Source organism: Balaenoptera borealis, assembly GCF_965194805.1.
Source record: "Balaenoptera borealis genome assembly, chromosome: 17".
In the NCBI taxonomy this organism is placed as follows: domain Eukaryota; kingdom Metazoa; phylum Chordata; class Mammalia; order Artiodactyla; family Balaenopteridae; genus Balaenoptera; species Balaenoptera borealis.
In genome coordinates this window covers 61,383,268-61,527,446 of record NC_138876.1, presented here as the reverse complement: position 1 = coordinate 61,527,446, position 144,179 = coordinate 61,383,268, and the positions used below count along the sequence as shown (strand labels likewise).

At 35.1% G+C, this 144,179-nt stretch overlaps 1 pseudogene across 1 annotated transcript; it reads right to left on the bottom strand.

Moving 5' to 3' along the window:
- Window positions 1-79,980: 79,980 nt before the first annotated feature.
- Window positions 79,981-128,441, bottom strand: LOC309614629 (3-hydroxyisobutyrate dehydrogenase, mitochondrial pseudogene; annotated as a pseudogene). The gene is made up of 3 exons: window positions 128,365-128,441; window positions 88,064-88,181; window positions 79,981-86,109 (listed from the first exon to the last, which is right to left on the bottom strand). The product of its transcript is annotated as a 3-hydroxyisobutyrate dehydrogenase, mitochondrial pseudogene (transcript).
- Between the last annotated feature and the right edge of the window lie 15,738 nt (window positions 128,442-144,179).

The window sequence follows — 144,179 nt, the reverse complement described above, 5'->3', positions numbered from 1 at the left end:
ATGATGATTATTACATATAATTTACGGATCAGTTACAGCAGTAAGGAATATCACTTGTGAAATAACTCGTCCCATGTATTTTTAGCCATTACCACTGGCTATCATTTTGAAGGATTAGTAAGAGAATGTAACTAGTAAGTGCAATACAAGTGAATCTGAGTAATAGTTGAAGTGGACTGCTGCAGATGCTTCTGATGTTCCATGCTACATCACCTGGGCTCAGCTCCAGTTTCACTGGCACTTCCAATGTACCCTGACAAAATCCCACCTTGAGTGCCTGTCACTTCTCTCTACTTTTTGCTTCAAGGTTATCTCTGAAGCCACAGATGCTCACTCAGCCTTAACAAGGAGCTGGTCATTAGACAGAAGAGTTAACACCCTTGAAGGCAAATCTCAGCCAAAGGATAAACACTCTGGTCTCTCACTCTTTTTGAAGCAGCAGTTCTGTGGTATGTTCTATTGGGTCCTCAATATCCCCAGTGAGATAGATACACGGTGGCACACAGTGATGACCAGCATAATAAGGCTCCCTTTGATGGCTTTTCTCCTTCCTTATTTTACGACCCTCTCTCCTTCATACCACCTTCTCAAATAAACTACCTGAATCTAAGTCTTTGTCTCAAGCTCTAGTTTTGGAAGAACCCATACTAAGACCTCTGGATTATTAAAACTTTCAAGCATGTAAATGTAAATTTAAGTAGCTTCCTCCTCCTTTTGTAAAACAAAATAAAAACAAGATGGTGTTTAGGCTTAAGAATTTCATCATTTGCTGTAAATTCCAACTCTTCAAACATTGGGGACAAGTTTATATTACTTCATATTTGCAAAACTGGACTTAAGACTTCTTTTTAAAAATTTTTTTAAACATCTTTATTGGTGTATAATTGCTTTACGGTGTTGTGTTAGTTTCTGCTGTATGACAAAGTGAATCAGCTATACGTATACGTATATCCCCATATCCCCTCCCTCTTGTGTCTCCCTCCCACCCTCCCTATCCCAACCCTCTAGGTGGTCACAAAGCACCGAGCTGATCTCCCCGTGCAATGCAGCTGCTTCCCACTAGCTATCTATTCTACATTTGGTAGTGTATATATGTCAATGTTACTCTCTCATTTCATCCCAGCTTACACTTCCCCCTCCCCATGTCCTCAAGTCCATTCTCTACGTCTGAGTCTTTATTCCTGTCCTGCCCCTAGGTTCATCAGAACTTTTTTTTTTAGATTCCATATATATGTGTTAGCATACAGTATTTGTTTTTCTCTTTCTGACTTACCTCACTCTGTATGACAGACTCTAGGTCCATCCACCTCACTACAAATAACTCAATTTCGTTTCCTTTTATGGCTGAGTAATATTCCATTGTATATATGTGCTACATCTTCTTTATCTATTCATCTGTCGATGGACACTTAGGTTGCTTCCATGTCCTGGCTATTGTAAATAGTGCTGCAATGAACATTGTGGTTCATGACTCTTTTTGAATTATGGTTTTCTTAGGGTATATACCCAGTAGTGGGATTGCTGGGTCATATGGTAGTTCTATTTTTAGTTTTTTAAGGAACCGCAAAGGAAACAGACAAGATGAAAAGACAACCCTCAGAATGGGAGAAAATATTTGCAAATGAAGAAACTGACAAAGGATTAATCTCCAAAATATACAAGCAGCTCATACAGCTCAATGTCAAAAAACCAAACAACCCAATCCAAAAATGGGCAGAAGACCTAAATAGACATTTCTCCAAAGAAGATATACAGATTGCCAACAAACACATGAAAGGATGCTCAACATCACTAATCATTAGAGAAATGCAAATCAAAACTACAATGAGGTATCACCTCACACCGGTCAGAATGGCCATCACCAAAAAACCTACAAACAACAAATGCTGGAGAGGGTGTGGAGAAAAGGGAACCCTCATGCACTGTTGGTGGGAAGACTTCTTTTAGAATGTTGGAAGATCCCCGAAGGGGTTCTGTCATCTACAAATATTAGATGTGCATTCTTTCTCCATGAGTAGAGTTATACCATTCCACTGTACTTTAATGCAGTGCATAGATAAGCCCTTGGTTCTAAAAATATTGACATTATTATTACATTTTATCTTCATCCTGATTGAACTACCTACCTTAGTTCAAATACCACCTCTAAAAACTACCACTGTTCAATGCTCAGTCTTAAAATAGCTAGTCTCTGGTAGACCACATAGAGTTTCACCCTGCATTTGTACAGTTCAGCTCTCTGCCAAAGACCTATGGGAATCACGTATAAACTTCTGCGCTCTTTTCCTGCTCCTCCCTAGTTCCTGCCCTAAAAATTCAGCTACTTTGTCAGCTCCAAAATCTAATCTCTGCCTCTTCAGCTCATTTTTATTGTCTTGATCTGATTGGACCCCCTACTAGTTGCATTGTAATCAGGAAAATACCCCAGGAAGAAAGCTCAGGCAAATGTGGGGCTTACTATTTTTTTCTTCTTTCAAGAATAAAACTTTTGTGTGACCTGTTTTCCAGTGGAGGTTAAAATAGTTGCCTTGTGCATTTTGTCTTTTTTATGGTTGGTTGCAGCATAAGGGCAAGTTCAGTATCAGTTATCCAGTCATGGAGAGTAGTGGAAATTACAGTTATGGCATATTACAATGTAAAATGTTATCAAAACCCTATTTGCCTTTTTATATATTTGTAGTACCCTCTATGTGGTGACAGTCATCTCACAATACTTTTTAAGAAACAAATAGATCTCTAGACTTAATTTTTTGCATTCAGAATTTTTTGTAGTTCTGTTGACAAGTCCTTCCCTGATCTTATTTTCCTGAGCTCAATCAAAGATGGCTGATTTGACCTTGCTACAAGGTTAAGATTTAATTATCCTTTGTTGCTTTGTTTTATATTTTTACTATCATTTATTTATCTTTTTCCCATTTGCATATGAGAAATAGTTGCATCTTCTGATCTTGAATGTTTCAGAATTTCTGGGTGGTCTACATTCTCTTTTATCTCCTTGCAACTTTCTTACTCCCCCCACCCCAGTTCTTTTCTCAGATCATCTCCTTCATTTACAGTCTCATCAAATGCAGTCAATAATAACTAGGCATGCTAATAGCATCTGTTCCCCAACCTCTTCATGTTGAAATATAAACTGACTTTTGGTATTTTTTTGTCAGTTGGCACTTATACTAAGTATTTCACTACTGCATACCACGTGCTGTTATTTTCCAACCTCTAATTGTAGTTTTCTCACCATGTTCCATCTGTCTTAAAATCAGTCATATCATTCATTTTTTTTTTAATTGTTCTTATAGCAGCATCCCACTTCTAGTACTAATTTCTGTGTCAAGTTTTCTATATGTAAGGTTTCTTTAAACACACAATCTTAAAATCTCAGTGGATTTTTTTACAGTAGAGTTTTCCCTTATCCAATATATACAAGCTGTGTGTCAGCTGTAGTTCTCGATGTTCTCTTTAGGAACCAGGATGAAAAGCCAGTACTTATCTGTGACAATGCCATTATGATGTAGCAATGAGATAAAGATATGATGAAATCATGCAATGGTTCTTTAAATTTCCACTCAGAAGTAACAAAGTCATTTACACATACATTTCATTTTCCAATCCATTAATCTAACCAAGCCCAACATAAATGAAATGAAAAAACTATAATCCTTACATAGCTGGGATTCTGTGGTGCAGGACCTTGCATGAAGGGGCCCAGACAGAAAGACATTGTATATTTTGAACGGTAACTCAATGTATCATGCCAGATTTATGTTTCAAAAGGATCTCTTTGGTTGATGTGTTGAAAACAAAGTCTAAGAAGGCAAGGTAGAAGCAAGAAAATCTGTAATCCAGGTAAGAGAGAATGAAGGCCTAAAAAGAGTTGTGGCAAGAGCTGAAGAAGAGGTTGTTTTGTGGGTATGTTTTTAAGGAAGAGTCAGTGGGATTTATTGATTTATTACTTATTAAGCATGTGTGAAAAATAGGACACAAGATGACATCAAGGTTTGGGCCTAGGCTTAAATTTCTTAGTACCCAGACTTAGTCAAACTGCAAGGTCTAAGAACCCAGTCCTCAAGACCATCCTTGACTTCTGACATCAACTGCAAGTCTATACAGTTCCAAAAACCAACTTCAGATTTGGTAAACTGCTAGAAGTCACAGAACTCACTGGAAAGCTATGCTACTCACAACATTAGTATATTATAGGGAAAGGGAGCAGATTAAATTCAGCCAAATGAAGAGCATTAGGTAGAGTCTGGCAGGGTTCCATATGCAAAGCTTTCACTGTCCTTTCTTATGGAGTCAGAATGCATTACACGCGTGGCTTCAATGTATGACACTACACACAGGGTCCTGTCAATGGGGAAGCTTACCTGACCTTTGGTGTTGAGTTTTTAACTGGGGCTCCTTTATTTGGTCATGATAGATTGATTGCCCATGTGGTTGATTTTAGTCTAGAGGTCAACTGACAACACGTGAACTAAAAGCCCCTACCCTAAATCACATGGCTTGTCTTACTGGTGTAGTCATTCTCTACTCTACCAGCTGATATATTCAGTCCTTTGCCCAAATAAAGATAGTCCTATCAGGTATTAGAAGCCAAGGGCAAAGGGAAGACCTTTCTTTGGGCAAGTCCAAGTTCTTTTCTACACACATGCTTATTATCAAACTAATTATTCTGTCCAGAGAGACTGGATTGCCCTGTGTTTTCAGAACAATCATACCTCTCACCCCAGACGAGTCAGAGTGCCATCAGCTTTATGAACTACATTTCTGCAACACAAGACAACAGTAGAATAAATCTTGTTGAGACACCATAATATTGAGAACAAGTGTTATAAAAGAAATCAAAAAGGTAATTTAATAGAAAGCAACTGCTGATTAGGTGATTCGTAATTTAGTAGACTTAAGCTAAATGGCTTTGTGAGGAGGGGGCATTTAATCTGGGTCTTGAAGAATAAGAACTGAAAATCGAAGAGAAGAAAAAATTTCAACATGAGTAAAGAAAAAAATTAGAATAAAAAATGAAGCAAGTATGGCTGGAGCACAGAAAACTAGGACTGAGAAGTATGAGATTAGAGTGGAAATGGAAATAGAAATCAGGTTATGCAGGGCTGTAACAGACACCGTGAGTACCCATACATCTTGAACCTTACCATTTCTGTGTGTTCAGACTTCCAGAGGCTATATCTACATTTCTGTGCCTGGGAGATTTTTGTGCCAGCTAGAGGTATGTAGAATACTACCCACACTCCATCACTCTTCAAACAGTGACTAAGAAAATATGCATCCATTTTACCTCCCTTCTGAAGGTTGGGAGAGCTGGTAATCCTGTGATGTATTGCTTATACTACTTCCTAAAGTGAACCCAGTGAGCGAAGTTCCAGTCTTCCTTTTTTTCTCTGGATTTTCCACGCACACTTTCTTGGCTCCTTTCCTTTCTGGTACTGTGTCCCCACTCATCTACAAGCATTTCTAGTACTTCCGAAAAAAAATTACAAAGCAAACAACTCTTACTTGCACTTGAATTCTGGTCCCTGAGTTTGCTACAGAGGGAATCCAAAGTAACACAAAGACAGAAAAAAAAGGAAAACGATGGAAGGATTTTAAACAATGGAATAACAATATCTAACAAATATTTCAAAAAATTACTCTGACCTCTGTGTGGAAAAGGCATTAATGGAGACGAGACAAAAGTAGAAGCAGAGACACTTGAGAGTTGTTGCAATACCTGGATAAATGATAATAGAGATTTGGAAGTGTGTAAGGACAGAGGATATAAATGGAATCAGGAAACTCAAAATATACTTTGAAGATAGAATTGACAAGACTGCTTGTTGGGTTGGATATGCTGGGTTTAGACAATGGAAGAATCAGTATTGATTCTCGCATTGTTTGGTGATATTACTTTATGAGATGACAAACTCAAGGTGGAGGAAATTAATAAATTACTTAATTTGGTGGGAGTGATCAAGAGCTTCATTTTGGGCATATTTAGTTTGCCTAATAAGACACTTAATTGGAGATGTCAAGAAGGCATCTGAACATATGTTTAGTACTAGGAGGAAAGAGCTAGGCTAGAGATTTAAATTAAGGATCCATCATCTTATAGATGCTATTCAAAGTCATTGGACTGGATGAGATCATCTACAAAATAATCTAGATAGAGAAGAGGAAAAGAAGTAAGTTAATGCATTATTCTATAAATAGTTTTAGATAAGTAGCTTGCTTGGCATTCTGTAAATTAACAGTTTAAATATGAATAAATTAAATCAAAGAGAATTAGAATAAAATATGCATAATATCACATACACTGGAAGTGAAGGTCTTTATAGACAATACCGTAATCAGAAAGCATAAAGAGTTTGGACCATAAAAGTAAAAAACATAAAAAAGTGTACATCAGAAAAAGACCTCAAAGTAATATCATTAAAAGGAAGATATCACAATAAGAAAATGGTTTTATTACATTTCTCTCTGTATATAGTTATTTATTTATACAAGTGATTCTTATGAATATACAAGAAGTCAAACATTTAGATAGAAAAAAGACATACAATATGAACAAAAACTAATGAAAAGAAGAAATTGAAATCTCTGACAACCATATCCAAAACATAAATAAATAAAAAGCTGCATTATACTGGTTAAAGAAAACATAGAAATTAATCAATTAGTCAATACTTTCCTTTACCTATCAAAATGTAAAAGTTTTAAAATGGTAATATCATATGTTGGCAAGTTTACAGAATAATATACTCCCTGATTCTTCAATCATGAAGATGTAACTGGTCCAATTTTCTGGATGACAATTCTAGAATGGTCTTAATCAAAAGTCTCATTGCTCTGATACTGCTGTTGCTCTTCTAGTAATGTATCCCCCCAAATAATTAAAAATACTTATATTTTAAAAATTTACCTAGTGACGATAAAGCAAGAGAGGTACTGTGGTAAACTTGGGATTTATATATTTTCTTTGAGGGATATGAAGATAAGATTCCTAGTTATCATTTTGATATCAATAATGGTGGTCAAATCCCTCACACTTCCAGGGTTAAACCTCACAGAGACTGTGATGGAGTTGTACTCAGAAATATTCAACTTAAAAATACCTGGAAGAAGAAACAACTTGAAGAAACAAGGATGCTGTGAGAGATTCTGAAAAGGGAAGCTTCTCGGAATGATGCTGATGGTTTCCCTTTGGGATACAATTTTAGGCATTTTGATTTCTAGTTACAATAAAAGGTTAATGAGGTCAGGAGAATTTAAACAATGAATGGCTAATGCCAATAGATTTAACTTTCTAGAGCTTTGCAAGGTTTGATTAGTTCTTAATGCAATAAATACTTCTTCTAGGAATTAATATTCTATTGAACATGTGAGGAAGAATAAGCAAATTTGAGTTTTTCTAATTCATACTCAATTTCATAAAATCACCACATAGCTAACATCTAAAAACCCACAAACTCAGAATAGAGTTTGTGCTAGGTTTTAATTATTTTATCTCAAATTAATTCCATGCCTAAGCAAATAAAAAAGCTTTTAATGCACAAGCATTTGCCAAACTGTTAAACTCTTCGATATTCTTTGCCTCATTCAACACATAATAAATATTTATTGTGTGTTGTGTACACTTCTGTGAACAACTTGCAATTAAATTATTGCTAGACTAAACAAATTATTTTGACTCACAGTTAAGCCTTAAATTATTAAATACTTTGTTTCTAAACTGTATATATAATTTATACTTGTAATTAAATGTATTTGAACAAATCAAAAGCATGGCAAACAGAATACTGTTACTATTTCTAATAGGTACTTTTCTTTCCTACACATATTCTTTGAAGATAAATGTCTCCAGAATAATTTGCTTTCTCTGCTTTAACAATTGAGAATCTCATTTAAATAAACCAAAGTTTTATAGGTAAATGCTACTCAAATATTAATTAATGATTGAGGGAAAAATTTAAAGTGATTTTTTAAAAAATTACTGTAGATCTCTGAATCTGCATAAAATACTCCACATAAAATATTCTTTTTATGCAGAGCTAACATGTATGGCATATGGTTTACGAACTGCACAAAGGGACAAGAGCAAATAAGGCTCATAGAGGCTGAAATCCACCAAAACCTCTGCTAAGCTAGGCCATATGGGAGACAGTACATCTACCCTGGGGTGAAAGTTCATGAAATGAGCCATGTATGCTAGAGTTGGTCTTGATTTGATGCATTTTTGTGCTTTGCAGAATAATTACAAGTTGAGTACATAGAATTTTTTCCCCAAACCATTTTGATTGCCAGCTGGATATGCTATCATTTCCTAATATTTTAGTGTCTCTTTCCTACAAACAGGGACATTCTCCTACATAACCACTGTACTAGTAGGAAATTAACATCGATACTTCACTACCAACTAATCCTCAGATGACTCAAGTTGCACTAAATGTCCCCAGAATGTTCAGAATTGCACATTGTCTTTAGTTGTCAAGTCGTTTTTGTCTCCTTCACTCTGAGACATTTCCTCAGTCTTTCCTGGACTGCAGTGACCTTAACAGTTTTAAATATCCAGCAATTAAATTGTGTAGGGTGTCTCCTAATTTTGGCTTGTCTGATGTTCGCCATGTTTAGAGTCAGGTTATATATTCAGGAATACATATATATTCCCATATATATTAGGTGCATTACAGAATTGAGGAGATGCTTGTTCGTCTCGTTGCATCCTCTTAGGTGACATACAGTTTAACTTTTCTCATTGCTGATGATTTCATTTTGTTTTTTGATTAAGGTGGTGTCTTGTGAGGCTTCTCAATTGTAGAGCTGCTTTTGTCTTCCATTTGTATTTAATACGTATGTTCTTTTTCTCCACATCCTCTCCAGCATTTATTATCTGAACACTCCTACACTGTGAGAATGTAAATTGGTGCAGCCACTATGGAGAACAGTATGGAGATACCTTAAAAAACTAAAAAGAGAGCTACCATATGATCCAGTGATCCCACTCCAGGGCATATATCTAGAGAAAACTATAATTTGAAAAGATACATGCACCCCACTCTTCATAGTAGCACTAATTACAATAGTCAGGACATGGAAGCAACCTAAGTGTTCACTGGCAGATGAATGGATAAAGAAGATGTGAGATATATCTATCTATCTATCTATATATATCTATATATATCTATATATATCTATATATATCTATATATATATATATATCATATCTTCTTTGTATAGTTTGTATGTATGTGTATATATACATACAAACCATACAAACAGTGGAATATTACTCAGCCATAAAAGAAGAAAAAATAATGCCATTTTCAGCTACATGGATGGACCTGGAGATTATCATACTAAGTGAAGTAAGTCAGACAGAGAAAGAACAACATCATATGATATTGCTTATATGTGGAATCTAAAAACTACTATACTAATGAACTTATTTACAAAACAGAAATCGATTCACAGACATAGAAAATAAACTTATGGTTAACAAAGAGGGAATGGGGGGAGGGATAAATTGGGAGTTTGGGATTAAAATATACACACTACTATATATAAAATAGATAACCAACAAGGACCTACTATATAGCACAGAGAACTATAGTTAATATCTTGTAATAACCTATAATGAAAAAGAATCTAAAAAAGAATATATATGTATATAAAACAATCACTTTGCTGTATACCTGAAACTAACACAACATTGGATATCAACGATATTTCAATAAAATTTATTAAAAATTAAAAAAATAATCGTATGTATGTTCTGAGGAAGTTGAAGCTATGTAAATATCCGTTCCTCATCAAACTTTTGTTTTATTTATTTATTAATTTGCATTAATATAGACTCAAGGTCCGTATCCTATTTTATTTAAGGGGTTATAATCCACTATTATATTTTGGTATTCAGATTGACCCAGTTTTGACCAGTTGGAACCTCTGCATACTGGCTCCTGTGTACTTTGTTATATCCCTTTATTCTTTGAGCACTTTCATGCTTTGGGACACAATAGAATAGTCCAGATCAATCTTATGATTTTCCTGCCTCAACCCCTATTTAAAAGATTTGGTGCTTGATGTACTTAGAACTGTGGGAGTGTCACTACCAGGCTCTCTCAATGGAGAAAGTAAGGGGATAGTTTTATATCTATTTATAAACTTTGAAATATTTGTACCACTACCTTCATGCCCAATCCAAAGTTACAAAGCTAATTCAAGTTTATTTTCTGTCAATTATCTTTAATACATATATATTAATTAACAAGCAGTATTTAACCAATCTCGCATTTCTACCACTATCCCCTCTGCTAGGAATAGCCCCCTTCACCACACTGGTGTTTTGACAATTTCTGCTAGGCCACCACTCTCATGGGACATACCTGCTCGTTTTGCTCTAGCGCTGACAACCCACGCCAGGACAACCATCTACATGAACACCACGCTGACACAGCTCAGACTCTGAAAGCCTTGGCCAGGCCAGCTCTCCCATGTGACATCTGCCTCCCACCTCTCAGCCCTGAGAGGCCATGCTAGGGTGTCCCCTGTAGAGATACGCTCCCCAGCGTAATTGAGCTCTGATACCCCAGGCCGGCTTGGTCCTTTCCATGAAGGTCCCGCTTGCACTTCTCAAATGTTAAGACCCCACCGTCCTCCTGCACCACTTCCAACCTCACGCACCCACCCACCCAAATACACCCACACACACTGCACAGCTAGCCTCCCTTCTCTGCTCAAGCACTGACGGCCTGTGCTAGGTAAGCACCTACATGGACACGCTTCTTGCCCCACCACAGCTCCTTCCCACTGTTTCAGCCATGGGTGCTCACCTTGTGCAAACAGTTTTAGGGCTGAATTATTCAGAAGGAGAAGGGAAGAATAAAGAGAGACAGATGAAATTTTCTGTTTGTTTAAGTTAGGTGCAGAATGTTACATTAATTATACTCTTCACTTTATGATATATCATCATCCATGGTAGAAGCTAAGCCCACGTCTTGTTTTACTTATTTTTAATACATTTCATGATTCACTTTGTGTGTTAATCTGTTTATATTTTATTTTATTGAATGTTATATTTAAATTTTATTCCAAATTATGCATTTTCTCCATCTCTTTCCGTTTTTTATTTGTCCCACTATTTCTTGCGGCTTTTTAAAATGTTGCGTTCTATATTTTAATTAACTGATAATTAAAATTTAAAACCTGTTTTTAACACTCAAATTTTTCCTCTGTTGGCTTGGAAGTTTACTCATTTATTCTTTTCTCATAGTGATTATAAAACTGTACAATATTTGTGTATCAAAGTATAAGGTTACATTTTAACCTTCCTTCCACACAATACCTTAAAATACTTGGTTCCTCCTTCTAAACTCATTTGTTATTATTTTCTTTATGTTAATTCTATTTATGTAACCTCTTTAAGTACCAGTTATTATTATATTATTTTAATTATATAATTATAATAATAATATTATTATTATTATATTGCCCTTATATTATATTAAAAATTTTATTTAGAATGACCTTTATTTTTTAATAAATTTTTGTGCTACGTTTCTTCTTGCCTCTCAAATTTGTCTTTGGGATCATTTTCCTTTGTCTAAAGTCTAAATGTGTGCCAATATGCCTACATGTAGGTTTAATTTTATTTTAGTTTTTCAGCTTGGTATAAAATGTTGAGAGAATGATTTGAATATTTAACAGTCATTTGTGTTTAGAAAAATTTTGAAGGAGGAGTAAAATGCAATTTCTTTACTTGATAAGAAAATCTACTTATCCCTTACACAAAATTTTTTAAAACCACAGGAAGCATCATATTAATGATGAATGTTAGAAGCATTCTTTATTTAGGTCAGCCAAAAGACAAGGACATCTGCTGTCACCATATCTAATTCACATTATTTTGCAATTCCTGCACCATGCAATAAATCAAGAGAAGAAAAAAAAGTGTTAAAATCAGAAAGGTAGGAAAATTGCCATGTTTTCTAGCAACACAATTGTTCATGCTGAAAATCAAAGTCTATTGGAATTAAAAAGTGGTCAGTAATTTCATGGATCCATGACTAATATACAAAATAATAGGTTTCTTACACATGAGTAAAAGCCATCAGACAAAATATAATAATAAAATTTATACAATTCACAACTGCAACAAGAACAAAAGTAGGACACTTAGAAATAAGTAAGTAATAAAATCATGTGAAGCACTTGGGGAAATGTGAAATTTTATTTTTAAAATTCTTATGTGAAATTAAGAGGCTAAAAATTTTTTTCTTAGACAACTCTCATGAAGAAAAAAAAGAGAAAATTTGCCTTTTCAAATATCAGGAAAAATTCTAACCAGTAATAATTAAAGTAGTTTGATCTCCTTACAGAGATACACAAAGTTAGCACTGGACTAGATTACAGAACCCAGAAATAGCCTATCAGTCACTATTTAATTTTCTGTTCATATGGAAAAGTAATTAGATCCTTGTTTCTGGCCATTTAAAAATAAATTATCGTTAAATTAAAGATATAAAAACATGAAAAGCAAGACAAAAACTCTGAAGAAAATGTAAAAGAATATTTTTATGTGTTTGTATAGGAAAGAATAAGGAAGGGTTTTACTCATTTGTATAGGAAGTATAGGGCAATATTTCCTGGACAAGACACTAAAAAAGGCAATGTGACAATTTTTATTTTGAAAAGACAGTCTTCTGCATAATAAAAGTCACTAAAACAAATTTAAAAGATGATTCTCTTTGGGGGGAAAATATATTTTAAAGATAATACATGACAAAGGGTTAATCTCAATAAGAAGAGCCTCTTATCAGTAAATGAGAAAATGACAAATATACCAGTATAATAAAAGAGTAAAAGATGAATTGGCAGGTCACACAAGAGCACACTTGAAGCTCAATAAGCATAAAGCTGCTTTAACTTCACTAGTAAGCAGGTAAGTGAGGATCCTGGGTTCTGCAACTAGGCTTCCTAAAATCCAAAGCTGCTCAACCACTTCCTGGGTATATAACTCTGGGCAAGTTATTTGTGTTTTTCAGTGCCCTCTTCACCCAAAATGAGAATGATAATACCTCCTAACTTCACATATTTATTGTGAGAACTAAATGATGAGGACATGTAAAAGACTAGAGCAGCACTTGGAGCAAAGTGACAGCTCAATAAATGGTGCCTGTTAGTCTCGCTATCAGGGCGGTCTTTAGGTAGAAGGAACAGGAATGTAGTCTTGTGAGTATGAAGTATGCAGTGAAGCCAAAGTATCTTGAGCAGAAAACACCACTTTGGAGAGAATGAAAAGGAACAATATTCCAGGAAAAAATATGATCAAAACAATACATAAAATAAAGCATTCATTTTAAAATTTAAAATATATACATCTCTATGTTGTGTTGGATTATAAACATATACTAAATACATTAAAACATGATGGGGGAGGATACATACCAAATTCAGGCTAGCAGTTAGCTCTGAGCAGGACTGCAGGGGACTGGGTTAAGGAAAGAACTTCAGTGGTGTAGGTAGCATTGTATTTCATAAATCAATCAATCAATAAATAATGAATAAATGGGCCTGTGGTAAATAAGTCAAAATGTCAACAATTGTTAAATCCAGATGATGGAAACACAAATGTCTATTATTTATTGAAATTTTTTCTGTATGTTTAAATATTTCATAATTTCAAATTTTTTTAAATGGGTTGAATGCAGAACACTATATTTACATGCCTGGCAGAAATATTCTCCCTTTATTTTATAAATAATTATTCCTGTACATATTTTGACTCTGCTGCTAAATATAATTTCTTGACAACACAAGCAATTTTTTTTTCTAAATTTTATCCCTTAGCTCTGAACACAGTGTTTGATACAGAACAAGGATGCAATAAAAGTTTGATGAATGAATGAGTGAATGTTTTACTGGGAACTTTGGCATTTAAAATTTTCAGTACAGACATCTGTAAATAACTCACAGAAACACCTACAAAGGAACTTATTTATTTGTTATAAATATAGGAAACAACCAAAGAAATATTTTTAAATGTTAAATTTCTACTTACAGTATTGGAAGGGAAATAATTGTCTTCCAAACAGAATTCCAATGCTTTCTCTTCACTGTCTTTTTATTTTTTTAAAAAAGGGTTTTTTTTTTTCACTCATTTTTAAACTCTGTATTATACTTTGTTACATTCTGACTCTCACAAAATTATTCTAGTATTATAGATAAATGCTCAGAAGTTCTGCAACCTTAACTGAATATCTAGGAGTAATCAGAGGGAAATAAATTAGAGGCTGCCAACAATGAAAGGGTTTTTAATTCTTTGGTGAGTAATTTATGTTTTCCTCTCAAAAAAAGCAAAGAATGTAGTATTTTTCCCTCAGGACCAGGTAGTTAATTATTTTTGGCTCAAAAATATTTGTTCATTTTTTTTTACTATAAGTTTATTTGTGCATTTTATGTTATTTTATTGTCTCTCACTATAGAATCATGAAAAACTAATTAAAAAGAGGAAAACCTCCCAAAATAGAACAGAGCAGGAGCAAGAACTACTTTTGGAAAAGAAAAGAAATGTTTCAGGTTGGTTACATACACACACACACACACACACACACATGCACGTAAGCTTAGTTTAATGAGAGGCACAAAACAATCCGATGGGACCTGAAGATTTGTTTCAGGAATAAGGATCTATGATAATTTCTTACTATTGTGCTTTGGGTTGTGTGTTCTCTTTCAAGTCAAAATATGTAAAATAATCATTTGAGCACTAAACATTTTAAATGCAATCTTATTTTGTCTTTTAATTTCTTCTAAATGCTTATATGAACTTCAGATTTCTCTCAGTTTCTTTCTTGCTGTTTTCATTTTATCACTTGTTCTGATATAATGTATAGAAATCCTACATATTTCTACACAATTTCTGCTAATATTCTCCTTCATTTACTTTACTACCTGTTATATTTCTTACTAAAAAAAAATCGGTGCTGTTAAAAATACTAGATTTAATTAATTGACACTATTCCTGATAATCCTATTATATTTTTTGTGTTGGTGAAACAAACAATAATTCATGGGTACTAACCATCAAAGAAGGCAAAACTAGATCTGAGTATTTTGAATAAATCTATAGGGAAAGTTTCCATGAAAGATTAAAAATTAATATTGCAAAGATTATATCTTACTTGAAACTTCCGTGTGTTCTTTAATAATAAGTTACCAGTTGCCAAAGGTAAATATGAATTCAGGAAAGATGAATGGAAAAAAATATGTAATTCATTTTGTGACTAATATAATCATTTAAAATATGTTCAGCCAGTTAAGATGAACTGTCGACTTATTTTACTTACATAATTTCATTTATACCTTTACTTATTGGATAAGTAATATATTTTTTAGCATAATACAATGCATCAGTCACTGTTAAACACTGGGGTAGGGAGAGTTTAAGCCCCGTCTCTACTTCCAAGGAAGAACCATCAAGCAGGATCTAAGCCGATATTCTGGAAGAGAGCAAGGACAGTGTGTGTTTGCTTTAGTGCTTATCACAGTGCCTGATACATAGTTAGCACTCAATAACTACTTGCTAAATACCTGAATTAAAAGAACAAAAGGTCCAGTAAGATTATGCCAAAGCGCTAGGAACAGAAAGAAAAGAGGGACTAATTCTGTCTGTGGTTGTCAAGAAGTGACAAGGATGAGTTTGATCCCATGGTTGAGTTTGATCCCATAATTCAGTTTGAGAAGACAGAGCATCCTTCTTTGGGTGGAATGTCTACCACTCATACCAAGTGATTCTTTTTGATGTACCAATCATAGGAACATGATAACCCCTTACACACACATCCAGCCATCCACAGATGGGCACTTGTCCCAAGATTAGGCAATCTAACTCATTTTGGTAAATTGACTTTATAGAAGGCAAGTGAAACTGACATTAAAAAAATGTTACTTTTCACTTACAGAAATTTTGGTTTTGATAAAGTGAGTTAGGGATTAGTAGCAGAGAAAGATGTGGCAGAATCACTAGAACTTCTAACAAGCCAGTTTTATCTCTCTATTTGGTACTTTCTAATAAGAAGGTTTAATGTTAGGACTTTGTAGTAAAACCTAATGAAGCAATTCATGGGTTAAAAGTTCCTTTTACATCTATTATCTCACAAAATCTTTAAAAATCTTCATGAAGTAATTTTAACATCTCTCAAAGGTACCATCTCTCTTTTTTTATTCAAGAGGGCTTAGTCTGAGCTGTGGAAATAGCCCCCCTAATGACCTGCCTTCAGGATTCCAGCCCTCCCACTCTAAGTTCCATCTCCTTAGTAACTACCAAAGTCCCAAAACACAACTTTTATCAAATTACTTAATGACTGCTCACTGACTATAGGTAAAAATCCAAATGATTTAGGATAAGTATCATCTCCTAAACTCCTGCTATAAAATGCAAGTTTCTTACATTCTGAACTATTTGAAATTTCACAAGCATGTCATGTTTATAATCACTAAATTTTTTTTTAATTCCCTAGATTGTATTTTCTCTGCCTGGAACATGTATAATAATATTTGTCACAGGGCAGTGAAATCTTTTGTTTACATTTTTAATTACCATACTGGATTAGACAGCATGTTCTACTTACCTCTTAACACCTGGACATAATGCAATGCCTAGCAATTAGTTAGTGTTTAACACATGTTTATTGATTATGGTTCTTTCTCCACCATGATAAGAGTCAAGGAGATTAAGTGACTTGTTCAAGCCTTCATAAAAGAAGAGACCAATATTTAAACACAAGCCTTATGGTTCTAGTTTAAATTTGTTTGAGTTTACCTCACTTCCCAAACACTGGCAGACCAGAAGTCCTCAGAAAATTAATGCCGAGCGAACAAGTAGCAGCTTTCTAGTAGTTTCACAGACTCAAGCCATTTGTCACTGGGGTTCAGGTAGAGGGGAGGATTGAAGAAGGAAAATAACCAAAGTTATGGTTCTTTGTACCACCATTTTCTGTCTAGCACTTGTATCAGTAAATTTTATATTAATTATGAACCAATGAAGGTAAACTGAATTTTTTTTCTAATTAGCTTTTAATGTCATAGATGAATACTAACCCCAAGAAGTGACATTAACCTTATCTCTGCCCCAGCAAACACCCTTATTTCTTTCTTTCTTTATTGCATATTTTTATTCTTATAAATAGGATCTTTTGGGTCTTAACAATTTAATTCATATGTCCTATGTGATATCTGAATGCTGACATTTTGGGGCTAAATTTCTTGTTTTCATTAATTGCCAGTAAAATTTCCCAGATTGAATTTATATCGAAAAGCATTCCAATTATCTCCAGATTCTTTGGATGGGAAGATCTTGGTCTTTTCACCTTAGTCAGATTTATTTTTGTACTTGGCAAATTTTTGTGAACTTTTGAGTCTACACAGTTTCTCTTGGATGCTATTTATTTCATTATCATTCTGTATTCAAAAGAAAGAAAAGACAACCTTGCAAAACTAACTAAAAGTATCTTGGTTTTAATTTTATAACAACTCCTGAACTGTGAAAATGTAAATATACTCAATTTATTATTTGACAACAAAGTGACTGATAAAGGCATTTATATCACTAATTATAAGTTAAAAATTTTGAGAAATTTTCCCATTGTGTAGATACTTGATGGCATGATTAGTAACAAAATTCAATACATGTTATGACACAGAAGAACATAACTCACTAGAGAAATGTACAGGAAATGGAGCTGCCTTGGGGATTATATTAACTATATTTCCTTATTTTCTGTATTTTTGATGCTCCAGCATTTGAGACTTTGATCCTGGAGAGAGTGCCCCTCCCATTGCTAGTCAGTTCCTAGAGATAGCAAACAAATCCCCTGCCAATGCACTTTTGATACATAAACCAATCAATCCAGAGCCTACATCCCCAACTACTTCCTTTATCAAATTCTTACATATATCAAGCCAGTATTCCCCCTGCCCTAAATCACCCTAGGGGCGGTTACATGGCAGCTAGAGACCACCCTTATAGTCCAGAGACCACTGGCATTATTCAAACTATGCAATCCTAAACTTAGTATATCTACCTACCTTGCCTTGTCCATTCCTTCCTGAAAAAAAAAAAAAATTTAGGTTCTGGGTCATATTCTCCCCTCTGCCCTCTGACTGCTGACCATCCCTGCTCTTTCCCCATGTGGCCCTGCTTGGTGAGCCATGCCTCCTGTTTCTAAGGACCTATGAGTATAAACTTCTCCCTTTGTGAAAATAATTTCTGAGTCCATGTGTCTCATTGTACCTGATTAAAACAAATCATGGGTACCTTTTTAACACATGGATGTTTATTATAATAATCTGAGGCATTTCAGCAGTATGTAGAAGAGAAGTAAGGGAGGTCACAAAAGGAATAAATGCACAGGATAAAGGATAGAGTATAGATGATTTCTAAACTTCTTTCCAGCTCTGAGATATTATTATTCTATGATGATAATACCCATAATTGGCTCTTAATTAATGTTTCTGTTTTCACTTTCATAGAGCTATGTATATATAAAATACACAATAAACATATATATACTGAAATACTCTTAATACAAGTATCAGCAATAGATTTAAAAATGAATTTACTGTGTAAGGTTGTAACACCTAAGGTATGTGATTAAGTGTGATCTCAGGGAAGAGGGACATGGAATGGTTATGACTGATCTCTCAAGAAATTTGTATATAAATGAAACATAAAGGAAATGATGGAGGCTTACTGAGGTAGCCTAGAAATCCAAGATGATAAACTTAAGTATTTTCTTAGGGGAGGTTACATGGCTTTCTGCAATGGAGCATATTTAAGAGGTAAGCACCTAGAATAATCATTGCAAGTGCTAATTTGTGTGCTGAGAACTAGAGTCCTCCCTGCACTTTGATTTTATTAACTCTTTCAGGAAGGGTTTGATCTTAGGCGAGGATGTAAAAATTGTACCATTTAATGGATTATAGTTAGAGACCTTAGTATCAAACTCATGTTATCTTAATACAGATGGTTACATATAGAAATGTTTATAGGTATGTGCATATGAACATGTTGGTATACATTTATGCATTTCTTCACTCTGTCAGTTGAGAGAGCCTAAAAGAAATAATACACCAGTAGCAAAGAGCATACCTGGTCCCTGGATCTTGGTTTCTAATGCCACTCTCCAATAAAACATACCAAGGCCACTGGAAAAATGGCTGATTCTAAGACTCAGGTAGGAAATATGCAAGATGAGCCTAGAGCATCACTTAGTTCCAGAAATTAAGGAAGTAAATGAAAAAAATCACAATGCTAAGATATGTTAAAGGGACAAAGGAAGTAAATGAAAGAACTCATGATAGCCAAAGCTGGAACGGTTTGAGCAAGAGAATAGAGTAGTATTACAGTGTAACCCGAAGTATAAAATAAGTATTAATGAATCATACTGAAGCAAAAGATTATCGAATAAACAAATAAATTGGGAAGAAGAAACAAATTCCAAGATACACCCCCCCTCAAGGAGATACTGCATATTTCCCCATTCGCTTTGTATTGGCTGTGCATAATAACTGCCTTCCAAAGATTATAGAAAAAAAAAGAATAACTTTACAGTGGAGAAATCTGACAAACACTGTCTCAGCCAGGTGATCAGGGTTAACGTCAACAGTGATAAGTCATGTTGATAGTATATGCCTGTGATATTGTGATTTTTAATGAGGAATATATATTTGGTCTTTGTCTCCAATTTTGCCACAAAACTCTTAAAACCCTTGGAGTTTCCAAAGTGTTGGAAGCCATAAAGGTGTTTTTTTTTTGTTATGAGATAAACTTTGGACCACCTAAGGATGGGGGGGAGCTGGTTGCCAGTGGAGCCAACCCAGTGATTAGAGGGTTGCAACTTTGAATCTCACCCCCAGACCTCTGGGGAGGGATGAGGGGCTGGAGATTGAGTTCAATCACCAATGGTCAATGATTTAATCCATCCCTCCTACTTAATGAAGCTTCCATAAAACCCCAAAAGGGTGAGGGTCATAGAGTTTCCAGGTTAGTGAACAAGAGCACTTCCACACATCACATCATGCTGGCTGCAAACTCTACAAGAACTCTACAAGCTCATTTTTTTCAGGATCTTGCTCTATGTTTCTCTTCAGCTGGCTATTGATTCATATCCCTTGATACTCTTTGTAATAAACTGGTAATCTAGTGAGAAAACTGGTTTCCTGAGTTCTTTGAGTTGCTCTAGCAAATTAATGGAGCTCAAGGAGGGGGTTCTGGGAACCTCTGATTTATAGCCAGTCCCTCAGAAGCACAGCTAACAACCTAGACTAGTGATTGGCATCTGAAGTGGGGGCAGTCTTACAGGACTGAGCCCTTAACCTATGGAATCTGATGCTGTCTCCAGGTAGATAGTGTCAGAATTGAATTGAATTGTAAGACACCCAGCTAGGATCAGAGAATTGCCTGGTGGTGTGGGGGAAAAAAAACCCATACTAGGGTGGAACTAGGGTGCAGAACCATAGTACCCTTGATATGATTGATGAAAATGTGATCTTCCTCTCCCAGACACATAACCCCAGTCTAATCATGAGAAAAACATCATGCCAATACTAATTGAGGAACATTCTACAAAATACCTGACCTGTACTCCTCAAAACTGTCAAGGTCATAAAAAACAAAGAAAGTCTGAGAAGATGTCCCAGCCCATAGAAGCCTAGGAGACTTGACTACTAAATATAACATGGTATCTTTCATGGAACCCTGGAACAATAAGAAGCTGTTAGGTAAAAACCAAGGAAATCTGCATTTCTACCAGCGAAGCACAAGGGTTCCGACTTCTCCACATCCTTTCCTTGTTTTCTGGTGTTGTCTTGTTGCTGTTGTTTTGGTTTTTTTATAATACCTGTTTGGACAAGCTTGAAGTAATATCTCATTGTGGTTTTGATTTGCATTTGCCTGATGATTAGTGAACCTATTAGCCATTTGTATATCTTATTCGGAGAAATATCTATTCAAGTCCTTAGCCTATTTTTTAATCTGGTTATTAGGTTTTTTGGTATTGAATTGTATGAGTTACTTACATATTTTGGAATTTGACCCCATATCAGATATATGGTTTGCAAATATTTTCTTCCATTCTGTAGGTTGTCTTTTCACCCTGTTGACAGTTTCTTCTGCTTTGCAGAAGATTTTTAGTTTGATACAATCTTGGAGGGGAAGAGTGTTTATTTGTTTGTTTTGGTGATATAGGGGAGATTATTTTTGTGATTCTGTTAACTCCACTTATCCTGGCACTTATTCTCCACTTATCTCAGAGCTTCCCCTCAGTATGTCTCAGTTGGAAATGCTGCAGAGGTGCTAAGATGCCAAGACCCAAATCCCCTCACTTTTGTGGTCCCAAACAGGGCCAGAGAATTCCCAGGCAATTTATCCTTGTTTCAGGCATCTTTTTCTTCAACTCCATTGTGACATACAAATACCATCATTTTCTATGTATGCCTTTTGTGGAAAAGATAAAGAAGGAGGCCTTTTTGTGACAGTCTTTGGGAGAAGAAAGCTAGTTTTAGCCTTGGTATGCTTCTGTTAAAAGTTTCACACTAAGGAACAATTGTCTATATCTACTCTTGAGACAATTAAATTAATATTTTATCAGATAATAGATGACTCAGGTATTGATGGGGACGTACAATGTTAAAACTGAAAAGGATATTGCAATTTTATCAGATATTTGCTAAATGTATCCCAAATTCAAGACAACTTTCTAGCTGTCAAGTTTTGATTTCAGGGGCATTATAAAATGTATTCTTTTAACTTCAGGTTAACCAAAAAGGTTACCCAGTGGTTCTTGGATTCCTAAATAAACATACAATAAGCTAGACAGAAATTGTCAGCCTGTCCTTATAATACTGGCTGTTAACAACCACAATTAAGGCAGACTACATATCAATTATTATTTGTCTGGAACATCAACTTCCTTAAGCATAAAAGGAAGTGAGGCAGCCTGCATTACTGTCTTCCCTCTTTAGCTAATTAGTACTGTTTTTAATGGCTTCATCTGCCCAGGATCAATTGTCTAATAGGAACAGTGCTCTGTAAGTTAACAAGGTGAGGAACTGTAGAATGTGATTATGTCTGGCTCCAAAATAGTGCTTTAAACAACACTAAAACAATCATGTGACAGAATAAATAGACTTATAGACCCAGGCAGTATTTTTGTCTAATTCTTGTACAAACTTAGTGTTCTAGTAACAATTATGGAAAAATAAAAAGGAAAGCATACGAGAAAGAGAAAAAAAAATGAAGGGAGATTTAAAGACAAACATAAGACCATATACACACAAACGTGCACCCACACACACACATATACACATATACATAGAGAGTCTCTAAAAACTTCAGTTAAGAGAGGAACCAAAAGTATTATAAACTTGTACTTAACGAGTATTACCCTAAGGAATGTTGATGTGATGATGAACCCTATTTTCCAAAAATGCTTTCTGCAAAAATAAACTGTACTGTGGTTGTGCTGATTGTAACATAAACTATGTTCATTTTCCAGTCACAAAACACATTTCCAGTCAACTCAGTGAAGAAATGGGCACTGATGATATTCACCTGTATGCAAGTGGCTTTTAGAATCTCTTACCAGGCTTATATAGCAATTTTGATTCTAGTAAGTGTGCTAAACAATAGACTGTCTAATAAAGACATATCTGAAAATATTAATTTATACTATTCTTCCTAAGCTGATCTAGGACTGGGCTCATGGAATGAACCAAGACAAATTGAGATGACTGGCAGAGAGTAGTCATTTTCCTGAGAGGTAGTGCATGCAGTGGTTAAGGGCATGGGCTCAGGACCCACATTAACTGAGCTTAAATTCCAACGCCACTATTTATTAGTTTGTGTAACTGGGGCAAGTTACTTTACTTCTACCTCAGTTTCCTTATCTGTAAAAAGGGGATGATATAAACAAGATTTTTATAAAGATTTAAGGAGTGACTCAGGAACTTAGAGAACAATCTGGCACAAAGGAAGCATTACAGAAAGTTTAGCTATTATTAGGAGTATCAAAAAATACTTTATCTTGATCAATTAGTTGAACACAGACACGGACAAAGGTATTTTCTGAGCCAATAACTCTCATCATGCTCCCTTTCTTCAGTTTATCAACAATGCAAGAAGACTCTGATTTGCTCTCAAAATGTTACACCTTGAAATATGCCAGTTCTCTAAAGCTGTGGTTTTCAAAGTGCTATCTTCAGACCAGAAGTAGCAGCATTACCCAGGAACTTCTTAGATATTCACATTATCAAGCCCCATCTAGATCCTACTCAGTCAGAAACTTTGAGGGTGGAGTCAGCAATCTGTTCTAAAAAGCCTCCCTGATGATTCTGATGCGTACTAACGTCTAGAACCACTGGGCTAATAAACCCCAAAACTCCAGGCATGTTTCTCCTCACTACGAGATAAATGAATTCTTAACTACTAAAAATACAGGTTTCTTATCAATGGAATAATATAGAATTGTTCAAAATAACTCAAATCTATCCTTGAATCCATGTTAATGTCAAGGGTTTTTAAAATCCTAAAAAAAAAGTTCAAAGCTATTAACCAAAATGCCTAGCTTTAGTTTGAAAATATTAACATCATCATGCAGAAGAAAAATTTTAGAGAAAAGGGAAGAAATAATTGAGTTATGAAGAAATAAGACATTAAAGGTGTGAATCAAACACTTTTTCTGCTTGGAGAGCTTACATGAGATATGGCATGTTACATAAATTGGTTTAAATAATTCTTATAACCCAGCTTTACATTTTATTAATTAATTGTAACTAACTAATTGATTACTTATTAAACTCAGAGCCTGAGTTTTCTCCATTTTTATGAAACATTTAACATGGCTCTTAGGATGGTGCAATATAGTATACAAATGCCTATGACAACGCGGCATCTGTTGAACATATCTGGCCTACAGAATTGCTTTATTTAACCTGACCAGTGTTTTGAAAATCAGGAAATTTTTCATAAACATTAGAAATTCCAGGTTCTCTTGAAAAATTGTAAGATCTGGTGATGTTGTGTTTGCATTACCACAAGTGTTCTGTCCTCTAAAACTAAGTAGCATCTGCTTTCTTGGGTGCTGAGTTTGACTGCCTCTAGCTCAGCTGACTTCACTCATCAGACATCTGACCTTGTACTTTATCCTCAAACAAGCCTAGGACAGAAACCCTCAGCAAATGGCAGATCTCTTCCCAGGCTACCTATCTTCCCCGTGTCTCCACTGGTAAAATATTAAAATCTATCAAATAGAATTATTCCAATGGCTTGGGGGGTGGGGAAATAATGTGTAGATAAATTTTTAAATCTATCACTCTTAGCCTCATTACATGCATAGTCAACCAATGAAGCTATTATATCTCTGTAGATTTCCCTGAGCCTAACACAGAAGAGGGAATAAGTGTACAACTGAAAGTCTCTTCTGGAGTCAATATCAACTGTGGGAATTATGCTTTGACAGTGAAAACCTAGATTTGAAAACCTAGATTTCCACTTCAAAGTTAGAATTTAAAAAACGAGAACATTGGAAGAAATAAGTTAAATCCAAATGCATTAGATATAAGATAGTATAGATTTTTGGAAGGTGTTTTTTTTTTTTTTTTTCTAAGAAGAGAATTATTTGCTAGAAAGGACAGTTTAGATATCTCTGGAAACTTTGGTTTTAATGTTAGTCCAGCTGTGAGTGGCTTTGTGGATATGAACTAGTCATTTAACCTCTCAGGCCCTCAGAGTACTCTTCTATAAAATGAGGAGGCTGGACTGAGGTACCTTCCAGCTCTCAAAGTCTATTCTGTGATTCTAGGAGGCTGGGGGCAGTCAATTCATTTCAGTTTTTTGTATAAATGACATCCAGTGTCATGAAATAATGTGTCAAGAGCAGCAGCAGGGTCCTTCTATCCTGAATTTGGTTTGAAGCCAGCAGATAAGGTTGCTTGAATTCATTTTCTTTCTTTGGTGAGGGGATAAGTTTGATGACCTAATGGGCCTTTTCCATCTCTTGTATCTTTGATGAGGCTACTAGGCCTCTATGTTGGGAACTGCAAAGAGTTACTGTGGTGAATTCCCCTTTGTAGTGATTTTTCTCTTTTTCATCATGTTTGACATTTTTGCAATTGTGCTTTGATTCAGATTATATCCACTACATAGCTCAGTGTGCTAGTGAGCTGAGACTTTGCTAAGATATAGATGCCCAAGTATAGAAACTGAAAATGACAAGCTCAAGTTCTGCCGCATGCTGTTTATATACATTATTTGAAGTAGCTGGTTGCAGTTCAATGAAGTTCCATAGTGATCATATGGGCTTCAACAAAAAATAGTTACTTATTTTCTTGTCTACTTATTTACTGGTAAATTACTACAATATGCCTTTCCTTCCTTTTCTCTTTTTTCTTTGAACAAGTTCTAAGGTGCATATTTCAGAAAATGAAAATGGATATTCCATGAAAATGGACTTTAGTTATAAGGATATTTTTCTTCAAGCAAAAGGAAAAGAAAAACATTTTAAATTCAGTTCTTCCAGCAAATAAAAGTTTGGAAAAAAGCAATCAAATTTGCTTATGTACTTCATCATTAAAAAATCATCTTTGACAGCTTTCTAAACAATGGAGAGTAGAAAAATACAGCAAAGGTGGGAAATTATCCAGAAAATAAAGTAAAAACTTTAAACAGAATTTTCATAGACAAAAAAAAGCCCAGTTTTGATACTGTTAATTCTGAAAATTATAAGTATATACACACACACACACACACACACACACACACACACACACACACACACACATATATACACACACATACATACTTATACATTTGGACCAAACCCATACAAAGTTTGAATTTTACACATTGCTTTCCAATGCTGTAAGTAATTTAGAAAAACACTAAATTCCTTCAATATTTCGGAGTCATTTCCAAAAACCAACTACAATGAATAAGAGGGGGCATAAAAGGAAAAGCTTCAAGGAAGAGAAGGGAGAGTGAAGTTTGTAATTATTCTCCAAAATGAATCACAATTATGAAGTAATCTAAGAATCAAACATACCAAAGATGAAACAGTGGAAATTTTTCTTTTACCAACATTCTTCCTTAACACCAAAAATGGTAAAAACACTAAATTTCCATTAACTGAGTTTGTGTTGTTCAGAAAGCATGATAAATGTGTCAATAGTAAATGAATTGAACACAAGTCTCAAATACAATTACAGCTGCAAATAATTGTCGAATTCCTCCTCTATAAAAGTTATTTAAAATTCAAATAGGAAAACAATAAAATATTTAAATTCTAAGTCATTTCAATGCTAACATGCTTAAATAAGATAAAAGCAATTTTAGTATTAAGTGTTTAGTTAGAAGTAATCTTAGGTAATACCAAGATTGTGAGCACGCGCACACACACACACACACACACATACACACACACACACACACACACACACTAGCATACCATGCCTGTTAACAAGCCATTGAAATTATGGTCCATTACTGTATGTTTTGAATTAAATTTTGACTTTTATTCTCCTTGTTTTAAAACAGAACTCCTTCTATTTAAAAAAAATATATTTCTACTGTAGGATAAACATGCATGTTAGAATTCAGATTCACTAGAAAGTGAAAGTAGTCTAGATGATGCTAATATTTAAATTAGGCAAGGAATATATGCTTGACAAAGGAAGTTTCCACTGAGCCCCTCTTTCTCCACCCAGGTTTTTAAATTCAAGTAACGGTCAATTAATGGAATTTTCTATTGCAGTAAATACTAGTTTTTATTGTTAGTTTTTTATTCACTGGTCTGCTTGACACTCATTAACTTTTGCCAAGGGATTCCTTTTCTTTACACAAAGATGTGCATCAGAACAGATCTTCACATTGATAGAAACAGTGCATGAGAATTTAGTCAGTTATCTTTATTTCACACCAAACAAATCATATTGCTCCAGCAGTGAGAAATAAGTTTCTTCAAGAGCAACAATGAACCAAATTATACTAAATCATTCTTTTGTAATTTTTAAACCAAAGCTCTTTTTAAATTTTATAGCATTAAATAATCTTAAAGCATGTTAAATTAATGTAGTCAACACACCCTTCTAAGTATCAGCTGTAAAGGAAATGAAAATCCAAAGAATTCAGCTAATAAACTCTTCCTCCACTGTCACTAAAAAAAAAAAAAAAAAGAATGATGAAGTAGAAGAAACACAACCATTCCAATTGGGTTATGTATCATCAAAGAAACATTTAGGAATACACTAAAACGTCTCAAATCAAAAATTCAATAATAATACAAATAGATAAAGTGAAAAAGAATAATAAAGTGAGAGATAATTGAACTTGGGAGAAAAAAAGAAGAAAAGATAACAGAAATAAATATTAAACTAACAGATACCCCAAAACCAATAAGTTTTAAGGCAAACTTACTAAAAAGGATAGAATAACAATTATAAAACAATAAGAATAAAAATAAAATTAAAAATAAATCAAAATGGTCAAAGAGAAAATAGTCTAAAGGTTAACCAAAGAAGATCTAACATCTGCACAATTGGAGATCTTGGGGAAAAAAAAAAAAAAAAAAAAAACAATGGAAGAGTAGTAATATTTTTAAACTATGATACAAGAAAAATCCCTGTAAATAAAATGAGAAATGTTGAAATAATGACAGTTTCTATGCTGCATAAAAATTAGCACAAATTTAGCAGCTTTAAACAACACACAGTTTTTGTCTCACAGTTTCTGTGGGTCAAGATTCCAGGCATGGATTAGTGAGTCCTTGGCTCAGAGTCTCACAAGGTTACAACCAAAGCTATAGCTGTGTTCTCTTCTGGGAACTGGACTAGGGAGCAATGTTTGTTGGCAGAATTCGTTTCCTTGCAGCTGTATGACTTCTTTATTGCTATTAGCCAGAGGCCTCTCTTGGACCCTAGAGACCACCCACATTACATGCTGCATGATATTCCCATAAGCATTTCACAACGTGATAATTTGCTTCTTCAAATCCAGCAGGAGAATAAGAAGAAGTCTACTAACAAAATGGTCTTATATACTAAAACAAAGTCATGGGAGTGACAAAACATCAAGTTTCCAATATTCAATTGCTTAGAAGTCAGTCACGGGCACCATTTACACTAGAAGATGTATGAATAGCAAATGGCAGGGACCATTGAAGAGGCGTCACATTAGGGTCTGTCTACCACAAAGGCCAAATTGATGTGAAAGATTCAACCAGTAACAATCTGAAACAAGCTGAAAATTCTTTTTAAATTTGTCTTCATAATTCATAGTTCCTCCATAATAGAAACACTATTCAAATAACTATAGAGTATAAATAAATCAAGAATTTTGAAAATAAAGTTAATAAAAAAATAAAACAACATAAAATAAAACTGAAAAAAATGAAAATATATTGGCATTAAAAGCCAAATTTAATGTCACATTATTAGAACATATTGGTAATAATTTTTATTCTTTTCCGTGTTATAACCCGAATTCCCATTTTCTTTGCACCATATTTTCTACTTTCAATTATTTTTATTAATTAAATAATAGCTAATCAGCAAATATATATTAAATATTTGCTATTAATCATTATGTAACAGGCACTGTGCTAGGCATGTCTTCATGTTGAAGTCTTAAAAATGCAATATTTCTTTAAAGCTGGAACTGTCAATTTTTAACTGGAAGTACATTCTGTATTCACATTTAAGTAATAATAGAAATTCTAGGAAAGCAATCTAACACTCTACCCTTTGTGTTCCTTACACTCACATCCTTTGCTTAGATTGGTAACTTTGATACCTGTTTCCAATCTGTCCTACACTCCACCTCCTTATCATTGGACTCTTTTTACACTCTAGAATCTTGACTTCTAATTCATATTTATCTTTGCTCTCTGCTCTGGATGTGCCATATATCTAGAGCCACAGGGGAGAAAGTTTCCATCCCAAGGGATATGGGACCTCACTAGATGGCCAAGCCTCCCCTGTGCCTAATGTGGGAGAAGGAAGATTAAGCCAGTCTAGCTTATCAACATCTCCAATGTATTCCTTTCTGCTTCAATCAAGATCACCTTCATTATCATCTTCCCCATCATCATGATCAACACCACTGAATATGTGCCATGCAACCGCAAATATTCACATTACATTGCATGCTAAGCACTTTAAGTACATTAAATTAAATTAGATAATTTTCTCTTGAGATTTTATTGTCATCATTTTAGAACAGTTGAACAACCTCAGTTACAGAGGTTAAATGACTTGTCCAATATGTAGTTAATGTCGGAGCTGGGATTCAAATACTAGGCCAGTCTGACTCCAAGTCAGACAGTCAACCACTGCACTGAACTGCCTTCCATTATCGATGTTTATTAAGCATTTAGGATGTTTCAAGCTTAAAATGCCATTCTTTCCATGATATAGTTATAACAATCTACTGCAATTTAGATATACTTAAGGGTTGCCATCTACATTACTGATTTAATAATATTCCCCTCATTTTAGAACAGAGCTGATTTCCCAAAACTTTATAGTTATCATTACATTCACAAAAGTTAAAGAGTTATAAGATTGTACATAACAGAGGAAAATAAATATCATTGTAATTTTATTGAAAAAAGTTTAAATCTATATATAAAAACCTTGAAATCCATGGTGATGGAAACTGAAACTATTATTAAAAGTAGATGCTTTCCTGAAATGAAAAGAGGCTGTGAAAATGGGACAAATAATTTTTAAATGGATAAAATTTGATGCTGTAAAACAAACCAAATCTCTTTGGCCTCTGAAATAATGAAGAAAAGAAGTGAAGAATTGCTGTAAAGATCATTAAAGATTTAACTCAGTGAATAATCAGGTTAGAATAGCCAAGTGCCATACACACTCAAAATGAGTGACTCAAACCTTATGACAGTAGATCCCTGACCTGCTGCAATCCATGGACAAAATAACAGGTATCCCAGAACTAGCCCTGAAACAACTCAACACCTTGCTTTTGAAGGAAATTTGCTAGTCCTTCAAAAAGAAAAATAAAGAGGAAAGGCAGATATTTAGAGTAAATGGTATATGGCCACTCAACCTAAGAATTACCAACATGATAGTTAATATGAAGACTTTAAAAAATGCTAAAGCTACATATATTCAGCATGCACACACACATACACACATGCACACACGCATGCATACACACATCCACAGAACACACTGGGTCCAAAACTTTATGTTTCCTTGGTAGAGGAAGATTTAATCCATAAATTAATTTAGTATATCATGTATTATATAAATTATATAATATCATTGTTAAGTCACTATTAATATAAAGCCATGAACAGAATTGTGTTCTTAGTACTAAGAGGCTGGTCTCAAAAGCAAGGACAGAGAAAGAGAAAAGGAGTTTGGATCAGAGCAGACATACACAAGCAAGCACACAAGTTATTGTGTACTCATCAGATGTTCCTAAGGCCTTGAAAAGTTATGGTTATAAAGGAATAAGCATTCTGGAGGATAATGAGTGTCAAGGAATGAGGTGGGATGGTTTTTATGTGGTTTCCAATAGTCAAATATTATATTAAATATCCTATGTGATAGAAGACATTGATTACGTTCTGTTAGGAAACATAAACCAAAACAAAAATGATAACTGAAATATTTAATGATTGAGATTATGACAAAATTTTGAATGTAAGTAGATGCACTAACAGTCTGTTTTGTGGCCTCTTTCAATTTTTTTTTTGTTTTTTTTGGCCATGCCACATGGCTTGTGGTTATGTTAGTTCCTTAACCAGGGAAGAAACACATGCCCCCCGCAGTGGAAGCAAGGAGTCTTAACCACTGGACTGCCAGGGAATTCCCTGTGACCTCTTTCCCAAGCCCTCCTTCAGAGGTAGATGGCTGGGTTGTCTACTTATCTGAATGTCTTATTTGAGAAAAATTACATTATAAGCTTATTATTTTTTTACTTTAAATCCTCCTGTTGTTTGTAGATTTTCTGATGATGTCCATTCTAACTGGTGTGAGGTGATACCTCATTGTAGTTTTGATTTGCATTTCTCTAATAATTAGTAGTGTTGAGCAGCTCTTCATGTGCTTCTTGGCCATCTGCATGTCTTCTTTGGAGAAATGTCTATTTAGGTCTTCTGTCCATTTTTGGACTGGGTTGTTTGCTTTTTTAATATTGAGCTGCATGAGCTGTTTATATATTTTGAAGATTAATCCTTTTTCCGTTGATTCGTTTGCAAATATTTTCTCCCATTCTGAGGGTTGTCTTTTCGTCTTGCTTATGGTTTCCTTTGCTGTGCAAAAGCTTTGAAGTTTCATTAGGTCCCATTTGTTTATTTTTGTTTTTATTTCCATTACTCTAGAAGGTGAATCAAAAAAGATCTTGCTGTGATTTATGTCAAAGAGTGTTCTTCCTATGTTTTCCTCTAAGAGTTTTATAGTGTCCAGTCTTACATTTAGATCTCTAATACATTTTGAGTTTATTTTTGTGTATGGTGTTAGGGAGTGTTCTAATTTCATTTTTTAAATGTAGCTGTCCAATTTTCCCAGCATCATTATTGAAGAGACTGTCTTTTCTCCATTGTATATCCTTGCCTCCTTTGTCATAGATTAGTTGACCATAGGTGCGTGGGTTTATCTCTGGACTTGCTATCTTGTTCCATTGATCTATGTTTCTGTTTTTGTGCCAGTACCATATTGTCTTGATTACTGTAGCTTTCTAGTATAGTCTGAAGTCAGGGAGTCTGATTGCTCCAGCTCCGTTTTTTTCCCTCAAGACTGCTTTGGCTATTTGGGGTCTTTTGTGTCTCCATACAAATTTTAAGATTTTTTGTTCTAGTTCTGTAAAAAATGCCATTGGTAACTTGATAAGGATTGCATTCAATCTGTCAATTGCTTTGGGTAGTATAGTCATTTTCATAATATTGATTCTTAAAATCCAAGAACATTGTATATCTCTCCATCTGTTGGTATCATCTTTAATTTCTTTCATCAGTGTCTTATAGTTTTCTGCATACAGGTCTTTTGTCTCCCTAGGTATTTTATTCTTTTTGTTGCAATGGTAAATAGGAGTGTTTCCTTAATTTCTCTTTCAGATGTTTCATCATTAGTGTATAGGGATGCAAGACATTTCTGTGCATTGTTTATATCCTGCAACTTTACCAAATTCATTGATTAGCTCTAGTAGTTTTCTGGTGGCATCTTTAGGATTCTCTATGTATAGTATCATGTCATCTGCAAACAATGACAGTTTTAATTCTTCCTTTCCAATTTGTATTCCTTTTATTTCTTTTTCTTCTCTGATTGCCATGGCTATGACTTCCAAAACTATGTTGAATAGTGGTGAGAGTGGACATCCTTGTCTTCTTTCTGATCTTAGAGGAAATGCTTTCAGTTTTTCACCATTGAGAATGATGTTTGCTGTGGGTTTGTCATATATGGCCTTTATTATGTTGAGGTAGGTTCCCTCTATGTCCAATTTCTGGAGAGTTTGTATCATAAGTCAGTGTTGAATTTTGTCAAAAGCTTTTTCTGCATCTATTGAGATGATCATATGGTTTTTATTCTTAAGTTTGTTAATATGGTGTATCACATTGACTGATTTGCATATATTGAAGAATCCTTGCATTCTTGGGATAAATCCCACTTGATCATGGTGCATGATCTTTTTAATGTGCTGTTGGATTCTGTTTGCTCGTATTTTGTTGAGGATTTTTGCATCTATATTCATCAGTGATATTGGTCTGTAATGTTCTTTTTTTGTAGTATCTTTGTCTGGTTTTGGTATCAGGGTGATGGTGGCCTCCTAGAATGAGTTTGGGAGTGTTCCTTCCTCTAAAATTTTTTGGAAGAGTTTGAGAAGGATGGGTGTTAGCTCTTCTCTAAATGTTTGATAGAATTCACCTGTGAAGCCATCTGGTCCTGGACTTTTGTTTGTTGGAAGATTTTTAATCACAGTTTCAACTTCATTACTTGTGATTGGTCTGTTCATATTTTCTATTTTTTCCTGGTTCAGTCTTGGAAGGTTATATCTTTCTAAGAATTTGTCCATTTTTTCCACGTTGTCCATTTTACCGGCATAGATTTGCTTGTAGTAGTCTCTTAGGATGCTTTGTATTTCTGCGGTGTCTGTTGTAACTTCTCCTTTTTCATTTCTAATTTTATTGATTTGAGTCCTCTCCCTCTTTTTCTTGATGAGTCTGGCTAATGGTTTATCAATTTTGTTTATCTTCTCAAAGAACCAGGTTTTAGTTTTATTGATCTTTGCTATTGTTTTCTTTGTTTCTATTTCATTTATTTCTTCTCTGATCTTTATGATTTCTTTCCTTCTGCTAACTTTGGGTTTTGTTTGTTCTTTCTCTAGTTCCTTTAGTTATAAGGTTAGAGTGTTTATTTGAGGTTTTTCTTGTTTCTGGAGGTAGGCTTGTATAGCTATAAACTTCCCTCTTAGAACTGCTTTTGCTGCATCCCATAGGTTTTGGATCGTAGTGTTTTCATTGTCATTTGTCTCTAGGTATATTTTGATTTCCTCTTTGATTTCTTCAGTGATCTCTTGGTTATTTAGTAACGTATTGTTTAACCTCCATGTGTTTGTGTTTTTTACGGTTTTTTCCCTGTAATTCATTTCTAAACTCATAGTGTTGTGATCAGAAAAGATGCTTGATATGATTTCAATTTTCTTAAATTTACTGAGGCTTGATTTGTGACCCAAGATGTGATCTATCCTGGAAAATGTTCCGTGCGCACTTGAGAAAAAAGTGTAATCTGCTGTTTTTGGATGGAATGTCCTATAAATATCAATTAAGTCTATCTGGTCTATTGTGGCATTTAAAGCTTCTGTTTCCTTATTTATTTTCATTTTGGATGATCTATCCATTGGTGTAAATGAGGTGTTAAAGTCCCCCACTATTATTTTGTTACTGTCGATTTCCTCTTTTATAGCTCTTAGCAATTGCCTTATGTATTGAGGTGCTCCTATGTTGGGTGCATATATATTTATAATTATTATATCTTCTTCTTGGATAGATCCCTTGATCATTATGTAGTGTCCTTCCTTGTCTCTTGTAACATTCTTTATTTTAAAGTCTATTATATCTGATATGAGTATTGCTACTCCAGCTTTCTTTTGATTTCCATTTGCATGGAATATCTTTTTCCATCCCTTCACTTTCAGTCTGTATGTGTCCCTAGGTCTGAAGTGGGTCTCTTGTAGAGAGCATATATATGGGTCTTGTTTTTGTATCCATTCAGCAAGCCTGTGTCTTTTGGTTGGAGCATTTATTCCTTTCATGTTTAAGGTAATTATCGATATGTATGTTCCTATGACCATATTCTTAATTGTTTTGGGTTTGTTTTTGTAGGTCCTTTTCTTCTCTTATGTTTCCCACTTAGAGAAGTTCCTTTAGCATTTTTTTGTAGAGCTGGTTTGGTGGTGCTGAATTCTCTTAGCTTTTGCTTGTCTGTAAAACTTTTGATTTCTCCATCGAATCTGAATGAGATCTTTGCCGGGTAGAGTAATCTTGGTTGTAGGTTCTTCCCTTTCATCACTTTAAGTATATCATGCCACTCCCTTCTGGCTTGTAGAGTTTCTCCTGAGAAATCAGCTGTTAACCTTATGGGAATTCCCTTGTGTATTATTTGTCATTTTTCCCTTGCTGCTTTCAATAATTTTTCTTTGTCTTTAATTTTTGCCAATTTGATTACTATGTGTCTCAGCACGTTTCTCCTTGGGTTTATCCTGTATGGGACTCTCTGTGCTTCCTGGACTTGGGTGGCTATTTCCTTTCCCATGTTAGGGAAGTTTTTGACTATAATCTCTTCAAACATTTTCTCAGGTCCTTTCTCTCTCTCTTCTCCTTCTGGGACCCCTATAATGCAAATGTTGTGTTTAATGTTCTCCCAGAGGTCTCTTAGGCTGTCTTCATTTCTTTTCATTCTTTTTTCTTTATTCTGTTCTGCAGCAATGAATTCCACCATTCTGTCTTCCTGGTCACTTATCCATTCTTCTGCCTCAGTTATTCTGCTATTGATTCCTTCTAGTGTAGTTTTCATTTCAGTTATTGTATTGTTCATCTCTGGTTTTTTTGTCCTTTAATTCGTCTAGGTTTTTGTTAAGCATTTCTTGCATCTTCTCAGTTTTTGCCTCCATTCTTTTTCCGAGGTCCTGGATCACCTTCACTATCATTATTCTGAATTCTTTTCCTGGAAGGTTGCCTATCTCCAATTCATTTAGTTGTTTTTCTGGGGTTTTATCTTGTTCCTTCATCTGGTGCATAGCCCTCTGCCTTTTCATCTTGTCTATCTTTCTGTGAATGTGGTTTTTGTTCCACAGGCTGCTGGATTGTAGCTCTTCTTGCTTCTGCTGTCTGCCCTCTGGTGGATGAGGCTATCTAAGAGGCTTGTCTTGAGTTCCTTTTTAAACAGCAAACAACAAATAACCCAAAGTCTTACATATACTAGAAGCACAAAAAATATTTACTGGGTGTCTAATAAACTGATTCTATGATGACTTAAGAATTTACTGCTCTTCTCAGTGCCAATATATTAGTACCCATAAAAAATAGAAATATATCACTATGTACTATCCACTATGATTAATATAAGATCTCTCAATGGAAAAGAAAAAAAAATCTTTGATTTAATAATATCTGCAAAAATAATTCCTGTAAATATTAATATAACTTAAGTTCTCACCACCCATACACATACATTCACCTCTTATAAAAATAGGAATTAATACATATGTGAGATAATAATCATAACAATATTTTTAAATATGTATTTATCAAACAACCCGTACATTGTTCGTATAGACATTGTGCAAGGTTAAAACATATTCAAACATCAAGATCCACCTTCAAAAAACATAAAATAACCACCTTTAACCATAAATAAAGTTAAAAAGATTAAACATATACAGAAAATATGGGAATGAAAGGCAGACTCTGATACACCTAGCCAAAATGCTATAAAGGGCATTTCACTCCTGCTCAGGCCCACAGATCTCTGTTTGGACATTTTTCTTGGACATAGTAACTGAGGTCCTGCACACCTTCCTAGCAGCATGTGCTGGCTCTGTTAAACCAGTGTCATATGCGTATGTCCCCAGAGTTTTTAATTTAAATTATTTTTTTTTATTTTCGTAAGGACCTAGGATGGTCCAGACCACAAACATCCTTGCTCTCAGAATCAGAGTTGGTACAAAATTTTCAGTGTTATCTGAAATGACACATACTGTGCATGTTTAATTGGTATCTGAAAGAGAACATACGAAATATATACTTTTTCTATAAACTTTAAATGGCAGAGCTGTTTTTGTCTTCTTTGTCCAGTGATAACTTTAGACATATTTTCCATTGACAATATCATAAACGCCATAAAGTTCTAAGCACTTTGTTCAAGTAGTCCCCATGTAAAAACACATAAAATGCAAAACACACTGTCTTTCAATATATAAAATTAATAGAGAATTGACTACATGCAGAAAGGTGAAGAAATAGATTCTATGCGAAGGCAGAGAAAAGAGCATTATTATGTTATCCTCTTAATTTACACATTACATTCACTTGAAATGCACCATCATTGAATTTTACTTCAGTGCTCTCCCTCAACTCTTTTTACTTTAAGGGGAAAATATGCATGTATATATAATTTTTAAGGTAGAGAGCCCCAAGGGCAGGAAAAATAATGTTTGCCCCTCAAATCTTTCAAAAAAATTCCTATAGCATCCATGGACTCAGATGTTTGCACCTTCTTTTAGTTAATTGAAACATTCTGATAAACCACAGAGTTCTGTCAGAAAAAGGTTATGAAACAATGTCCTTTTTCTAGTTGCTGCTGTTGTTACTATTTTTATTGAATAAAATGAAAATTACAGATGTAAGAAAGAAAGAGGAAAGGGGGAGGAGGAAGAAGGGATGTTGCCAAGAAAGAGAGAAAGGAAAGTAGAAAGGAAGAATGGGAGAAAGGAAAAATGAAAGGAAGGAAAATAAAGAAATTGTTTTATTTTTATTTGAGATTATCTCTTCCTTTCAACATTTCCTGTTATGAACTATCATTGGGAAGTAAATAATTTTTCATTCACAATAAAGTCTTTTAATATCAAAATTAGGAAATACCTATGTCATTATGATTTTATCAGGTTAATTAATATTAGCAGTCATTCTATTTCCAAGCACTCTACATAAACCATTAATGCAACCACTAAAACTGAATGATAAAACCAAAAAATGTATAGTAATAATGCATGACTTTTAAATGTCACTTTTTTTCTAAAACTAGAATTGTATGGATAGCTAATAACAATTAAAAAGTAGTTTCATAACTTCATTTTTATTTATGAAAAATTCAATATGTATAGAAAATGTTAATCTGCATTTTAAAATCTCCCTAAAATCTTCCAAAACTAGCTGCAATAATCTCTTTTTTTTCTTTCTTTATTTAACTTATTTATTTTTGGCTGGGTTGGGTCTTCGTTGCTGTGCGTGGGCTTTTCTCTAGTTGGGGTGAGTGGGGGCTACTCTTTGGTGTGGTGTGCGAGCGTCTCATTGTGGTGGCTTCTCTTGTTGCAGAGCACGGGCCCTAGGTGTGTGGGCTTCAGTAGTTGTGGCTCGCGGGCTCTGGAGCGCAAGCTCAGTAGTTGTGGCACACAGGCTCAGTAGTTGTGGCATGCGGGCTCCAGAGCACAGGCACAGTAGTTGTGGCACACAGGCTTGGTTGCTCCGCGGCATGTGCGATCTTCCCGGACCAGGGCTCGAACCTGCATTGGCAGGTGGATTCTTAACCACTGGGCCGCCAGGGAAGCCCAATAATTCCTCATTCTACACGTCCTTCTTAGAATGTGACTTAGAAATTCTCTCCATTCAGATGTGAGGTCAATATTTCCTCTCCTTAAATCTGGACAGGGCTGTAAGTATGAAAGATATGATGCGGTGTGACTTTTGAGGTAAGATCAAAAAAGGCTGATACGTCTTGTTCCTGCTTCTCTTGGGCTTTTTTTCTTAGAATCCTGCCTCTGTGCAGTGAGGAAGCCGAAGCAGCCTGTGGAGGGCTGTGAAGAGGACCCAATGGAGCAGAGACACACTGTTCTGCGCCCTGCCCAAATCAAAGGAAATTGATCAAAATAAATTATTGTTGTTTTAAGCCACTACGTTTTGGTGTGGTTTGTTATGCAGAAATAGATTTCTGGAACACCATTATAGGCACAGTTCAGCAACTTCAGTAGAAAGAGAATGTTTTATTCTTTCATTGTCTGTACACTATTCCCAGGAAAGATTCTGAATACATGTTCATGTGCGCCACCATTTTATCAACAAAATTTGGCTATTTCTGTTTGGGTTACATAAACCTACCACTGTTTCCCCAAAATAATAAAGATTTTCTTAACTTAAAGGTAATGCATATTTAGTTTTCATCCAGATAAAATTTCATCCAGATAAAACTGTCAGGCTTCATCAGGAGGTTAAGCTACCTAGCTACTGCTGAAAGTTTTATATTATGCTTCCTATGTCTCCAAGAGATTAATTGGTATGTGAGTTTATTAGCAGTAAATTGTTAAGAAATGCTTCTAAATGCAGCCTTGATGGATATTTGAATTACCCAATTATCATCTACACTATGAACATAGTAATTTATAAATAAGTAGCACAGAACAAACAATTTTAACTTACCACAAATGCCTAAGAAAATGTAATTTAATTATCACATATAAATTTATATGGCTATTTAATTCACTGGTCACCACATGAAAGGGCAAAAAGAAGTTAAGGCTAGGAATACATTTAGAAGAAGTATTAACTTATGAGTTGGAAAAAATATTATCTATAAGTAAAAGTATTGAATCATAAAACTGTCAACAAATCAATTTCAGGTAGATTAGGATTTAAATATTAAATATTTAAAATATTTAAATATTAAAAAGACTTTAAAAAATTAATGGGTATCTCAGTCAGCTTAGGCGACTATAACAAAATACTATAGACTAGGGGGTTTAAACAGAATTTTATTTTCTTACAGTTCTAGAGGCTGGAAGTCTGGGGTCAGGGTGCAAGCATGATTGGGCTCTGGTGAGAGCTCTCTTCTTGGCTTGCAGATGGTTGCCTTCTTGTTGTGTCCTCACATAGCAGAGAAATAGAAAGAGAAAGAAGAAGAAGAAGAGGAAGAGGAGTAAGAGAGAAAAAGAGAGAGAGAGAGGGAGAGAGGAAACAAGCTCTCTGGTATCTCTTATAAGAGCATTAATCCCATCATAAGGGCCCCACACTCATCACCTCATCTAAACCTAATTATCTCCCAAAGAACTAATCTCCAAGTACTGCACCATGACTTTGGTAGTTAGTACTTCAACATATGTATTTGAGGCAGGGGTCCAGGGGGAAAATTCAGTCCATAACAGTGGGAAATATAGGTGAATATCTTTTAGACCTGAAGTAGAGAAAGATTTCTTAAAAAAGAAACAAAATAATTGACCATAAAGTAAAGTTTGATATGCTTAAAAATATTTTTAAGAAGTTTCCTCTAGGGCTTCCCTGGTGGCACAGTGGTTAAGAATCCGCCTGCCAATGCAGGGGACATGGGTTCGAGCCCTGGTCCGGGAAGATCCCACATGCCGTGGAGAAACTAAGCCTGTGCGCCACAACTACTGAGCCTGTGCTCTAGAGCCTGTGAGCCACAACTACTGAAGCCCATGCGCCTAGAGCCTGTGCTCCACAACAAGAGAAGCTCCCACAATAAGAAGTCCGCGCGCCACAACGAAGAGTAGCCCCCACTTGCCGCAACTAGAGAAAGCCTGCATGCAGCAACGAAGACCCAATGCAGCCAAAAATAAATAAATAAATAAATAAATAAATAAATAAATAAATAAATAAATAAATAAAATTTTTAAACAAAGAAATGTGACATTTAAAAAAAAGAAGAAGTTTCCACTCAGCTCTGGATAAAACTCTACCCATACCTTCTTGAGGAATCTCCTAAGACTTAAAGGATCATATTGGGGAGCTTTAACAGCTCACTTACACCAATGGACAGATCATCCAGACAGAAAATTAATAAGGAAACACAAGCTTTAAATGACACAATAGGCCAGATAGACCTGAGTGATATTTATAGTATATTCCATCTGAAAACAGCAGATTATACTTTCTTCTCAAGTGCACATGGAACATTCTCCAGGATAGATCACATCTTGGGTCACAAGTTAAGTCTCAGTAAATTTAAGAAAATTGAAATCTTATCCAGCATCTTTTCTGACCACAACACTATGATATTAGAAATGAATTACCCTGACACCAAAACCAGACAAAGGTAGTACAAAATAAGAAAATTACAGACCAGTATCACTGATGAATATAGATGCAAAAATCCTCAACAAAATACTAGCAAACAGAATCCAAAAACACATTAAAAGGATCTTACACCATGATCAAGTGGGATTTATCTCAGGAATGCAAGGATTCTTCAATATATGCAAATCAATCAATGTGATACACCATATTAAAAAATTGAAGGAGAAAAACTATATGATCATCTCAATAGATGCAGAAAAAGCTTTTGACAAAATTCAATACCCATTTATGATAAAAAACCCTCCAGAAAGTAGGCATAGAGAGAACTTACCTCAACATAATAAAGGTCATATATGACAAACCCAGAGCCAACATCGTTCTAAATGGTGAAAAACTGAAAGCATTTCCTCTAAGATCAGGAACAAGACGAGGATGTCCACTCTCACCACTATTCAACATAGTTTTGGAAGTCCTAGCCACAGCAATCAGAGAAGAAAAAGAAATAAAAGGAATACAAATTGGAAAAGAAGAAGTAAAACTGTCACTGTTTGCAGATGACATGATACTATACATAGAAAATCCTAAAGATGTCACCAGAAAACTACTAGATCTAATCAGTGATTTTGGTAAAGTAGCAGGATACAAAATGAATGCACAGAAATCTCTTGCATTCCAATACACTAACAATGAAAAATCAGAAAGAGAAATTAAGGAAACAATCCCATTCACCATGGCAACAAAAAGAATAAAATACCTAGGAATAAACCTACCTAAGGAGGTAAAAGACCTGTACTCAGAAAACTATAAGACACTGATGAAAGAACTCAAAGATGACACAGATGGAGAGATATACCATGTTCTTAGATTGGAAGAATCAATATTGTGAAAATGACTGTACTACTCAAAGCAATCTACATATTCAATGCAATCCCTATCAAATTACCAATGGCATTATTTACAGAACTAGAACAAAATATCTTAAAATTTGTATGGAGACACAAAAGACCCTGAATAGCCAAAGAGATCTTGAGGGAAAAAAACAGAGCTGGAGGAATCAGACTCCCTGACTTCAGGCTATACTACAAAGCTACAGTAATCAAGACAATATAGTACTGTCATAAAAACAGAAATATAGATCAATGAAACAGGAGAGAAAGCTCAGAGTTAAACCCATGCACATATGGTCAACTAATTTATGACAAAGGAGGCAAGAATATACAATGGAGAAAAGACAGTCTCTTCAGTAAGTGGTGCTGGGAAAACTGGACAGCTACATGTAAAAGAATGAAATTAGAACACTCCCTAACACCATACACAAAAATAAACTCAAAATGGCTTAAAGACCTAAATGTAAGACTGGACACTATAAAACTCTTAGAGGAAAACATAGGAAGAACACACTTTGACATAAATCACAGCAAGATCTTCTTTGATCCACCTCCTAGAGTAATGGAAATAAAAACAAAAATAAACAAATGAGACCTAATGAAACTTCAAAGCTTTTGCACAGCAAACTATAAACAAGACAAGAAGACAACCCTCAGAATGGGAGAAAACATTTGCAAACAAATCAACAAAAGATTAATCTCCAAAATATATAAACAGCTCATGCAGTTCAATACTAAACAAACAAACAACCCAATCCAAAAATGGGTAGAAGACTTAAATAGATATTTCTCCAAAGAAGACATACACATGGCCAAGAGGCACATGAAGAGCTGCTCAACATCACTAATTATTAGAGAAATGCAAATCAAAAGTACAATGAGGTATCACCTCACACCAGATAGAATGGGCATCATCAGAAAATCTACAAACAACAAATGCTGGAGAGGGTGTGGAGAAAAGGGAACCCTCTTGCACTATTGGTGGGAATGTAAATTGATACAGCCACTATGGAGAACAGTATAGAAGTTCCTTAAAAAACTAAAAATAGAATTACCATATGACCCAGCCATCCCACTACTGGGCATATACCCTGAGAAAACCATAGTTCAAAAAGACACATGCACCCCAATGTTCATTGCAGCACTATATACAATAGCCAGGTCATGGAAGCAACCTAAATGCCCATCAACAGATGAATGGATAAAGAAGATGTGGTACATATATATAATGGAATATTACTCAGCCAAAAAAGGAACAAAATTGGGTCATTTGTAGAGACGTGGATGGACCTAGAGACTGTCATATAGAGTGAAGTAAGTCAGAAAGAGAAAAACAAATGTCGTATATTAACGCATATATGCGGAATCTATAAAAATGGTACAGATGAACCAGTTTGCAAGGCAGAAATAGAGACACAGATGTAGAGAACAAACCTATGGACACAAGGGGGGAAGGGGGGGAGGGGGGCGTCAATTGGGAGATTGGGATTGACCTATATACACTGATATGTATAAAATAGATAACTATTAAGAACCTGCTGTATAAAGAAAATTAAATTTAAGAAAAGTTAGATAAGCAAAAGACAAATAACGAATTCCCAAAATTAAAAAAAAAAAAAGAGCATTAATTCCTTCATAAGGGCCCCACCCTCATCACCTCATCTAAACCTAATTATCTCCCAAAGACCTAATTTCCAAATACTGTACCATCACTTTGGCAGTTAGGATTTCAACATATGTATTTGAGGGGGGGGGGGGGCGGATTCAGTCCTTGCCAGTGGCAAATTTAGGTGAATATCTTTTACACCTGAAGTAGAGAAAGGTTTCTTAAACAAGAAACAAAATAAGTGGCCATAAAGTAAAGTTTGATATGTTTAAAAATATTTTTAAGAAGTTTCCTCTCAGCTCTGGATAAAACTCTACCCATACCTTCTTAAGGAGTCTCCTATGACTTAAAGGATCATTTCCTATGAGACCATCTAAGGTGGTGGTTGTTAGATGCTCTCATCTTAAAAATGTTTATTAAAACATCTTAAAAAGTGTTTATTTTATTTAATATTTGGGTATTTAACATTCTTAGTAGGAGGATTTTTCAGACTATACACTCAATAATATTGCAAGAAGTGAATGTTCCAAATTTACAAAGCATCAGTACAAAACTGTAATATTAGAAGAAAAAAATAGTAGACCTTCGCTGAAGATGCTGTAAGTTACAATAAAAGGACTAGGTGTTACTTCCTTGGAGAAGGGAAGAGTGCATTCTTCATTTTATGTGAGATATTTACATTATGTTAGGTTGGAGCGTTTAAGAAAGAGTAATCAAATGATTATTGACTAAAATTAGGTAGCATCTTTCTATTTTCAACTTGATTAGCTAAAATAGTTTTATATTCAGTACCAGGATATGTTCAGAAAAATCAGTATTTAATCACTGACGGTGGGAGCTGAAATCCAAATGAAATTTAGGAAAAGTCACTTGGAAATCTGTACTGGAGTCTAGAAAGGTGTCCTAAAAATATCATCTGACATATCCAACTAAGGTTGTTACAAAAATATTTTAAATTAAATACTATTTTTGGAAATTAATTCATAAGTCACTTAGTAAATATTAGCTGAGTGCCTATGGTAAGTCAGTATTAAGTGCCTACAGAAAGGCCATGCTCTGCGGGGAGGGGGTGTGGGCAGGCAGACAATAAACAAATAAACATGATACAGATGATATGGCAATAAGTCCTGTGAAGAAGGGATGCTGTTCCATCCAGCTGTCACCTTCCATATGTCAGATAAAATGACAGAGAGTCCTGAACAAAGGTAAGGCTACTCCCTTTGGGCAGCACTGAGGACAGCTGTGCTGTTGCCTTTTGACTGACCCTGAGGCAGCCCTCAGTTGTCAACTAGAATTGCAACAAAAATCAGTGTTAAGTTTCCTATAGGCTTGGCACAGTGGACAGTAGCTTTAGAATCCAGCCTCAATAAGGAATCAAAATCCATCTTAATAAAAATCAACAGAACTGATCACATTCGATTTTTCTTTTTTGAGGTTTTTGCAAATACTTGAGGGTGGGAGATGGGGAAAACATCGTTTGAACTCCAAGACTGCAGTCTAATTCCAGGTCAAATAAGAGATGACATTTCATCCTACTTCCCACACCGTCACTATGTGAACTGCAGACTTCAATTCTAACTAAAATGTCCTTTTATCCAACTAATCAGGAAAGTCAAAAAATTATTTAAATAATATAGAACACTGACAAAAGATGAATTGAGTTATTTTGGAAGTCAATCAGTAAAACAAGCCAAAACTCAGTGAGAAAATGATTGAGTAAACCGCAGTAAATAATTTCTTAAATTAAAATGATCAAGAAAACTGCACGCATTTCTCTTCAAAAATATATACTATATATCCCATTATTTCATTTTTCTCAAACGTCACTATTTTTAGTATAGACATATTGTTGCATTGTTGCATACCTTTAAATGAGGGAACTTACACATTTTGTTGATTGCTTTGTTTCTTTTTTTCCATCTCTACCCATTCATATAAATTACCTTTCTAAAATATATTTAATTGTTTTTAAACTCCAACCTCTTCTAAATCAATTTTTTTAATCATTTTTTTAAAATCTGCTAAAAGGCATTACTCAATTCTCTTTGTAGCCAATAAAGATAGTGAAACACTTGCTGGGCAATGAAAACTGTACACAAATTAGCAGAAAAATACATTAAGAAAGTTCTAAAATAAACTATTTCAAGAACAAAATGAAAATCCTAAAATCCATAATTCAAACAGATTTATTGAATCCCTGCTTCTTACACTGATATAGTACAAGCAAATGCACTCTATAAGGAATCTTGAAAGATAATGAAGAGAAGATTTGATATCTTATATCTCGGGAAATGGTATATTTTTAACTCAGAAAAATTCACACACATTTCTTTTGAAATCTTAGGAAAAGAACTTTCTCTCTGGATGACCCCTGCTTGCAAGTTCCCTACCAGAAATGAATTGTTTGGGAAAATAAATCTTTCAAGTTTGGAAACAGACAATTTGTCCTGGCACACTGACCCTTCTCTAATCGAAATTAGTATGATAAGTTCTCAAAACATTCTCTCCTCAGCCCCACCTCTCACTGCGTTTCAAAAGCACATGGCCGCTTTTAGTTTCTAATAATCAAAAGCTAGGAATGAATGAAAAGGGGGGAAAAAACAGACTTCACTATTCTGCTGGATTTTTTTTTCCTAATGAGCTTAACATTTCATAATATGGTGTTGATAAAGGAAGATTGCATTGTTGTTGTTGTTTAGAATTAAAAGGACCTCTCTCCCTGCTGACTGCAGGAAGGAATCTCTCTGAAGCATCACACAGTCAGAAGGGTGCCATCCTAGCCACCTGAGTCAGCCACATGAGCTCCATCCATCACCATCTGATGCTTTCTCCTCCTTCCTCAAGTTTTTCAGACAAAGCCTGGGGATCAAAGAGAATCCACATCCACACTGAAATTACTATATATTTTTTTTTAAGTGAGAAATATGTCTTTCCAAACTGCAAAGAGTCCTAAAAAGCAGGGTAAAACCAGATTACCTTCCCTGTAAGACTTCCCCACAGAGGGGTGCTTTGCTTTTTAGTCTTCACACCACAATAAAAGAGGAAGAAACAAAGTAACTGATGACATAATTTCTGGGCAGAAGATATGAAGATACCTTGTTAGTTTCTTTCCTACTGGGCTGGGTAACAATCTGGATTGCTTTATTAGGTACTGTTACTCAAATAAAAATAATTAAGACAATCACCCCGGTGAAACTTTCCTTACAAAATACATAAGCCTCTCAAAGATAACAAGAAACAGACTAAGCTTCAGCTTTTGTACTTGACTGAACTGAAGAGATGCTACTCATTCAGGTTCCTTAGATATTCTTATTACTGGCTTAAAGAACAATAAACTTATATTTGTAAATCCAGATTTATCTTGCCTAATGAATGTGAGTCATTAGAATGGTTCATATCTAGAAAGATTTTCTTTGAGAATTTCAAAAGCCACATAAGTAATTTCTATTATAATTATGATTCAATCCTCCTTAAAATTGGGAAATGTTATAAAATAAAAATAAAATCTTCATGTAAAATTTGCAAGTCATTTGCATTTCAGTCCTGTGGGAAGGCATGACAGTGTTATTTTGCTCATTTTGTGGAATTATGTGACAGGTATTTAGGAAATTATATATACAGGTATGCAGAATTATTTAGACAGGTAACAAAGGTCAAAGTTGGTCTCAAACCCATGTCTTCCACTCGTAAAGCTAGCTCTTTTGCCAAAAACCAGTCTTGAGGCCACTTAAAAGTCATAATGTCTTATCAAGTACAATAGAAAATTCTTCTTTGAAGGCCTCTAAAAATAGGGTTGTCTCATTTATTATTGGGTTAAACCTAAAGTGAGGGGTGAAGGAGGTGAGTGCATAGAGAAGAAAAAAGATTAGAGAAGCTTCCTTTTAGTCCAAAAGAAGTTTATCATTTTGACAGTTTCCAAGTGGAGCTGAAATAAAATTAAATGGAGTTGATAAAAGTCACAAGGGTCCAAAAACTAACCAACAACAATAACCACATTCTTAAATGGAGAAAAAATGGAATGCAATCTTGAATAAAGTTTTGTTAAAAACAAAAACTAGAGTGCCTCATGTTTTGAAATGCACTTAATATTGAAACGGAGCAGGACCCCATGGTCCTTGCCCACCATGTCCTCTGCCTGCCTTTTGTCTGTAGAAGAACTTTAACCAAAGAAAATTTAATCATAGAAGTGAGAAAATGCAGAAACGAAGGAAAACCGTCAAACAAGGCCAAATAATAATAGTGTAGTCATTAAGCAAAGTCGAGGACATTTAGTTCCTTCTCAAGGGCTATACATAATATTCTGAGCCCTATCCTTTGAGCTGACTTATAGAAACTGAAACCCTCAGCAGGTAGAAGAAATTAGCTACATGATGACCAGACTGTAGCCATGACATAAGCAGCCACAATTCCGAGAACTGGCCTCGAAGAAATGGGAACAAACTGACCCTGGAACTGAAGATTAATGGTACTTAAAGCAATCAAGATGACACTGATCAGACCACTGCAGGACTAATTTCAAGATGACTGTCAGAGCTGACCGCCCTGTTCCTGCATGTAGCGCCCTCCCTCCGTCTATAAAAGCTCTTGCCCATTGTCAGTGGGGGGGAGGTTGGCCTTTGGACAGGAGTCCACCCTCCATGCCATCCCCCCATTGCCAGCCTCAAAAATAAAGCAAACTTTCCTTTCCACCAATCTTGCCTTTTTATTTGCTTTTGAGCAGCGAGCAGACAGACCCCCACTTTGGGTAACAATATGGCCAACCTTATTTTTTAAATAATGTGTTTATTTCAATAAAATTGAGTATGGTTTCCACAAACATGTGTATATTCATTTAAAATCATTGAAACAAAGAAGGAAATTTTGTCAGTACATCTTTTATCTTCTTTCTGATCAGTTATTAACTCACTGTTTTTTTTCAAAAATAGATGATATGTAAAATACTTTTTGCCTATAAACAATCATTTTAATTTAGGGAACAGTGTGCTTTTATATGTACCTTAAGTCGAATAACATATTTAAATAATTTTGTGAACTTCTAATGAGTTACTTAATTCCAATTGTGACAGTGCCAAAAGCTTCAGTAGAGAAACATCAATTTATAGGACATATTTATTATTTATTAGAAAACTTTTCCAAATATTATAAGCTGTATCAATATAATTCAACAAAAATTACAGATTGTGTACTGTTTGCCAAACATTACGCTTATACATTGAAACTCTCAACAATTGTCAGCTCTCACATCTTGTTCCCAAGATTCTAAGTTACATGGAATAACAAGTTATTTTTGACTGTTTCAGATTCTTGGTTAAGTTTTGTTTGTTTGCTTCATTCCACCATAGTAAGTATTGCTCAGATTCATCTACGGGACATAGTATAAAAATTAATTCTGCCTGTGATTACTTCATGTCAAAATGAACGTCATCAGTCACTCTCTCACACTTACACACACAATAGGAACCACCCTCTTAACAGACGTAAAGTTGCAGTTATATGGACAAAATTTAATGTCCTTCAGCTTCCTGTGGAAAAAATCTCGTGCTCTATTAACTGCTTTATCTCATGTGGTAGTCACTGTAGGTTACCTGACTCAATTTCTATTTCCAGCCCTTTCTGCCTTGTCTGACTTCATTATAGAGGATGTAAAAGCCAACAATCTAAATCACCATCTTTCCTTTCAGCAAGAGAATAAACCATATGACATAGTGCAGGACAAAGAGGTGTACACAGAAGTCTTTTGTTCTGTTTCTTCCCTATCTTCAAGGAAGAAGCATTAGCATATGCAATAGATATGGGGCAGAATAAATCATATGCTAAAAATAAAAACTTTCTATTCACCAAATTCAAGAAAAGATTGTTCTCTGGCCCTTGTCCCAAGCTGTGAATTATTAGCCACAGGAACTGACTTTAAATCTATCCCAATCCAACTGTGATCATGCCTTTGTTTCAGCAACAATGCCTCTGAACGCCAACCAATCAGCAACAGGGACACTTTTCTGAAAGCCAATCAGCAACAGTCTCTTGAGCTTACACTTCAGAAAGTCAATCAGCGGCAGCCACAATCAGAAAGCATGTTTCCACAGCTGACAGTCAGCCAATGCCTAAAGATTTATGCTTCTGAAAATTCTCCACTTCCAGAACTCCTTGTTTCCTAAAACCCTATAAGATCAGCATTTTCCTTAAGAGACACCGTGCTTTGAAATCGCAACTCTCCCTTGCTTGGCAAAGAATAAACTATGCTCTTTAGGTTTTTTATTTGTTTCAAATATTAAGTAATATCTTGTTTTGATAGTAAGTATAAAATAGGGGAGAGTTCCTGCAGGAACAAACGAAAGATAAACCTGGAAGAATCACTAGCAGACAGGATAGAGTACTTCTTGGCCAAATTTTATAACTTTTAGCTTTGTACCAAGATTAACGATGAGCTGCTGAAGGGTTGCCAGTTGGTATAGAGGAGACTATTATGATAAAAGTTACATTCATAAAATGTTACTTTAGCTTCAGAGTAACTATGGAATTGGAAACACTAAGTTGAGGCACTTCCACAGATACATCAGTAACCACTTAGGAAAAGAATTATTGCAGCTTGGATTAGTGAGATATTGGAGGGGATGGAGAAATGTTATCAGATTTGAGAGATAGTTACAAAGTAAAATCTAAAGAACTTGCAAATAGATTAAAGAAAGGATGTAGGGAGATGGAAGTGTTGTGGATGAATCCTTGTTTTTGGATTTTTTGCTACTGAATGGAGTGTGGGGCATTCACCAAGATTGGGGTCAATAGAAAAGAATCAGGTTAGGAGTAGGAAAAGATCATGAATGTATTCTGAATATAATGAGTTTGCAATGCCTTTGAGAAATCTATGAGAATCTTTCAAGGAGCCATCATAGAATACATGAGTCTGGAGCTCAGAAAAGAGATCTAGGCTGAGAAGACAAATGTAGAGTCATCTATCTATGGAACTCCATATATTCCTGGCTTAGAAGAAGATGCATCTGTAAAGGAGAGAGAGAAGAAATATAGAAGGAACAGCCAGAGAGGAGAAGGAAAATCTAGAGAGTTTGGTGTCAGGGAAGTCAAATAGTCTCTCAGGAAGAAGAGAGTAGTCAACAATGTTGAATGCTGCTGAGAGGTCACATAAAATAAAACCTGAAAAAGTGGCCCAAGGAATCAGTGCTCTGAAGATCATTGGTGACCTCAGCGAGAGCTATTTTGCTGGAGTAATAGGAAAAGGAACCAGATTGGGATTAAAATGAGTAGGAGTTGAGGAAATGGAAATGAAAAATCACAAGAGTAGCCAATCATGTTAATACATTTCATTGGGAAGATCAAGGACTATCTAGGGAGATACCCAGAAAGGGAAAGAGGAGAGGTTTTTTGGGGGGGGATGGGGAGGGGTAAGGGGTTTTATTAAATGAGAAACTCCCAGTATATAAAATGCATCAAACTTCCATTTTCAGTAAACTCTACCTTCTATTAACAGTTACATGGTAGCAAATTCTCATAGGAATGATATTATTTACAAATATATATAGACTCCAACTTAAACTAAAGCAGTTCACCTCCAATTAGAATTATTATCAAACAGTAGCCAATTTCACTTTTTGCATGTTAGTATATTTTAATGTTTTGTTAGCCTAAGACTGTTGACTTCTAGTTCATAATGATGCTTCATATCTTAATAAAGTTTTGCTTTTATTTTTTGCTAACTGTTAGAGCTTCCGTTAACAGATATATAGAGAAAAGATTTCTGTAGCAGGGGGCTGCTGCATTTAAACATATAGATTAGCATGGGGTAACCAGAAAGAAAATTGTAAAGTGAACTTTAAAGAGATAGAATTGTTATTTTGCTTTTTAAAAATTTCTCCTTGACAACGTTGTTCATTTGTCGTATTGCTATTCTGTGGAAATGTAAGCTAGAGTAAATAACTGCTTTTGAGACAGAATATAACTCTACCACAGTGCAAATGCTATCATATAATGATGCCAGAAATCTACAAACTGGTAGATAGTGAAAGTAGATTCAACGAATATATAAAATTAAGACCTGAAGAGAGAACAAAGATCAATGTTCACTTGCATAACTAACTGGGAAGAAAGGGCCACCAAAATTTTAGGCACAAAAAGTGTTCATTGTCACATTCCGGTGACCACAGAAATGCTTCCCCAAGGTAATGAATGGAGGAATCAACAAATGCAGCTGACTGATCAAGGAGTAGCATTAGTTCAATGAGAGGTCATTGCAATGTGTGTCTTTTGAATGCTTTGCCAAAGAACATCTGAAGTTCTTCTTTGAGTAAACAAGTGTTTCAACACAAGGAAAACTGCAAAAGTCTCTTATCCTACTGGCTTTGATGCAGAGAGGTAAAAAAGATCAACAGAATGCCAGAAGTACAGGGAACAAAGGATTTTATAACATTCTCCATCCTTTCAGTCCTGTCAGAATTGAAAGAGAAAATTGCATCATACCATTGAAGCTTCCCAATTGGTCTGCCTGCCACTATTGGTAAACCTCAGGGACTCACCAGCAGGACCCTTTCAACTGGGAAATTAGTGCAGAAAGCCAGCTGGTTATCTGCTTCTGTTTCAGATCTGGTACTAATGTGTCTAACTCCACATAGAAGCGTGAATCCCTGAATTTTGTTGCCAAAATTTACTGCTTTCTCATTTTCTAAGTTAATTAATGATAAAACCAATGTCTAACACTTACTGAACATTTACTATGTGCTACTAATTGCGCTGTTTCCTTTCTAAATATTGTCTCATTCATTCTCCTAAACAAGTTATGAGGTTGATAATGATATTTTCCCTATTAGGAAACTGAACCACAAAGTAATTAAGTACTTTTTAAAGTGCACACAGACAGAAATATGAATGAGGAGGGGTTTAAACTTGGGAGTTTAACCCCAGTATAGAGACTTTAAACCACAAAGGTATGTTTAGGTATGTTTATAGATAAAATTAATTTCATAACCTTATCTTATAGCAATGTTTCCTTTCCATGCTGGAATTATATTGAGCACTTTCCCTTTTCAGTTTTAATACTTAAGATTTAATTCCATTAATGTTATTACATATTTATTCTAATCTTTCTACATTTTGTTTTGATGAATTATATAAATATTTTGTTTCTTTTATTTTATAAATAAAAACATTTAATCTGCATTTGATTTCACCATTTATAGCTCTAGCATTTTGTTTTTTTACTTTAATTTTTATGCTTAAAATGTGTTTATTATATTTTTGACTTCCCTTTAATATTTAAAATAACTTCTATGATCGTGTTTCTTCCCATATAGCAGACTAAATGTCTTAAAAGACCTCTTAATAACAACAAGAATAAAATGGAGTAAACATCTTTTAAAAGGCATTGCTAAACTGACACAAAAATAAGGAAAATCCCTTAGGGATAAAAATTAAGAAGAAATAGAAACCAGAGTATGAAACTGAAATTCTAACCATGTGTTTTCTGGGGGTGCTTGTTTATTCCCAGAAGCAATGAGATTGAACATTAAAAAGTCCAAGATCCAGAAGACAAAGCCTTAGGCCTATCCAAAGTCTATAAGCAGAATGTAGATCACACAAAGTCAGGACCCTCACATAAAGCAAAGACTAGAAAAACTGCTTTTGTTTTGTTTTGTTTGTGAGGACTTCAGAATAAACTTGAAGTCCGCACAATGGCCTACAAGACCCTACATGATCTCACCACCATTACCTCTCCTACCAGTTCTCCCTCACATACATGCTCCAGCCAGACTGGCCTCCTTGCTTTTGTTGACCCCATTTTAGTAACTTTGCATTGGCTAACGCTTCTGCTTGGAACTTTCTTCTCCCAGGTATCCACATTTTCAATTCCTCACATCTTTAGAATCTTGCTCAAACTTCACCTTCTTAATGACACCTTCCATTGCCACCCATTTTAAAATGATAACCAACTTTCAACCACAGCACCACCAATATCCTACACCATACTCAGGTTTTACTGTGCATTTTCTCCTATGTAACACTTCTAGCCTCCAAAGGGCTTACTTATATCTATTGTTTACTGCCTGCCTTGTCCCACCATGCTTCGTATGGACAAAGATCTTGGGGTTTTTTTCTCTTTTTATTTTTCATTAAAATATCCCAAGTGCCTAAAAAGTACCTGGCTTAGTAGGCAAATTTGTTGAATGAATACCATCAAATAAAAATTTGATAAAATTTGAAAAAGAAAAAACTTATCTTTCTAGGACCTAAAAATATAATTAATGAAACTGTAGTGTTGACAAGTGAAATAGCAGATCATATAAAGCATAAGGAAAAATTACTTAACTGGAAGCACAATTCAAGTGTAGTAAATTTAAAGAAATTACAAAGACTTAGACAATGAGATGGGGAAAAAAAAATAGAGGTTAAAATATATGGAGAATAGTATAAAAAGTTGAAGTTTAATTGATGTTCCAGAGAAGAGAATAGAGAGAGAAGGTTAGGCTGAATTTAAATCATATAATGGTTGAGAATTTTCCAGAATTGAGAAAAGACAGGTATCTTTCAAGTCAGGAAACCAAATAAATTCCAAGAAAAAACAAAACAAAACAAAAACAAAAAAAACACATGGGCATATGAATAATGAGGGCAGAAAAGATAAAAAGAAGTTTTAACAGGAAGCCTAAAACTACTAGATTACCACAAATAATAACAATGGTAGCGTCTCAATAGCAATAATATCAGCTACAACACAATGAAGAAAATATCTTCAAAATGTAAGGAAAGGATAAATTCTAAGTATATCTTAGAGTCCACTGAGGTGAACTGTCATTAAAGAAAGAATGTGAAAATAACGACCCTTTCAGGGAAGCAAAAACAGAAAATTCACCAATAAGAGGCCTTATCAAGAGGATTTCTGAAGAATGAAATTTAAGATGGAGGAAAATAATTCCAGGAGGAAGTTGTAATATTACAGAAGTTTAATGAGTAAAGAAATTGGTAAACATCTGTGTAAATCTAAACATACATTTACTTTATAACATAGTAACAATAATTTTGAATATAGGGAATTCATAAAATAAGGTAGAACTAAATATTTGACAATATAAGTGAGAAGAAAATTATAGGAGTTAAAGCATTCAAAGTCGTATTATTTAGGAAGAGATGTCAGTTAACTATAGACATGAACTGTGTTAATTTGGGTTCTGTGGAAGCAGAGCCTGAGACACTGATTCTTATAAAGTGATTTCAGGGAGTGCTATACACTTAAAAGTTCAGCAGCACACTGTTTGTATGTCATATCTCAAAATAAAGAGTAAAAAAGGGAAAGAAAAGGAAAAGAATAAAACAGAAAGAAAAACTGTGGAGGCAACTAATATGGTACTTAGAAGTAAACACATTGCTTAAATGCTTATATTAGAAACAAGAAGAAACATCAATAATGTATCTAACTTAAGTTCAGAAAATACAACCACGCTGATCTACAGTAGTAGAAGGAAGGAAGTGATAAAGACAGGAGTAGAAATTACAGAAACAAAACAGGGAAAAAATTCAATATAAGGCAACAATAAAATGAAAATTTTTTTCTTTGCATAAATTAATAAGATACACAAAATTTTGCCAGTTTGAGTAAAATAAATAAATTAAATAAATGAGATAATGCCCCTTCCCAAGCTGGAATATTAATACAGACTAAGCAGTTATTTAAAATAGTTAAAATATTAATATTTTTATGTCAAAACATTTTAAAAGAGAGAATGTAGTGTCTCAGATAATACCTTTTAAAAATTCTCAGCAGGCATGCAAAAGGTGATCAACTAACACTAGGGAAAATCACACTCCCTCCCCTTTCCCAGAACCCTCCTACTATGGGAAGGAAAAGACTTAAATCATTGGAGGAGGGGCAATATTATATCTTCTTGTCCTTAGGCCCATGCAACATGGTTGAAGCAAATATATGTATCTGCACTTTGGGGAGAGATAGGGAAATCTCCTTCCCACTCTCAAGAACCAAGCAAAGATCCACTGCTTCTGGGGAAGGGCAAAAATAGAAACTGTATGTCACTAGAGGAGGGGCAGAAAACCTCTTGGGCTTAGGATCCTGACATTATAAATACATTACAGAGCAGATACCTGCTACTTGTGAAAGGGCAGAAACTGTCTCACCCAAGATTCCCACAGATCACAAAGACAAGGCACAGTGTGGCTGCCTTGTGAAAGAAGGGGAATATAGGAATTCTGAAAAAGCCTAAGCACACAGGCACCGCCTAAGACAGAGATGACAACATGAACTAAGAAGCCCTCCTCCCCCACCAGGATTCTAGGACCAAGTTAAAAGACTAATGGTCTACCTACCTGTCAGAAGGGAGAGACCCTTCTGCAGGGCAGTCAGTCTTGGGGAACTACAGAAAACAGAGGATAGAGAGGGAACACTGAGAGAATCCTGTGGCACCCAAGGACCCTCACTAAATATAAGGTAGTAGCAACCCACTGTTTAATTAAACGAGGAGGCCATTAGGCTAGGTTGACTCTAATGCCACGATAGCTTACTTAAGCAAACAAAAATCTAAGTCCATAAATGTCTCAAGGTTGTTAAACTAGGCTTTCATCTATAGTCAATCAATAATTTTATTGCTTTGCTTCTGCCTTTTCTATATCAAAGTCTCTCTGGAGCTCCTGTAGGTGGAGCACTCACTACTTCTGACTTGGCGCTACCTGATTTTAATTGATTTTTGCTCAAAATAGACTCTTAAAATTTTTAATATGCCTCAGTTTATCTTTTAACACTACCACTGAAGGAATTTGAAGGCTATGGTGGATTCTGGGTAAAAATAGCAACAATCTAACTTAAACCAAACTCAACTACTGATTACACAGAACCTAAAAAAAAGCTTGTCCATATCAAATCATAAATAATATTTATTTGTCTCCACAATCATTCTACATACAATGCAAATGTAGAATTTTTAAAAAGCCAGAAAAAAATGACCCATCGTCTAGTGATAAAGCAATCACCAAAGGTAGACTCAGTAATGACACAGATGTTGGAATTATCAGACAAGGACATTAGAATAACTATTACTACAAAATTTTATGTATTAAATATATGTTAGCACAATATTTTTTTTCAAAAACAGAAAAAGAGCAATTAAAATAATTAATAATAATAATTAAAACTAAAAATATAATGTTTTAGTAGAAAAGATGAACAACATGCATGAATGTATGATGAGTTTCAGCAGAGTTGGAAACTATAAAGTAAAAGTTAAATGGAAATGCTAGAAATTTGTAAAATTCATCTAAGTTTATCTAAATCAGAGATAAAGAATTCCTTTGGCAGATTTATGAGAAAAGTGAACACAGTTAAGTGAACACACATGGTTACATGAAGATGCAACAATGGAAATTAACCAAAATGAAAAATAAAGAGACAGAGGAGAGAGAAATAGACCTGAAGAGCTCTGAGACAAAAACAAATGATCTGACATACAAGAAATTAGAGTTCCAGGAGAAGAGAGAGAAAATGGGCCAGAAGAAATATTTGAAGAGAGCTGTGAATTTTCCAAAACTAATGGAAGACATCAACCATCCAAGAACCTCAGAGAACCCCAAAAGTAGGATAAACACACACACACACACACACACACACACACACACAAGCACCCACACAGACACACACATCCAGAGTCAAATCAGAGATCAAGAGGAAATCCTGAAAGCAGCCAGAAAAGAAAGAAATATTACACAAAGCTGAACAAAGGTAAAAACTAAGAATCCTTGTCAGAAACCACACAAGTCAGAAGATAATGGAGTGATACTTTAAAGTGTTTAAAGAAAACAAACAAAAAATGTTTAGCCAAAGATTCTATACCCAATGGGAAAAAAAACTTTAAAAATTAGGGTAGAATAAAATATTTTAGACAAGAAAAATCTGAGAGAATCCATTGCAAGTGAATTTGTAATAAAAAAAAATTAAAGTTCTTTAGACAAAAGAATTATGAGAGGATATGGGGAGGAGGAGGGGTGAGATGTGACAGGGTGAGAGAGTCATGGACATATATACACTACCAAATGTAAAATAGATAGCTAGTGGGAAGCAGCCGCATAGCACAGGGAGATCAGCTCGGTGCTTTGTGACCACCTAGAGGGGTGGAATGGGGAGGGTGGGAGGGAGGGAGATGAAAGAGGGAAGAGATATGGGAACATATGTATATGTATAACTGATTCACTTTGTTATAAAGCAGAAACTAACACACCATTGTAAAGCAATTATACTTCAATAAAGATGTTTAAAAAAAAAAAAAAAAGAATTATGATACCAGTTGAAAAAGTTGAATTAACACAAATAAATGAAGAACACTAGAAATGGTTTTTTAAATGAATTAATTAATTTCTGATTTTTAATCAGTTTAAAATAATTTGTTGCATACAGGTAAACTGCTAACCATTTATTATGAGGTTTATAATATACTTAGAATCAAGATGTATGGCAAAATTGGTACAGTGGATTAAATGAAGGAAATATAAGTATATTCATAGTATATGTGAAGTGGTATATCATTTGATAAGGTAAAGATGCATATTGGAAACTCTGGAACAACCTTAAATAAATAAATAAATAAATCTAATGAACCCGTGGTGGACATAAAATAGAATAGTAAAAAAAAAATTCTTAATTCAAAATAAGGAAGGGAAAGAATGGGGAAAGCAAGAACTGTTGGAAGATTCAGAAAGTAACTAGCAAGATAGGAGACTTAAATCGAACAATATGGATGATTTTATTAAATATAAAGGTTGACACAAACCAATTTAAAGGTAGAGATTGCCATGTCAAGACTTCACTCTTTGCTGATTACAAGAAAGGAATACAAACATAAAGGTATAACTACATTGAGTGTAAAAAGAAATATATGTATACTTCTACTATAATGTGATACCACCTCAGCCCTATCTAAGTAATATTTTTACCTAATGTCAAAAATATTTTTCCAACTAACTAAAAGTAAAACTTAATGTGCAAAAGGATTGCTTGTAAATATATATGTAAATAGTTCTGTTAATAACTCATTGTTTTATATTTAGTACATCTGTTTCTGCTAATAAAGTTAACTTTCTAACTTTTCTGCTTGTTTGTTCAGTCTGGATTAAAATTAGACTTTCAAAATAAACTGTAAATAGTTTTGTTTCCTCTTTAAAAAGTGTGTGTGTATATATATTTAAATACATATATATATATATATACTTCAAAACTAGGAATGTTATCAGATGTAAAGATGAACATTACAACATGATAAAGGAGATAATTCATCAGAAGCACATAATCTGCCTCTGCCCCTAACAAAAGAACTCTAAAGTATATAAAACATATACTGATAGCTCTAAAAGTAGAAACAGGCAAATCCACAATGTTAATTGAAAAGTTCAACCCTCTTTTTTTAGTAATTTTTATACAACATATGCAGAAAATCAGTAATATTGTAGAAGATCTGAACACTGTTATTGTGAAATTGACCTAACTGACATTTATAAGGCAACTACCTAAGAACAATATAATACAACTTTTCACATGGAACATTGACCAAGATAGACTAAATTCTAGCCCATAAAATGAATTTCAAACAATCAAACTCAAAGAAAGAAGATTTTCTGACCACAAAATACTTAAATAAGAAATCAATAACAGAAAGATAACTGAAAAAAATCTTCAAATATTTGGAAATTAAAGAAAAGCAAATTAAACCCAAACTAAACAGAAGGAAATAATAAAGAGTACAAGTCAATGAACTTGAAAATATAATAAGAAAAAAGAAAATCAATAAAACAAAATGTCTTATAAAAAAGTGATGAATCCTTATATAGACTGACCAAAGAGAGAGAGAGAGAATACACCAATTACCATCAGGAATGAACATGGGGCATCACTACTGATCCCACAGACATTAAATTTTGCTCTTCATTTTATTGTACTTCTCAGATGATGCATTTTTTACACGTTGAAGTTTTATGGAAACCTTGAATCAAGCAAGTTTATTGAGACTATTTTTCCAACAGCATTTGCTCACTTCATGTCTCTGTCACATTTTAGTAATTATCACAACATTTCAAACTTTTTCATTATTGTTATATTTGTTATGGTGATATGTGATCAGTGATCTTTGGTGTTACTACCATGACTTGCTAAAGGCTCAAATGATGGCTAGCATTTTTTAGCAATAAAGTATTTTTTAATTAAGGTGTGTACATTGTTTTAGACATAATGTTACTACATATGTAATAAACTACAATATAGTATAAACATAATTTTTACATGCACTGGGAAACCAACAATTTTGTGACTACTTCACTGCAATGTTCACTTTATTGTGGTGGTCTGGAACAAAACACACAATATTTCCAAGGTATGCCTGTATTGTGAACAACACTGTGGCCGTAAGATCAACAACTTGGATCAGCACACTTTTCCTATAATGCGTCAGGTAGTAAATATCTTAGACTTTGGGGGTCCCTATTGTAACTACTCAATTCTGCAGTCATAGCATTAAGCTGCTCTAGTTATTACTATTTACTTACTAGTAAACAAGTGAATCCCTTTTCCCTAAGATAAGAAAAGGGACAAAGATATCCACTTTCACCACTCCTATTCAACATTTTACTATAGACCCTAGACAGTTCAATAAAAAAGAAAAATGAGAAAGTAATAAGCATAGGAATTGGAAAGGAAGAAATAGAACTGTCTTTATTTAAAGATGATATTATTATCTATAGAAAAAAATTCCAAAGAATCTACAAAAACAGCTACTAGAATTACTAAGTGGTTTAGAAAGGTGAGAGGAAACAAGGTGAATACACAAAAAACAAATGCATATCTATATACTAGCTACGAACAATTTGTAATTTAAATTTAAAAATGCCATTTACAGCAATGTCAAATATCTGAAATAGTTAAGGATAACAAAATATATGCAAAACTTTTTACACCAAACTCTGCAAAATCTTGATGAGAGAAATTAAAGACTTACAGAGATGAAGAGAGATACTATATTCATGGGTTGGAAGACGTTGTTTACATGTGAACTCTTCCCAAGTGTATCTGTGGATTCAAAGAAATATCAATCAAAATCCCATATAATTTTATTTGAAGAAGTACTTAAAATAGGTAAAATATTTCTAAAAGAGAACAAAGTTTGAGGACACACACTAGTTGATCTCAAAACTTGCCATGAGGTTACAATAATCAAGAAAATGCAATAGGTTATATACATCTATCAATGGAATAGAATAGTTTCCAAGTAGACCAACGTGTGTATAGTCAATTGATTTTGACAAAGATATCAAAATAATTCAATGGAGCAAGGATAGTCTTTCCAAAAACTGTGCTGCAACAATTAGACATCCATATGCAAAAAATAAGATAAATAAAATAACCGTCAACCCTTACTTTTTTACTATATAAGAAACTAACTTGAAATGGATCGTATACTTTAATAATAAATAATTTAAAAAAATTTGTTGGTAAGTTGAACTTAATAAAATTTGAAACTTCTAATCTTCGAAAGACCACTGTTAAGCAACTGGAAAGATAAGACACTTACTGGGAGAAAATATTTACAAAACATATATCTATCTATTAAATAACTTTGATTTAAAATATATAAACATTTACCACAATAAAAATTAAACAAACAACACAATTTTTTAAATGGGTAAAATATTTCAACAGATATTTCACCAAAGAAGAAATGTGAGTGGCAGATAATCGCCTGAAAATATGCTTAAAATAATTTTACTCATTAAGAAAATTTCCATTGAAACCACAAGGAGATACCACTACACAGCTTCTAAAATAACTTAAGAAAACAAACAAACAAAGGAAAAACAAGTGATACAAAGAGTTTGCAAAGATGAACTGCCACTGGAACACATACATTTCTGGTGGGAATGCAAAATGTAACACTTTGGGAAAAAGTTTGGCTGTTTCTTCTAAAGAGAGACATAGGGAATTCCCTGGAGGTCAAGTGGTTAAGACTTTGCGCTTTCACTGCCAAGGGCGTGGGTTCAAACCCTGGTCAGGGAACTAAGACCCCGCAAGCCAAGCAGTGCAGCCATAAATAAATAAATAAATAAATAAATAAATAAATAAATAAATAAATAAATAAATAAATAAATAAATAAATAAAAGTTAAACATATGATCCAGCAATCCAAGCCCTGGGTATTTACCCAAGAAAACTAAAAACACAGGTCCCCACAAATGTTTAGAGCAGATTTATTCATAGTAGCCAAAATCTAGAATGAAGCCAAACATCCATCAACAGGTAAATATATAGATAAATAACTCATGGCACATCCATACGATAAGATTCTCAGCAATGAGACAGAGTTAAATGAGCAATAAATAGAACCAAACTACTGATATATGCAACAATATGGATCAACCTCAAAAACACTATTGTAGGTGAGAGAAGCCAGATACAAAAATCTAAGTATTATGTGATTCTACTTGTATGACATTTTATAGAAGGCAAAACTACTATATAGGGGTTGAAATCAGATAAGCGGTTTCCAGGAGCTGGGGCTGAAGGAGTCAATCAGCTTTGCCTTGTTTTGAACTTTTTATAAATGGAATAATATAGTATATCTTTTTTCAGGTCTGGCTCCTTTTGGTCAGCAGTACATTTATGATCTTCATCCATATTCTTGTACAGAGATATCATTTGTTCATTCTCATTTTTATAGTATTCTATGCATAACTATGTCATGATTTACTTATCAAACTGACTGCTGATGTCACACTCACATTTTAAAATTACAACATAATAGCCTAATTGGCTAAAATTCTTTTTTAGTTAGATTCTTAAAATTCTTATTTTTAAATTGTTATTTAAGTCTTAGTTAAGCCCTACAAAATCTAAATGGGATTTTCCTTACCAAGTCACCTCTTGAGCAGACATTAAAACTCAGTATGTATCCATACCATGCATTGACTTTTTTATTGAAAAATCCCCTTTATCATTTGGTCAGTTTGGGTTTACCCCTAAATATTATCATATCTGATTTGCCACTACCTACCCACTCCTAGATTTTCCCCCATCAATGGAATTTCTTTCTCCTTCATGGATTTTCTAATTTAGAGCTGGAGATACTATCACCCTTCCCATTTATGACAGTCAATAATTTCAGAGTATTTGTCTCTTAGATTATGGTAGTCTTGGCATTCTCCCCAAACATCATCAAGATACTCCCTGAAAGAAAAGGAAGAGGCGTGTTGGCTATCAGTTCACACACAGTTTAGATGATAAGGGATTCTGCCCCGAACAATGACCATAATTAACTAGGGTAGCTGAGATATAAGACAAAACCTGTGAGTACATTACCTTCAATTACTGTAGTAGATGGAGCCACAGGTATATGAGTTAATTTTAAATGAAGAGGTTCTGGCAGGAGTGTGTTTCTGAGTCTCAGAAACCTGCACACATCAAGGTAACAAGGTTAGGTTTAAACTTGGTTGAGTATTGAGTTTTTGCATTTTATTGTTGCAGTGAAAATCATGTCATGAATACTCCATTTATTTCTCTACATAAGGATGTTCCTAATTAATCTGTTATTCAAAAGCCGCCAGTATTATATTAGTAACTGCAATATTTCATGACACTGACTGAAGCCCAGAAGCAGGTTCCTGTGGCCCAATTAAATTTTTTAAAACCTTTTACTCAGAGGGATGTTGCCTACCTGGATCTTTGAATGAAAGGATATTAATGAAGCTGCAATGCAGATGATTACATTGAAAGTGATGAAGAATTTATTAGGAAGACAGCCATCACAGGCTGTACAGTATATGAGGCATAAAACTGCTAAAAGTAATGACAGAGTGTAGTTTAGGAAAGTAATGGGCAGCAGTGCTACAAAAGGAGAGCTTGGAGATATATTATTTAGTAATAAAGTTCCCATAAAAATTGAAATATGAGGTGGAAAGATTAACATGGTCATACAAGTCATCTTTAATGTTCATAGCCAAGTTCTGGCTTTTAGAAAGAGTAAACTGAATTTATGCTTGTGACAACATGTAAGTCAAAACGCTTATTTATACATTTCATGCAAATGACTGCAGACCTTTGGTTTGCAGTTACCAAAGTAATGTTTAGTAGCATTTAAATTTATTACGTTAACATTGGATCAGGAGCTGTATTTCTACCTGTCAAATGACTAACATTTGTAGGTCATATCATCAATAAATAGACGGCAGTTCACAGACCCCTGCACTGTTAGTCCCAAATCTATGAACAAAAGATTTTACATTTTGTTTTTCCACCTTAAACTGAATATAGATGTGTTCTCATTTACTCCATCATAATATTCTAATATTATTGACACAAACCTTTTGGTCTTCTGGTATGTTTGCTCCCACGAAGGGGATGCATAGTGCTCTAATTAAGAGCAAGGGCTTTTGATGGAAGTAGACCTAAATGAAAACCCTAATAGCCAATTACCAGCTGGGTGACCTTAGTTAAATGACTTTATAACTCTGGTCTCATTTTTCTCATCTATAATAGGGACATAATAATACCAGTCTCATGGAATTATTATAATAACTCAATAAAGTATATAAAAATGTATCTAGCCTATGGTAACTAACTCAATTATTATCATCATAATTATCATTATCAATACATTCTGGGAGTTTCCATAATAGAAAGTGGCATCAAAATTCTCGAAGGAGAGGCAAAACATACCTTATTCTTCACATATTCTCATCTCAGCTTCACTTCTAAAGTTAAATGTCTGAAGGTTAACTTGTGTTTAATGAGGTATGTAATTAAATTGACAGCCATTTGGATTTAACACAAATGTTTTATAAAAATTCTTGTCTTTTATGATTTCTTAGAAGTGGGTATAAAATTGGGGCTGTAGAATAAAACTAAACTGAATTTTGAGAAAACATAAATATTTACAAAACATTTTATTCTGAATTTGAAAACTTTCCTATTTAATGTCAATCACGTAGAGAATGGGAATAAGATTTCCATTTTAAACACAGTAGTAACAGAGGCCTTAATAAGAAAATGGCATCTGAGTAAAGGCCTGATAAAAGTGAATATATAAGCCATATGAAACTCAGAGGAGAGATTTCAGGTAAAGGGAATAACCAGTGCAAACACCCTAAGATGGAAACAGAGGCATAGCAAAGGAGGGTGTGGTCAGTGGAAGTAGTTCACCATGGTTGTAGTCAATAAGGTGTGCACTGTCTACAGATAATCTTAAATCAATAATAAGACTGATTAAATGTTTATTATCTTCATGAACTGACAAGTGTAAACAGTATCAGTGATAAAATACTCCTCCCTAAAAAAAAAAAAAATAGTCTATTGATCTAAGATCTAAACAACTGCTGTGGTTTCTATTGAGCTCAATGGCCTGCTGCCACTGGCCCATCTTTGGAAACATACCAAGAAGGAACGGCACGGGACAAGTGTGTCTGGATCAGATTGAATGGGAACAGGAGCTGTAGATGAGTGGGTCAGTGATCAATAGCATGGCTAGAATATGTAGGGCTTTGTAAGCTCTGTTTGGACTTGAGCTTTTACTCTACAAGATGGAAAGCCATTGGCTGGGTTAGAGTAGAGGGTTTTCAAGATATTACTCATGTTTTCAACACATTGATTGCAGTATTGAAAATAGACTTCGGGAGGGGAATGTGATAGTTATGAAAGAGAAAACTAAACTAGATGGTGATTGTTCTCACTACATCCTACTCACGCCATTGGTGAAGGATGAGTCCCATACCCTAAATAGCACAAAATGGCTGAAGATATGACATTCAACTCTGAACAGATGAGATTGACAGCAGTTTATTAGTCAAACATACTCATAACTTGGGAGAGGAGGACTCCACACACTATGCAGGGCAACACAAGAGTTACACTTGGGAAGAGAGTGAATCAGCAGGGGCTGTTGAAGGCAGGCTTTGTAGTAACCAGAGAGAAGTGGACCACCCCCCCATCCCAGTTCACATCTTGAGGATGTGATTGGTTTGTCTGAATAATTTTACAGGCTGGCAGAGGAGTAAAATATATTAGGTCCAGATCCAGATGGGGTACAGCTGGTCTGGTTAACAGGGGAACTACCTGGGTGTGAAGTCTTTCCCACTGAGCATGGGGCATATTAGCAAAAGCAGAGGAACTCACATGTAAGCCTCTGGGGCTCTGTGATACTCAAAGATGTCAAGGACTACAGTGATAGCTTGGGATAGAAGTAGAAGTGGTGAAATTAGTAAGAAAAGAATTGATGCAGAATATATTTTGAAGGTAGAGCCAACAAGAATTGTGGAAGAACTGGATGTGGAATTTGAAAGAGAGGAGTCAAATATGACACTAAAGTGTCTGACTCTAGCAAATGAAAAGATAGTGTCGATTACTGAGAAGGAAAACTATAGGAGTAGTAGTTTATGGTTTATCCATACAATTAAATACTATGTAGATGTACAAAACATAAACGTTTAATGTACTTATATGGAAATATCTCAAAATATAGTAAGTGAAAAAGCAAGGTACGTGGAATCCAATATAGCATTTAGGATTCGTGTTTAAAAAGTGAGAGAAAAAAATAGATATTTGCACTGGCCAGTACACACATTTAAAAAATTTATATGAAGTGTGAAGGAAGCAAAAAACAAGTAATAATAAGAGTTACCTGTTGGAAGGAGAGGATAGAAATTAATTGGGCAGAGATTGGGAGCAAAAGAGGAATATATTCACTATAGTTTATAAGTTTATAATTTCTGATGTTTGTACAATGTGAATGCATTTTTTAGTTAAAAATAAATGCTTAAAAAGAAGAAACAATAATAAAAGAAAAAGACAAAAATAAGAAATAGATGAAGGAGGAGGAAAATAAGAAGAAAAGCAATTACAATAATTATAAAAAAAATAACATATTAAAACTTAAGACTAAGGAAAAAGGCAGAAATTCATTACTGAATTATAAATATGGCAACCCATTACCTATTGCCATAATTTGGAGATGGTGTCCCAGTAACATGACTGATAAAGTCCTACTTTGAAGTAAAATTATTAGCTCATCATGTTTTGTCCTAAAAGATGATCACCTTTAAAAAAAGAGGAATAAGGCTGATATCACCTGGGGGGTTGGTAAAAGTTTAACAAACTATTTGGGTATGCTAATTGCAGCTGTATGGCTGATTAGTAACATGCAAATGTACATACTTCCATTGTGCCTGATTTCAAATTACCAACATGACCTCATATTTCTTTGCTGTTCTTTCTTTCTTTATGTAGATACAAGTTTCAGACATTTATCATTATCCTTCTTTCTGAAGAACTTCTTTTACCATTTCTTTAAAGGCAGGTCTATTGGCTACAAATTTCCCCAATTTTTGTTTGTCTGTGAAAATTATTTCTCTTTCATTTTTGTAGGATAATTTTTCTGGGTACAGAACTCTAGATCTTTGGGGTCTTTCTCTCAAAAGTTTAGATATTTCACTCCAGTCTCTTCTTGCTTGCATGGTTTCTGAATAAAAGTTCTATATAAGTCTTATCTTGTCCTTCTATAGGTAAGGTGTTTTTCTCTTTTGCTTCTTTTAAGATTTTCTCTGTCTTTAATTTTATGAAGTTTGAATATGATATGCCTAGCTTTTTTTTTTTTTTTTTAATTTATTCTTCTTTCTGTTCTGAGTTTCCTGGATTTGTGGTGTGGTGTCTATCATTAATGTCAGGAAGTTCTCAGTCATTATTCCTTCAAACATTTCTTCCATTCCTTTCTTCCTCTGCCCTCTGGTATTCCCATTATGCATAGGTTACACCTTTTGTAATTGTCCCTCAGCTCTTGCATATTCTGTTCTGTCTTTTTCATTATTTTTTCTCTTTGCATTTAAATTTTGAAAGTTTCTATTGACATTTCTTCAAACTTGCTGATACTTTCCTCAGCTGTGTCCAGTCTATTGATGAGTCTATCAAAGGCACACTTCATTTCTGCTAGAGTGTTTTTGACTTCTAGCATTTCCTTTTGATTCTTCCTTAGAGTTTCCATCTGTCTGCTTACATTATGCATCCATCCTCGCATGTTGTCCACTTTTTCCATTGGAGCCATTACCATATTTATTAATTATTTTAAATTCCCTGTCTGATAATACCAACATCTCTGCCAAACGTGAATCGAGTTCGGACATTTGCTCACCTTATCATGCTGTGTTTTTTGTTTGTTTTTTGTTGTTGTTGTTTGTTTTTTGTCTTGTAGTACTTCTTGTAATTTTTGTTAAAGGCTGGAATGATGTACTGGGTAAAAGGAACTGCGATACATTGGCCTCTAGTGTGAGGTTTTATGTTTACCTGACTGGGATATATGTTGTGCTTACTGCTTGCTGTAGCTGTAGGAGTGAGAGGTTAAAATTTCCTCTGACGGCCTTGTTTTTGTCACTCCTGTAATCTTCAGGTTTCCTTAGATACTTCTTAAATGAGGTCTGAGACATGCAGTTCTTTCACTTGTATTTCCTGTTATTATACAGGAGTTTTAATTATGTGGTGGTAAGGTGTGCGGGAGAGGAAGTGTTCTATGGCTGTATGGTAAGGTCTTGGTCTTTTGGTGAGTCTGTGTCCCTGCCTATGACTTTCAGTGGTATTTCTCAATTTTCTCCCTCTTAGGTCGAACAGCCTAGAGAGGGCTGCAGGTGGGTGTTCTCTATTTGGTCACACATTGTTCTCATTCTTTCCTTTAATTCTTTATATATGCTTTCCCTTTAGCTCTTTTTTTTTTTTAACATATATATTATAGCTTCTTGTTGACTACTTTTTTCCTGTGTGAGCACCATACTTTCTCGTTATTTTACATGTCTCATAATTTGTATTGAAAGCTTTAGAGTTTCATTAATGTATCAGTTTTGGAAATCAGAACTCCCACTCAAAGTTTGTTGTTATAGCTGTTTGTTTTTCAGTGACTTTCTTGTACTAATTCTATAATGTATATATTACTTTCCTGTGTGGTCACTGAAGTCACTACTCAATTAGCTTAATGGTCAGCTAATGATTGAACAGATTTCTTTAAATACCTTTAAATATCACAACTTTTGCCAAGGGTCTCTCTATTTATATGGGACATGCCTTTAACTCTTAGGCTGACATTTTCTAACTCCACCTTAGACTTCACTTCTGTTTTTGCAGAATTTCCAGGTCAGGTGAAAGGAGAGCTTAGGGCCTTCTGGGGCCTTTCCCAGGCATGTACACAGCCTTTGTGTGCACAGCCCTATGCATATAAAGTGATCTTCTCATTTTCCAGAAATATGTTGAAGTTTTTCAAAGCCTCTGGTTGTTAGGAGATCACTGACTGAAACCACCCACTTTGGCCAGGGCCAGTTACCTGAGTTGTCTCACAACAGGAGGTCCAGATAAGGAACATGGTGCTGAAAATTAACCAGGAGAATTTGGGAGGGGTCAAAAGAAGGAGGAGACAGCCAACTTCCCAGAGTCCTTCACACTGGAATCCATCTTGGCTGAGAGACACGTGTGCCACAAGGTAGGACCCTGAGTCAGACTATGGGCCAAGCAAGATGACTGGCCAGAGGCAACCCAGAAAGTAACGTTACTACCATAAAACCTGAGACTGCAAGCACATGGCAGAGCAGTTCTCCTAGTTTCCCCTACCCTCCTGCTCTCTGCCCAGTGCCCCTTTCCAATACTAAAGTCTCTTGTTTTGTCAGCACATGTGTCTCCTCAGACAATTCATTTCCGAGTGTTAGACAAGAGCCCACTCTCAGACCCTGGAAGGGGCTCCCCTTCCTGCAACATTTTGACAGCTTATTCCCCAGTTTTTCCTTTTACGTTATTTGGTGAACTTCTTATTAGGCCCAACCAGTAACGTTACTTCAGACAGATTGATATTGTCGTTAATTTTTCTTGAAAATTTCCCTGTAGATAGACCTGTTCATACAAGGTAAGGACTCTGTCAGATCAAATCAAGACATGAGAATAGAGCTTTTCATAGACCTGCCAGGTAAGTCAAAAAGTAATAATTCTATGTGTGGAGGGCTTTTGGGATACTTCAAATTGATTCTGCTCCCTCAAAAGTTGCTGCTAGATTGGTGGCTTTCCAACTATAGTAGTTGTAAGGCTGTTCCATTTTCAAGACTACCACAGAGTTAAGGACAGGGGGATAGAGCAAGTTAAAGCCCTACAAGGCTTGCTGTTCATTTCAAGATTCAACCATTTTTCTTGGATAATCATTCCCTGGACTGTTGCAAAATACTGGTTAATTTTCAGGGTTCTGAAAATATTGATTTTGACAGTTTTTGCCAGTGTTCTCATTACTTCTATGGAGGAGTATATATTTGGAGGTCCTTACTCTGCCATTCCAGAAGTGAAGCACTACCTGCTTTATTTTTTCATAGCAGTTATCCATTAAATGGTTTTTCAAGCTCTCATCTGAAGTGAAATTACTGAATATTTAGTTGTTTTGGTCAATCATCAACTTCAAATTAGAACTGTCAACTTCCAATTATAATTTAAGCTACAGGAAGAGGGTGCTGCCTTGTTTATTCTACTGTCATTAATTGTGAAGGATCTGAGATTTTGTCCTATCTGCTATTTAACAAGTTTGCCTGCCACAGTTTCATGGAGTGTGACAGAGACAGAAGACTCGTGGTTCAAAGACATTGAATCACTGCACAGCAAGAAGCATAAGCTCATGTTCACATCAATTCCCCTTGCCTCTCAAATTCCACAGGAACCATGCAATGTGTCCCAGGTAGATGATGTGCACATGGTAAATTTGCATCATAGATGAGGAACCCCAAGATTAAGAATTTAAATCTTTTACAATGAGATGCAAGCAAATCTGCCCTTTGCCCCCAGAGGAAATCATTACTTTGATTATACAACCAAACCTTCCTTTTGTTCTGGAGGGAGGCACTATCTATCTTCGAAGGCTATTTGCTGTACAAACATTCTTGACAAGATAGTCTGGAACAATATCTGTCAGTGTCTCTACTGGCAAGATATGCAGAAACACAAGAAACCCATAGAGAATTATTTCCCAACATCATCCCTGGTCTAAATTAATATCCAACATTGTAGACATGCAGTAAATATTTGTTGACTAAAACTTCCACAAGTTTCTATTTTGATCAATAGTATATTCTATTTCCACGAATTATATATATATCTATACATAGATATATAGATAATCTCGGATATAAAGCAAGTCTTGAATAAGAACTGTCTTAGTCAGTTTGGGCTACTATAACAAAGTACCATATACTGGCTGGTTTATAAACAACAGAAATTTATTTTGCACAGTTCTGGAGGCTGGAAGTCCAAGAACACAGTGACAGCATAATAGGGTTCTTGATGAGAACCCGACTCCAGTTTGCAGGCTGCCAACTTCTCTCTGTGCCCTCACAAGGCAAAAAGAGATTTAGCTAGCTCTCTGGCCTCTGCTTATAAGGGCACTAATTCCATTTATAAGGGTTCCATCCCTGTGATCTAATTACCCCCAAAAGCCCCACCTCCAAATACACTGGGGATTAGATTTCAGCATATGAATTTGGTGGGGTAGGGACACAAACATTCAGTCCATAACAAGTACCTAAGAATAAATACTTGGTTTTTGTTTGTTTGTTTCTTTTGTTGGCAAATGGAAATTATAAAACTCTGTTGGCTTCCTCATTTGTAAACAGAAATGACAAATTTATCTGTTGACCTATTGAAGGAGCTCAGTCTTCTCTCCTATTCCTTTCTTGCCTTACTCTGTAAAGGAAGAATTGCTTTGCTTGATCACAAGAACATTTAGTTAAAGCATACAGCTAAGGTCTTAGTATGACTATATTTTGCAAATCCCAACTCCTAGAAAAGTAGAGAAGGAAGGAGGCCTGGAATACACAGCTTTATGGCAAATGGGTAAATATCCAGCTTACGTGCTGCCTCTCTCTCTCTCTCTCTCTCTCTCTCTCTCTCTCTCTCTCTCTCTCTCTCCAGTTTCTCTCTGTCTCCATTACATCTCTATCACTCCCTTTTTCGTTGCCCCTACCCATATGCACACACATACATAAACATATACAAACTACTCTTTCGTTGTGCTTTTCTAACGTCTAGGAACATGCTGACAGTTCCTCAACTTGAAGGCAGTAATATTCAAAATTAAGTTTGGCCTCTAGGGTAGAAGTAGGCATAGTAACCTTTTGGCTGGCCTTTTCCTAGGCCATTTATAGCAAAATCCTCTAGACAAAGGAGGTCTGTATACCAGTCCAGTCATGTTCACTGGCATTCTTTCCTGGGACTTTGAGCCATTCTCCTACATTAAGTGTAAAATCTCCCTTGGCCTTGCTTTGTCTTTGAAAGGGATAGCTAGTTAAGAACAGAATCTGATTTTTAGAAACCTCAGTTCTGTGCAATACCCAGCACATACTAGATTTTTAAAGTATAACAGCTACAGAAGAGATTATATCTCAGTCTGCAGTCTGTTTTGTTTCTTCTACCTCATGATTTTTTAAAGAAATAGAGAATACTATGAAAGTTATCTGCATAATTTAGTCACACACTAAACATAAGTATCCTTTTTCTATGTCTACATAGTTTTAACTTTGAGAATATTGTGCCATTTCAGTTACAAATTACTTTGTATATGTGTATTATACTGCCTTTACTGGGTATGTCTAAAATTCACATAATTTCAGTTGATGTTTATATTGTTCTATCATTGAAATGGATTCATTTTGTGTTATTCTGAGAAATATACTTAATTTGTGGATCATTTATATGTCTCTAGTACAACTAGCTACTCTGATGCTTAAACAGTTTGCCTCATTTACTAGTTTTTTTATCATAGATGTTTAAATTACTTTAACTCTTATTGGGATTGCCTGTTTTCCCTCATGAATGGATTTCCCTGCTCAGTAATGCACTTTGGGCCAATTCTAACCTCATTGCTATTATTTCTTCACAATTGCACACATTTTCCATATTTCATACAAGCCAATTATTTACCACATATATTCATATGTTTATAATTAATTTTAAATTAGCTGCCTCTTATCTTAAAATGTATAATTACTTTCAGTGCTCAAGTTGTCAAAATAATCATTGCAGTATATCATAATATTTCTAATATTTCATAGTTTTATTCCTCCTTCCTTTGACCTTTTGCCCAGCTGCAAATATACTTCAAGCTCCTTAACCACATTTGAACTGTAAGAAAGTGTTAATGATAAAATAAACAATTTAAAAGCAAAGAAAAAAAGAGAAGATTTTGCCCCTACTCTTCTTTTGTGGAATTTTTTTTCTGTTCTTCCAGAGAAAATTCTCCTAGGACAGATTACAAACTATAAAAGGCCTAGGAAGAAAATTTGAAATACAATACAAGGAAATGTGTAGAAAGACACAAAGCAAGTGGCAGAAAAACTCCAAGGGTTTGGATGCTCAGTAAAACACCCTGAAGATTGCCTCTTTTCAGCATGTTTTTTTTTTTTTTTTTGATCTGGAAATTTAAACTATATCTCTCACCTAATAACACATTTTGAAAAGAAATTGCAGTGTCTATTGGTTTGGGTGAAGGTGGAAAGAGTCATGGGAGTGGGCCTTACCACAAATTCATCCTGATTTTAATCGTGGATGAAATGCAAAAGAAGGTGATACAAAGAAAAAGCAGCACTCTATGTATAATAAAAAGACACAGTGTCTGTCACCAACATTTTTCACAAACTACAAATAATACTTTGATTTGAGGAGACTTTAAAGTAATGCCCCTTTTCCGGTGTTTTCCACCTCTGCTATCCTTGGCAACTTTTAAAAGTGAAAAAGACAACTGCGGTTGAACAGGAAAGGAAGAAATGTCTACATACTCTAAAAATCAAAATACACAACAAATCAAAACACACTTTGACATCAAAAAACAATTGTTCAAGTGTTCTTTTGACTTCGGTCCAAAGTGAGACACACAGAAGTTTGTGGCATAGTGGATTGAAAGAGCATATGCTTTGGAAATTGAAAGACTTGGGTTTAATATCTGGTTTAGCTACCACAAGTGTCATATTGTGTCTCAATTTCTTAATCTGAAACATGGAAATAATTATCATATAGAACTTATGGGAAAATACAGAAAGTGTTATAAAGTGCATGCAGCATGGTACCTGGTCTGGTTAATAAAGCAATTGTTCCTTTAATATTTTTGAGGGCTATTATTAATTATTTTATTATTTATAATTATTTAGTGTAATAGTTATTATAACTTTTGAGGGCTATTATATTTTGAGGGTGCATCCTCCATTCCTCTAGGTCAGTTTTATAAGGAAAAAACATAAAGAAAATGTCCACTATCAGCACTGTTGTTTGACTGACTTTTTTTCACATCTTTCTGACAAAATTCATGAAGTTGTGAGTACCACAAGCATCAATACACTTCTGTTCAAGATGTAATCTCTGGCTCACAATCATTGTTTAGCTTCTGTCTATTGCAGTGTACATGAAGGTCTGTATTAGTCTGATTGGGCTGTTATAGTGAAATACTATAGACTGAAAGACTTAAACAGCAGAAATTTATTTTCTCACAGTTCTGGATGGTAGAAGTCCAAGATTAAGGTATTGAATACCATCAGAATTGGTTTCTGGTGAGAACAATCTTCCTGGCTTGCTGATGGCTGTCTTCTCACGGTGTCCTCACATGGCCTTTCCTCTATAAGCAGAGGGAGAGAGATCTCTGGAATCTATTCCTCTTCTTATAAGGACACCATCAGTCCCTGTCAGATTATTACCCCACCCTTATGACTTCATTTAACTTCAACTACCTCCCTAAAGGACCTATCTCCTATCTTCTACAGTAAAATTGAGAGGGGCTTCAACATATAATTTTTGGGGGGACACAATTCAGTCCATAACAACATCTTAAGATAGCTTTCTCTGATTTTCAGTCTCTCGCTAATACCTTCCTCTTTGTCTAGGAATTATTCAAGTTTCCTTAATTAAAATTTTTTTTTTAATTTTCTTACATTATCCCTTCCCTTTAAATGCTCTCTTCACTTCTTAATTGGCATTTCTTGGAAATGAAGGCACCTTTCCTCACAATGTATTGATTACTCTCCCCATGTAACACAGCGTCTTCTCCCATGACTTTCCTGAAATGGTTCCACTTTTGTTCATAAAAGTTTAGTCATCAAATCAGATGGTTTATTTTCAGTTCCCATAGGATTTTCCCTTTGGGAAACAACTGACTCCATTAAATGGTGCTTCTTTTAAAACTACCTTCCTTTATGTTTTATAGCAATGTTATGATTTCTGTTGACTTACTACGTAGCTTCTTTCTGATCATTCTTTTTTTATTTTTTTCAGTTGTTTCTCTCCTTACTCCTTAGCGCTAGATACTACATACAGTTGGTCTTCTTCTCATCTCTTATATACTCTCTCTCTTACTGCAGCAGCTTTGTTTACCATTTAATATATTATCTGCCAGGCACCTTCCATATGTTACCAACATCTCTCCCTCTGCCTTTGTCATTTCAGCCTTCGCTATGCTCTCTGAGCTCTCACAGGGAGATCTATTTAACACAGGAATCTCAGTGGAAAATACTAGTAAGTTATTTCTCTACTAAGTAAAGCCCTTACAGATCACATGGTGCTGATCCATCTTGCAGCCACGTCATCTGGACTATGTGGCCTCCAATGTCACCATAGCAGAGGACCAGACAAGAGGGACATTGGCTCCTAATGACCTCAGCTCAGAAGTGATACACTTTATTCTGCTTATTTGCCACTGGCCACAACTAATCAAAGGACAACAGTCTAACTACAAAGGAGGATGAAAAATGTAGATAAGCACCTAGGATATTTGATGAGCAATATCTCGAGGTGACATCACGTCCCATCAAACTTATTTCACAGAGAAAACACAGACTATAAAGCAAAAACACCCCTAACTAACTTTTTCTCTTTACGTACAAGGTTAGCTTTTCTACATAGTTTATAAATACCTATTCTCACTTCCTCAGTATCTTCCATTCATTTTCCCATCTCATTGGTATTGTTAAGGTTTTCCTCTTTAGCAATTTTATTTTGGCCCCCTCTCATTCAAAATTACTCTTGCTTGATGCCAAATAATTCTCTAGCTACCTTTTCTCTCTTCCTAATTTCACAGTACAATTTATCAAAAATTGTATTTATTCTCATTGTCTGTATTTTCTTTATGTACCTCGTGACTCACACAATTTTGCTATTTTCTTCTTACATGACTGCACTGGAATTGCATTCACCAACATTTAATTTGTGATTAAATTGAATGAATATTGTTTGGTCATTATGTCACCTTTCAGCAATATTTGATTTTGTTGATCAAACTTGTCATCTCAGAAAAATCTTTCACCTTAACAACAGTAGCATCTTAATCTGCTACGTCTTCCTCCTGCCTCTGGACATCCTTATCTCTTTCATTGGACACTCTCACTTTGCCCTCTCCCAAGAGATGTGTATTTCTCAGAAGCTCTCTTCAGCCCTTGATAGATGGTCTCATCTACTCTTGTGATTCCAGCCACCATATATATCAGAGATCCTGACCTAAAGCTTACCTATCTCTCTCCTGAGTCTCTTACAAACCTAATTAATTGCCAACTGAAAAACTCTGCCCAAATATAACCTGGACACTTAAAATTAATTATGTGATGTTACTGAACGATGAATTTTACCTTCAAAACTTACTTCCACTATTCATCTCTCTACATCATTTATACCACCACTATTTTTACAGTTGTCCAAGTTGGATACTGGGAAACACTGAAGACTCTGGACTCTGACAACCCTCAGAATGGGAGAAAATATTTGCAAATGAAGCAACTGACAAGGGATTAATCTCCAAAATATATAAACATAAATAAATTTGTAAAATATATAAACAGCTCATTCAGATCAATATCAAAAAAAAACAACCCAATGAAAAAATGGACGGAAGACCTAAATAGACATTTCTCCAAAGATGGACAACAAACACATGAAAAGATTCTCAACATCACTAATTATGAGAGAAATGCAAATCACAACTACAAGGAGGTATCACTTCACACCGGTCAGAATGGCCATCATCAAAAAATCTACAAACAATAAATGCTGGAGAGGATGTGGCGAAAATGGAACCCTCCTACACTGTTGGTGGGAATGTAAATTGGTACAGCCACTATGGAGAACAGTATGGAGGTTCCTTAAAAAACTAAAAATAGAACTACCATGTGACCCAGCAATCCCACTTCTGGGCATATACCTGGAGAAAAGCATAATTCAAAAAGATGCATGCACCCTAATATTCATTGCAGCACTATTTACAATAGCCAGGACATTGAAGCAACCTAAATGTCCGTCAACAGAGAAATGGATAAAGAAAATGTGGTACATATATACAATGGAATATTACTCAGCCATAATAAGGAATGAAATAGTGCCATTTGCAGAGACATGGATGGACCTAGAGACTGTCATACAGAGTGAAGTAAGTCAGAAAGAGAAAAACAAATATCGTATAATATCACTTATATGTGGAATCTAGAAAAATGGTACAGGTGAACTTATTCGCAAAGCAGGAATAGAGACACAGATGTAGAGAACAAACACATGGATACCAAGGTGGGGGAAGGGGGGTGGGATGAATTGGGAGATTTGGATTGACATATATACACTACTATGTATAAAATAGATAACTAATGAGAACCTATGGTATAGCACAGGGAACTCTACTCAGTGTTCTCTGGTGACCTAAATGGGTAGAAATATAAAAAAGACGTAATATATGTATAGGTATAACTGATTCACTTTGCTGTACAGCAGAAACTAACACAACATTGTAAAGCAGCTATACTCTAATAAAAATCAATTTAAAAAAATAATAAAACTCTGGACTCTGTATAATCATCCCTCACCTTCACAGTTAATTCAGTAACCAAGTACTGTCTAACCTAAATTCCTACTATCTCTCAATATTGTCCACTTTTATTCAACTCTCTTGCCACTACTTGGTTCTGAGCTACATTTTCTCTTATTTATGGAACATAAACAGTCTCTTAACTTTTAACAGAATAAATCTTTTAACAGAATAAATATTCATTGAGTACCTACAACACTGGTAAATAAGACATGGTTCACGTGGAGTTTACAATGTAGTAGGGGAAATGAACTATAAAATATAACTATACCTCTCATAGGTAACTGGACAGCCAGGTTTTATAAGAACACATTGAAAGGGAATTTAATCTCTAATGGAAGTCATGAAAAGCCAGAGATTCACTGTTTATTTTGAAACTTATATGATGAGAGTGCATTAACCAAGGATTGAATGGGTAAAGAATGATACAAATTGATGATATAACCTGGAGAAAGTTCAGCATTAAGAGAAGTCTAACCCTGAAGTCTACTGAGTGTTGCTGAAAATTTATGGAAGAAGGAGATGCTAAGTAAGGATAGAGGAACCAGATAAGGGTGGACTCGTAGGCAAGAGCACAGTGCTTGAAGCTTTTTCCCCCAAATTAAAGAGAAACTATCGAAGAGCTCTAAGCCGTTGAGTGAAATTTAGGTGGCGATGCAGAGAATAAATAAGACAGAAATAATACTGGAGTCAGGGAAAAAGTGAACTGGGATGTTACATCCGAGTAAGAAATGTAAAAGATACGACAATGGACATAGAGAAGAATGGACATATATATGTGTGTATATATATATATATATATATATATATATATATATATATATATATATAGTATAATTATGACAACTCTTAGGGATTGTTCCAATCAGAGTTTAAGGGAGGGGAGAAGAGTAAAGAATGACTCTCAGTTTCTTGCTTGGTTAATTGGGTTTAAAACAGTTTGCAATAAAAAATAATTAGCTTAAGTCATTTAATCATTTTAAGTGCATTCTGAATCCTATACAAATAAGTTTGAGAAATTTAAGAAAATTGTGTTTCCTTAAGTTTCGCATATCTTTTGTTATGCCATGTAAATTCCCTTCTTTTTCATATGATTAAAGAAAAGTTATGAAAAAAATAAGAGAGAAATGAGAGAAAATAAGATCTTACGAAAAATTATGAATGATCTTTATCATTTTGTTTTGTTTTTGTGCTTACTGTGAGTTCTTATTGTTTATCTCTCTATATACATATTCTGAGATATCTTCTCAGACCTGCTGAATCAATCTGTGAGGATTAAGTTTAACTAATCACTCAGATGAACCTAAAATTGGTTCATCTACAGGAATAACCAACATAAGAGAGAAGTCATGGTAGTCTCAAAATTAGAGAAGACTTCCCAATTATGTCAAAGAGAGAATATGAGCAGGTACTTCAAGTATCCGAACTTCATATGATTAGATTATGCAAAAGCATTTTAAAGAGAAAAAATACATAGAAGAAAGGTTAAGACAAAACTTCCCCAGGATAAAATGGATCCCATATTTTCAACAGATGCCTTTACTTAGGAAAAAGAAATGTTAAAGAATTGTAACAGTATCCAACCTGGAAAACAAAATACAGAAATTTTCACCACTAAGCCTGAGCTCAGTACAACTCTGATTTAGTGTTTTTTCATGCCTTACACAACGGTCTCTATTTTTAAAATATTTATAAGTAACCCATTTTGTAGGAAAACACCTATCTTTCATCATAAGAATTATGACACTTTATACTTTTATTCCAGCCTAACTTTTATACTTTATTTTCTACCATTTGGCAACTTATACCCTATGCTCTAGTCAAAAAATTCTCATTTATAATCTCTTAAATATACTGTGTTGGTTCTCAAGTCCAGGATGTTCCTTCTGCCTGGTATGCCCCTGACTTTCTCTCCATGTGGAAAATTCCTACTGACATTCAAAACCTAATTCCAAGACCTCCTCATTGTTGACATCCTCTTCAATATCCCCTAGCAGGGTTATTTACTCCAAGTTCTGTTTTACAAAGTTACATTTTTATGATCTATTTATTTAATAGACTATCCCTATTCGATTGTAATGAGTTGTTTATGCATCTCTCACACTCTCTTTTGAGTCCCTCTGGCCTTTATTTTTTCTTTTATCTCTTACCCATAAGCACAGTGCTTGCCCCATAGTACGTGCTCAACATGTTGGCTGAGTGAATAAAGACACCTTTTAGCTCTAATAATTTGTGAAATTTCATTTAAAATGACATCAGATTACCCTTTCTTTCCTAACTTAATTTCTAGTACTATAGAATGTACACTCAGAACACCATCAGTGGCCTACAGAAATAGTGTTCTCACTGGACTTCATGCATATAGTCAACCCCCTTATAACTATCTCTGGCATACAACTGCCAGACATGTTCTTAAAAAAAAAAAAGATGTACCAACCCCTCACCTATTGGAAAACTTCCAGAAGCTCTCCATTCCTTATTGTATCTTTTCTACTTCATTTTTCAAATACCTTCTATCTTACTTAATCTATTCAGAACTGCCTTTTCTACCTTTGGCCTTCATTTTCAATTGCATTCATATCATTATCTGCACTTACCCATAGAACCTAAGCATATTTCAGTTTCTTATGCAAGTTTCCTCACTAGAGGTCAAAGGGGCAAGGACTATTGTGATAAAATATTAAATAAATAGACGATAGGACTTTGTTCTATTGGTCTGGGAAAATTACTACCTGAAACAAAATAATTCTGGGAACTGAAGGGATCAGACCAGTCAGCTTTGTTTACTTCAGACTCAAATCAATGTCTTGTCTTTACCTGAACTCTGGTTACATTTAGAAAAAAGTACTGTAAATACAGTGAATGAGCAAGGCCACTATCTGAGACATGTCTGGGTCCTTAGTATAGTACCTGAGGGAATGGTAAGCGTTGGTCAATGTTTGCTGATTGATGACTCAATAGATCTGGTTAAGCCTCACCATCAGAATTCCAGATTTTTTAACAAGCTTCTCAGTCTTTTCATCCCAAAGAAGAAACTAAAGAAAACCAGATGACAAGAATTTCAAATTGTAAAATATCCTGGTTGTCAAATTTAAATAGGGATATCCTGTGCAATGGAAAGGCTGGCTGGTGCCAATTTCACATTTTGTTCTCTAGTGTCTAGACGAAGCCTGCTCTGCCAGTGAGCTGACAGGTCGAGAGCACTCCAGCTTCCACAGACACCCGAGAACTTTCTATTTTTCAGGGTGTTCCTGCCTTACCTAAGGGAAGGACTATATTCACAATGAAAAGAGTTATGATTAATCACCAGTAGAGAGATTCTTCCACTTTCTGGGTGCCCACATTAAGAGTCTGGTATAGTCAACACTCCCTCTAACATAGATCATGTATTGAAATGAGAAAACTATCACCTAATATGGTCAGAGAGATTAAGGGAGTTGGCCCAGCTGACCCCAGGAGACACCTCTAATTCAAAACCTAAACCATGAACATAGTGGTTGTGATCAAGGAGCCTTACAGCACATAAGAGATTCAAAAAGCATATTAATCCACCTCCGGCAACACTGACAATTTAAAAGAATGATTAACCTTCTCTCCCACTTGATTCAAACTGGCATATGTATTATACCACTCTAAATGCTAGCAGACTCTATGCTTATGGCTTCCATTAGGTAGCACTTAGTATACATGAAAACTTTCTTCAAGAAGTAATTACTTTTGAAACCATAAACATTTCAGTTGGGAAAAGAGAAAAAGAAAGGAGGTGCAAGTAAAGGGAACTAGGAAAAAATAAGAAAATACCCTCAAATATAAACATGTTGATTCAAAAAATAATTTAAAGGGGATTTAAATGATACTAGGTGAGCATTTATTCTGTGTCTGCTTTAAATAAAGCATTCTGTTCTATTTGTTAGGTGTTGTACTTGTTTATTATCTAATGTCTGTTAAAAACCTCTTGAAAGAGATGTATTCATTCTGGTATCCTGAGCACCTATCTGGATGAACAGCACAAGCAATGGGAAGTCATGGGGCATAATGGACCTTGCAAAGCCTCTGGAATCCATCTCTTACTTACGGTCTTTGAGATTCAGGCTCCTCCTCTATGTAGTGTTCATAAAACTTAGTGGAGATAGAACACTAGGGACACAGAAGGTCAAAGTAGGTATTTACTACTACTTTTCAAATATCTTCCTTTAGGAAAACAAATATATTTTATTTGCAATGAGGCTTTCTTGTGGATTTTACTCTTCTAAAGAAGAATATATTTAGTGAACAATTTATTCGTTCGCCTCCCTGTGCTACTTTATTGACAATACTCAGGTAGGGATGGTTTTCTCTCAAGCAGTTACCTCCATGTGATTTGTATTTCAGATCTTCCTAAAAGCACGTTTTCCTGCTCTTTCTTTCCACCCCATCCCAACTCTACTTAAAATAGTGTGATCCTCTATTAAAATGCAAAGAACCCTGGGAAAATAAGGAGAAGCAAAATGTTTGTCATTGCCAGCTCTGTTATGCATATATCAGAGACTAAATTATAACTGATGAAGCCAGAAATGGGACCCATATCTGTCTGACTTCAGAAATCAGAAGTGTAGCTACTACAAGCTGATGAATTGGAACTGAGATCAAGGCCTAGAGTGGAGAGGAGTCTTCTGATCAAAAGGGGAAAGTAAACAAAGGGCAGCGTTTAATTATTTAATAATAAGTAAGAGAATGACTATGGTGTTTTTACAGAACAGGATATAAGATAGTATTGAAATAAAATCCCGCAAAGTGACACAGAAACATAATGCAATCCTCTTAAGCTACAACCCTTCCTAAACCAAACCATACCATTCTCTTCACACAGCCTGGAAAGTCAAAAGAAAGGGGATACTGATCTGCATCACACTGGAATTAGAAGCAGATCTAGATTTAATGAAGTTTTATTTCATGGACTGAAGTTTCCCCAAAAAAAGGGTAAGCTTTTTTCTCAAGAAACATCACTGTGTAATAATCAAGGAGCCAGGGATGGTGGTATTCATTGTTCTAAGTACAGGGATTTGTTTTGCAGAAAGAAGTACCAATCAGAAAGAGAATTGACCAATAATTACTTAACAAAACTGCTTCAGAAGTAGATTTCTAAATCTACTTTTAGACTAATTGATAGTTAGAAAAATCTTACTAAGTTTATTCATTTAGAGGAAATCTGTGCAAGCCTCTGAAACCAAGAGGTATTGTATCAAAAGAGATAAGGTCACTAGACACTTATGCAAGAGCTACTTCTTCCTCAAAGAGCCACCATATAGTCATTTCTGACTATTTCATTACCAAGAAGTAACAATGCATCTTTAGGAAACTAGTAAGAAAGAAAAACATAATAAATAAAATTTTTTGCAGGTGACTCTTTGATCTCATAGGTGTGTGTTAATTTTCCAAAGTTGGGACTGGATCCTGCCTTTAGAAAATGCTCCTTGAAACATCGCATTGAAAATCTTCTCTTTTACTCCTTATTGTAAACACTGTATATGTTTTTAAGAAGACCAATAAAAAGTATGGACTATGAAATTATTTTTCTAGTAGTGAAATTGTGGAGAATACAACTTGCATTTCTACTGTATTCCCGCAAAAAAAGGAAGTTCTTTTCCACAAAGACTCTCATCAATGTTAACTCTGGGAGAGAAGTATTTGTGGTTGTCTCATGCTTTGTGGTGAGAGACTTGCACTTTTTCCCGTGTCTCTATTGTGGGAAACAGGGCACACTTTGGGCTGAGAATTCATGCTGTGGTAGGATAAAAAAGAAACGAAAAATACCCTCATTAACACTGTTCTTTAACAAGTTCAGCGAATGGGCCTCAGGCATTCTAAACAGCAGCAATTAAAAAATAACTTTAAATTTCATACGTTTCTTCCAGTAGGATGAAAAGCTGAGGTATGTTAACTTTAATTTTATGGTTTGGGGGAATACAGAGTTCGATTACTCCCTGTCAAAGCAGAAATCAACCTCTTACAGGGAATAAGTGCTAATTAAGAAAAACAGAGTAAGCATGTCATATTAAGTATATTTGTTTCTTTCCTGTGCACTTTGGCTGCACAAGCTCTAACCACAGTTTCCGGAGCGACCATCAGTGCTCCCTAAGAATGCCAATGCAGTGTTCCATCCAGTTAGTGGGGTGCAGAGACCAGTCAGAATGCTGATGCTTTCCACAAAGGAGATGGGGCTAAGGAGGCAAATGCAATCAGGGAATATTATATCTGTCTTGTGTGCCTGCTACAAAACAATGTCCTCTCAAGACTACTCTACTCCTTCTTTGCTTTATACGTGTATGTGTAAGTTTGTATATGTAAGCTTTACAAGTCTCTAATAAGAGAAAACTGAAAATGCCCAGGAAAAAGACAAAACTGCTTCAACAGAGAAAGGTCTCTCTGTTCCAGGTGAAGAGTTAATAACAGGAAATATCCATCCCCTGAAACTCTATGAAACATGGATGCTTCCAAAATTTACTCAAGGTCTCACTGACCAGGCTATAAGTAATTTTAATTATTATTTCTTATGATTATAGTAGATAAAAAGTCTCAGTAGTATGTTACAAATCTTTAACACTTGTTTACCTTTTTTGTTGATAGCTTTCCCCCTCCCAGGCTCCAGCCAACAGTAGCAGTGACAGATATCCAGATCGTAAGAGGATAGAAGTATAATTGTGCACTGAATATGGAAAGGAAGAACCAGTAATGGTTCCTATATATTCATAACGCGAATCAGCATCAAACTAAGGAATAAGCTTCCCCAAGAATCAGTTGACAGCAAATAGTTGCTTCTCTTAATGAATTGAGGAAACAGCTTTGAAGTTATCCATAGCCACTGCTTCTGAAGCAACCAATAGCTTTGTAACTATTAGTTTACTTGTATTAGATTAATTTATATTAGAGTTTATTTAATGCAATTGCTCACAAATTTTAAACAGTTTCGTAGAGTAGTGTTCTGTATCTGTTTCAATGAAATGCTTTCCTAAGCTCAGTATCAGTGTTTTTATGTTGTGTAAATTATGAAATTACTGTGGAATATCTGGTAAACTTGATAGGAAACCCCAGATGTCAGCACTTTGCTGGGCAAGATTTAAAGTGGCCCACGCCGTTAACCCTCATCAGGAGCAGTATCAGTGCGCTAAGTCATAAGGGCATGCCCAACCATCACATTCACCCAGGATAATGTGAGTGAGAATCAAAGGGCAGTCAGACAGGGACCTCTATGCTCAGATTCCACTGCCAAGAAATGGCCTAAGTCAGCTCTTGTTGTTGAAGAAAATAACCCTTTAGGAATCAGATTGAATCCTATGTTAAGTTTTAGAGGAGGAAGGATACTATTTAAACATGGATGAAATGTGCTTCTTTTTTTTATCAGCATAGAAATGTATTTGAATTCAAAATAATATGGTTATATTTAGCATAGTGTAATAATTATCTAAAGCACATATCATGGCTGGCTCTGAAACAGTTCTAAAGATGTCATTCTTTTGAAGTCAAAAAATATGCAGTAAAAATGTACAAGGCAGCAAAAATATAAAAAAAAAAAACAAGTTTGCTGAGTATCGGAAGTTGTTACAAGAGGGGCACACCAAGATAATGTAACAGAGTCCAAATTACATAACATGCAGCAAGGAGTTCTCTTGCTTTATCAACTCCTAGAAAATAAACCAGTAACCTCAATGCAAGAATATCAACACTGGGTTAACAGGACAAATTTTCTGAGGGACACAAGTAGTAATTCACTATACTTCCCCTTTCTCTAACACCTTTTCTCACACCAATTTCTTTTCTTTCCTCGAGGATAGATTTTATCCTGTTGAAAAAAATTTTGGTTTTATTTGTAAAGTGGAGTAAATAATATCCTGATTGAAGTAGGCAGCGTTTTAGCTGAAGATGCTCAGGAATGAAACTTTTGAAAAAGGCCAGTCAGCCAGCTACTAGCAGTTACCATCAGTGGCTTGCAGAAAAAAAAAAAAAATTACAGATGATATGTTTGCTAAATAGATAAAAAGAATAAGCAGTTTAAAATGGGTGAAAAATCCCAGGATTTATTGTGACCTAGACCAGAGGTCCCTAACCTTTTTGGAACCAGGGACCAGTTTCCTAGAAGCAAATTTTTCCAGGGAGGGGGGGCGGGGTGTGTGAGATTCAGGCGGTAACGTGAGCCATAGGGAGCAGGACATGAAGCTTAGCTGGCTTGCTTGCGACTCACCTCCTGCTGTGCAGCCCAGTTTCTAAGAGGATGCGGACTGGTACCCGTCCGAGGCCAAGGGGTTGCGGACCCCTGACCTAGACACTCAAAAGCAGACAGTTGACCTTTGATTAAGCCCATTTTCCTATGGAGTGAGCTATAAGGGGCTCCAAGACACAGTTTGGTTTCAACAGTGTTCACAGCCAGAGGGCAAACTCAGAATGTCTCCTCCTCTTGTAGAAACTGGAACACGGATGAGAAGTCTTTTTTTTGAGTAGCCCTTCATGCACATCATCCCTGTAGATCTGATGGGCTTGACTGCCCACAAGGATTGGGCTCCTCGTGCTGGTAGCAGAGCCTCATGCTAATCCCAGATCCTTAGCCATGAGTGTTGCTCCGAATCCGCCCTGATAGTAATTAGCAGAGGGAACTCCATCCATCACCCCAGGTACAGGATTATAAGTGTCACTTGACCAACATCGTCCTGAGCTCGTATTTAGGATTTTAGCCAAGAGTTTTGGGTCAAGCCCTAAACTGATTCCCAGATTCATAGCTTCAGCAGTTCCAATCCTACTAATAGCTAACAGCAAGTTTTTGCACATCTTCGAAGCCTGGCCAGTCCCAACAGCTCCACGATGCACCACGTGGGAGCCCACGCACCACAGCAGCTCAACTCCTCCCATCCTAAATGTGAGGTTGCCAGACCGAGCAGTTCCCACACCACCAGAAACAGGGACATCCGTGAAAACTGCTCCCATTTTCTCAACTTCTTTGGCCAATTCTCTCAAAACCATAGGATCAACAGTACTGGAATCTATTAATAGTGAGTCTTTCTTCACTTTTTTTTGAATTCCATTTGCTCCAGAATAAGCTTCTAGCGCATCGATGCATTGTAATAATTCTGTCAGCTTTTTCGGCTACATCTGCTGCGAAAGACACCACCGGCTTCACCTGCATCTAGAAGCTCTTTGCATGCATCAGGGAACACATCATCAATAATGAGTGGCTAGCCATGTTTCATGAGATCTTTTGCCATTGGATTCCCCACGTTGCCTACTCTAATGAATCCAACTGGAGTCTTAGAAGCTATTGACCTAGAACACAACGCTGCAAGGCTGGCCACTGCCGGCTGCTGCGTGCGACTCCTGTACCAGAGGCCGGATGTGGCTCCACGGAGACGTAAGGAGGCTGCCACGCTGCCCCCGCCCCTCCTTCCCACGGTGTCCTCCTCGGCTCCCGGCTCACCCACTGGCTGCTATAGGGTGCGTGGTCCGGAGGGCCGGCTCGGCTGTGGCGATTCTTAATACCTCTTTGTTACTGGGTTACACATACAATTTCACCTGGTGAGCGATTTAACAGAACATTTTTTCCACGGCATTTTTGTGGCACAGCAGATAGAAGTGAGGTCACTATTTCTTTGAAAAACTAAATTAAGCATTTATAGAAAGTCATGATTCATTCTAAAAATATGCTGAGTCAAAGAACATGAAAATTGAAGCGATGGAGGAAGAGTGCTAGACTTCCCTGATGCTCAGCGGGGACCTTTCTTCTGGTGTCAGAACATGGTTGTGTAACTCCTTTAATCCCAGTGGATTTTCCAAAAATTCCAGAATCTTCAGATTTTGGTAGCCCCTGTTTACTGCCTTTGCCCCCCCATGCCAAACCCCGACCCCGACCCCGCACACATTTATTTTTTACCAGTTGTCCTCCGGGGTGTTTTTCTTTATATAGTTATTGCAGCAGTTTGTTAGACTACTGACCCCCAGTGCAAATGCCCCTCCCCCCCAGCCCCGTTTTCTCACCCTGTGTAGTTTCGTTCCACCTTGACCTGGGCTTGGTCATGTGACTTGCTTTTGCCCAATGGCGTATCAAGAGCTGAAGTTTGGCTAGTACTCATGCGTTAGGGCTTGTCCTCATGGAAACCTGCCATGTTAGGAAGCCTGGCTAACCTAGTGGAGACCAGGCACGGGCCACAGCCAGCACCAATGGCCAGACATGTGAGAGCAACCAGCCCCAGTCCAGTAACCAGATGATGGCAGCCTCAGTAGTCGCCTCAGGTGAAAGCAAGATAGATCCACCCAGGAGATCCCAGCCCATTCTGCTGATTCACAGATTGTGAGGAGATCAAGTGCCTGCTGTTTTAAACCACCAAGCTTAGGAGTAGTTCATCACACAGGAAGAGATATAACTATCTTCACTGTTAGATTATCTTCCCATTTCATACCATGTTTCCCCTCAAACGAATGTTCCTTTATCCAAGATTCTAGAAAAGAAATAACAACTGATGAGGCTGATAGAGCCTTAACATTTTTTTAAAGTTTTATAAACTTTTAAAATAACTATGTTAATAAAATCAATATTTATTTTATCACAAAATTCTTTTCTTCAGTCGCCTTAAGAAGTAATGCAGAATTGTACTAAGTTTATAAATTTGGAGGCTCTAAAAATGTGTTATGCCTTGGATTCAAGTCCTAGTGTACTTTACGTGGGCATTCACCTTTGCAAAATGATTCCAGGAAATTTGTGATTTCATTTTAAAACTTTGGCCAAAGGAGTCTTAAGATATTTTACCTGAGAAAAATAATACATTAATTCCACTTTCAGCTATTAAGCCCATGGTTTCCTGTATTTTCTAAATTCCCTATCAGTAAAGAAGACTATGTATAGCATACAAGACTGTCATGATTAGGAAGAAGGTAGTACAGAAAGAGCCCGTCAAATTAGGCATTGCCCAGTCATGTCAATATACTAACGTGGGGAGCCACAGGCAGCTTGAAGTCTGGAAAAAAGATAGATACAATGTAATGATTATCCTAAGGATCGGGATAATGATTCCTATGATTTTGTTTTAAATATTAATGGCAGAGGATTCTGGGGAAATGATGGTGGCTACAGAGAAGATTTTTATCTCTGAATATGCGACCCCTCCCCTAAATACACAACCGCCCACCCCCCCAAAAAAAAGAAAGAAAAGCAAAAGAAAAGCATCTAGGATAGCAAGACCAAAAACCCACAGACAACATCTACAACAAGGTGTCCACATGAACTGCAACATACAGCCAGGTAGGAACAAATCAACAACAGGAAAAAGACCTACATATGTGTATCCCAAGGTGTGTGGGAGGAAGACAAGGGAAGGTCTCTCTCTCTCTTTCAGGAGAGCCAGAGGTTACTATGGTTAAAGAATGCACTGAGATTGAAAAACTCACTGAGAACAGCAGCAGAAACCGGGAGTGAACATTGCAGGCTCCACTTTGCAGCTGAGTGCAAGAACTTTGAAATGTTCTGAGGATGCCAAGTGTTCTGCAGTCTGTGAAACCTTGACACCTATCAAACCAAAGCACCATTCCAGAACAAATCCCCATACTCAACAAGGACAGGAAAGAGGAGGCCTGGCTAAATGGGAATAGGAGGGCAGAGGAGGAAGATCTTAGAAATTTTAAGGTCATTTTTTAAATTATGTCTTGAAAATAATAGAAGATAGTGAGCCCTGGAGTTTTGAAGCTAGAAATTATATTCTGATCTATGTTTCCCTCCTAAAGTGGAAACTTATTTCATTTAAAAATGAGTGACAGAAGAGTATTCCATTCACATCCTGTAGAAAATCAGTGAGAAATAAAAGAAAAAAGAAGGGTGAAAAGAAAGTTCCAGCAAATCCTGAAAGCCTGACAGAAAGACACGTCCACAGAACAAATGAAATTTATTGCCTGATATTTTGAAAAAAGTAAAAGAAATTTTAAAAGGAATAGAAAGTGGTTTTAAGAAAAACATAAAAGAAATTAGAAAAATTCAGAAATGAAGTGATTGGAGAATAAGAAGATTTGAAAATGTGAAAGAATTCAGTAAGTAATTTGTTTTAAAAAAAATCATGTCTCGAAAGAAGGTTACACTAGAAGGAACACAAGTTTGAATAAACACAGTGGATAACGTCTCCTTGGAGAAATAGCTGATTTCAAATGCAGCATGAGAAACGAACAAGATGTTCCTGTTACATCTTGTCATACAAGAGAGCTGGCAAGACTTCAAATACTACTGTGGTTGTGTGGAAAGGACTCAGGAGCCAACTTGAATAGGATCCTTGAACCTAAGAGGGGAAAATCTCTTCATTGATATTTATAACAACCTCACTGAAAACAACAACAAAGAAAGAAAATACCTCATTAGTCATCTTCGGAAGCTACTTTGGAGTCAACCTCTCTCTCCCTTTTTTTTCTTTTTTTGTAAAACTGGTAAATAAAATAAAAGAAGCATTTATTCTTCCTTTCCTAATTAAATTGTAACTCAGGGCAACCAAATAGTTGATGAAATAATATTCTAGCTAGTAAATGAATAATAATCTAATTAGTAGAATATCACCATTTGGTACCCTTAATAAATTAATGGATCTAGACATTGATCATTAATGGCTGCAACGTCACAGTAAGACAGACACTTTATAGTTCCTTTTGGAATTAATCAATATTATCTATGAAGTAAACTTGCCAAAAAATCACACCTGAATTATGTCAGTGCTCTAGATCTATCTACCAACTGACAGTAAATACATGGGCCAAAGTAGCATAATAAATATATAAGCATAAAGGGGATGCAATCAGCATAATCCAGACAGTTGGGAACCCTACTGGATGAATGCTTTGAATTCAATGACAAATACTTGCGAGAAAAATGAGCAAATTGAGTTCTTTTAAACCTACACTTTAAAAGAAATTGTGTTTGGATCAGCAATCAAATAAATAATGGTTATTAAAATAAAAATACTTTTATAGGACAATCAAGGAAACATGAACTGACTGGCTATTTGTTGATATTAAGGAATTATTATTATTTGGGGATGTGTGATAATGACATAGTTGAGCTTAAAAAGGACAGTTCTTGCATTTTAGAAATATGTATACTGACGTTTTCACTGAGAAAAAGAAATCTGGAATTTGCTTTAAAATTGCTGGGGATTATGGTGGTAGTAGTAAGAGAGGGTATAGAGAAAATATATTGGCCTGCAATTGATATTTGATGAGAACAATTGATGAAAGTTTCTACTTCTTTCTTTTTACTTTTGTAGATGTTTGAAATTTTCCATACTAAAACATGTTTTATAAATGTAGATGGCTTGAAATTTGCTCTTCTGAGCTCTCAGGAGGCAAAAAGCCATTCTTAAGTTAGGAGCTTTCTTCTCTAGCCAAGAATTCTAATGATAATTTTGTCCCAACTGGCCAGAGCACTCAGATTGCTCTGAGATCTGTTGGTGAAAAAAAAAAATCAGCACAAACAATAAAGAGGCTCTTTAGTCTTAGAAGAAAACAACAAAGAGTAAAGGCTGGCTCTAGGTCTAGGGCAGTAGTGTAATATCAGTATAAGACAAAATATTAGTTTCTTCCAAAACCCACTTGTTACTACTGCGTATATATTTGCAGCAAAATATCTTTTCTACATTGTCAGCATTAAAGTAAATTTACTATTTAGGTAGCATTTGAATTATCATATACTCAAAGCCTAGAAATAATCTCCTAGGCTGAAATGACATTAAATCTTATTTTGGCCATTGTAGTGTATTCTCCAGTCCTAAAAAGGTGTGAGGAGATCTGCCAATATTAATGCCAGGATTCAAAATGAGTTCTTTAGCTTCCTTCCTTCAGGATCTTCTGCCCTCAGACCTATGTATTTACTTAATGCCTCAGATTATTGTATATGTCACATCTTTCCAACTAGAAGACAAGCTCCTTTAAGGGCAGTAACTAGTCTCATCAACATCGAATTTACCCCAACACCAGTGCTTTCAAAATGTGTGTTGCTTAGTATATGTTTGACCGTAAGAAGTTATAGAAACAATTCTATTCTAACTAAATAATAATGATACTACTACTACTATTTCTACTACTACTGCTAATAAAATGTATGAAATAGAGTATAAATGGGAAAATAAAGATAACACTGGAAATCCCAGACTATCACATGAATTATCCCAAAGCCACTGGCCAATCCGTCGACTGTAAACAGTTACTTGTGAATTGGTCAACATTTAAATGCATACTTGAGAGAAGGGTTAAAACAAATTTTATTACCAAAAACACAATTTTTATACCTACAATTTTTGAGTTCAACTAACCTGTAGTTTTAACAGAAATAAATGAGATCCAAAGTATTCATTCAGGCTCCTAAATGATCCATTCCCCATCTTTCCTTATAAAACAATCAATTATAACTCTAATAATTTGTCAAGGATTCACCAATCTCTACTTCTTTTACTTTCCAAGGTTTGGTATCATTACAAAATCAAGTCCTTCGGCAGAATTTCATAGTTTCAAAATCCCTCCTCAATATTATTCACTGGGATCAAATAATATGAAAATTGGAAAAACACTGGCTATGTGCTGAGAAGTGATCCTTCAGTGATTCACTCGAGGTGCACTAGCATTCAGGCTACACCTGAGGTGGAATTTGGATTCCAAAGTGGACCTTTAAACCACAGCTCATCTTGTCTTGTTAAAACCGTTAGAAATAAACCTGTTGCCTGACCTTTGAGATTCTGCAAAGAGACCATATTTAGATCTTCTGTCTCTTTTAACCTCCCTAGCCCCCTTCTCTACTTTCAGAATAGTGATTCCCAGAGAAGTACAATGAGTTCAAACCGTGTGGTTAAAAGGGTAATTGGTCTGCTCTGCGGCCAAGTTACTCACAGAATAAATAAGTTGGCTTTCACAGTTGTTCGTTTCTTCATGGGCTTTGTTTAGAGGGGTCTCAGCTCAAGCACGCAGCCTGTCAGCAGCCTGAAATAACTGTGGAAATCTAATGGCATATATGTAAAATATGTCTATGAAACCTTTTATTCAATCTTAGATGCATGATTTTACTACTTCTTTAGGCCTGGAAAAGTATATTCAGCTAAAAAAGGACGGAAAAGAAAATTTGCATAGTACCTCACGCCCTAGAACCTTATTTTACTCCTGTTTCATCAGAAAATGATGTATACTGTAAGAAACATTTTTTTTAATTATTTGATCAAATATTTAAGTGTACTAAATCTCTGTATTTATTAAAGCAAATATAGTTACCTTTCTGTCGCTTTCTAAAAGAAAGCAAAAGATACAGTTCTTTTTTCTTAAGACTCAGGGTTTATGGATATTAATTATTACACTATGTTGACACCCAGACATGTTTATAGGAGGCTTCTGAGACATACAGAGCTATTTATTCCCATACTAAATGGCACTTCTTTTTCCTCTGCCTTCTGCTTGTATTTTTTCTGTTGCGATTATATCCTACTGAGGCTGCTACATGTCTTTGTTTGATTTGAGGTTCTAAAGGTAAGACTGTATATTCTCCACTTTACAGAATAATAATGGGTTTTATGACTGTTTGCCTTCAGAAGCCTCCTTTTCCACTCATTCTCATTTCATATCTATGGTGAGGTGTCTAAAACAGATGAGTTAGCTCTGAACTAGTGATATATAAATCAATTATTATTTCATTCATATTCAAAGCGGCTCCTCCTAAAATAGTGGCCTTCCTGCCTGTGGGATGTAGTCTAATCTACTGCCTGGATCTACACCCACCAACATCCATATTTTGTCTATCGTTACCTTGGACACTTGTAGGAACTGACTGAGTTTCTGTTTCTATAGTGTCCATTGACAGACAAATAGATAAAGAAAATATGGCACATATGTAGAATGGAATGTTATTCAGCCTTAAAAAATAAAGGAATCTTGCCATTTGCAACAACTTGGATGAACCTTGAGGGCATTATGCTAAGTGAAATAAGTCAGAGAGAAAAAGACAAACACTGCATAATCTCACTTTTACGTGTAATCTAAAAAAGCTGCACTCACAGACACTGAGTAGAATGGTGGCCATCAAGGGCTGGGGAGTGGAGGAAATGGGGAGTTGTTCGTCAAAGGGTATAACCTTCCAGTTATAAGATGAATAAATCCTGGAAGTTTGATGTACAGCATGGTGACTGTAGTTAACAACACTCTGTTGCATACTCAAAAGTTTCTGAGATAGTAGATCTTACATGTTCTCATCACACACACACACACAAAAGGTAATTAATTGTGTAAGGTCATGGATGCGTTAACTAACCTTATTGTGGTAATCATTTTGCAATGTATACATGTATCAAATTATGATGTTGTACACCTTAAACTTATACAGTGTTATATGTCAGTTATATCTCAATAAAACTGGAAAGAAGAAAAAGATTCAAATGGAGAAGGGTGAGGCTGGTAGAAAAAAGCCACTGCCTTGAGCAGTACCGAGATGGGCGGAAAGCCATGGGCCTCTATTAGCACTGCTGGGTAGGCTCTGTTCCCACGTGTGGGGAGGGGGTAGGACAGCACAGCTGTGATCCTTATTGCAGACCCCAGGCAGCCTCAGGCAACTTTTGAGAGTTAGATGCTGAAAACCAATAAATGAAATTATAAGGAAGAATTACCTAAATGCCTTTATTCTACTTCTGGTCCTCTTGGCAACTTTTTCCATTTAAAAGCTGCGCCCTGCAGTTCTCAAAGCAGGAACATTAACATGGATCAGAAGTTTCCAAACTTGTCATCATCGACCCCTACACCAAAAGAAAAGTTGAAATTTTATGACCCCTAGTATATGAAGCATCTTGTGTGTTTTTAATATTTATCAAGAGAACATTTAACAGTTACCTACTATGTGCCAAGAGAAAATAAAAATAAGACACAGACTTTAAATGTAGACTTTGTTCCAGTATTATTCTTCCTTTTGACTTCAGTATAAGAGCTATTGAGCTATTTGGTGTTCCAGTAAGGGGATAAGCAGGCGATTACAGAATCCTATGATCTCTTCCCAAAGTTTGCAACTATAGGGTTGGTCCTAGAATTGCTCAATAACTTTGTATTTTGATTTAAGGGGAAACTAAAAGAACTTCCTGTCCCAAAGTAACTCTGCTTTGTGGAGACTGGAGGTGCCCTGCAATTGACTCAAGATACTGTTTATTTGTTTAAACAGTTAAATGAGTAGTTTCTATTTAACAGGTGAGCACAAATTTTCACAACAGTACCTACCCCATGACATAGCTCAGACGAAAACTCTGAGAGAAAGGAAAACTATATGGGCAAAAAGTCCAGGCTCCATCCACTGTACATGGGATATTGATAGGCTTGTAAAACTTACAGAGGTACCTAGGGGTACCTAGGAACTCTGGGTGTTTAGTATACAGATCAGCAAAGGATGGTGGAAAATAAGACGACACCAGGTCAGGGGACAAATTAAGTAGGTGAAGCTGGTCCTTTATATTCTTTTCCCTTCTGATATACCACTGCTCTTTCCTGTCCAGAATCTGTTCTGTATCCTCAGCAGGCCTACACACATACACACACACACACACACACACATACACACAGAGATACGTGTGTAGCACACAAACATGCACGCATGCATTCATGTACACATACATGGAGTCCCCAGTCTTCTCAGTTAAAATTCAGCTTGTAGTAACTAAAGAAAATGTATAATGCCCTATATTTTATCGATTTTAAAAATACTTGCACTTTAATAGAAAACTTTTAATGTCTGAAAATCCTTTCTGACAAAGGAAGTTATTTCTGATATTGGAGGTTGACAGTTTCACAGAGAAAACCTCAGGAGCACAGAGACATGCCTGACCCTCTCCCCACGCACCATCTGGGGAGAATTCACAAACACATAGGCTCAATCCCTCTGCTAAGTCAAAATCAAGTTTACCAACATCATTATTTCACAAAGAATATCCTACCTCATGTTAGGCATTCACATGTATTTTATTTGTTGAAGAGAGGAAGAAGATATAAAGGAGGGAATCATCCGAAATTACAGAGTACAGCATTTAAGTCAATATAGATATTTAAATTTAAGGTAAAATTAAATTATAATTTGAAATTATATGTGGAGTTTTATTTCCTAAAGAATATTTTGGAAAGTTCAACTCCTATTTTAACTTATATTTTCAGAGAAGGTATTTCATCCAAATGAAGAATATCTTCAATTATTGTTCTTTTATTGCAAGCAAAATAGGATTTATATTTCTTTTCATGAAATATGGTTGTTTGACAACAGAAGAAAAAATATTTTATATTTTTAGAAACAACAGTCAGGCTACTGATATTCTTAATTAGTTTTAATAAATCTGAATGCTTCTTATCATCTACTCTTTAGCTTGTACCTGAGGAGTTGAATACCTCAGGGAAGATATGTACGCCAGACCTGTAAATATGCAGTTCACAGAGCCCACCACCAGAGGGCAATAAAGAAGTAAAATCTTGAAGCCATGTAGTGAAAATAGTGGGGAGTTTAAATAAAAGCAACATTTCACAGTATGCTTTTCTGACCAATGTTATATATAATAACTTAATGGATTATATGTACATGGATTCTGAAAAGTCAGCAGCACACTTCACTGGTCAATTTCCATGATAAGGGGAAGGTAATTTGAGTGTGGAAAAACAGTATACTTACATCTTAAAATTCCACCCCTACAGAATCTACTCACTATTGAAAAATGGTAAGAATAATAGCTTTCTGTGCCTCAGTGACCAGTTAACATTTTCAAGAGTAGAATTTATCTTCCTATGATGCTCAAATGCACAGGAAAAATGCATATCTAGGACAATGGATAAACTCTATATGACATGTGAAAATAATTATTTAAATGGAAAAAGTATAAGATCTACAAGGAACAGTTTTATATGCATTAGTGTGGATATATACATAAAGAGGCTCTAAGAAACATAAAAATCACTTCCAGGAAGTAATTTTAGGTAGAAGAGAATTAACATGGATGAGGAAGAAAAGAGAGTTGGTTTTTAAAATAGTTTCATTTACTTGTTTTTTCTGTTTGTTTATTTATTTGTTTTATTTATTTGGTCTTTGGAATATAAGTAAACAGTGGCTTTCAGATCAGTATCCCAGTGGAACAAAGGGACTGAGGCCTATAGTGGAGCCCAGCCATTGTTTGACTATCTTGTAATAATACTGGTGAAATACAACCAAATCATTTGAACTACAAGCATCCTCTCTGACAATAATCTTAAGACATCAACATTATATATAAAAGAAAGTAAAGAGAGAGTACTGTTTTCTTTACAGAGAAAATACAGATTCTGGATCAAATCAATAATGTCAGCAAACCTCATGGGTATAAAATATTCTGCTGCCTATCATTTAGAACATGCCTCTAGAAGAGGGAAACTGGGTGATAATTTCCCCAGATTTTATATTTAATTCAAATATTTTAGATAAGAGGCATCTCTAGTAAAACATTGTATTATTGATTTTTTCCAATATGATAGCTCACAGGAGTTCCTCTTTCCTTCTCAAATACATATGGGGAAATGGAGGTTGGTGTGGATTAGAGGAACTATCTAAATAGAGCATAGTAATCAACAGTTTGTTTTTTAAAAATAGAAATTTCTATTTAAATTGTTTCCAGAGACAGAAACACACAGAGACAATTCCATGTGACAACAGTGGAAGAGACCAGAGTGATGCAGCTGCAAAATCAAAAAATGCCAACACCAGTGATTGATGGCCACCACCAGAAGCTGGTTAAGACAAAGAAGGATCCTCCCCTTGAGGCGTCAGAAAGAACATGGCCCTCTCAACACTTTGAGTTTGAACTTCTGGCCTCTAGAGCTGTGATAAAATAAATTTCTGTTCTTTTAAGCTAACAAGTTTGTGGTTCTTGTTATGGTAGCCCTAGAGATGACAGTATTTGATTCCTGAGATGGCAACTGTATTTTGACTATGTAATGACTATTCCAAGATGATAAACAGACACAAAGATAAAGGCACAACTGATACTAAGCCCAGTTCTTTTTATTCCCAGAATAATAAATGATTTTTAAATTAATTTAGACCTCTTTGTCTAACCCCTCTGCTTTTCAAAAGAGTATGTGGGACCAATCAAGTATTAGTATGTTATACTTTTATTTTAATTCATCTCAAATTATTTCTAATTCTCCTTATGAGTTCTTACTTGACCCATGAATTATTTAGGAATATATTGTTTAATTTCCATTTGTGATTTTCAACAGATTTCTTTCTGTTAACGATTTCTTATTGCATTCTGTTGTCATCTGAGAGCACTCTTTGTATTGTTTATATCCTTTTAAATGTACTGAAATTTGGTTTATGGCCTAGCATATAGTATATCCATGTGCATTTGGAAAGAATGTATATTCTGATGCTGTTGGGTGGAATGTTTTATAGATGGCTGTTAGGTCTAGTTGATTGATAATGTTGTTCAAGTTTTTTATTTTCTTGTTGATTTTCTGTCTGTTCTGCTATTGAAAGAAGGGTATTAAAGTATCCAACTATTATTGTAGAACTGTCTGTTCCTCTTTTCCATTGTGTCGATTTTGCTTCATTATATTTTGAAGTTCTGTTAGGTGCATATAAGTTTATAATTATTATACATTCTAGATGGAATAATCATTTTATCACTTTAAAATGTCTTTGTCTCTAGTAAAAATTTTCATCTTAAAATATATTTTTTCCTGATATTTTCTTAGCCACTCCAGTTTTGTTGTTGTTGTTTTGTTTTGTTGTTACTGTCATGGTATATCTATTCCAACCCTTTTACACTTCACCTATATATTTTCTTGACTCTAAAGTGGGTCACTTGTAGGCAGCGTATGTTTGGATCATGTTTTTCAATTTTTTATCCAGTCTGAAATTTCTGTCTTTAGATGGAATGTTTAGCCTTTTTATATTAAATATAATTAATATTTAATTTTGTAATTTTTATATTAAGTGTAATTCATGTAGGATTTATGTCCAACATTTGTGATTTATTTTCCAAGAGTCACATTTTTTTTCCTAATTCCTCTTCCTCTATTACTGACTCATTTGTTGTTGTTGTTGTTAAAGAGATATTTTTTAGTGTACAATTTCAATCCCCTTATCTTTTACTGTATTTTTGAATTATATTCTTAATGCTTGCTCTAAGGATTACAAATAACATCTTAAATATAAGCATCTAGTTTTGATTAATTTCATAGTATAAAAAACTTTTCTCCTCCTTTACATTGCCCTCCTTTGTGTTGTTACTGATATAAAAATTACATCTTTATACATTATATGCCTATAAACAGTTATAATGATTACTTTATGTAGGTGCCTTTTAAATCAGATAGAAAAAAAGTTAGAATAAAATACATTTATATTATTTTTTATATTTACCTCTGCAGTTACCTTTCTTGATGTTCTTTATCTCTTCATATGGATTTAAGTTACTGACTTATGCTTTTATTTTTGTCTGAAAGGCTCACTTTAGTAGTTCTTGTAGCACAAGTCTGATAGGAAAAAATTCTCTTAAGTTTTTAATAAAAGTATTGAAATTTTCATGCCATCCTTCTGCAATGGCCATGGTAATCTCTGCATCATTCCAACTCTAGTAGATATGTTGCCAAAGTGAGCATTTAGTATCTACTCTTATATGGTACAAATTTTAAAGTGTTAAAGATTATGAAGTTATAGACACAGGTTTATTTGTTTAGAGACCATTTCAAGAGCATATTTGGGCAATGCTAATAATGGCACTGCCAATTCAGTGCTACCATGTAGCAAGATAAAATAGATGAACTTCAAGTCATGATATTTTTTCCTGATACATAAGGTTAAGGTTAATTATCAGTTGTCACATTTTTTCCAGTATTTATTAGTTAGCTTTTAACTTAGCATAAGTGAAATGAAAGGATGGTAAGTTTTGCATTAATTCCTGACCCAAAACACAGAACTTTTGAAGATGAAAGTCCATTAGCAGAGCTTTGTGTTTCCTGTGAAAAATAAATCTATCCCACCCCCTGAAAAATTCATGAATATTTTACTAATTGTATGTTCAGGAAGCTATTCTAGCCTTCTATTTTTTTTTAGAAAAAACACTATTTAGAAGTATTTATTTCCTTCATGTAGTAGCAATATACATGTTATTTAGAAAATTTATAGTGAATTTTGGTTTGCTCATCTTCTGAAAAACTCCTAAGAAAACACATACTTCTGAGAATTTCAGCCTTATTTCTACGTAAGTTATCTAATCTATAAAACATTATGCATGCTTTGGATAATCATCTAAATAATTACTATTCTAGCCTTTTAAATGGTTTCAGTGCACACATAATTTTCTCTACCCACACCCCCATTTTTCCCAGTTAAATTGATTAAGTGATATTTTTTCTTCTGTCCCTTATTATATTTAGGTATGTTTAGGCCTCCTCTTCTGAACTCATTTCCTGGTAACAAAGAAGTAAGGCACAGATGCTGATTCTGACTCCCAGGGAAGTTTAGGCTCTGGCATGCTGGACTAGGTAGGGCCTAGCATCACCCTGTTTATGTGGAATATGTGGAACTGGTGAGCTTCTAAACATCTCAAAGAGACATTTAACAAGACTGAAGGTTCTGGAGAGAGAATGTATTTTATTGCCATCATTTTAATTTCACCATATGTCTAGATAATTCATGCTCTTGGTGCAAAATTCAAAAGTAACAGTAGTGGATGAAAAGTAATTCTTTTATACAGTTTTCCTGAAGCCACCCATTTCCCCCTCCTAGAGGTAATCATTTTTACCAGTTTCTTTTATATTTTTCAAGGGCAGTTTAGGCATATATTAACATGTGCTATATAGAGGATAATTCCTCTTATTAGGGTAAATTTGTGTGCTTTTTTTTTTTTTTTCTGAATTGTAGTATGCAGGAACCTGAAGTCTCTGGCTAAGAGGAGAGTTAAAAAGAGAGAAGCTAGCTTCAGTATGATCTTTATTATCTCCTCATTCTCTCTTATCCAAATATCATCTTTGCATCTCATCAGTAAAAGTGAGATTCATTGGTTTTGACTGTGCTGATCTGCTCATTCAGGGAAAAGGATGGTGTGGCTCTGGGGTTCTGAACTATATGGATCTACACATTCATGAACATGCTGAAATCCTGTCTGGGTTTTTCTATGCTTTGGGTACAGCAGTCATGCTGCTCTCTGCCTTTTAATATCATCTTGGGGATTCGCTTTACCTCTCTCCTTAATTGAATCTCTTGTTTTCTGTGTCCCATATTTTCCTCATTTTTAGTTTGCTATCTCATATTTGTTGAACATACAGTACAGTTGCTTTGCGAGAAACAGTATGTAGTAAGCATATTTTTTGAGATTGTGCACATATCCAAGTCTTTATTCTAACCTTTGCTTAAATAATAGAAGTATAGAACTCTAGGTTAGATATCATTTTCCTTCAGAATATTGACTATATGAATCCATCAATCTACCTTTCAGCATTGTTGTTGAGTATTCTGAAGCAATTATGACTCTTAATGATATATGTATGTGTCTTTTTTAAAATTTCTCTCTTCTTGTGAGTAAATGGAACCGTATATTTGTTCCTAAGGGTTGTTCCTAACTTCACAATGATATGCTTAATTTAATCTGTTATCTTGGGTATTTGGTAGATCCTTTCCATTATGACATTTATGTTCTTTGTGTTAGGAAATCCACTTCCAAAACTCCTCCTTCTAAAAGTTTTCTCTGATATGTCCTTCTGGAACTCATATTATTCAGATATTGCATCTCTTGAATGGGCTTTCCAATTTTCTCTCTTTTTTTCCACCTATCTGTTTTTTTGTTCTATATCATATAGATTTTCCAAATTCATCTTCCAGATCTTCTATTTTTTTCTGCTTATTCTCTAGTGTGTTTATAATGCTTTCAGAAAGAAGCTTAAGGGTTGAAATAGGGATGCCTAGAAGCACTAGCACATAGGGCAAAGGGCTGGGAACTGTGATACACATTCATCTATATTTGTTTAGATTTCATGAAAGGTGCTTAGCACATAATAGACTCTCAATAAATAAATGGTTGTGGAATAAATAAGTAGATAAATAAGTAATAAAGCCTAGATTCTAGTCCCAACGTATACTTCTTTCCCACTTCACATTGGCATGGTAGTGCCCTCTCTTCGTTTCGTTTTCTAACTAGCAATTTCTAGTTACATTTTCTCTCTGCCACTGAGAGCATTAACATTATTTGATTCTAGCAATGTTGTATATATCTATAAATATCTCTATATGTATAGATATATGCACACATACAAATTTTAGTTAACTGAAATTTTTAAATCATCTCGTATATAGAACTTGCTATACAGGTCAAGAGTAATTTAAGATGGGGAAAAGAATTGAGCTCTTTAGTACTTGAAATCCACTAATAATCTGTTCCAATTTCTTATATTTTTGCTAGACCTGAACTATTTACCTTTAGGAGATAAATCAGAAAAAGCAGCAGTACTGCAGTTGGTAAACTAAGTTATTTGAATACTTTTCAAAATGATTTCTATATCATGTATTATACAGAGATCCAGCCATCCACATTGGTTCATTAAAATGTAAAACAGTTTCATACAATTCTACTCATTAAGCAGGGGTCACACAAAGAATTCTCCTGTGACATGGAACAGTGTGAAAGGTTTATGTATTTTGATACTGATTAAAGGGAGGCTATCAGGCTTTGTCTTCCAGTAATTTCATATTTTTTTAAAAGTTTAAAAATGAGTCTTCCAAATTCTAGACATCTATACCTTTAAATCAGTCAGGCAACAGCTAGATCTTTTAAAATGTTTGATTCCATTTGCCAATCCATTTGTTTAAAAAGCATACTTTTCATTCCTCTTTTTAAATAAAAGCGTTGTCTGCACTGATTCCATCATTACCATTGAAAATGTTTATCTTGCAAATGAAAAAGTACAGTACAAATTAGAAACACTGATACATCTTCTGACATTATTCATTTAGAAGCTAGTTCTCAAATTGTCATTACATTTACCACATAAAAATTACAAATGATTTGTTTGGAGACCTACAGCTATTTCTAAATTCAAGATGTTTAGACAACTGTAGATAAAGTTTCATTATCAGACTGAACTAAATATGCTGTAATTATGAATAAATCAGGATGATGTCTGCTCTGTGAACTTAAGTTATTAATGTACTCAGGCCAAGCATCAGGAAACATCATTCTTCAAAATTATACAAGTGTATTTCTCAGCCAAAAATGTAAAAAATAATGTTTGAAAATCAAGGTCAAGGATTGGTTGGATGATGCTTATGTTTCTATCATCTGATTGTTTCCATCTTTGTTTTATGAAACACAGACTAGGCTTGTACTTCCACAAGGCCTGTGTTTCCCTATTTATTAGCACTTATCACACTTGAAATTATGAGTTAAATATCTATTTTCTCCAATAAACAATAGGCTCATTAGGCCAGGGACCTCTGCTGTCTTATTTTCTTCTGTATGTCTACACTATCATATCATGTGCCAAAGAATATTTGTTGAATGACTGAGTTAATTAATGATAAATGAATGGAGAAGCCTACTTTATCAGGCTGACAACTGAACTAGAGAATGGAAGTTGGAAAATTTGAATTGAATTTCCACAATTTTTATATAGTGATAATTTGTTTAAAATTTGGCATGCAAAATGTTATACACAATAGAGTTAACAAATAGTAGAGAAAAGTGATGGCAGAGGGAGCTGAAGATGTAGATTTCAAGTTACCTGAGTCCTAGGAAAAGTGAGAACCAAAAGAAATTTATATTCTCTATTTAAGTATTTAAGAAACAGAACTTAAGAATTTATCAGTATACTGAATTGTTATGATTTCTAGACTAATCATAATTCATTCAAATGACATATGAGATGCAGACCTCTCAGAATATTTACCATGTTAATCAAATGAAGAATTACACTGAAATTTGAGTTTACTTTTCCATTATATCAAAATTTTGTACTTAGGTAAAGATGAGATTGACATTTTGGAGAACTGTTTTCTCAGTACAGAAAACTTTTATTTTACATTTTGTGTTCTTAAAGTGATTTTCCAATATTTTCTTTTTATATCCTGATATTTTATTTGTAAAGAAATATGTAATATTTCCCTGTAGGCATGACAAACATGACTAGAATGCTACATAGCAGTGCTTTAGATATAATCTAAAAATTGTCCTTATGTGCAATAGCAGAGACCAATGATTCATGAAATTGCTCAGTGTTGGGCATAGTCCTTCTTATAGAACTAATAGTTTATATGAGACATTTTTCTTCAAACGTTGAAATCAAAATATAAACTCTCCTCAGTATGTCAACATTTACATTAAAATGAATTTTTTACTCATGGGAAAAGCTTTAATAAGTGTATTTAAAAGTTTGGAAATCAGCAGGACAGCTTTGTGAACAATTTAAATGTTTCTCTCCCTACTTGGTTTGGAATAAAATAAGAAACGGGGAAAAATAATACTCGACCCAGGAGAGAGGTCCTTCTTTTGCCTACCAGCAAAGCTATTAACTTATCTGCAGCTGTACCAGTATACTCAGCTCCCCTTTTCTGAAAGGGAAGAAATGTCCATTTCCTACCAAAGGCTATTGCTCTTTTTGTGCTCAGGGTCCCATCCCATTTCACCACTCAAGATTCCACTTTTGAAACTAGCTCTTTTTGTCCTGCATCATCAATTTCTTCCTTTATGCTTGATTATTCTCCAAAATACATAAGTATATCCTAATATCTCTCATTTTATTTATTTTTAGAGCATATATTAGTAACTTTCATTCTGCCAAAAAAGTTTCCTTTGTTTAAAATCTCTGTCCATAAAATCTATGTCTCTTCTAACAATCACTGTGAGATACAAGAAAACCATTTCATATCTCCTTAGATGAGGTTTTCCTTGAGTACCCAAGGTAAGAACCCTCCACTGCTTTCTATCATGTCTCATTGTTAATTTCCTTTATTTTACCAATTACAGTCTGAACATATTATAATCATTTTATAACTTGTTCATTTAATCTTTCTCCTCAAAGTAGCATGTCGACTCTTTGAGGCAGATCCTTTAACTCTCTCGTTCATCCCTATATCTTAAACTCCTAACAAAGCTCAGAACATAGTGGTTACCTAATATGTGTGTATAGAATGAATGAAAGACCTATATCACTTCCTTTAGAAGAATTAACAGTCAACCCTAAGTAACTGTGCAAAAGAGGCAAAATGTCTTGTTGCCACTTGCATTTCTCTATCCTTCCTCCCTTCTTCCTTATAAATACCTTGTACCCTCTTGTTTTTTAGTGTAATATTCTACCCAGTATTTTGCCCTTTAAACAGACTTTATTCTCCAAATTAATCACTTATTTCAATAATTACTCAACTCAAGTAGTCCATGTACTTTAGAGAATGTTATTTAATTAGTTCATAATGAAGCAGAAATTAAGATTTGTATTTTCTTCCCTGCCTGATTTTCCAAGTACATCTTAAGTTATTCAAAGGAGCAGTCATTTTGTGGTTGGCAGGAAATCAGGCTCTCTCTGATTCTCCAAACATCTTCACTAATTCCCAGAGAAATCTGTGTAACTGTTCCCCAAACAACTTTTACTACTTCTTCCACTATCATGTAATATTGGTTTGGAGAATAGATACTAGATTTTCTAAAACTACTTTCATCATCTTTACCCTTCCAAACCTTATTCTTCTCCTGCTTTTCTCATCTTTATTTTTTATAAATTTATTTATTTATTTATTTTTGGCTGTGTTGGGTCTTCGTTTCTGTGCGAGGGCTTTCTCCAGTTGCGGCGAGTGGGGGCCACTCTTCATCGCGGTGCGCGGGCCTCTCACTGTCACGGCCTCTCCTGTTGCGGAGCACAGGCTCCAGACGCGCAGGCTCAGTAGCTGTGGCTCACGGGCTTAGTTGCTCCGTGGCATGTGGGATCTTCCCAGACCAGGGCTCGAACCCGTGTGCCCTGCATTGGCAGGCAGGTTCTTAACCACTGCGCCACCAGGGAAGCCCTCTCATCTTTATTAATGGGACCATCATCTATCTTGATGATATAAATGACCATCAAGATATGACTTTATTGCTCAAGGCACAAAAAGGTTTTCAACTTCTTTCACCGCCTATATATTTAGTCACCAAGTGCTGTCAGTCCTACCCGAAAAATAACATGAAATCCATCCATGTTTTTATTTACATTTCCACTTGTTCTTTCTTAGTTGAGGACGTTGAACTGTGCCAGTGAGATAAGCCCTCCTCCACACAACCCCTTCTCTAAACAGCTAGTATGATCTTGCTGAAATGCCAAATTTCAGGCTATTTCTACATATAACAAGAAAATAATTCTTTAAGGGTCTAGCCCTTGCCTTCCTTCTCAAAGTGAACTCTCAACTTTGCCATATAGAGAATATGGTAATTATAACTAAAACATCAAATTAATTGAGGATTTACTCTGTTCCACGTGGCATTCTAAATATTCTACCTGAATAATCTCATCTATTTCTTATAACAACACACTAAGAAAAAAGTACTATCATTAAAATAAATTTTAAAAGGAATAAAGTGAAGCCTAGAGAGGTTAAGTAATTTTCCCACACTGGTGAAGGGAGCCAGGATTCAAACCCAGGCTAGTCTGCCTCCAGGACTCACATTCTTGTTAAAAAAATTTTTTTAATTGAAATATATTCGACATATAACACTGTGTAATTTCAAGGTGTGTGACATGTTGATTTGATACATTTATATAGTGCAGTATGATTGCCATTGTAGCTTTAGCTAGCACCCCTTTGACATCAAATAATTATCATTTCTTAACGACCACACTCTACAGCGTCTTGCTATTTCCACATTAAACAAACAAACAAAAAGGCTGTGTTGTCTCTTGTCTCTATCATCATTGCCGTGCAAAGAATCTGAGGCTTAGAGAGGGTAGATAAATTTCTCAAGTTTGCAAGTCTAGGTAAATTATAAGTTGACGCTGAACCCAGGCTACTCTGAATCCACCTTGCTGTCCCTCTTCTGCCGGTGGACTCTCTGGCCCCTAAGATGAGATGGAGAGCCCTACAAACATTCCATCTTCCAACATATTGTTGATCATGGACTGCAATTAGTGGACTTTGTTAAATGCCTTGAGGGCTATACATGACAATGTTTAAGAAAGGAACAATGCTGTAGGAGGATGCTGGCTATTTCCTTCTCTCCAAATGCCATCTCTATCAGCAGTTTAAAGTCAATTTGGGAGAACATCAAATCTATGCAATTTTCTTTTGAACTATGAAGAGAAAACATTAATTTGTATGAGCTAAAGCATGTGATTAAAGCATGAAATTCTTTCCAGTCGTGACAGTGAGAAATGTTTGAAATGAATTAGTCTCCATACCACATTAATGCAGTCATCCCAAGTGCCAATAGCCAGGAAAACTTCAATGGTTCAAGTGCACCCTGAGTGGTTACCCAAACTGCATGTAGATTCAGAAACAGCTTCTGTTTTGAGTGACGATCAAGAGGTGCTGAAATTCGATAGGACATTGTCATTATAAGTCAGATCTGGCAAATGCTTTAATACCCAACACAAACTACAACTCTAAAATTATTTTACTTTTTTCCCCCAAGGCATAGAGTGTCAGAAGATATTTCAGACATTCCTTACACTGAAAAAGAAGTGAACACATCTGAACATATCTGTGGGCTAAAAAATTAGCCTACAGATTTTTTGCTGTTGTTGATCACAGACCATATAATTTCAAATAAACAATTATAAAAACAGTGTGCAATAGTTCTAACCCATGATCTATATTAAAAATCAGCTAATTTTGAAAGTATATTTATTACAAGTAGGTATGAATCATAAATATCCTTTGGCACAATAGATAAATATATACTTTTATAATATCTAAACCTCCTCTATCTTGGTAGAAAGACAAGCTTAGCTATTGTAATTGGTATGGACAGACATTCATTCTATAAATATTTAGGCTCTGACATTCGAAGTATGTAACTGAGAAGAGCCAAACCCAGTCCTGATGATGAACTGAATAAACTGAGGAAGATATAAACATAAGCAAGGCAGTTTCTTTATTGCATTATGTTTTATTTACTTTTAGACACTATGTATGAATAAAGCCACAGGTGTCCTGTCTCCCACTATGATTTCACTGGAGAGTTTGACTTTCTGGCTCTTCTGTTTCTACAGTAACATTATTCAAAAGATAAACCCATTTCACTTTTATTAACTAGGAAATAATTTAATATGGATGATTTGAATAATTCTTTATGAAAATATATCTTTTATGACAAATATGTTGCTTGAAGTGTTAGGGTCTGATACATGACAATCTAAACCGTTATTACACATTGCAAAATGGTCAAAGGCAAGTTCTAGCTGTATCAAGCTGAAACCTTCCTTACTCCCAATAATTCTCCCATTAAGACACAAACATAATCATGCCAATTCCAGAGGCAGAACATATGAACAGAGCAATCTGTTTAAAATAGTACTATTGCTGGGAAAACACAAGAACATAAGAAAAAATCTCTACTGGAAGGAAAAGGCAAATAGCAAAAATAATTAACTTTAAAGTTAGAGACAGAGAAAAACTCTCTTCAAAAATGATATAGAGGGCTTCCCTGGTGGTGCAGTGGTTAAGAATCTGCCTTCCAGTGCAGGGGACACGGGTTTGAGCCCTGGTCCGGGAAGATCCCACATGTGGCAGAGCAACTAAGCCTGTGCACCACAACTACTGAACCTGCGCTCTAGAGCCCGCGAGCCACAACTACTGAACCCGTGTGCCACAACTACTGAAGCCCACGTGCCTAGAGCCCATGCTCCGCAACAAGGAAAGCCACCACAATGAGAAGCCTGCGTACCACAACGAAGAGTAGCCCCCGCTCGCCGCAACTAGAGAAAGCCCACGCACAGCAACGAAGACTCAACACAGCCAAAAATAAATAAATTTTTTTAAAAAATCAGTTAAAAAAAAAAAGATGATATAGACAACTACGTATGTACAGCATTGGTGGAAAAGAATTCAGAATAAAACACTCAAGAAAAATCATAATTACTGTATTTATTGTCAGTGATAATAAAAAAGCCGTCTTTCTCAAGATAAAATCTTGGAATATCTGTTTACTGATATGGATGGCATGTTGTGTTTCACTGGATGTTTCTTTGTTATAAGTGTTATCAATATGATCAAAAAATAATTGGAGTAAATATAAACAAATGCACTAGGTTAAATGTCAAGTGTGTTGGCAAGCTACTTCCATTATGACTGACAGCAGATCTGATGCTTTCTCATGCTACTGCATTCATGGCCCAGGTTGATTCTGTCAAGCACGGTGTTTTTCTCTCACAGCTCCACATTTCCACAATTTAACACATTCCAAGGTAGATGAGATCGTAGGACACATGAGTAACATCACCACCATCACCAACATTGTTTTTCTTCTGCAGCTTTTATACTCAACTTGAGTGTAAGCCTGCTGCAGGCAGGAACAGGGACTATTTTGTAGAGGCTCCCTGTTCCATGTCCATTACCTAATACAGTGCTTGGTATAGGGCAGGTGCTGAATAAAGATTTGTTGAATGGTCAGATGAATGAGTGAATACTATTACAAGTTGATAACATCTAATTCCTTTCAAATACTTATAATATTGTTTCAATAAAATAATAAAAAACAGAGAAATGAAAGCCCCTTAATAAACTTTTATTCCAATTTTTTCACTCAAATGAAAATCTCCACAGCAACAGCAGCAGCAACCTCTTTTGTGTCAGTACTATGCTAACTGCTATGCATACAGTAGAACTTTATTTTAATTAATTTTTATTGGAGTATAGTTGCTTTACAATGTTGTGTTAGTTTCTGCTGTACAGTAAAGTGAATCAGCTATACATATATATATATATGTATATATCCTCTCTTTTTTGGATTTCCTTCCCATTTAGAACTTTTAATACCAGTATTGAGGAGGTAGATACGATTATTTTCCTTTTACAAATGGGGAAATGAGGCACATAAAGTTTAAGACACACGTGAATGGCCCACAGCTAGAAAGTGGTAAAGCCAAAATTCTAACCACTGCTGGAAAAGCTCAAATATCAAGTCAAATTAAGTTTGGCTGAGAGTAAAAGAAACCCAAGGCTGGTTTGGCAGCTGTGCTCTACAAAGTTTTTAGGAACCGAGATTCCAACCACATTACTGCTCTAACATACCTGGGCTGTGTCTTTTATCCTCAGATTCTGAAACAATATCTCTCTTCCAGGGAGCAAGATGGAGGAAGAATCAAAAAGAGTAGTAAGGAATACCTGACAACCATGTCTTAAGGAAGACTCCTGGAAACTGACACATTTTCTTATATCTCATTGACCAAAAGTCAGTCACTATCATGAGTTGAATTGTGTCCTTCAAAATTCATGTCGAAGTCCTAATCCTCGGTACCTCAGAATATGACTTCATTTAAAAATAGAGCCATTGAAGATATAATTAGTTAAGATGAGGTCATACTGGAGTAGGGTGGGCCCCTGATCCAATATGACTGGTGTCTTTATAAAAAGAATGCCATGCACAGAGCCAGGCATGAACACAGGAAGGGTACCATGTGAAGACTGAAATTAAGCTGCATAAGCCGAGGAACTACCAGATGCTAGGAGACAGGCCTGGAACAGATTTTTTCCTGGCAAATTCAGTAGGAGCATGGCTCAGCTGACACCTTCATCTTGGACCGCTAGCCTCTAGAACTGTGAGACAATATATTTCTGTTGTTTAAGCCACTCGGTTTGTAGTATTTTGTTAAGGTAGCCATAGCAAACCAATACGGTAACCTTTAAGGTGGTCTGGAAAAATTTAGTTTTTTGGCGCTATGTTTAGTTGAAATTTTGAAAAAAAAAGAAAATAATTATTGTAGGACAACAGGCAGTCTCTGCCAAACTATGCAACACTCTGAGAAGTGGTCTCAGCATTTCATTGAATCTGTCACTATTAACTGTGAAAGGTATATTATTACATTATATTTTGAACTACTTAGAAATAAAAAATGCTAGCAATTTAACTATGATAGGTCACCTACTATAAGGTACATCCTTATTTCAGAGATGTTAAATGTGAAAAAAAGAAATGGGCACCTTAGAATCAATGAAATACAGTAAATGTTCTATAGACAATTTAGTTATAACAGTAAACACAGAAAAGAAATTGTTTACATGGGCTATAATTCAATATTTTGCATTCTAGCTTATATAAAACAAAATGACTTGTCTTACTACAGGAATTTTAAAAGTTTATATAAGATAATCAGATACAAAGGATATAAAAATATCCAAATGGATATTGATATAGATATAAATATATAAAAATAAACCTGTTCTTTGATTAACTTTGTTCAAAATACTTCCACTAGACTAGTGGAATGTAGTATTAGTGGTATCATATACTCCCTTTAAATCAAAGTAACATTTGGTATCAGTTATGCTTATTCTACAAAGAACAGATAATTTGGGGTGGTGGTTTCATGAAAGAAATGTAATGCCCCTTTTTCTAGCAAATAAAAAATAATAGTACTGCTTTAATTGAAAATAATATAAAGAGGGTCTAATAAGTGAGATAAAAACTGTAAAATCAAATGCAGTAATAATTTTCTTGTTTAAAAAGTTTGCTTTTATTTTCCTTTTCTCTATGAAACTCAGTCCCATTTACTTGAATTATTCTTCTCATTATGTATTGGCTAAACTTCTTTAGAAGTAACTGGGATTTTTCATTTTAGTCCCAAAGGAAAATGTTAATTGCATGTCGCCATGACAATTTGAATTATTAAGACATATATTACTAGATAATTCTACAACTCTCTAATTTTAGAGAATCTGATCAAGAAATCCACTTTCTTAGATGTAGCTGAGATCTAAAAAAAATGCAAAGCATCTGTTTCACAATTAGCAAGGAACAATGTAAGGATGAGTTAACTTGCTAAACCAGGGGCAGAGAAAAGAAACCAGAGTCTCCCACTGTGCAAGCTTTGATGATTTTACATTTGTGAACCCATAACTGAGTTTAATTCAGCAACTGACCTGTGAAACAGCACCAGTTATTAATATTAATAACTATTACAGTATTTAGAATATCCCCACAGTATTACAGAACACAGTAAAACCAATTTGAGATTCAATTACATCAGTAAACAGCTAAAACATTAGTAAAGATATTTGCTAACACAAAGAAGGAAATGCTTAGAATCTAAAGAGGGCATTTGCAAGGCAAGGAGCTGGGCTGCCAGTAAGGCTTGCTGGACGCTGTTGCTTTAAGCAAAGCAGCCTCTGGCCAGATATATTTGGGGGAGGTGGAGTCAAGTGGTGATAATAATTTCAATAAAGGGAGGGGACAGGGGAACAGTCAAATGTGTTTAGCAAAATGGAGGTGATAAGTAATTCATTCTAATAATTTAAATTAGGTATTTGTAAAACTAAAAGAAGACAGGATAAAAACAAGGACACTGGAAGTATAGAACAACTTAAGAGCTCTAGACAGCAAGAGATTCACCTTCAGCAGAAATTCATTTTATATAAAAAATTTAAATCATAAAATTATTATCAAAGTTTTTGTCCTGAAGACTTCGAGTCAAGAAAAGTAAAAAAGGACTTTTCTCCCATTTTAATAAGTAAATTCAGTTTTTAAAATACCTAACAAAGAACAAATTCAGCAAAATTTCTTTTGGCACCTGGCCTGTTAGTGAACCTCTTCCTACTTTCTGAGCAGCTCAATCCTAACTCCATTTTCTTTAAAGATCATCTAAAATGTTAAATGTTTTGTGTGGTCTTTCCTGATCTGCGTGAGGGAATACACGCGCTCTAGATGGTATTTTTCCAATTGTACTTCATCTCCAAGATCACTTAAATGCTTGACTTATCTACATTCTAGGTCAGGAGTTGGCATAGTTTTTCTATAAAGGGTAAATATTTTAGGCTTCACTGGCCATTTGGTCTCTTTCACAGCTACTCAGCTCTGTTATTTTAAGGTGAAAGCAACCACAGACAATACACAAATGAAGGAGCATGGCTGTGTTCCAATAAAACTTTATTTATGGACACTGAAATCTGAATTTCATATAATTTTCGCATGCCATAAGTATTATTCTTCTTTTGATTTCATTCTCAACCATATAAAAATGCAAAAATCCTTCCTTACTCACCGACCATACAAAAACAGGTAGCAGACCAGATTTGGCCCACAAACCGTGGCTTGCCAACCTGTGTTCTAGATTATGGGTTTTGTAAGAAAAGGTATCTCCTAAACTCATCTTTACCATCCCTGCAGTACTTAATGAGTGCTTCTGTAAGTACCTGTCAAAGTGAATACTAGCATTACAGAGACAAGTGGCAGTGAATAAAAACAAAATGTAAAGCAAGTTCACCCTTTTGTCTACCTCCTCCAAATGTCTTTAAGCAGATACCCTATTATTATCTTTCATACTGTCCTGTTCTTTCCCATTAAGCAGTTACCACAATAGTTAATAATGTATTTATTTGTGAGTTTTCATGTTTATTACTGTATTAATTTCTGTCACTGATGTGATAAATTACCATAAATGTAGTGGCTTAAAGCAATACATATTCTGATCTCACAGTTTCCACAGGTCAGCAGTCAGATGGGCTTGGCTGGGTCTCTGCTTAGAGTGGCACAAGGCTGAAATCAAGATGTCTACCGGACTGTGTTCCTTTATAAAAACTCTAAGGAGAGTCTATAAGGGAGAATCTGCTTCTAGGCTCATGTTAGCTGAACTGAGTTCCATGCAGTTATAGGACTGAGGTCTCCATTTCCTTGATGACTGTTGGCTGTTACTCTCAGCTTCTAAAGTCCACTGCACTCCTTGACTCATGCCACCCTTGCCTTTAAAGCCAGTAACTGCAGATCAAGTCCTTTTCATGCTTCATCTCTCCTGTCTTTTCTTCTGCTCCTCATCTCTCTGACTTAAGCCAGGAAAGATTCTCTGGCTTTTAAAGATTCATGGGATTAGATGTTCTTAGCCATATAGTCTAAGGTAATGTCCCCATGTCAAGGTCAGTAACCTTAATCACATTTGCAAAGTCCCTTTGCCATGTAGCATAACATTGTCATAGGTTTCAGGGATTAGGGCATAGACATCTTTGGAAGGAGGCATTATTCAACATACCACAAGGAGGCATTATTCAACATACCACAATTACCATCTATCCTGTTAGACTGTTAGTTGCATGAGCAAAGGCCCTATCTCTTTTATCATTGCTGTTTACCCAATGTCTGACATGCTTGCCAGACACATAGCAATTGCTCAATAAATATTTCTTGAATTAATGAAAGAATGAGTGAGCAAATGAATGAATGAATGAATAGGTGGGTCTAGGATTAAGTAGAATGTTCTAACCTTGAGTCAAACATTTAGGAGACTTGAGTGTATCTATGGAACAGTGGTTAAAAAAAAGCACAGAATTTCACTTCAGGAAGACATGGAATCAGGACTTCCCTGGTGGCACAGTGGTTGAGAATCTGCCTGCCAATGCAGGGGACACAGGTTCGTGCCCTGGTCCAGGAAGATCCCACATGCCACGGAGCAACTAACCCATGTGCAACAACTACTGAGCCTGCGCTCTAGAACCCGCGAACCACAACTACTGACCCCATGTGCCACAACTACTGAAGCCCGTATGCCTAGAGCCTGTGCTCTGCAACAAGAGAAGCCACCACAATGAAAAGCCCGTGCACCGCAACAAGTAGCCCCTGCTCACTGCAACTAGAGAAGGCCCGCGCGCAGCAAAAAAGACCCAAAACAGCCAAATATAAATAAATAAATAAATAAATGGATAAAAAAACAAACAAACAAACAAACAAAAATAGATTATAAAAAAAAAAAAGACATGGAATCAAGTTGGAAATTTTACTGTCACTTATTAACTGAGTAACCTTACGGGATATTCACCGAGAATCTCTGTGCCACAGTTTCTTCATACGAAAAATGGGAAATCAAAATCTCTTCCTAAAAGTTATGCTGAGGATCAAATATGTATGACTATGTGTCTAGTTCCTGGATATTACAGTGCCAAGCACATAGTAAGCACTTATTTTATTATAGCCATTATAAATGTTGCAGGTACTTTGAAGTCTTGATAGTTGATGGAATTAACTTAAGTAGGAAGAAATAGAATAGAGGAGAGGAGGAAGGGAGGGGGGGAAGAAGGGTAGGGTGGGGTCCAGGAAATGGAAGGGAAGAGAGAGGTCTCAGCAGAACACTGGCACCTATCAGTATTTAAGAAACAAGTAACTGAAGAGAAATAAGAATCAGTGACTAAAGACACAAGAGAAATAGAGAAGAGCACAGTCTTGGAAACAAAAGTGGAGGAGGAGTTTGAAGGACAGAGTCATTAACAGTTTCAAATGCAGGGACAGTAACATGTAATGTAAAAACTGATGAGTCCATTACATTATTGGATAAAGAGGTCAGTGGTGACTCAGTAAGGAAGGTTTGGTGAGGTATTGAGGAAGAGAGCCAAATGTACTAGTTTGAAGGAGAAATGGAAGAGGAAAGAATGAGAAGGGAGAAAATGGAATGAGAAAGCATGATCTATTCTTTCCAGAAGCTTAACTTTGAAGGAAAAAAGAAAGATGAGCCATAACTTGGGGAAAAGGCTTGACGTAAAGGGGAATTTGGGTTGTGCATGTGTTTATTTTACTGTCCTTCACTCATTCCTTACCACAGCTATTTCAATCCCTTTACTTCTTCTCATGCCCCTATCCTTTCCACCTTACCCCTGTTGATGAAAAAATTAATCAATAGTCAATCTAAGAAAGAAAAGGAAAATTTTATATGAGCTGACCTGAGAATTATGACCTGGGAGACAGTCTTTCAGAAAGCTCTGAGGCCTGCTCTGAAGAGGTAAAGGAGAAAGCCAATATATATGTGATTTTAGAGAAAGGGTCCATGCAATTGAGCACACATATTGGTAGAAGGTTACTGCTATTTGCAAGGAACAGATATATTAGTGAAAGATTTTAGTGTTTTTCTAAGTATAGGAAGATTCAAGAAACTGGGTTCACAAGATTTTCTCCTGAAAATATCTATCTGAGGGCCAGTTCTGCCAGTTTTCCCAGAGCACAAAATGCTTCATGTTGATCTTTGCTCTGAATTCCTTTTAGGGTGTATTGTAGGTTAGCAACTTCAGTGGCTAATGACTTGATTCTTGTAGAACTGGATGGTGGGCAACATTCTTTATTTTACAATCCCTTACCTTTTAGTCTTAATTTCAACCGAGGTCTGACAAGCATTTTGTGACCAATTTGTCCCATGGCACTAGGAATGCTTATTCCCAGGTCAGGAGAGGATTTCGTTAGTAAGCCACTCAATGTGCTATTACAGGACTAGGCTCTGTTAACAGTAGCCAAAAGCCCTTGGACGGTCTGTCTTACTAGTCTATTATGGTCCAGGAAATGGTTCCCACTTATTGCTTCTTCCCAAATGTAGAGTTACACTGTTATAATCATTGATCTTATTGAACTGTATATTTGGTCAATGGTCTCAATTTGCCTAGTCGTCATTCTTTTTATCAGAGGCTTAGTCACACATCTGGTAATGCAAGAAGCAATAATTCTGTAAAATAGGCAGACTACAAGTAATATACCTAGTAAGATTAATAAGGTCATAAGTTAAGTATTCAAGGGAAAAACTTCCATTAGGTGCGGCCCATTACCTCCGCAGACCATCTAACCCAGTCTGCTCTGCACCAATCGCTATCTTTAAGAGACATGATATGCTGGAATCATACATAAAGTTCACCATAGATACCTGCATGTACAAGGTGAGTGGTGGGTCATCATGCCCCCTTACAGGATTGAGAAACGAATGTTATCTTCTAAGGAGTTACATGGCTGGTGTCAGAAGAAGAAAAATTTATCTTTATGGTTGAGCAGGTATTTCTGCCATTGGGGAGGTCTGGTTAATGCTCAATGCAGATGCACAATGCACACTAGAGGGGAGGTATGAGGCCTAAATGGGCAGAGAAAAATTTTATGTTTAAATTTTTTTTGTTTTCCTTTAAAATATGAATTTTATTTCATTACCCCATCACGCTCAACAAAGAAGCCCAACCACTTCATGCAACATATAGGAACCATCAGGTAGGAACTTTCTCAACTTCTCAGGATAACCTCCCTCCCACATCTCAACCCCAAAAATGCCTTACCTTCTGCCTTGCTAACACAGCGCAAGTGATAAACCTTCCCATTCCAGAATACTTCTCTTACTTGTGGTTTGAATCACTGCCCTACTTGCCTTCTTACCATGATTTTGAATAATTATTAGCTCCTCTGTACCTCAGTTCCTTTCATTGTAAAGTGGAAGCAAAAACTCACTATGTTAATGTAAATTAAATAAGATAAGCATGTATAAAATTTTAATATAATGCCTGGTATTTAGTAGGCACTCAATATCTCTTCTCCCTTGCTTCTAATACCAAATGGTCTCTCACCTTGTTTTTTCCTTATTCTGTTATGCTTTTTCCCCTAAACTTTTGTCTTCCTCTAGCTTGGTCAATTATTAGATTTTTACATTAGACACTTTCTATTCTCCCAGTATCTAAGGTTTACCAATTCTTTTCCATTTTTTGGTCTATTACATGCCCATTGTTCTTTCATCTCTTATAAGCTACCTCTGCAGTTCTAATCTTCTAGTCTTGCCCCACAACTTTTCAATCTCCACCTCTATTCATACTCTTATTACAACAGCAGTTCTGCAGCATTTCACTTGTGAACTCTACTCTTTCGGCCTTTCTACTTCATATAGTCCCCTTCTCTCACCACCTCCTTACCCTTTGACTTGACATCTTATAAGCAATAAATAGAATGTCACTTACTAGATATACGTTCCATGAGGAAAAGCACATTATCTGTTTTGTCCATTGCTGTATCCCTGGGACCTTGAACCTTGATTGTTTCTTGAATAGTGAGTGAATGAATTAATGAACATGTCCCTGCCTTCAGTGTCCTCTCCCCAAAGTCACCAAACTGCTTTGCCTAACTGCCTCTCAAATTTGTATCTTTAGCTAAAACTTTCCTTTTGTGTTTCAAGCTACCTGCTTGATAGTTCCCTTTGAATGTCTCCTCTTAAATTAGACATGACCCAAACTAAATTCAAGAACCCTACTTCCACATCTCAATTGTTTCTGCTCCACATCCCTCTAGCTCAATGAATCCATCTGTTGTTCTAACCAGACAGTCTGGAGTCATTTATAAGCTCATCTTATTCATTTCCCCTAACCAATCCTCACCAAATCTACAGACTTTGCAATTGCATATCTTTTGGCTCTGTACTCTTCTTTCCATCTCCTTTGCTAACATCTAGTCAAGCAATCACTATGTAGCCTGGACTTCTGCAATAGTTGATTAACTTGTCTCCTCATACTCATGCCTAAGCCCTGTACAATCCATTCTCCATACAGTCATAAGAATAATATGTTTAAATGTAGATTTAATCATGTCACTCTCTTATTCAAAACATTGGAACGAAATAATAAACATGACCTATGAGGCTGTACATGATTGAACTCTTGCCTACATTACCAGCTTAATTTTTTCTACTCGGCTCAGCATTTGCATTCTCATCATTTTCTCTAGAGTTCATGCTTCTTCCTACCTTGGAATCTTCAGAGGTAGTTCTTTCATTGGTGCTTCTGCAATTAACTGCACATCAGCTAGTTGGCTCTGCTTCATCTGGTTATTTGGTTGTCAGCTGGGTATCTCAGCTCTCCTCCACAATCTCTTACAGGCTATCCTTGTTCTATGGGCTTGTTCTGTGGCAGAGACAGGACCGAAAACAAGTCACAAGATGAACCCAAGCTCAAGGAGTGGAGAAATAGACCAACCACTGTTAGATGGGAGAAACTGCCAAATCACATTACAAACAAAGAGCATGGATATAGGTGACCATTATCTGAGGCCATCAATACAATGAACTGACACAGCAGCCAAATAACAGAAAGATATATTAATTTTTTTCTCACCTTTAGATTAAAGTATAGGATATTGGTGGATGCAAATATAAATACATTAATATATACTTAATTGAGTATTGGAAGATATTTATATCTCAAAACTTCTCCAAAGTAGTAGAAAAATTTCCCTAACGATAAGGATAGAGGCTGTAAGAAAGTTTGGAATTAATATTTGGGAAGTGCAAAATGGCATTTGTTTTATTTTTAGGATTATAATAGTGATGGAATTTACCTGGGCCTTGAGAAAAGTACCCTAAAAATCAGGGAAGTTTCAGGAGCAGTGCAGGAAGAATAAAACAACGAATAAAAGAGCTGATTTTTAGAGCAGGAAAAAGTCTTCAAGACTTCCATATGTAGGTGATTTCCTCTGTGTCTCTTTATGCTCTAAAATTCACACATCCCTATTTTAAATAGTAGCACCAGGTACCTATCTTAATAGTATTTATTAAGGCTGAAACTTTATATTACTTTGTGTGGGTTTCTACACAGAGAGTAGAGGTTGTCTGCAATTTTTGCACTTCTTTGAGTATAAATATTTTATACATGAAAAGGATATATATTTGAATATATTATATGAAAAATAAATAATCTTATCACTCTGCTTAAGAAATACAACATTACTAGTATTATTGAAGCCCTATGCACACCTCTCACTCAGTGCATCCTCTTTCTCCCACCACTTATTGTTCACAGGTATTACTTTCTACCATTGTGATTTTAGGACATACACATGTATCGGCAAACAAATAGTATTTAGTTTTATCTTATAGGACTTTACATAAATCACTCATTTTTTTTTAACATCTTATTGGAGTATAATTGCTTTACAATGGTGTGTTAGTTTCTGCTTTATAACAAAGTGAATCAGCTATACATATACATATATCCCCATATCTCCTCCCTCTTTCATCTCCCTCTCACCCTCCCTATCCCACCCCCCTAGGTGGTCACAAAGCACCGAGCTGATCTCCCTGTGCTACGCGGCTGCTTCCCACTAGCAATCTATTTTACATTTGGTAGTGTATATATGTCCATGTCACTCTCTCACTCCGTCCCAGCTTACCCTTACCCCTCCCCGTGTCCTCAAGTCCATTCTCTACTTCTGCGTCTTTATTCCTGTCCTGCCCCTAGGTTTGTCAAAACCCTTTTTTTCTTTTTTTTTTAGATTCCATATATATATGTTAGCATACGGTATTGTTTTTCTCTTTCTGACTTATTTCACTCTGTATGACAGACTCTAGGTCCATCCACCTCACTATAAATAACTCAATTTCGTTTCTTTCTATGGCTGAGTAATATTCCATTGTCTGTATATGCCACATCTTCTTTATCCATTATCTGTCGATGGACACTTAGGTTGCTTCCATGTCCTGGCCATTGTAAATCGAGCTGCAATGAACATTGTGGTACATGACTCTTTTTGAATTATGGTTTTCTCAGGGTATATGCCCAGTAGTAGCATTGCTGGGTTGCATGGTAGTTTTAGTTTTAGTTTTTTAAGGACCCTGCATACTGTTCTCCATAGTGGCTGTATCAATTTACATTCCCACCAACAGTGCAAGAGGGTTCCCTTTTCTCCACAACCTCTCCAGCATTTATTGTTTGTAGATTTTTTGATGCTGGCCATTCTGACTGATGTGAGGTGATACCTCCTTGTAGTTTTGATTTGCTTTTCTCTAATGACTAGTGATGTTGAGCGTCCTTTCATGTGTTTGTTGGCAATCTGTATATCTTCTTTGGAGAAATGTCTATTTAGGTCTTCTGCGCATTTTTGGACTGGCTTGTTTGTTTTTTTGGTATTGAGCTGCATGAGCTGCTTGTATATTTTGGAAATTAATCCTTTGTCAGTTGCTTCATTTGTAAATATTTTCTCCCATCCTGAGGGTTGTCTTTTCAGCTTGTTTATGGTTTCCTTTGCTGTGCAAAAGCTTTTAAGTTTCATTAGGTCCCATTTGTTTATTTTTGTTTTTATTTCCATTTCTCTAGGAGCAAAAAGGATCTTGCTGTGATTTATGTCATAGAGAAATCACTCATTTTTAACGCTGCATAGCATACCAGTATTTGTGTAGATGTATATGAAGTCTCATACATATAATTGTATGCATTCCTCTGTCAATGGATATTTGGATATTTAGATTGTTTCCAGGTTTTTTGCTATTATAAATAATACAGATGTATTCATTCATATCTTCTAGCATACATGTGCTACATGTGCAAGAATTTCTCTTAGGATTATACCTAGCAAAGGAATTTCACATTTTTAACATTACTAAACAATGCCAAATTGTTTCCCAGAAGTAGTCTTAAAGAAACAAATTCTCATCAGAAGTGTGTAAGACTTGACATTGTTCCACCAATACTTAGTTTTATTAGACTTCTTAATTTTTGTCACATGGTTAGGGATAAAATAGTATCTCATTGTAGTTTTAATATGTGTTTCCATGGTTATTAATGAGGTTGAGGGTCTTTTCTTATGTTTACTGGTTCACATGTTTCATATGTTCAATATTTCATATAAGTGTTTATGTGCTATTTTTTCCCACTGTTTTACCTCTACCCTATATCATTTTGTTTTGTTTTCCTATCGCATAAATTAGATTATTTTTAGTAAGGTAAACTCTCCTAGCAACTTATTTATTTGCAAATATCTTTCTTTGATCTTCTTTTAGAAAGTTTGTTGCCTGGGGTACACAATTCTTTGTTGACAATTACCTCTGGTGATGGTCAATTTTATGTGTCAAGTTGACTGGACCTAGATGCCTAGGTAACTGGTAAAACATTATTTCTGGTTGTGTTTGTGAGATTAGCATTTGAATCAGTAGACTGAGTAAAGATCCCTCTCATGAATGTGGGCAAGCATAATCCAATCCTTTGAGGGCCTAAATAGAACAAAAAGGTGGAGGAAGGGTGATTTTGCTCTCTGCTTGATCTGGGACATCCAGCTTCTTCTGCCCTCAGACATAGGTGCTTCCGGTTCTTGTGTTTCCAGACTCAGATGGGGGCTTATACAATAGAAGTCCCAATTCTCAGGTCTTCTGACTCAGACTGAATTACACCACTGGTTTCTCCGGTTCCAGCTTGCAGACAGCAAGCAGATCATGGGACTTCTAAACTTCCGTCACTGTGTTAGTTAATTCTATAATACATCCTTTTATATACATCCTTATATATCCTGTTGATTCTGTTTCTCTAGAGAATCCTGACAAAAACACTTCTCCATAACATACAATTTCTACTGGCTTTTTTTTAAAAAAATATTTTTTTGATGTGGACCATTTTTAAAGTCTTTATTGAATTTGTTACAATACTGCTTTTGTTTTATGTTTTGGTTTTTTGGCTACAGGTCATGTGGGATCTTAGCTCCCCAACCGGGGATTGAACCCGCACCCCCTGCATTGGAAGGTGAAGTCGAACCACCGGACCACCAGGGAAGTCCCTCTACTGGTTTTTAATGTTCAATTTCAGCCTGATTGTCACTCCTTTATGAATGACATTTCTTTTATGTTTGGCGACTCTTATAGTGAGTCCTTGTCTTTGCTGTTCTGTGTGTTCACTACGCTGTGACTACGGATTTCTACATATTTAACCTGTTTAGCTCATGAGGTGGTTTTTGAATTTGAATTTGTACCTTTCATGAACTCACCAAAAATGTTATCATTGTTTCGTCCCCTTTTTCTCTAGTCTCCTTTTAAAACTCTAATTATGCATGTGTTCAGTCTTCTTTTTCTCTCTTTGTATGTCACTTAAGCTGTTTTTCAAGGTTTCTATATCCTAGCATCCCTGTGCTGCATTTACTTATTTTATTATTAATTTATGCATAATAATTTATTATCATCAGTTATAATCTATCTTTTAGTTTATGATTTATCTTTTCTGCTATATCTTATATTTAACCCATCAGTTGAGATATTGATTTAAATTATTAAATTTTTCAGTTCTAGAAAATTATGCTCTATGTTCCCACACATTTCTCAACCCCCATGGTGTGAGTCACTTCCTAGTAGAATATCAGATAAGTTTGTTTGCTGCCCTTCAGCTGTCCCTCAGCCTTAGCCAAAAAGAGGACCATATATTGTGATGGCAGAACCATGACCTTTAATCCACCTGGATATCTAAGTTGCTGCATAGAAAACAGCTACCATAGAGAGTCACCTGGTCCTTGGTCAACGTTGAGGCACTAAAAGTAACAGTTGTTGCCTGTGACTCACTTATTTTGCAACAGAAAGTTTGTACCTCTTAATCTCCCTCACTTGTTTGTATCCTCCCCCCAACTCCCTCTCCTCTGAAAATTACAGTGTGGGAAATACAGTTAATAATTATGTAATATCTTTGTATGGTGACAGATGGTAACTAGACTAGTCCTGGTGATCATTTTGTAATGTACACAAATATTGAATTACTGTGTTATGTAACAGGAACTAACATACTATTATAGGTAAATTATACTTCAAAACAAACAAACAAACAAAAAAACTCATAGAAAAATAGATCAGATCTGTGGTTACCAGAGTCAGGGGATGGGGGAAGGGGGAATTGGAAGAAGGCAGTCAAAAAGTTGCAAACTTCCACTTATATGATAGATAAGTACTAGTGGTGTAATGTACAACATGATGAATATAATTAATACTGCTGTATGTTATATATGAAAGTTGTTAAGATAGTAAATCCTAAGAGTTCTCATCACAAGGAAAAAAATTTTTTTTTCTATTTCTTTAATTTTGTATCTATATAAGATGATGGATGTTCACTAAACTTACTGTAGTAATTATTTCATGATGTATGTAAGTCAAACCATTTTTCTGTACACCTAAACTTATACAGTGCTATATGTCAATTATACCTCAATGAACTAGAAGAAAAAATTAATAAAATAAAATAAATTTTGAAAGTAATCTTGGTTGTCACTGTTGCATTTTGCTGTGGCACAACCTGGCTTATCCTAATACAAATTTTGAATTAATTCTTTTTCAATTTTATTTGGTTATTTTTTATATTCTCTTATCCTTTGGAAACTTTTAAAAATATATATATTTTATTCTTTCTTATTTTATATTCTGTAAGCAATAATTTCAATGCCTGATGTTCTTGGGATTTAAATTTGTTAGTTGTTTTTTTCTCCTGCATATATTTGAAAATTTGTGGAGTTTTTTGGTTGTATGTTCATATTTGATTGAATTAGTCTGTGGAAGAATATTAGGGACCTGATTTAAGGATGATTCCCTCCAGAGAGGATTTTTAAAGACTTCTGCTGCAAGTCATCTCAACAAACTAGGATCATTGTGATTTAATCTCTCAGCCTCTTCCGGTTTCCCTGACCAGTAGTATAAAACAGGTAGTATAAAGTAGAACCCTACACTGGTGTGAGGTGAGCCAAAGACACACATTCTAAAGAGCCACTTTATCCCCCTGTCAGCAGCTGTGGTCAAAACAGACAGATTTTCACATCCTTTTCCATTTCTGGTCAGTAGTTTTTTTTCATCATGCTCTTTCATTAAGGGTATATCTCTTTGGAGAAACAACTTTTATGAAAATTCTTCTGCCTGACTTTCTCTACTTCCATAGGCCCTAACCTAATATCCTCATCCCAATTTAGCTATTCCCTAAAATTCCAGTTTGCTGTTTATCATGTTTTCCCTCTCTATGTCCCAAGAAATGCCCCAGATTTCATACTGGCTTGCAATTTTGATTTCAGCTTTTAAATCCTTCTGTGTTATTGGGGAAAAAGGAGGTATATACTCAAAGATTTCCTTTAGTTTCTTGAGAACTCAGCTATGAATTTAAAAATATATTTATTTTAGCCTAGTTCATGCCTATATGTTTTTCAGAGGAGGAACTTAAAAGACATAAAGCTATGTACTATGTTTTTACATACAGCCATATTCCCACCACTTTGTACTGCATGAACACAAAACTATTTATTTAATAAATGTTATAAAATTGCTCAGACAGAAGCAAAACACCAACAAAAATAAGACAAACTAAGTTTTTTTTTTTAATTTCTAAATGCTTTAAACATATAGAAAAATAAAGAGAATGATATAAAACAAACAGCCAAGTTCTGACAACACGGATATTATAAATGTTGATATTCTTCTATACATGCTTCAATTTCTTTTAGAGTAATACAATGTTGCCAAAAAAAATAACTTCCAGTTAGAGCTAATTGAAGAGTAGAGGATTTATTTATGCATTCTTTCAATTAACATACATTGACTCAAAATTAAATATCATATACAATGCTTAGCATGGAGATTTAAATCACTTATGTTTAGGTCAATAATGGAGCTATGCCTTTCAAAATAAAATTTTACTGTGACTGTGTTATTGATGATTCAATCTTGTTCCATAAACATTTATTGAACACCTAGGAAAAATCTAGCAGTGAAATTAAAGAAGGGGAAGAAAATGCTCTAATTATGAGAAAACTTCTTTATTCCTTACTGACACTGTCTAAAAAAAATTGATTCATCTATGTATGCTATTCCCTGCCTTTTACCTCTATCTGGATTATTTATTAATCCTTGACAAAAAAAATCAATATATTGTGAATTCATTTATATACACTCAATATTAGTGAGATAAAATACAATAATGAAAGTACTATTACACAAAGAAGTACCAGATAGAACTATTATAGATACTTAGAGATGAGCTATGCCTTTCTCATTTCCTGTACTTTACTGTACAAGTAGATATAATACTATTTCTTCCATTATGAATTGAAATATTCTTAAATTTGTTGAAGAATTTCAATAAAGCCAATGAAAAGAATTATTAATCCCCTTAGATAGTAGTGGGAAACACAATGTAATTGGTAGGCTTCATATCAGAGTTCTTGGAATTTCTCCAACTGCATTAGCAATTGGTCATTTTAATTACATGGTCCATTAGCTGAAATCTGCATTACAAAAGTCCCATGTACAATTCTTGCCAACTCTGATCCATTCATTGTAAGGTCAAAGTTTCCTTGCTCATTGCAAAATGAAACTAGGTATTAAGTTAAAGTATTTCGAGCTCATTAAATATACAACCTCAAGTTAGTCACCATATCACATACAGAAAATAACTACAGTTCTAGAGACAATGCCTCCAATACTTCCAGCTTTTTATGATGTAAGGTAGTTCTGCAAAAGATCTGGGCACATTCAAAAAATTTTAAAAGAGAATATCAATCTTTGAGCTTCTACTTTTTGTGCCTTATAGATATAATTACTTACAAAGCTGACACAAATGTCTCAGTCTAACTGATCATAATCATAAGTATATTTGTAAATAAAAAGTAGATTCACTTATCACTGCCAGCAAGTATTCAGTCCGGAAGTATCCATGGAACCTTAACCAAGGCTACCTTGCAATGTTTTTTTTAGTACAGTCCCTGCTCAAAAGTGCTTAGACAACCAACTAAAATTGAATGGATCTATTCAATATTCAACCCTGCACTCAGTAAGATTTTAACTTTTTTTTTTTTTTTGATTATCTACAATGTGCTCCATGCTGGTATATCAAGATTAATAAAATATACTCATTTTCTTCAAGACACTTGTGACCTAGTCCATTCTATGTAAATTTTTCAAAAAAGTACAGATTTACAAAAGTATGTACTTTTCTATCACAGAGATCTCATTTCTCCATTTTCTTCCAAAGGATGCAATGGAAAACTCATTCAGATTCCTGACTAACATCTGAAAACTATATCTATACATTTCTTGAATACCATTTATCTAATTTACTGAAATATTGAGGCTAACCTAGAATATAGTATATGATGAATTTAGGCTAGCATTGTTCTAAATCTTAAATATTCTTGCAAATCAGCTATAAGATAAGCCATTCTAGAATTTTGCCCAGTGCTGAAGGCATACTTATTGATTTACATTTCAGCCTCCAGTTTTGCCTTGAAAAAAACAGGGACAGTAGGTGCCTGTCTCTTGTCTTCTTGCATTTTCTTTTTTTCCCTGAATCTTTGGAGATCACAGAAAATTTCAAGTGCATATGCAAGTTCTTATAGCAGCTGAGCTCCAATTGTTCTGAGTTGGAAGAGCTGCCAAACTGTCCCTTACAGTCTTTTCACTCAACTATGATTTTGCATCAAAGTTTATCCTAAACTTCCTCATCTAAAACCTATTCCCGTTTGCCTGAAAAAGAAATGGAGGTGGTTAAGCACATCTACTTTCCTCAGCTCTTTACATTACACCTATGGATTTACTGTACAGTCACACCTTAATCCTTATCATGCCTTGAACAAAAAAATAAAAACAAAAAAGCCTTTCTATTGTCTATACATTTTTCTCATTGCAGATTTCAGCATTCATTGTACATCATGTATCATTCTGTTTCACTCTAATATATATCCTTAGGTGAATATCATCCAGTCTATCTTTTCTACCAATTTTTTTTAAATCATTTTTTTATTAAATTGATCTCTATGCAACCATATCTATCTCTATGTATTATCTTCCTCATTTTCTTTTTCATCTGAATCAGTTGCAATTGTGGAGTCTGATATTCCTTTTTGGAGGCTCCTAGGCTTCTTAACTCATCCTCCCTTTTAGAGGGTCAAGCAGTGGGATCAAATCTGTTATGGTGGAAGCTTAGAGATGATATGACTTAAGTCCAATCATCTTACACAAACCCAGCTGTCTGGAAATGTAAATAAAACAGTTTCCTGGAAGGAACTGTGTAGATAGGATGAGCTCTATAGAGTTCAATCTAGTTTCTAATCCTATTAGTCCCAGGGGATACACATAAAAAGGACCATTAAAGTGGTACAGATGTGTTCTGTGATTGTGATTGCACCCCAGTCTCTGACAATGCCTACCTCCTTATGGTCAATGAAGAAACAGCTAGTGTCAGGGAGTTTCAGCGGTGGTAGCAAAGATGAAGGGAACAAAACTGCACTTTGTATATTTCTTAAATTGTAGCTGAGTGTTACAGAGTGTTATTGGAATAGGTTAGAGGGAACTGGCACAACCTTCTTCTACCTTGGAAGCTAAAAGTCAGAGGTGCCAGAAGTAGTAATTTTAAAGATACTGCCAAAGAGCAATGGGATGATGATGATAATGATTATCTAGTACCAGGACCATTTACCCAGGCTTATGTCATCTGGGAACTATTTCCCACTGAAGGATTTTAACTTGCCTTTTATAGTATTTTGGGCACATGTCTCACTATGACAAGCATTTCCATTCACTAACAATTGGAAACTTTAAGGTGACACAGCCCTTCCCACAAGGTCTCCATTATTCTCATATTAAAAAACAATTTTCCGGGACTTCCCTGGTGGCACAGTGGTTAAGAATCCGCCTGCCAGTGCAGGGGACACGGGTTCGAGCCTTAGTCAGGGAAGATCCCACATGCCGTGGAGCCCGTGTGCCACAACTACAGACCCTACGCTCTAGAGACTATGAGCCACAACTACTGAGCCCACGTGCCACAACTACTGAAGCCCACGTACCTAGAGCCTGTGCTCCATAACAAGAGAAGCCACCTCAGTGAGAAGTCCACACACCACAACGAAGAGTAGCTCCCGCTCGACACAACTAGAGAAAGCCCACGCACAACAACGAAGACCCAACACAGCCAAAAATAAATAAATAAATACATAAATTTATTTAAAAAAATTTTTTTTCTTTATTTTCCTTTGTTTTAAAAGTTACTTTGACAGTGGGTCCCATCATTCTACCTTCTCCCTGTTTAAACAATAGGAATTTCAGCAGCTATCTGAAAAGCTGAAGTTTCAGGAAAAGAAGTAAACATTATTTGAGTATTTGCTATGGTCTAAGTACCTATGTTTTGTATTTTCACATGTTAACATATTTAATCTTTCAGTATCTCAAATTTTACATTTTGAATATACTTATTCTCTTCCCTATGGGAAGTTTCTGTTCTTGCCTCCTTGACCAGGATTCAGTTCTTCTCCTCATTCACTACCATTCTAAAAAATCTCTAGTATATTCTTCCCAGGAATAAGTATTTTATTAAAGATTATTAAAGGTATTAGTCGAAGGGCTTTCCATAACTCAGGGCATAAACATTTACTTCCAAGTTCCTGTTTTCAAGTTAGGTCCACAGCATCCAGTTCCTCTCTCTTTTAAAGTGTCCCCTTGAAACTTCCCTTGCCCCGTCTCCCAACATGCTCCACTTCTACCTTGGTCCCTTTACATCTTTCCTTTTCTCAGATGTGGATTAATTTATCTCCTCCAATCTATCACATCCCACAGTCATCATTTATACTCTCTTCAAGTTGACAAAAGGGCAGCAAATAAAAGATCTTCCAATTTATCTTGATCCATCCTCCTTACAAAGTGACTATAAAATTATTGCATCACATTTTTTTCTATTACATATTTAACACTTTTCAAATGTCTTTTATGTGCAAGACTTCATGTGAAGCATTAGGAAGATAGAAAGAACTAACATACAGTCACTAAAAAGTTGCTTTCCACCTATAAATGCACTTACAGATAAATGTATAACCAGGTGAATAGGACGTAGAAGGACATATATTCAAGTGATACAAAGAGATAATTAAGATTTAAAAGATGGGAGATGAGGGTTCAAATAAGATGCCAGTCAGCTACAGAGTTCCAAACTGAAAGTTTGGTAAATGAAGTTGCCCCAATTCTAGGTAGGAATAATTTTTGAGGTCTTAAGCTCAAAGAGCATGCCTAATGGAAGGAGACAATGCTGAGTCTTGCACCATCAAGCTCACCTGTAAGGTGTTCCTTGTGTTCCACCGTAGTGCCCAGCACAATCTCGCTTGGTTTCAAATCCACGCTTTGCTCCCATACCGTGTCCAGTCTCACTATTCCAGGTCCCTTTTGTAACTATCTCATCCTCACTACTTCCTCCATTTTAATCCTCTTATTGGGTCATTCTCAATGTTTTCCATAAAAATATTTTACAGATTTCCCTCATCCAGATTTTGAAGTTTCATTTTGAAAAGGTCTGGATAAATATCTCTTGATAAAGATGCAGTTCAGCCTCAGGAAAAAAAAAAAAAATCCCCTCTTGCAATATTTTAAGCCACGATCAAAAAGAGGCAAAATTTATACTTCAATAAAGTATATATAACCAGTCATCTTTTCCAACATTCCCCCTTCTCTTCCAAAACCCCACGCTTTATGAGAAAGAATGGAGAAAAATGCCTCCCCAATTTCCAATTCCTTCCCTTATTTCCTGAAGTAACAGATATAACATAGACTTTAGTATCTCCTGAGCCCTTACTCACCTTACACTTTTATATGTCACTGTATTCATTCAACAAGTATTTAAACAAGTCTATGCTAGTCCAGTATTCTGGAAATACTGAATATAAAAGATAATCTCAATGAACCTGAGTCAAGTGGGAAAGGTCATGAAGTATGATGACTAGTGTGGATAATGTTGTCCTTGGGTTGCTATATAGTAGATGTCTAGAGAACAGGCATCTACTTCTCAACTCTGTAGTGGAAGACGTGTGTGAAGGAAGCAGACAGAGAAAAGGCCTCCAAGAGTACTTAAGACTGGAGCTACCACTATTGCAATCGGTAGTGCTATCACCTATCAAAATGTTTAAACTGGAAGCCAAGAACTCAGCCCCTCCAACTTATTCCTCAACATTTCCCTCAACGAGTTCTCTTGACGCTGCCTCTTGCCTCCTTAATATCATTCAAAATTTTCCAATTTTCTCCCTATCTTATTTACACTCCAATCTTTCTCTGGAATCTCTGCCACTATCTTAGTTATACTCCTATCTTTCTCTAGAATGTTAAAATAGCATCCTGATTGCAGAATCATTTCCCTCCAATCTTGTACTCACTCTTTATTATTGGTTTCACTTTGCTAAAATTCAAGACCTAAAACTCCTCAGTGGTTGTCAAATGTCCTGTAAAGTATAAACCTCTCAACATGTCTCAACTTATTCCTTTGAAGCCACACAGTACAGTGATGAAGAACACGAAGTCTAGAGCTTCAGTTTGAATTCTGTCATCTAATAGCTGGGGGTCTTGGGCAGATACATAATTTCTCTAAGTCTCCAAATTCTCATTTTGGAAATGGGGATATCTCATCATATGATTATGATGAAGACTAAATAAGGTAAATCCTCTTATGTTCTTAGGATACCACCTGACACACAGAAATAGAAAAGAATACTAGCTGTAATTATTGTCTGTCCAATTTCATCTTCCCTACTAATTCCCTTTCTATGCTTGTATATGACAAATCTCCTTCCTGTTCCTCTGAGTCACCATATTTTCTCATCTATGTGTCTTTCATATGCTTCTTTCTCTACCAAGATCTCCTTTCCAAGCCTCCTCCAAACTGTCTAATACCAACTCATTTTTCAGGTCTCACTGTTGATGTCATTTTCTGTCTCCAATTCCCCAGTGCTGAGTTAAGTGCTTTTCCTGTTGGTTTCCACCACTCCCTCACATACTTTATACTAGTACTAATCACTCTGTTCTCCTTCATTGTCTTATAAATTCCTTAAGGGCTTATTCCCCTAATGCCTAACACTTCCAGTGGCTTATATAGGTATAGCAGTTTTGGGGAGCAATCCATCTAATTTTCAATTGCATATACAAATTGATCTGATCAGGAACTACATCATTATTATAATTTCCAGAATAGTCAAGCTTTATAAACTGTGCTTTCTATAATACTTTTTTCTTTATGTCAGGGTCTGTGTCTCATTCATTTTTACTTCCATTCTTCATTGCTAGCAACTAGAGGAGTGTCTTCCATAGAATAAATACTCAGATGTGTTAATTAAGTGTAAAGGCAGCAAAATAACTTTAAATTACACAACTTAATGAAGCATGGAAAAATAAGTTTGGGACCCAATATACTTTTCTACAAATGAATGCCACTGGGTCTTATGTCTTTAATCTTGGTGGTTTATATTATTTTAAAGCAAACATTAAAACAACAAAAACAGAAAAACCTAATGGATACAGCATTATTCAAAGAGGAATTTTGAAAGGAAGAAAATCTGAGGATTAAGATCCTTAATATTCATTTCTGACAGCCTACATTCAAGTTTAGGTTGTCTGGTCAACATTTCGGTCTGGCTTGTAGTTTCCAAATCATGGTGTGTCGTGTTCAAAGTCAATTCCCTAGAATAGATTTAGGGATAACTTTTCCACAGGTTTTCTCAATTAAAGATGCATCTAGCTCTTTGCCCACATCACCCACATCTGCTCATAAAAAATGAATAATGGAACACACATGTGCTGACTTGTGATTCATTTCAGCCTTTTGCAGGTGCAAATGCAAGTTTTAAGGTGCAAAGTGGAGCCACAAACGTTGTGGGCTTGTCCAGCTGAAATTCTAGGCTTAATCACATCTAAATAACTCCTCAGGTGATGCAATCACAAGATTTTGCTCACAAAAAGGGTGCAATAAATATTGTAGATCGAACTTGTGTATATTAACAGATGAGGCTACATTATTTAGAGAAAATGAAATCCAGCTAATTTTCACCAATCTGGTATTTGCTAAAGCATTCTTTTCCTATATTAACCCCAAATTCACCTTGATTATGTTTCAAAGCAACTTCGACCAAATATAATAGGAAATAAAATACTTTTATTTGTATACATAACTGATTCAGGGAATTACATTGACAGATAACTCCAATCTACTATAACTACTACATATCCTTGCAGCTGGAGTGGTTCTAGCAGACAAACTAAGTCAACACTCTGTTACAAACAGTAATAGAGGGGCTCACTGGTGCAGATAATCCTAAACAGCAGAAAATCCCCAAATCATTTATTTTCAGCTTGAATATGCATTTAAGAATTTTTTTTCAGCAGACACCCATTCTTAATTTCATTTTCCTTAGGTTAAGGTTCTGTGAATTATACACCTTACTAATGATTAAATTGTCACATACCTTTCATTAGTCAATATATACAAGAGTATGTCCCTTGTCAGTGAAGATGATATAGGTAACAGAGCTGTTTGAAGATGGAGAGTAGAGTACTGTTTTCCGAGAAGAGAAATATCTCCATAGCCACTCTCTTGTGGCCAGATTTCCATGAAATTTATTTTATTTTATTTTTTTAACATCTTTATTGGAGTACAATTGCTTTACAATGGTGTGTTAGTTTCTGCTTTATAACAAAGTAAATCAGCTATACATATACATATATCCCCATATCTCCTCTCTCTTGCGTCTCCCTCCCCCCACCCCATTTATAATAGCCAGGACATGGAAGCAACCTAAGTGTCCATCGACAGATGAATGGATAAAGAAGATGTGGCACATATATACAATGGAATATTACTCATGCATGAAGTTTATTAAACATGGTATGCTCTGCAGCTTCTGATGCCCAGCTATACTTTAACTGCTATTTTGCTTGAGTAAGGAGGATACCTTTCACTCTACTCTGACAGAAAAAAGAAGTACAGCTTCCTTGTTTCTTTATGAACTAGAGAAACCCAGGTTATAAAGAACACACACACACATACACACTTGCTTTCATTTCAACATGGTAAATATATAATTCTATCATAACACTGGGAATATGTTATTTTAAAAGCAACAGATATGAACATATCACTGTCCCAGGGAGTATAATAGAAAGGAGAATTTTCCAGGGATCTTTGTTTTGAAAAATATAGTGATACTGGGAGAGAGTTCAAAAGTCAGGGAAAGAGAGAAAGGAGATTTCCCCGTTGGCTTCATGCTTAAATATATTTATCTCCTCTCATCAACACTGAGGCAGAGAAGAATGAAAATTAAGCTCTGCCTTTACACTTTACTTCTGTTACAACACTTCTCAACCCAACCCTTCTTGCTCTGTTTATCCCAATCCTGCCCATTTTTCAAAGTGCAGCTCAAATCCTGCTTCTCTTATAAAGTATTCCCTGACAATTTCATCTGGAAGCAATTTTTCCTTCTTCTAAACTTCCACAAGACTTATTTTCCATACCACTCATTCAGTACTTATTATTTACTGACTGGTAGAGATGTAATATTTTCTGAATTGTCGCAGCTATTATAGAGACTTTTTTTATCCTTTTGTATAGACTACATCATCATAACTAAAAGGAAGCACATCTGTAATGCTCACAGTATGCCAGATACTGTTTTGAGAGCCTTAGAGATATGAAAAGCTCTACTTTACAAATATTAGGTGTCTAATAATAGATATTTTACGTGCATATATGTATTTGTGTGTGTACCCAAGTACAATATATGTATGTATATGTATATGTGTGAGGTATATGTATATATGTATATGCATATATGCATGTACTATATATGTATATATATGTATATGTGTGTGATTATATATGTATATATGTATGTGTGTATACTTATATATACGTGTATTAAATCATGTTTTTCTCATGTGAATATCATATTGTAAAATTGAAATAAAACCATATTTATTCAGGAGTTTATTAAAAGACATCAATAAATTGTTAACAATTACAAATTTATTATTGAATTTATGTTATTTTTCTCACTTCTATAATAGATAAAGGTACAGACTGATATACAACAAGAAACACAGTATATCTTAATATTTTCCATTTTGATGAAAATTTTAGAAGGGAAAAAAACCCATATATTATATTTAGAGTAATACAAAATTGGACTTTGTTTCTGAAATGAGGACCCTCTTCTTTTTATTCAAAAGACAAAACATGTTGGTTTTATTTTTCTGAAGGAAAAAAATGTGTACACAAACAAAAACTACTTGACAATTACCTAACAGTCCTCCTAGATTCTAGTCCAGCATCACCATCAACTAGCTATAAGTATTAACCTTTCTGTTCCTTGGTTTCTTCATCTGGAGATGAGGGGCACCAGTTCAATTAGCAGTATTATCTCCATTTCAAATTTCAAAATCCATGTATGATTTTGTCCATATAGAAGACAGTCTATTCAAAAGGATTTTAAACCATATCTATCATTAGTTTCTACAGTTATACAACTTAATGTAATCCAGGCAAAAATTTCCATTTCCAGAAGCTGATAAAGATGAAGTGATTAAAATAAAATTATAGGAATCTATCTATACCTACATTACCCTTTTGTAGGTGTAAATATTTCCTAAATTGACATCATGCTGAAGATAATGGAAATTATTTAAAGCAGACAAGCAGAAAAATGTCTTTTAAAGTGCTTCCCTCTGTGCTAGGTATATCCTTGGAAAAATCCCACATTTATTCTGGACTAATGGATTCTCTACCTTTTTTAGGTGCCTTTTCAACATCCAACAGTGAACGTATTGCTTTCTGTGCAGTTCAGTCAAATACAATCATACTTATACCGCTATTATTTCATGCTTCTGGATTATGTGGCTTTGAATTTGAAAGATATTGGTTAAAAACATGTTATGAAACAAATAGATGGCAGGAACATATCTCCATGCCTATATCAAAAGTCAGCCCACCGCAAAGAAGTCTTCAAACTCATTTTTCTTTTTTACATTTTTTTGTTAAAATAAGTGACTTATGAAAAAGGAACTAGTTTTTTAAATTAGTAATGTTCTGTGTTGTGTTACTTAACTAATCATCTGGAACTATAGATTATTTCCAATGAAACAGAAAATCCAGAGTGAGGGTCTAAGCTAGATGAACACTCTAAGAATATATGTATATTTATATATATATATATATATATATATATATAATATATATATATATAATGCATACATAAATACATACATATGTATGCACATACATATATATTCTTAGCGTAATATATATAGTAGGATATATTATATTTCATTATATATTATATTCTTAGAATTTTGAATGTATATATATATATATACACAGACACCCCCAGATTTATGATGATTCAACTTACAATTTTTCGACTACTATGGGACAAAAGCAATACACATTCATTAGAAACCATAATTTGAATTTTGAATTTTGATCTTTTCTCAGCTATCATGCAATATGATATTCTTCTTCTAATTCTGGGCTGCCACAGGGAACCACAGCTCTCAGTCAGCGAGGCGATCACAAGGGTAAACAACCAATACACTTAAAAACATTCTGTACCCATACAACCATTCTATTTTTCACTTTCAGTACACTAGTCAATAAATTACATGAGATACTTAACACTTTATTATAAAGTAGGCTTTGTGTTAGATGATTTTGCCCAAGCGTAGGCTAATGTAAGTGTTCTGAGCACTTTTAAGGTAGGGTAGGCTAAGCTTTGATGTTCAGTAGGTTAGGTGTATTAAATGTATTTTCAACTTACAATATTTTCAACTTAACAATGGGTTTATCAGGACGTAACCCCATTCCAAGTCGAGGAAGATCTGTGTATGTGTGAGTGTGTGTGTAGAGAGAGAGTTCAAACAAACAGATATATGGGTATATAGATAGATATATATATAGATATATATAGATATATATATATATATATATATATATATATATATATATATACACACACACACACATACATACACTTGGGCAAGCTGATCCTACTAAAGATTAATTTTAAAGAGAATTGCAATAAGCCTCATGTATATGGTGATTTACAGGCTAAGAGCTAACCCACACCCCTCCCCCAAAATGAAGGTATTCAGGCTATTGAGGGACAAAGCTCCTCTCTTAGCTACCCAGTCACTACAGTGAATAGAGAAGGAACTTTACTTAAAAGGAAAACCTAGTTAAGGGATAGTCTTGATCCAGAAGAGTGACCCAAGGTAATGCTTCTCAGATTATCCTCTAACCCAAACTCAAGGGTCTCAGGGATTTTAGGAAGTGAGAGAATATGTAAATTTACAAATGCAAGATTTGATAAGAAGCCAGGAGCAAAGAACTATTGTTTTTCACAAATTTTAGTAATGAATGTTTTATTTACTGCGGGGACTGTAGGAGTAAAAAAAGGAAGAACAATATTCCTTACATAAAAGCAGAGGGAATTGTCTGAACAAGCAGACCCAGAGGTCTTTGGGGAAGCATGGAAGTACCTCATTTTACTAAGTTTGGCTGTGGGCAGAAGACAGAGATGCTATAGATGGGAGGTAAAAAAAACACTGCGAGAGGGTCCCAAATCCCACAGGAACTAGAAAGAAAAGATTGGGTGCTGTGTTATAATCTATTTTTGTGATGCTTTGCACTAACCCAAAAGATTATGAAAACTGAGGAAATAGAGTTAACATGTAAAAATCTTTATATTCCATAGATTGAAAGAGTCAATTGCAAGTTAGAAATGTTGTGTAACAAAACATAATTTGCTCATCTTAAAACGTGTTTTTATTTTACATTTAGGAAGAATTCCTTATATAGCACTTTAAGTTTTTGCTTAACCAGAAGTCATTTTGTACTATTTTTATTTCCTAATATTCAAGGCCTTCAAGTTGTTACCTACCGTTAATATTAGCTATTTTTAGATATACTGATATCTTCACTTGAGCTGGGTTACAAGTTTCTTTGAAAGGAAAAGAAACATATCTTACATTTATTTTATTCCCTCTCAGTGTGTAACAGAACCTAGAGTGCAGTTTGATATATGGAGGTGCACACATAGCAGGGCATTCATTTGAACGCACACATTAACTATGTCTCATCCACCAATGAGAAATGTAAGACAACAGCTGAGACTGCTGTCATTAATCTTAAGTAAGATTTATTATGGTGTCAAATTAGATTCTAAATTTCGATTGTCTAAGAAATTGGAAAATGAGTGAGATATCAACTCAAAGGGTACTTTTTTTCCTATTTTATGATGTATATTTCCTTTATAGTAGTCTTCTTATTGGCCATTTGTTAATCATGTATCTTTCAAAGTTATTCAGACACAAGTTTATTGTTATGATAAGATCTAGCAAATTTTTTCATCAGCACCTTTTCCTGGCTGCAACTGAGGAGATGAATTGGAAGAAGGGATAACAGGAAGTGGACAAAATAATTTGAGAAAAACGAGAGAAAATGTCTTGCATAGAGAAAAGTAGGAGAGTAACTGTATACAACTATACCAAAGCGGGCATACCCAAAACTGAGACCAGCTCCCCCAACCTTCCTTATATGCAAGGTTTAGCAAACTCGCCTGTCGTTTGCTAATTTTATTCATTTTTTATTGCAATTCAGTAAGTTAATGGGAATTCAGAAAGTAATTTCCTACCCTTTGGTGCCATCATGAGGCCAAAATGACAAAGTACTGAGAAAAGTAGATCTGCAGGGTAACCCAGGGTTTTGATATTTTCTTTTCATTCAAAATGTAATTACCCAGAGAATGAAAGTTTATTTCAGAAAGAAATATAATTACCTTTACTATAATTGAAACCTTCCAACCAACAAATCATAGCTCATATGTCTACATAGGTAGTTCATTGAGTGGAATAAAAATGTACCTTAAATTTTTAAGCAACTGTGAAATTACAACTGTGAATTCAGAATTAATAAAATATTCATGTTTTGAAGTTACACAGCTATGACCCAAAGCTTTCAGAGTGTTTTAAACCAATCATAGCAATATCTTAGCTTTATGTATTTTTTTTTTTTTTTTACTCTATGGTATTATAGGGTAGCATATAGGGTAGTATGATAAAGTACCTCAGAAGTCTCCAACACAATATTATGATACTACAAGAAGAGAATATGCTATTTTAGGAATTGGACAAATGAAAGAATATGGCAAAGCAATGCTTTAGAAAGAATAGCTAATGAATATCTAAGAACTTCTAACCCAGATGAATCAAAGTACAAATCACTCTCAGGTAATTCAGTATTTGAAATCATGACTGCAAAGTACACCTAAAATATTACAAAAAGATGTTTTATTAAAAGTCTCAATCAAATATACCTTGTTTTACTATTTGTGTTATATCTGTGTTATTATCCCTGGTTCCTATTATGTCCATTCTTAGCCTAATTTTACAAGTACATCAATAGAGGTACAAAATATTCATTAATCATCTACTTTCTCAGTACATATAATTTTGTGTGTGTGAATTGTTAAAGTTTTCTCATATGATGAAAACATTGCCCCTAAATGATGCCTGATGATACCTAAATCTGATTTCTTCCCATTGGTCCTCAAAATTCCATCCACTTCACTCTCATTTTGCCCTTCATGGCATTTAGAAACTGAAAAGTCCCACAAATTTCAAGCGTAAGGTGTGGATTCTCTGTCTAAGGGATGGAAAGTTTCACTATGCATATGTCTTGCTTAGCTCAGTTTTTTTTCTTATTTACAAAAAAGCCACAGACAGACAAAAAATAAAACTGCCAAACTGGCTTTTACCTGCTTTTGTTCTTAGAGTGTCCTCTTCCCATCTTGTTCATACTTAACACTTTTATGCAGTATTTCCATATTTTCAGAATTACCATCATATTTTCAGAAACACTGTCATCAACTTCAGTTATAATAAAGGCAGCCTGAATTGCTTTATTTTCTTTCTCTTGTTTCAGAGACAGATCTTATATGTGGAAATGTAATAATTTGCTCTCATTTAAAGTCAGTGGTGATCTCCTTTTGTGACCCAGCCTCCAGCATTCTTTCAGTAAAATCACAGTGCTAATCCCAGCTTGGCTTTGGGCATATGTTGCCCTCATTTGGCCCGTGTAACATTGCTCATGATGGATCATTATCTTTAACATTATCCCAGGGATGAAGAGAAGTTAAATCTTCCTCCACTGTAATAGCATCAAAGGCCCCTTTCACTGGCAAGAGTTACCAAAAAAGACATGGTTTCTGCCCTGATAAAATTCTGAAAGGCCCCCAGTCTGAGGGATAAAGCTTGGGAGCCACCGTCATTCTATATGAAAAGGAGTATCCTGATCACCTATAACCTCCTTGGTGCAGGACGAGACTATTCCTAGGTCAAACGCTATACAATGTTCAAATATTTAAATGCCAACTCATCATAATTCTATTCATCTCACATGCTGAGATGGTTTCTTTCCATTCCAATGACATCATCTCTTGCTTTTACTTCATTATGTACTTTGGGGGAAGGGAAAGAAATTTAGGAAAGAACTGAGTATCTGATTCAGTTGGGATCTAAGAAAAGAGTCTAATTATAACAGAAAGTATTTAATGCATAAAATTAGTTACACAGGTTATAGAGGGAACAGTGAAGAAACTCAGAGATTGTCAATAGCAGGGAGCCACTACTAATTCCTAAATAGAAGAGACAAATGAGTGAGACAGTGTGGGAGAAGCCCAGGGATAGTGTCACCTGGCAGAAGTTGGAACTATATCACTCCTTTCCATAAGAAGCTGGAGCCATTTATGCTCCAGACATACATGTACACCTGAGGCTTTTCCTCCTTTTCTTCTCCTTCCTGCTGCCTTCCAATTTCTGGCCAGTGTGCAAACTGACCATAATCCTTCAACAAGGGAGCTTGAGGTACACAGCCTACATGAGTCAGCCTGCCTGACACAGGGAGCAGAACAGAGAAACTGGGAAGAATGGGTCTAGGTCAAACTAACTCAGGACTGGCACAGAACCCTGGGTAAGGAGGAAAAAACATGTCGTTGGGTATTTGTTAGGAGAAAAAGAGAAAAACCTGAGAGGCTATAAATACCTAGCACATACCTCCCCTAGTTCACATACTTCCCTTTTGTGTCAGCCATTATCGTTTTAAAATAATCCATGGTTGGTTTTTCCAATCAAAAGACTTTCTTTTATTACAAAAAATGGCACATAAATATTTTTTATTTCTTTGACACGTTGCAATTAAGAATAATATATAATTTATTAATATTAATTTCTCTTTTTAAGAGATAAACTATTCTTTCTCTCTGCTTAAAATGGAGTCAGTGTGAAAATAATTTTCAACTAAATTAGCTTTCCATTTTATTCCCTGCTGCTAGTAATGAAAGCACATCCTCCAGCAGTGATGAAAGCACAATTTCTAATGGTTCACAGCAAAGAGTTTTGATTTTTTGATAAATTGGGAGCAGTCAAAAGCAAAATCATAACTCTGAGGCTATTTTATTTCAACTGAATAATCTTTAAATGACATTATCCAAGAACTTTTGTCCCACTAATAATCATACTTGATTTTTTTTTAATTTTAATTAATAAATTTAGTAAATGTTTAGCCTAAGAAAACAGACCCATATTTCTAGTGCACTATTTCTATAACCTATTAACTAACTGTATAAAATATTCTGTTTTATTTCTACCGTCAAAATAATCACTGATTTTGACTATTATCTTTTGATGGATTGATACTTCACATAATGCAATGTAAAACACATATCTAGACTTACAAATATACATTCTAAATAGAGCCAATTCCAATCTCCTATTACAAATTTTTCAGGATATTTTTTGCATAATTCCTATGAAGTTTAAACTTAATATAAAGATTCAATTATTTTGGTAGTAATCTCTCTAATTTTCCCTCTAGACTATAAATTCATTAAATAGAAACCGTAACAAAATTGTTTGCTTCCCTTTTCACAGCATGAATGAAATATCTCTTTCCTTTTAGCATGAAAAATCTGTAATATGGGTCCTCTATAATATTCATTCTCCAGTATATTACTCTGTATGGCATACTTCCCTTTTCTATACTTAAATTGTTTTTAACCCAACCTGAGGATAGTTAAGGAAGTGGGTTATGCTCTATTCTGACACTATCCATGGTAGTTAGCATTTTAAGTTATAATAGGCAAATTATATTCTCTGACCTCAATACATGGCAGTTTGGGATCTGTCTTCCTCCCTTCTTTAAGTCACCATCCTTTTCTTATTCTGAATAGTACCTGTGTTTTTTCACAGAGCTCCTTCATTGTTACCTAACTACCTAAGTTGCTTGCTTTTTATTGTTAACAGCCTTGATAGTAACATAAACATCAGCAATCCACTGGCTCCCCATAGACTTAAAAAACAAAATTTAATCTTGTTAAAATAGCATAAAAGCTCTTCATGATCTGGCTCCTATCTGCCTCATCTCTACTGTTCCCCTTTCACATTTTTACTAAAACATTATCAAATTGCATACTGCCCTCAAAATATGTCATATTAATTATATTGACCATGTTGTTCCTTTTACCTGAATGACTATATCTCTACTAATTCTTGTGGATAACTTCTCCTCATTTTTCAACACATGTAAATTACCATTTCCTCTGGGAAGTCTTCTCTATACAGTTAACTCATCCCTCCTTAGATTATCAGACAGTATGATGATTACTCATTCAGATGTAAAGTTTTCCAGTGAGCAGCATAAAGGCACAGACAATGTGCTTATCATTGTTCCTGCGCTTCATAGGTCCTCAACAAACCTTCTCATGAATTAACTGTGAAATTTGTTTTGTAAGCTCCTAAAACATAGTGCATTTTAATTTTAAAAGATTTAACACATATTAAATGTATTTTATAATGGTTTTTGATAGGTCTGATCCTGAAAGTTTACTAAATAAGAAATTACTGTATCAGTAGTCTAGAAAAAAATGGAATTACAAAGTTTTAGCAATTTAGCAATAATGCCTAAGCCAAATATCAACGGCCACCTTTGACGCTATGGATTGTTATGCTCTTTTCCTCGTTGAAATTTGAATATGTGCCATTTTAAAAAGACCAGTAAATAAGCAAGGAAACCCTAACCAACTTGCATCTGACATCCTGGAAATATTGAGCTGATAAGAATCTGAGAGACACATGATTCCCTCCAAATCAAGAAATCTTCATTACTGTGATAGATCTTCATCACCCCTCACTGAATATTTCCTATAGCAGCCAGCTCACTCCCTTGTCAGTTCCAAGTGTTAAAGACATTTCTTCCTTATACATAACCTAATTCTACCCCCTAGGAAGTCCCACATCTGTTTGCCCCTCAGTAACTACAAAGAGGTCAATAATTTTCATCTGATTCTTCACATCTTTGAAGTTAGCCTCATGCATTCTTGTTTCCAGAAGAGGATTCTTCTAGAATTAGGGGGCATCCCAATTGGTTTCCAGGATCTTTTGGGGATCATATGTGCCTTTCCTAGACAGATGTAGTTTACAAATCATCACTGTTTTTTGTAAATAATTAGATCATAACTTTTGAGCATTTAATAATCTGAGCCCAGGCATCACTCTCCCCACACCCAAAATCCCACTGAAATAAGCCACAGAGTATATAGCGAGCAAATTATCATCATCAAAAATTACATGATGATAGAGTACCATTAACATGCTAGAAAACTGGAGGAAATTCTTCTAGATAAAATGTCCAAGAGACACAAAATGAACATCGGTTCTTGATTCATTTTGCTTTGTAGATTTTGAGGAATTGCAACACACATCCGCCATCTCGACTTCATGTAAATCTCATAAGGTTGTCACTCACAGGATCTTACTCTCCAGTGAGAGAGCTATACACATGGCCTAACGTCAGTGAGACCAACTTTCCCAAGAATATGAACTGTAAGTAACTATGAGGTTTTAGATGGAGGTGACTGATGCTGTTTTCTAGTGGCAGCACTTTAAAAAGAAAACCATGGTAACAACCTAAATGCCTCTCAAGTGATGAATGGATAAATAAAATGTGGTATATCTATAAAATAAAATATTATTCAGCCATAAAAAGGAATGAAACAGTGATACATGCTCAAGCACGGATGAACCTTGAAAACATTATGCTAAGTGAAAGAAGCAAATCACAAAGGACTACATATTGTATGATTCCATTTATATGAAATAAACAGAATATGCCAATCCATAAAGTAGAAAGCAGATTAGTTGTTGGCAGGAGCTGGTGGGGAGAGGAAGTAAGAGGAGTAACTGCTTAATGGATAGGGGTTTCCTCTGGGATGATGTTATGAAACTAGGTAGCAGTGATGGTTGCAAAACACTGTGAATGCCACTGGGTTGTACGCTTTAAAACAATGAAGTTTATATATATATATGTGTGTGTATATATATTATATATATACACATATATAATTATATATATAATTACCACAATAAAAGAATTATCAAGAAAAGAACACAACCATTAATTTCTTGTTCTGAAATCCCAAACCCTGGTCTCTGTCTTTCCTAAGACTTGGTTATGGTTATTTGGCTTTTCCTTCTATTTCATGAGTTAGTAATTTTCTAACAAGTTTCTTTCTACCTATGTTTTCTATAATCAATTTTTGTTACTTTCAAACAAAAAACAAACTAATCCTCACATCTGTTATTAAGAGTGTGAAGTAGCACAACTTTTAGAGATCAGTTTGGCAATATTGTAAAATATATAGTATCCAGTATAGCTGTACCTAAATATCTATCAGTGGAGTAGGAACAAATAAACTGTGACATAGTTACATGAAAGGATATTGTACTGAAGTTAAAATAAATGAATTAGAGCTACATATGTCAATCTGTATCAATCATAAAAACAACATTGGGGGAAAGAGACACCACAAATAATATATATATATATATATAGATAGATATATATATATATATACACATATATATGGCATTCACATAAAGTTTTAAAACACACAAAAGAGTACTATAGTTTTGTTTCTTCATTCATATACAGAAAAAATTTTAAAACACATGGAAATATTAAATATCAAATTCAAAGTAGTGATACTGTGGAAGAGTGTATATTCCAGTAATGACCACAATAATACCCCCAGCCCATGTGTTCTCCTCACATGTGACCTTGTCATTTTACTCATTGAATGTTGGGTCTGTGGCCCCTTAACATGATTACGGGTGGACCTGTGTGACTGTCTTAACCAACAGAGTACAGTAGAAGTGACTCTCTATGACTTGTGAGGTTAGATGATAAAAGTGTCACACATTTCTGCCTGTGCTTTAAGTATACTTGCTCTTGCAGCCCAGTCGCCAGCTTGTAAAGAAGCCCATACAATTTCTCGGAGGGACCTCCGGTAACACAGAGCCCCAGCTGAGGTCTCAGCTGACTGTCAGCATCATCCACCAGACATATGAGTGAAGACGCCTTCAAATGATTTCAGCCACTCGTAGTCACCCTCAGACTTCGAGTCTTCCCAGCTGAGCTCCAGACATGATGGAACAGAGACAAGGCATTCCCACTGAGCCCTTTCCCAATTTCTGATACACAGAATCCATTAACAATACAAAATAGTTGTTGATCATACCACTAAATTTAGGCTGGTTTGTTACTCAACAAGAGTAGCTGGAATAGGTCACCAGTGGAGAAGAAAATGAGGAATGAGAGCTGGAGGAGTCCTACTACATTAAGACTTGACAAAAGTAAGTAATAGACATTCAGATGTTCTTTGCACTATTCTTTACAGTTTACTTTCTGGTCTTTAAACATTTTATTAAAAATATAGAAAAAAGTATAGGTATCTTAGAAATTGTTGTTAATATATACAAATATTTAAATCATGGTAAAGGAGGTACCATGAATTCATGGGTAATAAAATAATTATAGGCAAAATGTTTGGAGAAAGAGAAGTTTATTTACAAGGGGAAAATCATGTAATCATTTTTATTCCATCTTCTAAAACAAACGAGTTAAATATAAAATCCTAATGAACGTTTTTATAATTAATGGGAAAGTAGATAAAAAATATCTCTCAGCATAGAAGACTTTCTAATAATAAAATCCAAAAAATCACATAGG